The following is a 137754-nucleotide window of genomic DNA, read 5'->3' as shown; positions in this document are numbered from 1 at the left end:
AATTATTTTTTATATATTTCGGGTGGGACCCATGGGAGGGGCCTGTGGGCGAGGGCTTCTGTGCGGGTTGCTGTCTCAGCATCATGTAGAACTGTTTCTCTTATCTTATCTTTTTGGGGGTCTCTGTTCTTCTCTTTCTGCGGCTCTCTTTTCTTTCTCGGGCTCTCGTTTCTATCTCATATTTTTCTTTTTAAATTATGTTTTCAATTGTGTTATTAATATATTATTTACTTATAATTATGTTTTTAATTATTTGTTTAATTGTGTTTTTGATTATGTTCTTAATTATGTTTTTAATATATTTCTATTAATTATGATTTATTTGCTTTAGGTAGGAACCATGGGATGATGCATGCTGCTTCTCTTTTCGTTTCTTTTTCTACGTCTCTTATCTATTTATATATATTTTCTATTTGTATTTTATATATATGTATATGTATTATTTTCTGTTTTATATATATTTTTGTTCTTTTATTTCCACTTTATCTCTTTCTTTTACAGGATAGGTCATCGAGGGATAGGTTCATCAGCGACCGGATGGTACATCGAATGGCAAGATTCATCTTCGATTTCTAAACGCGAATACGGGAAGGATAGGAAGAACACTGGCGCGCGTGTCGGCGGGCACAGGCGTTGGTGTTCTCGGGCGCGATTAAACTTCGTTTGATTGTTCGAATCGAAAACGCGAATTGTAGAGTAGAGTCATCGTTTTTCTAACACTCGCGTGGGTGTTCGGGCGCGATTAAAGGTCCTACCGTGGACTTCGTTTGATTTTTTCAAAATTTCGATGGGGGTACTTCGCGAATTTCGGCTTAACAGTAGAATCTACGTAATTATAACACACACGTGAGTGTCGCGACGCGATTAGTATTTCTAAGGAGTGCGCTTTGGTTGTTCGTCATTCGGAAAGCACGAATTCAGATGTGCTTAATAATCCGTTATGTCTGAAGCGGACGGTGCAAATGGTGGAGCTATCTGTAAGAGGTGTGTAGTAGCAAAGCTACGCATACCCTGTTAGTTAAGAAGCCAGTGCATTGAAGCGGAAAGGTATCGCGGATCGGTATCGCGGAACGCGGATTTTAGAGTAGAATCACCGTCAGTCCGTGGGTCTCCACATGCAGCAACTTCCACGTAGTGAGACCTGGGTCGGTATTACTTGCATACTCTAATTATAAATTCTTTAACGCAAGTACTACTGAGCGAATGGCTGCATATTGTATTATTTTTCCAATATCTTTCTAATCTAATTCCAACTAAACATTAACATATTTCCATCTTATATAGCTAATAATGCTTCGAAAGAAGAAATATAACAGAATTTATTGTACAATAATTTCATATAGAACGACAAGGAAATTTATCTACAACAATTTTATATTCGCTGTCATTTCTATTTATTCTTATTTACTCTCACTAATTACTCTTTATATATCTCGGGTGGGACCCATGGGAGGGGCTCATGGGTGAGGGCCTCTGTGCGGGTTGCTGTCTCAGCATCATGTAGAGCTGCTTCTATACTCTCATCTATCTGCGGCTCTCTTTTTTATGCCATATTTTTCTTGGTTTTAATTTCTATGTCATTAATACACTCTTATTAATTATGATTTATAGTCTCGGGTGGGACCCATGGGATGGGACATGGGGGTGTGCCTCTGTGCGGGTTTCTGTCTCAGCGTCGTATAAAACTGCATCTCTTTTTTTCTCTTTTCTATTTCTTATTTTTCTTTTTTAATTATGTTTTTAATTATATGTTAAATTATGTGTTTAATTATGTGTTTAATTATGTGTTTAATTATGTGTTTATTTGTGTTTATTTGTCTTTATTTATGTGTTCAATTATGTGCTTTATTATGTGTTTAATCATGTTCCTAATTATATTATTAATATATTCTTATTAATTATGATTTATAAATTTTAGGTAGGATCCATGCGAAGGTGCGGCTCGCTGTCTCGTCATCGTATAGAACTGCATCTCTTTATTTCTCCTTTCTATCTCATATTTTTTTTTTAATTATGTTTTCAGTTATGTTATTAATAAGTTATTTCTTTTCAGTTATGTTTTCTTAATATTTTTATTTTGTTTATTTTTAATTATGTTTTCTTTATATTTATTTATGTTGTTTCTTTCTAATTATGATTTTAATTATGTTCTCAGGTATGTTATTAATATATTCCTATTAATTATGATTTATAAGTTTTAGGTAGGATCCATGAGATGGTGTGAACAGCGGTTACAGCATCGTGCAGAGCTCCTTCATTCTCCAGCACTCATATCTATTTATACGTATTTATTTCCTATATATGTTATATATTTTTTCTCTTTCTCTAATTCATCTTCTTTTTTTCTTTTTCAGGGATAATCGGACAATCATGCAGCGATATTCAATATGTCTTTTCGATTCTTTTTCTTATTTTCCCCTTAACTTCTTTTTTTTCAGGATAGATCATCAAGGCATAGGTTCACCTATGGTCGAATGCGTCATCGCCTGGCAGGATTCATCATCGATTTTTACACGCGGTTACGGGCAGGATAGGAAGAACACTGGCGCATGTGTCGGCGTGCACAAGCGTGGGTGTTCTCGGGCGCGATTAAACTTCGTTTGATTGTTCGTATCGAAAACGCGAATTTAGAGTAGAGTCACCGTTTTTCTAACACTCACGTGTATGAACGCGTGCGCGATTAAAAGTCCTACCGGGGACTTCGTTTCATTTGCTCGAATATTCGATTAGATTACCTCGCGAACGCGTTTTTACAGAGTAGAGTCATCGTTTTCCGAACACTTGCGTGGGTGTCCGGGCGCGATTAAAAGTCTTATTATGGACTTCGTTTAGTGTTGAAATTCGGGGTGCGCGAACGGTTTACCTTGTAGTGCTGTACATAGCTGGCTGATGTTATGACAATCCTAATGTTTGGTAGCGGGGCGGAAATCCCGACAAATATCATGGAAAGTCTAAATACCGGTTAGCATATGTCACTTTGGATTTCAACTTAGAGTCATCGTTATTCTAACACCCGCGTGGGTGTTCGCGTGCGCGATTAAAAGTCCTACCGGGGACTTCGTTTTGTTTGTTCGAATATTCGATTAGTTTATTTAGAGTAGAGTCACCGATTTTCGAACTCTTGCGTGGGTGTCCGGGCGCGATTAAAAGTCCTATCATGGACTTCGTTTTAGTGTTGAAATTCGGGGTGCGCTTCGGATTTCAACTTAGAGTCACCGTTATTCTAACACTCACGTGAGAGTTCGCTTGCGCGATTGAAAGTCCTACCGGGGACTTCGTTTTATTTCTTCGACATATCGATTAGATTACTTCGCGAATTTGGATAGAATAGTAGAATCTACGTAATTATAACACACGTGAGTGTCGCGAACGCGATTAATACGCTTTGATTGTTCGAAATTCGGATGCACGAATTTAGATGTGCTTAATAATTCGTTATGCCTGAGGCGGAGGGTGTCGAACGGTTAAGCTTTCTGTAAGTGGAGTCCCTGTAGCTAAGGCTAGATACTTCCTGTTAGCTTTGTACCATGCCCAAGATATCCGAAGCGGAAGGCATAAGGGATCGGTATCGCGGAACGCGGATTTTAGAGTAAAGTAGAGTCACCGTTAGCTCGTGGGTCTCCACTTGCAGCAACCTCCACGTGGTGAGACCTGGATCGTTAATACTTGCAAAGTTTAATTGTAAATTTTTAAATGCAAATATTACCGAACGAATGGCTGCATATTGTATTACTTTTCCAATATCTTTTCAAACTAATTCCAACTAAACATTAACATATTTTCATTTTATATAGCTAATAATACTTCGAAAGAAGAAATATAGCAGAAATCTATTGTACCATAATTTCTCAAAGAAACGAAAAGGAAATTTTTCTATCTCTCTTTTATGTTCACTGTCATTTCTATTTATTCTTATTTACTCTCATTAATTATTTTTTATATATTTCGGGTGGGACCTATGGGAGGGGCCCATGGGTGAGGGCCTCTGTGCGGGTTGCTGTCTCAGCATCATAGAGAACTTTTTCTTTTGTCTTATCTTTTTGGGGCTCTCTATTTTTCTCTTTCTGGGGCTTTCTTTTCTTTCTCCGACTTTCGTTTCTATCCCAAATTTTTCTTTTTGAATTATTTTTTCAATTATGTTATTATTATGTTATTTCCTTTTTATTATGTATTCTTAATATTTATTTATGTTGTTTCCTTCTAATTATGTATTTAATTATGTGTTTAACTATGTGTTTATGTTTTTAATTATGTTTTTAATTATGTTTTTAATTATGTTTATTTTCTATTTATATTATATATATATTATATTTTATTTTATGTATTTTCTTTCCTTCTCTTATTTTCTGCTTACCTTCTTCTTTTCCAGGATAGATCATCGAGTGATAGGTTCATCAGCGACCGGATGGTACATCGAATGGCAAGATTCATCATCGATTTCTAAACGCGAATACGGGAAGGATAGGAAGAACACTGGCGCGCGTGTCGGCGGGCACAGGCGTTGGTGTTCTCGGGCGCGATTAAACTTCGTTTGATTGTTCGAATCGAAAACGCGAATTGTAGAGTAGAGTCATCGTTTTTCTAACACTCGCGTGGGTGTTCGGGCGCGATTAAAGGTCCTACCGTGGACTTCGTTTGATTTCTTCAAAATTTCGATGGGGGTACTTCGCGAATTTCGGCTTAACAGTAGAATCTACGTAATTATAACACACACGTGAGTGTCGCGACGCGATTAGTATTTCTAAGGAGTGCGCTTTGGTTGTTCGTCATTCGGAAAGCACGAATTCAGATGTGCTTAATAATCCGTTATGTCTGAAGCGGACGGTGCAAATGGTGGAGCTATCTGTAAGAGGTGTGTAGTAGCAAAGCTACGCATACCCTGTTAGTTAAGAAGCCAGTGCATTGAAGCGGAAAGGTATAGCGGATCGGTATCGCGGAACGCGAATTTTAGAGTAGAGTCACCGTTAGTCCGTGGGTCTCCACATGCAGCAACTTCCACGTAGTGAGACCTGGGTCGATATTACTTGCAAAGTCTAATCTTTTAACGCAAGTATTATCGAGCGAATGGCTGCATATTTCAATGTATTTTCAAAATCACTTCGAGCTAATTTTGATTAAACACTAAAATATTAGCACTTTACATTGCCAATAATACTTTTATAGGCATACAGATAAGATATAATTAAATTCAAAGATAATTTCTATATATTTGCAAATTTATATATTAATTATCTTATGTGTTAATTATATTTATTATTCTTTATGGTTTTATCTTGAAGCATATGCGTACCGATCAAAACATTACGTGACGCACGCTACCATCAAAGATAAAATACATATTAGAGATAAGAGTGAGTTCACATTCTACTAAGCTACTTGCTCTAATCCACAGGAAACCAATTATTATATACACGTGAGAGAAGAATAACCAATACAATCTTATACAAGCGGGTAACGTTGCAATAGACGCATGATAGGAACATGATAGAAACATGCATCTATTGCGTCGTTACGCGCTTGTATTCATAATTCATATTTTATTCATACCTATCACTGAAATCACATATGCTTCGAACAAAATGTAGTAAACAGCTTAGTTGGTCGTTATAATTATGATTGAACTATAATGAAACCAATAGTCTATGGCTGTTCGTTATTTCTAGTTTTATTATGTTTTACGTCAACAATGAATGTAGACGTAATTCTTGGCAGATTTTGATGAACAAAATTTCATTTTAAAGATGAAAATTTAAACGAGGAATTAACTTTACCGAATGTTTTAAAAATCATTATTTTCTTTTAAAAGAATCGTAACAAAAAATAGTGTTTCCTTACAAATAGTTTGTATAAAAATACGATACGGCTTTCTTTCCTCATTACCATCCAATTTTTTTCCTTCCTTCATACATATGACAACGAAAATGATCGATTAACGATACATACCAAATTCACCATTTTAGTTCCAGATTAACATGTATGTCGTACGTATGCATATAAATAAAATATAGTTACGTAAATTTTCACTTGAAATGTACATATATTTATCCACCTTCAAATATTTTGCTTCATATTACATAACTAAAATATAATATATGCTATATATGTTATATTCATTCAGGGAATACGATATTAAAAGATACAAGTAAAATTAAATAATATATTTGTAAATGTATCTATCGATGATAATATACAGGACATCATAGACAACATTTATGCAGTATATTTAAATAAAAAAAAATCTTTTTCGCATTCGAAATCTCCTCCAAATTTTCCCGGATATATGGCAACCCTACTTTATAAATAGCAAAATGATACTAATGGATTTAAAACTAAATCTTATAATACGTAAATATACATATATTACTTGTATTAATTTTATTTTTATTAGTTTTCTTTCATTAGATTTTCTTTCAATTCTTGACTATCCTCAAATAGTTCATCATTAATTACCATTGCAATTTTCATATGTTCTAACATTGTGACATGATTGCCATCAACAACATGTACTTTCACTTTGCTTTCAGTTATCTGAAAATAATAAGATTTCATAGTAAAATTAGTTATTATCTTTATAATACATATAAATTTGTACAACTTACATGTTGTAATCCATAATCGTATTGTGCGTATTGTACAGACGACAACATTGGTTTAAATAATGTTATTGGTGCTCTTATATATGGCATTGGTTCCGGATTATATTTTATGACTGCTTTCAATCTCGTATAAAATGAGAAAATAGCGCTTCTTTGATCCAATTCCAAATACATTTGCTTGTGCTCAGGAGATATGGCATTAAAGAATGCATTTATTTTCTCATCCCACGTCTTACATTTTCCTAATTCAAGTACAAGCTGGAAAATAATATTTATAAGTTAATATAAAATCTTGCAATCAAACATTGCGATTCAAATATACCTGTTCACTGTTAGTAGGTGTAAATGCGTCCATGATGCCAAGCAGAATGTTGCTTTCCAATTCTTCCTCGGATGACGAATACATATGTTGATTTATAAGTGTTTTCATTTGCTGAGGGGCACCATCTATCAAAATTAGCTGGCCATTAAATCCTATAACTTCTAATTTTCGTGTGAGTTCAATAGTTATAAGCGATCCGAATGAATATCCCACTAACGTGAAATCAGTTCGATCTTTAAGTTTTTCTAATAAATGCTACAATATGTAAAGTTATATACATTATGCTAATGTATAAAATGAAATAATATTTAATTCAATTAAATATTTCTTTAGCAAGAGGGTATACCGGTAAAAGTAAATCGGCCATTTCCTCTACAGTTTTCAATTCATAATTTGTAGCCAGTTGGAAACAACTTGCAGGCGATTTAATTTTCGATTCTAATGTTTTGAAAATACTACCATAGCCTTCGATTCCTGGGACGAAAAATATCTCTTTTCGACCTTCCTCTGGATTAGTTTTAAGCTGGATAATTATTTCGGAGGAAAGTTTTTCACCGAACAATTGCATCAATATCTTTGTACCAGCTAATATTTCTTTTGTAGCAGTTTCATTACGATTTTTATTTTCTGTTTCTTTATTATTCATTTCCATGAGTTTAGCGAAATTTAAGCTTCGAATATCTTGCGCGGTAAGATATATTTCGTATTCACGTTCTAATGTCTGTTTTATTTCTACAGCCATCATTGAATCCATTCCAAGTTCAGCCAAGGAAGTGTGATGACTGACAGTCTTCAAATCTTTAATGCCTGCAATCAAAAATTCGTACTTTTAAAGAAATAAAGATTGTTTGAAAGTATATTAAACAAAAAAAATATTACAAGTACAAACACATAGGTAGATATAAAATAATATGTGACTTGGTTGAAACCCATCACAAATTATCATAAAATTACGATGATAATAACAATAATAAAATAATAATATTATGGATTTATATGAAACATACCCATAATATTTAAGACAGTCCCTACAACATTATCTACACCATTGATACTTGTTTGCTTTTCAGCGACTACCATACTAGCAACTATAGGTTTATCCTGTAGCAAAAATCTATTGAGTTCTTGTAAACATGATGTTATTTTTTGCTGTAGAGTACCACCGATAATAAGTTCCTTATCGTTATTCTGCATGTCCGCAACAAGACCGACGTCTCCAATTGCTCCCCATTGGATAGCTAATCCAGGTAAACCTTCTTCTACTCTTTTTTCGCATATTCTTTCCATAACGGAATTAGCCATACCGTAATTCGTTTGACCAGCATTTCCTCTTCCGCACGAAACAGAAGAGAAGACTACGAAGTGTCGAAGATCTGGACAAAGTTTTCTAGTTACCTCATCCAAACATTTCGTGGTCCAAGCTTTTCCTTTGAAAGATTCTTCAAAAGTTTTTGGCGTTTGATTTCTACAAATACCGTCTTTCAAAGAAACCGCAAGATTGAATATACCATCGACGGGACCTTTATCTATCGCTGTTTTCACTACAAGCTCGCAATCTTTTCGTTTAGCCGTATTGAGACCGACAAGGATTTTAATATTTACTCCATATGATTCCCATATTTTAATTCTCATGCGTTGATAGCCATTCTTTATGCCGTTTCGCGAAGTAATAACAATATTTTGAGCATTTCGAAGAACCAACCAATCGATTAATTCTAAACCAAAACCTCCCAAGCCACCAAGAACTATATAACTTTTATTCGGAAAACATATGTAAGTGGGCTCAGCCAAGATTGGTGTATTTAATGATTCATTCTCTTCGCGAATCTTTATGAGTACCTATGACATTTAAAATGGATTTCAAGTTATAATTTAAAATAGTTCAAGCATAAAGCATATTCAAACGACTAACGTCTACTTACTTTTCCAATATGTTTTCCAGCGGCCATAAATCTAAATGCTGTCTCTATTTGATCTTTGCCAAAGACAGTTCTAACAATTGGTTTGACACCATTCTCTTTAATAAGTCTGTTTAATATCGAATTGACTTCAATTGAAACTTCGGTGTGTATATTTATAATTTTATCTAACATAATGGCATGAAAACTGATTCCCTTCTTAAAGAATTCTATATTTAATGTATTATTTGCAATTATGTCGAACTTTCCAATTTCTAAAAATCGTCCCTCGTAGGTCAAACAACGCAGAGATGCTAAAAGTTTTTCTTCCGACAAAGAATTTAAAACTATATCTACACCTATACCATTGGTTTCTTTCAAAATCATTTGTTCGAAGCTAGTATCACGAGAATTTCCGATATGATTATCATCGATACTGGGAAATGTCTCTTTAATAAATTTACGTTTTTCTGGTGTACCGACAGTAGTAAATACTTCACAACCTTCGTGAAGGGCCAAGTTAATCGCTGCTTGGCCAATACCACCAGTACCAGCATGAATAAGTACTTTGTCGCCCTTCTTCATTTTCCCATTTATATAAAGGGCAATGATACTTGTACAATATACACATGGTACCGTTGCTGCATCCTCTAAACTCCAACTTTCAGGTACGTTCCACGTAAAAAATTTGTTTATGTGAATAAAATTTGATAGACATCTAGAAAAAAAAAATGTTATTTATTTAATTTCCCTTTATTTTCTATTATATTATATGAGGGATTAAATATAAATCTTGTAATTTTTATTTAGAGCTCACTTGTTTACAGAAATTCCCATAATACGTTGGCCATCGATATTAATTCCGCTATATTCAAATCCAAGTGCATAATCTAATTCTTTTCTGTCATTTATTATTGCTTCTAGTACTATTTTATTTGTTGCCAGCATAATATCTTTAAAATTTAACGATGCATAATGAATATGAATAAGATCTGTATTTTCATTGTTCTTCATAACTGGCCCTTCAACCCAATGTAACGAACTTAAATCTCCACGTAACTGTTAAGAAATATTATTGTATTACTTCATGATATGTATTTATAAAATGTTTTTTCACATACCGATTGTGTAATTAAGGCATGATGGCAAGGCTTGAGATTGGAAGGTGGAAGTAATTGATGCCTATATGATCCCCAAATGTTCCCTGGTCGTAAAACATTAATAGTAAGATCCATTTCGAGTTGTTCGGAATAAAGGGGTAATTCTAAAGAAAATTTCGGGGCTTTGAGATCTTGAATTAAAACAGCACGGAAGATATCACCGCCAGGTTCTTTTTGTAAACAATTAATGAATCCTAAGAGACCAGACTCAATGTTTCCTTCCTCAACAAGTATTACTCTTGTCTTACTGATATTCAATTCTGTTTCATTGGCAAGTATTGTTTGGACTTGTTGCAACCAATTAAATTTATTGCTGTTGACATTAATAAACGAAGTATTTTTTGAAATTTTCTTTATCTTCCTTAATAATACCCAGGATTCCTCGGAGGTACGTTTCTCCAAAACTATATTTAATTTCAATCTTTCTAAAATTGATAAATCCAATGGCGTATTAGTTTTTTCACGCGATAAAATGAAAGCTCCATCTATTGTAGACTTTAAAAGTAGTTTTAAATTATCCTTATTTTCTTTACTTAACAAACCACATCCAACTGCTAATAACGCGGTATCATCTACATGTATCCTTTTCGATTCTGAAACTGTAATATCTTTAGGAATATTTTCCTCGTCGAATTTGTTTGTTGGTGCAAATACGTTAACGTTTGCTTGAATCAAAGGCAACTTGCTTAAAATATTTAATAAAATCGGAGAAACGAGCTTCTCTGCTGATATATCGTCATTATACTCAATGAGTTCTACTGTTTTCACCTTAATGATTGGTATATTCTCAAGAGTAATGTGCATAGATAACGTTAATATTTCACGTAATGACACTTCCTTTTTATCGCGATGAGCAATGAATTTGTGTTCTTCGATAATTGGATCACAGATAGGTCTTCTTCGAGTAATCGCACTAGCTTTAATACCATACATTACTACACCCCCGGCTACAACTATATCAAGATCCTCATATAATCGTACAGGTATATCTAAAATAAGAAAATAAGTGGCATTATATATGAATAATGATGAGATATAATGGGAGTCGATATATATTATCGATAATAATTGCATTGACAATAAATATTTACATTGTTCATTAGTGGGCAAACTTTGAAGATATTGTTGATGAGCTTTAATATCTATTACCACTTTTCTAATTCCAGTAGGTACAAATAAACCTCTAGTATCTAAATTGATAATTTTCATCTGTAATATGTTATCCAGGAACGCTACCCAATTCTTTTTCCATTCGATATGTCCTTTATTTCCCGAAACTGAGGAACTCCGCAAACTTCGGAAGTAACCACTATATTGATAACCACGTAGCTTCAACTCCTTATAGATATCTTTCGCGTCTAATACTTCTTCCTCGTTGTTAAAATTTTTGTTGATCATATCAAGCAATATTTTCTCTTTCGATAAGTTTGTTGCAACGTGAATTGCCCCGGTAACAATAGCTGCACCCCCTTCGATCACTTCGAAATTACCGGTTCCTATTCATTTGTAAATCAATTTTTATATATGAAATATACAAAAAAAAATATTTTCATATATAAAAAATAGTTTACACATAATAGAAAGTAATTACCTTTTTGAATCATGACAGTCATTTCAACTTTGCCTTCTTTGGGAATGGTGGTAGCTCGATTAAACTTTACATTTTTAATGACAACGGATACATCCATGTACAATTTTCCTATCATCATACCTAAAGTTTCCCAAACCAGATATAAATACCCTGTTGCGGGAAACAAATTTCTGTCATCGATTACGTGTCCGCTTATGTACTCGAAATCTTCATCGATGATTGATATTTCAACCATTCGTTCTCCGGAAATAATTCTCTCTTGCGTTTTGTAATATGCTACGAACCAATCATCCGAATGTTCCCATCTAAACACGTTATAATATTGAACTTCTACATTACATTTACAGACAAAAAGAACTTTCAAATTATTGGCTAAAAATTCGAATCCTACCTAATGAGCGGAGATATCATTGGAGTACCTCGACTAACCGGATATTCTACGGGTGGATATAATTTAGCAAGATCAAGTTGTAAACCAGCATTATAGAGCTTTCCTAATCCTTGCAAAAAAACTTCCACGTTCTCTTTATGATCTCGTTGAATTAATGTAATATTCGTTACTGTTGGTTGCAATGATTTTCTTAAAATCGCTTGTAATAAACCATGCGGTGCAATTTCAATGATAATAGCATTGTCATGGACAAGGGTTAAGATTTCCTCAAAAAGTACAGGTTTCAGCAAATTATTTGTATGATACTCGGCCGACGAGAATTGTGCGGCTGATGTCGACCATTCATTGTATGGTACCGATGTACTAAGCCATTTTTGACTTCGAGGCCTAGCCACTGGTATCACTTCTTTCAAATATGCCAAAAGTTTCGATCCAGCTGCTGCGATATAACGGCTATTACAAGGTATATTATAGCACGATATCTCTTTAGCAAAAATTTTGTTTGCCTGTCGAACATGAATATATTACACGAGCTAATAGAAAAAAAAATCATTCTAATCATTATTTTTATTGGATAGATCCTAATTGATTTCAAACGAACCTGAAGTTTTTCAACAAATGCTTTGATAGATTCTGCCGGTCCGCTAATAATTGAACTTTCAGGTCCCTTGTAACATTTGACGTTGATATCAGGAGGACACAAATCTTTGATATCTTCATAACCAAGTTCTATTGTGGCCATAGAATTATGAGATACTTTGGTTTGTATCAATCCTCGTGAATACGCTGCCAATATCATTTCCTCCGTAGTAAAACATCCATCTGCGTATGCACAACCAAGTTCACCAAAGGAATGTCCGATTATGTAGTCCGGTATTACGCCCACAGAAGTTAAAAGATTTACCAAACCAATCTGTTTCACAATTATGTTTCACTTTATCAGATCTTATCGAATGAATGCGAAACTCGAAAATGGCAAAATATTTGTCAAATTTACCTGAATCGCAGCAATTCCGACGAACGAGTGCAAGATATTGTCGAACATACTATTGTCTTTTTTAGTTAAAATCTCATAAATATTGAGCTTACGCGGTTTTAAAACAACGTCGCATTTCTCTATTGCTTTGGCAAATATAGGAAATCTCATTAGAGCTTGTCCTAATAAATTTTTTATTCCATTTAATCATTGCAATAATCATTATTTTTATAGATTTTAATGTTTACAAAGAAACATTGAACGAACGACAAAAATGTCCATACCCATTCCAGGCCACTGCGATCCCAATCCAGAAAAGACAAACCATATTGGCTTTTTGATATTAGAATAATTTTCAATCTCCCTTATTTTCTTATCAGATTTTCTAACGCCTGTTATCGTATATCCTCGATATAAATGACCTGATATTTCTTTAAGATGAATATCATGAAAAAGACGTATAAATTCAACGTCTACCGGTCGATTATCGATCTATGGAAAAAGATGTTGAAATTTTATTTATATGATCCTAACAAACAGTATCTTTGTTTCCTCTATTAAGAAGTTATGCGTACATCATTTAATATGGTTACTACTGCTTCTTCGGTACGTCCAGAAACAGCCACGAGCCTGGGCAAATCATCATTTGGTAAACCTTTATTGATCTTTGTTTTCGGGTTTGATTGGAGTAAAACGTGAGCATTAGCACCGCCAAAGCCGAAAGAATTAATGCCTATGTATTGGCCATCTAACGGAGTTACCTCGGTAACGACCTTAATTCGCCCTTCTGTAAAACATTTTACGTCTTTGCGTGGCTGATTAAAATTAATATTTGGCGGTATTAGACCAGACTCCATTGATATTATTGCCTATAAAATATCGAAGAAAGATATAAGAAATTCTCTCGTGTTACGCTTCAAACAATCTTTACCTTAGCAATAGAACAAACTCCACTGGCTGGTTCGGTATGACCTAAATTTCCTTTAATGGAACCAATTTTAAGAGGATTAGTTCTACCTTTAGTGAAGACCCGATCTATGGCATTCAATTCTTCAGGATCACCGACTTTCGTTCCGGTACCATGAGCTTCGATGTAATTAATAGAATTCGTTGGTATATCGCATTCTTCATAAAATTCTTTAAGAAGAGCACTCTGCATTTCGCTAGAAGGAAACGTTATTCCCTCTTTTTTATAACCATCGCAATTTGTTTTCGCATGAAATACCGTGCCATAGATTCTCTTGGCATTTTTTGCTTTTTGCAAAAATGCTATAGCGACGGATTCACTACGCGTGTAACCAGATGCATCAGCATCAAAACATTTGCAACGACCATCCTGAGACAGGACCCCTATTAAAAAGATCCATATATTGAATATTATTGTAAAATACTTTTATATGATGATTTCCGAGAAAAAAGGAAACATTTCTCAAACGAATTGACATAATCAATACCTAAACGGCTAAATTGCAGAGTTATGTATGGATGAAGGCAAAGATTTGATCCACCGACTATCGCGTAATCGCATTGTCCGATACGTATAGCCTTATAAGCGTGTTCCATCGCGTAAAGACTTGAACTGCACGCTGTGTCGACGGTATACGATGGTCCGGTTACACCCAACCAATATGAAATTTTGTTAGCCAATATACCTCTGTTGCAGCCCGTGATACCATAACCATGTATCTAAAGTTAAAGAGACGTATATTTCGTCTTATCCATTCACATAAATAATCCTATCTATCTGATCTATAATTGTTGATCATTATATTTTGCCTACATCGAGTTTGTCGTAGGACCAAATTTTCTCGGTTTCGGAGAAACATGAACCTATGAATACACCTGTCCTTGTTCCATGCATATCTTCTGGATTAATTCCAGCATCTACGATAGCTTCGTAAGCATGTTCGAGGAACATTCTGCACATAGGATCCATTGTATGGGCTTGCTTATAATTAATTCCAAAAAATGATGCATCGAATTTCTGAATGTTGTCAATTTTGCCACTCCGTCGTGGAATTTCCGGATGTTCTTATGAAATATAACAATAGAAAAGTATTAATTTTAAATTAGCTTATTCTGTTAAATAAAACAAAATCATCTACGTAAAATCGATACCTAGTTTCCAACGACGATCGTCTTCCGTGATACAATCTTTGAATTTGAAAATATTTTCTTTTAATATCTCTACATTATTGGATTCTGGAAATCTACCAGCGAATCCAGAAATAACAACTTCTTCGCCGGGTTCTGGTTTAGCATATTTGAAGAATCTGTAAGATTCTTTTGGTACTTTATACTCGCTCATGATGTTTCTCGTTTCTCTATATCAAAATAGAATATAGAAATTTGAAATGAAACTGATACTGTGACTGAAACGAATTGTATCTTCGCATTTACTGAAATTATCAGCGATGCATTTCTTTTTATAACATTGTATTTCCTTTTATCCCCACCAAGAAATACATCACATCATGTTATATGCCACGAATTTCTACTAAACTTATTCAAATGAAAATCAATTTAAAAGTGACCTTTAAATCCGCCTCTCTTTCCTCTATTTCAATTAATTGATGCGATCATATTTAATATATGTACTTGCTTCGATCGATGACCTTTTTTTATTTCTTTCTCTTTTAATATTCAAAATATTAAATTTATAGCTAAACAAGAAAAGATCAAATTAAAATAAATTTTATTATAATTAAATTGAAGAGAAAATAAATTTGTTCACGCTTTCGTTTGATTTATTATAAAATTCTATTATTTATCATCATTTATTCATAATTATAAATTCAAAGGATATAAATTGAATGATTTAAATTGTCGGCAAAGTAACAGCATTTTTCGATGATAAAAGAATGTCAAATTTCATCTGTAATATCTTAAATATTTGATAACAGAAAATTTTTAATTTAGATTTTACACCATTTATCCGGCATCATTCGCATTATAAATATCGTTATAACATGTTTATTATAATAATTATAATATTTATTATATATATATAATAAATAGTAAATAGTAATATTATAAATTTAAAAATATTATATTGAACATAAAATATCTACATTTTTTTTCTGTTATAAAACAATTCTTAATGAATAATCGTATATACATCTATATTCAGGAGTCAAAGGTTGCCGGATATCTCATCACTTTACATAATGCATATAGATTAATTTTATTATCTATCAAACTATTTACATTTATTACATATTTTTAGATTCATTTATAAATAATACTGTATTTATTATATTATTTGAATATTAATACATTTCAAACAACTGCATTATATAAAAAATGATTGTTTATAAAATTGAATTAAAATATTACAAGAAAATTGGTAATATAAAAATTAAGGACCGAAGATTATTCAACATAATAAATGATCTTATAATAATAATAATGAACAAATATTATATTTAAATAATACATTATTAAGAAAAAAGAAATTGCATATATACAGTATTTACAAAACATAATGAATATCTTTATTATATCAATAGTGACTTACATTAAATTACATTAAATTACATTAAATTATAAAATTATAAAGTTAAGTACTTTTTATTAATGTGTAGTGTCAAAAAAATATATTATAGTTATTATATTTTATATATATATATATAATGTATATATATACACACACACAACACGCACAAATACACACATATATATATTCATAAAATTATCGCAAAATATCTTTAGTTTTCGTATATAATATTTAATTAAATAGTACAAACAATAATTATACTTTTTTTACTTTGTACTCTTTTAATACGTGTTTTGTTAACACATGCGCCTTTTGTTAACATATGCGCCTTAAATAATACCATACTCTATAGCATTTATAATATTAAATTTTTATGAAATGAAATCTATAAACAATTGACAGTAAAGAGTATTATTTAATTGGTCTTCTTTAATAAAAAGAATTTTATCTTTTCGGTATTATTTCTTCGTTACGTCAAAACTATTATATATCTTATAACGATCAGGAGAAAAAAAAATAATAATAATAATAATAAATGAACGCAAATAGTGTCTTATTTTGATAACCAAATAGTAATTAATTAATGATGAATATACAATGTAAGTAAATATGTTGTATGCTATCCAGACTTAAGATATATATGTACGAAGAATGTATGTAAAAATAATAAGTAATTATTCAATAAAAGTTCAAAAAAGAAATTTTAATGCTTAGGCACATCAGCAAAGTGCACTTTCTTCCCTTGACCATCCAAAGCTTCCATAAGACTTGAAGTAAAACTGAATTCTGAAGTACTTTCATCGTCTTGTATTCTAAAAAAAAAATAAAATAAGCAAATCATGTTATAAAATAAAAAGCAAACTACTTATAAAAATATTATAATTACATACAATGTATCTAAACTTGTAATACTGCCATTTAGATCAGGTATATTGAAAGAACCTTCTATTTTCAATAACTGAAGGAAAGAATTAACAGATGCAACATAAATTCCTTTCGAATTAGTTACACCTAAATATCGTATACTTGAAAGTTCGACTAGAGTCCTTTCAGGACTTTTAGACGATAATGTATAGGCCTCTGCATCTAATTTTACTATTTCAATTGATGAAAAATGTATGATAAATAGATATGGTTTTCGATAGGCTGAAAAAATGAAATACATTATAATTTCTATGAGTATATCACAATAAATAACGATATCAAAAATATATATATTTTATTACCAAAAGCAAATGGTAAATGATTCCACGTTGGATCAATATTTCGTGTTCTGTGACCATTTTCATCAACAAACACGCCAAATTCATTGTAACAAAGCAAAAGTTCTATCGTCGAAGGCTTATACGATACATTTAATACACAAACTGGAAAAATTCCAAGTTTTGCAACACCAGATAATGCTTCTTTAACTGAACTGTCATCTTGTTCTGGAAAATCTGCATAATCGTTTTTAATTATATGATAAATATAAAATGTATTTCCGTCAATATTTTTCTATGCCTTACCTTCGACATAATAATTATTGAGATCGATTTGAAAGAATTTATTACATCCAACAATAAGACGATGTTTGGTAAATATAGCACAGCTGCAAGGTTTAGGTGTTTCGAATTCACGAATTCTAATGAAACCTTCACGATCTTCTTCGACAATCCATTTAAATAATCTATGTATTAATAAAATCGAATAGTAATAACAATAATAATAATAATGATAATAATAATAATAATAAAATTTATCATATACGATTCACAGAACGAAGCTTAAAAATTAAATATAATATTTGTAAAACATACATTATGTATGATGCAAATGCAGCACAAAGGAATAAGTCTTGTAACTGATAGAAATGACAACTTTCAGAACCCGTCAAAACAGCTTTCGTATTTATCGCTGGTCTAGAACACTCGGCTGCAAGCGAATTACTCCTTAATTGTCTCAAAGAACAATAAACCAATTGTCTATTTTCACCAGCTATCATTATAGCTATATCTAAATGAGGATGTAAGGATAGTTGATGCACTTTTTTTACACCACGAATTGTTGTAAGTATTCTCGATTTTGTACCACAATATGAAAATAATCCTTCTTCTGCGCCTAACAAAAGAACATTTTCTCCCACCAAATCTACTACACAATTTATGTCCAACTGAAAATATATATGAAACTTGTGTGAAACATGGATTCAGGATAAATTTAATAAGTATAAAAAGAATAATACCTGATGTTTTTCTAGTTTAAGTATTGTTTGATACTTTTCATTTTTTATTGTTTTAACAGATGAACATTGACTAGTAATAATTTTTAAAGCTTTCACCCAATTCTTTTTATCAGTCTGACTTAAAGCCATAATATCAAGTCTAGATGTAGGCCAACAAGTTGTTAAAGAATTGGATTCTATTCTAAAGATAAATGGTAGATCAGACTTTGCAGTTCCAATTACTTCAGCTTGCTGTATATTCTCCAGAATATTAAAACCATCTTTTTCATTTAGATTTAAACTATGCATCGGTACCATTCCAGACGAAGGTTGATGATCATATATACATAAACGAGATTCTTCTAATCTCAAGTAATTTCTTTCCCAGCAGGATTTTGATCGTGCCGGCATTTTTATCCAGCCTTCCATTGAAATATCATTATTATTATTCTGAACATTGTGAGAACTCTATAAAACATATAATATAATATTAGATAAATCTATATCTATTTTTTTATATTAAATTATTTAATAAATTTTAATACTTAGTGAAGTATCTACCATATCAGGTTTATCTGGTTGATCTATAGATAATGTTTGAATGCTACCGCCCAAAGATGATAGACTGTCTTCACTATTCTTTAAAGTTTTACTAAATTGTTTAGTGAAATCTCCAGGAAGACCGCATGTTGCAGGAACGGATAATGAACATTTCAAATGTGTCATTATTTGACATTCGCTACAAATAGCTGCACGTTTTCCAAATTGAATAGAATCAGAGCACGCAGTGCATTTTCCAGCACGCATCGGTAATGCAACGTTAAATCTATGTGGAATATTATGGCCCATTCTCTGTGGTGACAAACGTTTGGTTAAAATGTCGTTCGTTGTTTCCATAACATGTACCATAGGCCTTTTTATATCTGGAGAAGATGGTGAAGAAGGTGCTGATGCAGATATATGCATAGCCTTATACGCTAATAACTGATCCGTTAATGACTTCACCTTCGCTCGTTCTTTGGTAAGTTGATTTTCTAATTCGCGATATCCAATAGGCATACTTGTACTGGTAGGAGGAATATTCTCCTTTTGTTTGGTACCAAGAATTTTGTCGCACATAGTTTTCTTTTTCTTACCACATTCTTCTAATTTTAATTGCAAATAATCGATTAATTTCGCTTGTTGTTGCCGAGTACTCTCTGCTTTAACTTCTCTCTCTTGATAGAATTGCCTCATTTCAGCTAAGACATTTTCCAATTCTGTGATTCTGTATCTAAGATCTTGTCCTTGATCTATGCTATTTTGTAAATCGGCCATCAGCGAATAATTCACTTCTTTTAATTCATGTAAACTTGTTAAATGTTGACTACTTTCTTCCTTAACAATTATTGCTTCTGCTTTTGCAGTTTCTAATGCACGTTGCATTTCTGAAAAGTCACATTCTAAATCACCACATTTCATACTTAAAGATTCAACCTGTTCAGTTAATTCTTGTACCAATTTTTTATATTGATCTCTTTGAGCAATTAAACTATTCCTTTCGCTCTCTATATCATTTATTTCTGTTTCTAATGTTTGAACATTGCGTTCAGCAGTCAGCTTTAAATTTTTTTCTTCATTATGTGCTGTCTGTATTTCACGTAATTTTACTTCCGCAGTTTCTAAATCCTTTTGTAATTTCATTTTATCTTGAATTAACATATTTTCTCGAGTTTCATGATCACTCGTTAATCTTTCATAATCCGTTAGTTGTTCCTCAAGCACAGTACAAGTTTCCTTCAGAAGTTCGATATTAAGTTCATAACCATTAATTTCCTGTTCTAATTTTTCTATTTTCACTTCTAACTCTATTTTATCTTCATTATGTTTCATACTAGATTGTGATAAGCGTTTATTTTCTGCATTCAGGCTATCTATACGATCTTGATATGCTCGCATTTGTTTACGTGTTGCGTCTACTTCTCTCCGTAATGCTGCACTCGTAGACTGAAGTTCTTCTATCTCACGATTAGTTTGCGTCAATGCCTGCAATTGCAAATAATAATATGATCAAAATTTGAATAAATGAATGAATGAATGAATGAATGAATGAATAAATAAATAAATAAATAAATAAATAAATGCACCCACACACACGTATATGTGTGTGTATACGATCGCGAGTGCGCGTATGCTTGTATACATGTGATTTAAAAAATTTATAGTTTTACCCTTTGCGCTGAATCTGCTTGCTGTTTATTTCTAGATGCTTCTTTTGTAATCTCTGTTAAAGATGTTTTTGCGCTATCCAATTCTTTCAATAATTTTTTTGACTTCTCTTCATCTTCTTTTGTCTTATTATTTATTCTATCTAATAACTTCTGCTTTTCTTCCTGCAATGTTTTTATTTTTCCTTCAGCCGTTTTTACTTCTCTTAATGCAATTCGTTTATCCAAATTACAATCTGACAATTCTTTTTCTTTTTTCCATAAATTCATTTGAGCCTGCCTTGCTGTTTGTCGTTCAGCAGAAACATTTTCTCTTAAGGCGTCCAGTTGCTGTTCAAACTTTTGTACTTGTTCTTGTAAATGTGTATTCTTTTCAAGCAAGTTTTCTGAAGAAATTACATTGGTGCCTGATTCCATAAATCCAGATTTTTTAAGGCTAGCATTTTCGGCTTCCAATTTAGTAACACTCTGCTCCAAGCGTTTCAATAGTTCTTCCAAATTGCCAACTTTACGTAAATGTTCCTCTAAAGTAAAACAAAAAATAAAATGAATAATGTAGATTCTTTTGTTTTAAAAATAATTAAATCATACCTTCTTTATCCAAAGAATCTTGTAGTCTTTTCTGCAAAGCAACTTTATCTTGCGTAGCTTGCTCTAAGTTTAAAGCAAGAGTTTCATTTTGTTCCAAATTCATTATAGTATCATTTAAATCAGATTTAGTTGCCTAAAAAAATAACAGGTGTAAACAATTCATGTAATATTGTAAATAAATAAAATTCATATAATAACTGTAATTCACACATATGAAATAAAAGAAGATATAATTATTTAATTAATATATTATAATTTAAGTAAATTCTCACTTCCAGTTGTTTTTTAAGTTGTTCATTTTCTCCCTTCAATCTTTCAAGTTGTTCTCGCATATTAGCAAATGTTTGTTCTGATATCTGTGCATTTTCCAATTGTTTGGTTCTCTCTTGCAACTGTTTCCGTAAAGTTTCTATTTCTGTGTCTCTTACAGGTATTGTAACTTGTACCGCACGTAATTGCTCTTGACAATCTTTAAGTTCATTTTGGGCTAGTTCCAAAGCAACATGGAGCCTTGACTGACGACAATGATTAGAATCTTGTTCATTTCTTAATTTTACTTCTAATTCCGTATTTTTAGCTATTTCAAAATCTAATTTTGCACGTAATTCAGATATTTGATTATGCGAACGATTTGCTATTTCTTCTAATTTTGTTTCAACACCTTGAACGCTCTGTCGATTAAGCTCTCGGGTTTTAGCTAAAGATTCCTTGTATTGTGTCTGTTAGAAAAATTATATTATATTATACTTTCTTTCAGTCATATGTGCATAAAACACAATAAACATTTTAAAAAATATTTTTAAATTAATTTAGCTTATAACTAATTCTACAATATATATAACTAACCTGAAATAATCTAAGTTTATGTAATTCAGCATTTGCAGTTTCAAGTTCACATTCTGCTCTCTGTAATCTTGAACTCATTTCATTATTACTTGTACATAATTCTGTAATGCGTGTAGTTTGGGTTTCAATGTGTTTGTTAAGTTGCACAATTTTTTCTTTTTCTGCATTTTCCCATTTACGCTTAGCATCTTTTATAAGAGCAAGAGCTTTATTCTCTAAATCTCTCCTTTCTTGACGTTCCAATTCTAAAGAATTCATTATGATAAATTATGCACAACACAATAAAAGATCATATATCTACTGTATCACTATATTTTCAAAAATGTTTTATGATTATTTATATCATAAATAACAATAATAATAATAAATAACAATAATAATAAATAATATTTATAATTATATTTTACAAATATAATTATATAAATATGATGCAAAGATAAGTATATAATCTTCTCTTGTATTCAAAGTATTATGGCAACTTTGTAAAAGTCACAATGTTGCCATTATTCTATCTATGACTAATTCATAAATTATGTACCTAATGTCCTCTTTACTGCTGCTAATTCTGATCTTGTTGTAATTAACTCTCGTTCTAGTTTATCCCTTTCTTTATTAGAAGCTTCCAATCGTTTTACTTTTTCCTCCAATTGATGTTCTAACTGGACAATTTCTCGAACTTTATCTTGCAGTTCAAGAATCTTCTTTTGTTTTTCTTGTATTTCCTTTTTTTTATAATCTAATTGCATTTCTAATTCCATTTTTTCCTTTGAACATTTATCTGACTGCAATAATGGATGCTTAGAATATTTAAATTCAAAAAAAGGTCCTTCCGAACTGTGTTTAGATAAATGCTTAGTTTCCAATTTAGAAGATTTTTCAAAATCCATTTGATCACCTATTATATAAATATGCATAGATATACATATATATATATATATATATACATATATTTAAAGTACATAAAGCAAAAAAATCAAAATGCTGTCAGATAGATTTGAACCACACATACTATCAAAAATTACCTAAATTTCTTTTTGTTTCTACCAAATCTTCATTTTTTAAATTTACTAATTCCTGTTTCAATTTACTAGTCTCTTTATCAAATGTTTGTAACTTGCTTCTATGTATCCTCTTTTCATTTCCATTTTGTGAATTAGAAGGTGACTTAAATTTTTCATCTGTCTTATCATTGGACGCTAACATCTTTGTATTCTATGGATAGTACTTATAAACAATATCATTATCATCTACTCTAGCTATTTATAATATCTAACAAAATGTTTCTAATTCAATTGATCAAAAATATATATCCTATATATATACATATATATAATTTCTTTACTTACTATATTTTAAATACTTGTTTTAAATAATTGTTATGACAAAACCAAATGTCTTCCCCATTTGAATATTTTTTTCTTTTTCTCACAGATATCCATATGCACTGTTCATACTGTAATATGATCACTTAACAAAAAGTTAATTTTTATCATAAATAACAATGCGATATATATCACTACATTCAAATAAATAAATAGTAATCTTTTGCCGGATTGATATAATTACATAATGAACGTATCATTTATATAAGAAAACAACGATTTAATTGCATTAAATTATGATTAAAATGAAACGACCAAACGATTGCAATTCGTCATTTATAATTTCACTGCAACTTTCAACAATACACTATTCATAACGGTCGCGCTACAAACTCCATAATGTTAATATTCAAAATTATCTCTCATAGGCATTACAGTGATTCGTTTTGGTCGACACATTTCTTAATCTAAATAACCAATAGAAATGCAGATATAGGTATAACAAGACATCTTTCCATTAAACATCTTTAACAATTTTCAAATAATTCGCTCATAAAATGGCGGACAGAAGAAGTTCACTGATTGGTGAATATTTTTCTGATTAAGCTTAAGTTTGATGATTTTCGAAGTAAGATTAAATGGAAAGGTTATTATCCAATAAAAAATTCTATTATTTGAATATATTTACAAATTATAAAAGCCTTATAAATAAAGAAAACTGAAGATCATCGTAATCGAAACTAAATTAGAAAGTGTAGATATACACGTGGAGAATCATGTAAGTAGTATGTCTAAGTTGTATACAGTATGTTTCGTGCATGGAGGATCTTACAAAATATAAATATTCTCTTTTTAACATTATAGTGAAGAAGTCTATGAAATGAAGAAAGTGTATCAAAATTAAGAGGACAGTAATTTTATAAAATATGGAATTGATTACAATAGAATTAAGACCTCGTCTTCGATCTTGTACAGTTTTTCTATTTATGCAAAAATCCATAACCTTAGATAAAGTACAAATTAAACTCTTGGAAGCAAGTATTATGTTGTCAATAGGAGAAAATGTAACATATATCACATTACCAAATATAAAAATTGTACCAACATCGTTATCTTCCTTGAGTGTAATAGATAGATGGGTGTGTTTTCGTTTACATACACAGCCATCAGATTCAGAATTTGGATCATTTCAAAGAGAATTTATTATAGATACAAAAACACAATTTAATATGTTAAAAAGTAAGAAAAAAATAATAAAAAATTCCAAATGTACGATATTATGTACATGTTGTAAGAATGTATTTTGTAACAAGCTTTATTTTCAAAGAGTTTTACCACTTCCTAGTGTCGACTTTGATCCATCTGAATGGTTCTGTAGTAAAAAAGACATAGATTTCATGTCATTATTACATCCAAATGAATTAGATCTTTTTTATGGTCCATTCTTTTCAATAATAAATAGTAATGTCTTTTATAATTACAGAAAAAATAAAAAAGATATTTTATGTAACAGATGTTTGTCAAATGTAGGAATTCAAAATAAAGATAGTTCATTTAAGATTTGGGATTGTTGCATTAATTATAAATTGGAGACTGATGAAATAATTATCGAAGAAGTATCTAATCCTCTTCATGATTTTATAACAATCATTAAAAATTTCATTAATAATAATACATTTGGTGAAATTATTCTAGAATGTTTATTAGATAAACAATCGCATTACATAGTAATTAAACCAATGGATATAAGGTTAGGTATACTTACAGAAGGAAATATAAAATGTAACGATGACAAGATTAATCTAAAAGAAACTTTTGTTACTAAAGTATTGTACAAATATGGAACAGACAAAATGATTTTACCTAAAGATTCTATTAATGCAAAGAATTATGAAGTTAGTTTATCTATGATTGAAGCTGCATTTAATTATTTATTATTATCAACAAAACGATTTCCAAAACATTATAAAACCATTGAGGATTATTATATTGGTTATATAAATATAGAATAAAGTAATTACCTGTTTTGTTTGTAAAAAAAAATGTATATGATAATGATAAAAAAAATATATCATTTATCAAACGACTTATTTTTTTAAATTTCATGTATCATGTTATGCATGATATAGTACATACAACACATATATACATATATATATATATATTTTTTTTTTGAACAAATTAATAACATTTTATTGAATCATCGATTTACAGTTTTCTTAACTTATTTCCACTACTATGCTACTAGGCTGTATTGTACAGTATTAATTTCCTATATTCTGGCACTATATTCCAATTTTATTTAAAAGTATTACCACTGCTTTAGATATAGCAGCTCTAAAAAATTAAACATAAATTATATACTTTTATAATTTTTATTACTTTTTAAAGTGCCTATTATTTGTCAAATTAAATTTGATGCAAGAAAATATAGAAAGATAGAAAAAAGAATTTGTATAATATTAATGTATACATATAATTAAAGTGCATGTACGTAATTGTCATTTTCTCTCATAACTTTTATCGATTTACATATGTATATGTATAATTTTACAAACATCAAGAAAATTAATGTTGAAAATGCTAATAAAACTATCTCCATATCATAAAAGAGAAACATACATTTTGAATTGCTACTTTTTCTTATTGTTAACATTTTTTATGTATTTGATGCAACCAACATATATATATATATATATAAGTTATAGAAAAGCTTGTGAATTATATAGTTTATACTTAAAAACTTTCATGAAAACAATGTTTTATATAAATTTTTACGAAAATAATTAATCACATGATCTTTCATAAGTATTCATTGTATTAATATTACTCTACAACTGCTGTTGTACTATTAATAGACAATGATATAAAATATAATAAATATGCAGATTTTAAGAATCATATGCATTAAAGATTATCATTTATAATACTTTTGGAAATTTAATAATCTTTGATTAATTGTTTTAATATGAATTATTTCAATTTTAATGAATTTTCAAAACAGCAAGATATATTATTTTATCAATTATTTCAGAATGTTTAAAATTATACATATGTAACTTGAGTTATAAATGAAATCTTAATCATAAATAAGTTATAGCCTATATATTATAATTACTCTTACATTCTTCTTTAATTACGTACATTATACAGTATAAGCATTGAGTTGTATTGTATGCATCTATCACTGATAGTTCTATAAAAATAAATCTTTAAGACTAATTACAATTAATATAAATAATTTCAATTTCTTGCATCCTCTATTTTGTTTGTATAATAAAAAATATACCAAAATTATATGATCAATTAAAATAAGTCTTAATTATTTGTTCTAATTATATAAATTCTGGATAACATAAGTATATAATATTTTGGACATTAATGTCACTAAATAAGAATTTATTAATTGTAGTTTTCTTTAAAGAATTAGGCCACAAACATCATACTATACTGCAATACTTACATTTTCATTTTGTAATTAAGCATCATGTGCATCTACGTTGCACTTGTTTCATTGTGAAAAACATGCAATCTTTCAGATAGTGGTGCAGTATAAGCCCAACCATTGTCTTTGATCTCTTTAAACAGCTATAAAATAAAAAAGTGTACATTTTATAAATGGTATCACAAAGTAAATAACAGTTCTTCACAATATAGAAGTATTATATTTACTTTTGTCTGCCATGTTTCATTATTCTCTTTGCGTAGACGGGCTTCATCTCGTTGTTTTTGTTCAATTGCGTATTTTGCAGCTGTGGCCTTATCCATATCATTAATACGTAAACCCATTGTTACTTCTCGCCACACTTTTCGTGATTCATATTCTTCTTGCTCGCATATTGGTTTAACTAACTTTTTTTCTATTGGAAGTTCTCTTACATCAAATGTTTCAACTCGCTAAAACAATAAAAACAACATAATTATAATAAATATATATATGATTATACAAAAAAGCACATAAAATATTTTATATTTACTCCATCGACCCATTTTGCTTCCATAGCACCATTCCATTCTCCATTTATAACAAGAAATGGTTTTTTATCTGCTGGTTGAGTAACATGACAAGTAACTCTATTACGTTTCCCACCATAAAAAGGTTTTGTTAAAAATTCTACTGTTGCATGATATCCAGTTTGTGCACAACTTATAGTGGCTGTTCCTCCTAATTCTATCCAGGGAACAGTAAGAATTGATCTGCCATAACCATTTGGAAAAGTTAAAACATATTCTTCACCATGTTCTAGTACATTTACCCAACCCTTTCCAATATTATGCACTCCTATACTGAGTCCCAAAAATTTGCTTTTTGTCCAAACATGAGCAGAAAAACTTATTTTTTTTGCATAATGTTCTGCATAAAAAGCACTCACTACAACATATACATGTAAATATTTTTAAATAAAAAAAAAAAAAAAAAAGATAAACAAGAAAAAAGAAAAAAAATAGGTAACTATAAATTATTATAAATCATACAATGTATATACCTGGAGGATGATGGGAGACTTGTTCAGCGATGAATGATAGTTGATTTTCTTTACACCATGGAACCGGTCCCTCTATTACATTCTTTGTATCAATATTTACATCATCTGTACAATTTTCATTAACAAGATTCCAATGACATCGGAAAATTTCACCTAATATAGGATTGTATGGTTTCTTAGCTACACCAGATCTACGACCAGCATGAAAACTGCATAAATACCAGCGTACTACTTGTACCATTCTTTCTCTAGGTGTAGGCATATCTGCAATGCTATAATTTATATGTGTATACATTAATATTACTTTATTTTATAAATATTTTTATAATATTATTTTTCAGACAAATCATATTTACCTTACAAATTGATCAGGATGAGTAAAATAATCTGCATACATTTCAAGAAGCGATCTACGTTCCAAAATAAAGGTAGGCAATGCAACTTTTGTTAAATCCATACCAATTTTTACTTGTGACAGAAGATGTGTCACAACTGATCCATGGCTTTCCATGGAATCCACTAAAATGAAAGATAATAATTTAAATTTAAAAAAGTGTTAACTGTTAAATATACGTTTTAAAATTTGAAGATACTAACTTTCTGTGTCGCTCTCTTCCTCGTACAAGGCTGTAGATACACACATTTTATCATAAAAAAAAAAAATAATAACACGATTGTAATATTTATACATTAATAGATATTTTCTTATTATTTTGAAAATAAGTCAACGATCAGATTTGTATTTTTTAATATTTATTATCAACTTAACCTTGCATTTTGAAAGATAAATGCATAACTTACTATTTATATCTATGTTCAACATATTGTTTTTGTAGAATATACCAACTAGTATCCATTCCTAAAAACTCTCACTTCTGTCAAAATCAGCTATGGTTGATGCAAAATACTTTGTTGTACAATAATTTGATCATATATTGAACAAACATCAACAAAACTTTCATATAACTCTGTATGATAGTTCGTTATCATGTTTTGTAATATTCCAATATAGATTCAATTGTTCTTTCTAAAATTAATTATTAAATTTCTCAAAGAAAATTGACTATCCACACAACACAGTGCTTCACATATTATGTGACATACTATCTAATCAATAATCACAACGATCGGTAAAGTCAATTTCGATAAATCTGTGTTATCGACATTTAAAACACATTCTAGAGGACAGCATATTCATTACAAATTTGATAAGAGTTTTGGAAAAAAGAAATCTTTACTATCCTACTTCTTTAATTTTTACAATATATAAGAAAAATTAATAATAAAATATTTTAATAAAAATATAAATAAAAAAATATAAATAAAAAAATATAAATTGTATATATATATAAAATATATACATACAACAAATGAAAAAAAAAATTTATAACTTATCATTTTGTTATACGATTAAAGTGCTTTACAGCTATTCTAAATACCATTTTATTTCTTTTTATTATATTGTAGGGAGATAAATAATAATTAATAAGTACTTACCATCATAGTCTACAGAACCATCTCCCTTTACAGGTGGTAATGGAGATTGTTTACGCATATCTCCAGCAATTTCTCCAATTGATTGAAAACGATCACTTTCACGTCGTCTACTACACAGTGTGTTAATGCAGTATAATATTAAATAATGTATATACATATCCTCATATTAATTTATTAATATAATGTTAATGTTTGTAAATATTCGTTAATATTTCATCCAATTAAATTTATCACCAATCTTGGATAAAAATATGAAATAAATATACTTACAGTGTGATATGATTTTGTGCTGTCAGGGGAGGTGACAATTCATCAGCAGCATCATAATAATCTTCATCTTCATCCGACGAGGAATATGAAAACTGAGGTACTGGGAGATCTCTATTATCTACAACTAAAACATAATAAAGTACATTTAATAATTTCCATAAATCTAATAATTTAATATTTTTTATCGTAAATAAATTAGAATATCAACCATTAGATAAATTAGGTATTCTTGATTCTGTACATTCTGAACCCAACTCAATACCAGTTTGCACTGTTGATTCTGGTTCTGTAACTGCAACTATAAATATTTCATAAATCAATATTCGAAAAACCACAATAGATTTATATAAAAATAATCACATAAATACCATGATTTATAGGTGGTGTAGCATTCATTGTATCAGTAGAAGGTCCTCTATATATACCATTAACAGGTATAGCTGTGTTCTAGAATCATTCACAAGAGAATAATAAGTTTGATTAAAAAGAATGAAGTATATAATATCTATAATACCTTTGCAATTTGTAATTGAACAATGGTATGCTTAACAGAATTCAGCATTGCATTTGCTTGTGTCAAAACTGCTGCATAACTTTCTTGCTTTTCTTCACTTTCTGTCTCTATACTTTCCTGTTTTGTTTCAATTAATTTTATTTGATCAATTAACAGTTGGAGATAAGCATCTGCTTCTGCCACTTTACGATTGAAATCTTGTTTGGGTGGTGATTTTTTTGGATCCCATCGCTAAATTCCATAAATTCCATAATTTTTCTACATATCTGTATGAAATAATATATTATAAAAAAAAAAATAAAATGATGTGTTTGTAGTCATACCGCATGCGAGTGACGCAGTATTGTATCTTCTAGAGCACGGACCCAACGTTCACGTTCCTCACCATTGCGCGTTTGGAAATGAAAAGTTTTTGGATCATCTTTGTATGATGATGTAGTTATTGTAAATGTACTATCATCTTCATCATCAATACCTATAATTGCACCTCTTAATCGTACACATCCTCTACGAGCACCACGCATCATTTTCTCTTTACTCTAAAAAATAAAATATGTTTATATTTCAGTCTTGTCAATGCTTCTTATTTAGACATAACTAAGAATTATTGAATGACATTTATATTTACTAAAAACTAAGAATCATATTAATTATTTATTAAAAATACATTTCTAATATAAAAATAAATTATTATTCTTAATTATACAAATTTTGATTTTCTTAAATTTTTCGATTTATGTGATATGCAAAATAAAGCAATTTAATAAAATCTTAATTAAATTAATTATAAAAGCCGCGAATTTGTGACGAAAAGTGTAACCTGTAAAGAATGTTAGTATATTTCATAGATTTTATGTAAATTTTCAACGATACTCACAGTATAATATGATAATAAGCCAGCATTGTCATCTAAAACAAACCACCGATATTGCCATCCATTAACAACATTTGTCCATTTACTAAGCGAACCTTCCATCGTCGACATTATTTGTTGCGCTCTTGCTGATTATGACTGTGTTAGAATTTATATAAAAATCAGAGTGGAAACTTACAAATATAAACCTTGGAATCAAGTTCTAATCTATAACGAACAATTTCATTCGCAACACATATCAGGCTCGATCGAATATATACACACACATGTATTTACATGTGTACAATCCAATGAGAACAATCCAACCTAACAAATATAAAATAATTTCAAATATCAAATTGCATTTTTTAAATATTTATTGTGGCCCCTCTTTCTTTTTGCACTTATACAAATCGTAGATATGAAAATAATTTTACTAAAATGTATTTAAATTATTAAAATCATTGAAAAAAATATATACAAATCCACCTATTATTTCATTGAATAATATTCAACTATATTCTTTTGTAAAGATCGTAATTTTCTTTTCACGTTGATAATAATGCATTTAAAGTCCATATTATTTTGAACAGATTTATAGATAATTTTTTGTAGTATGTAATGAGTCGCCATCTATAGAATACATACACAAAGAAAAAACTTGGTGAACTGGCATTTGCCTATTCAGTCAATGATGCGTGTTATTTCAAATAAAGAAAAAATAATGTAGTATAGAATTATTTACTTTATTTCGAAGCATTAGCCAGTTCATGCAGAAAATATTGTTTTATTCATTTAAATTATTTAAAGATTAATTCAATCATTTAAATAAATCATTATGAGTTCAGAATTAATACTAGACATACGATCGAATTCATAAAATTTGACAACTATCAAATTACGCGACATTAATTTAAAAAATAGAATAGAAAATTTAAGATACAAGACTGCGGCAAAAGTTAATTTATCCAAGGAGTCATTTGGTAAGAAAATTAATTCATTTTTATTTTAGAGAATTTATTTTTCTAACCTATCTTTATCATTGAATTTCATACCTTTCAAAAGTTTATTATTTAATAACGTGTTATTAAACAGAGCTTATATATTGTGGATGTATCCTAGAAGATGAACTTTAGAAGCTTGTGGACTTAAAAGTAGTGCAATGGTGTATTTTTTAATGAAAAAGGAAGTAGAACCTCCAGTACCAATAAAGTATATATCATAAGTATCCTACAGTTGGCTTCTACGTTCAAATCTTTTATTGAAAATCTTGCATTTAGAAATGCTTTACATGTAATTATCAATGATACAATATACTTTTAATTAAATATATAAGAAAGTAAAGTAAAGACTCTTGTATAATGTATTTCAGCGTTTAAGTAAAAGACCAGAAGTTATAGATAATATCATTTCATCATCTCCTGGATTATATGAAGACTCTGTTGCAATTGCTATGTTACAAGATCGTGATCTAATGGGTCATTTTATAGATATAGATACTATTAAAAAATAAAATTTTTATCAACATATCTATACATTTATCAATAAATCTTTATTAATATATTAGATTGCATAATGTTAGTATTTTTATTATTAAATTATTTAACTGTATTACAGAATTGCAGAGTTACATCCAGTATTTGTAAAAGATGCACAAAATTTAGTTGCTGCTGTACATGAAGAAGCTCATAACAATGATACTGCTGGTACTAATTCCTCCACGTTGAATACACCATCTACTACATACTCTTACAGTTTAGATAATTCGAGCGATTTTATTTGCATTGAAATATATTGCAATATATTGAATCTAAATCTAAATTATATAACGCAAGTACTATCGGATGAATGGCTCCATATTTCAATGCATTTCCAAAAACTTTTGGATCTAATTCTTAATAAATATTGATGTACTTATGTTTTACATTAATCATACTTCACACATTTATCATACTTCAATAAATAAATAAATTAAATATAGTAGAATTGTAAAATAATTTCTTAGAGAAACGCATTGAAAAATTCTATTTGTCATAATAAATAGAATATATAGCAGTATAAATAGCTATCTATATGAGTAATCAATTAGAAACAAAACATAAAGTTTGTGCAATTAACAAACACTGCAATTAATTTATTTTCAGAGAAGTATAATCTGGTATATGATTTTTTCTTGCTTTTGTCAGATTCATTGCTATTTTTGCTACATGCAAGAATTTTTGTGATACACTAACTCGATTGTTAGATCACGCGTGAAAAGTCTATTATTTATATAAGCTTATATACCGATAGAACAAGCGCATAGTGGGAAAACAATGTTGCCCTATTGTGCTTGTAGTTTGTTTTATCCATTTGTGCGAAATCATAAATTGGAATGTAAAATATTAGATCATTATTTTCATGTATTAGTATGAAATTTCTTAATAGTTTTCTATCATACCTTATCATTCTGTAGGAAACCAGAACCATATGTGCGGTCCCAATCAACATAGACTGCCAGATCTAATTGAGAAACACTAGGACGTACATTTTGTAGAGCTTCTTTAAAATCATCAAATGTTACCGATCTAATTTCTTCAGTTTGTATATTTTCTAGTTGACTAAATGGAATACTTCTAATAGGTCCCATACTAGCTTCCTTACATAAATTAGTCATATCAGCACCTGAATAACCTTCTGCTTGTCGAGCAATATCAATAATATTTTGCTCTGTAATATTATTTGGTACCGATGTTAACAAATTATTTACAATTTGTTTTCGTGCTTCCAACTCTGGTAAAGGAATGTAGAGTCTTTTAACAAGACGACGACGTGCTGCTTCATCTAATTCTTGCGGTCTATTTGTTGCACCTATTATTAAAATGCGATCATCTTCAGAAGTTGCTGCACCGTCTAGTTGTACTAAAAATTCGGTTTTAAGTCTTCTTGAACTTTCATGCTCTGTCTCTGATCTTTGACTAAGTAATGAGTCTATTTCATCTATGAAAATAACTGAAGGTTGATGTACTCTAGCTACAGCAAATAATGCTCTAACCATTTTTTCTCCTTCACCTATCCACTTTGAAGTTAAAGAGCTTGCTGATATAGAAAAAAATGTTGATTTACTTTGTACTGCAATGCATCTTCCAATCAATGTTTTACCCGTACCAGGTGGTCCAAATAATAAAATTCCTTTTGGTGGTCTACGTAAGCCAGTAAAAATATCAGGTCTTAACATAGGAAATACAATTACTTCTTTAATAATTTTTTTAGCATATTCAAGTCCTGCGATATCATCCCAAGAAACTGATGTTCGTAAATCCATAATTTCATTTTTAACTAGCTCTATCATTTTTGGATCAATATTTTTCAACCTCTCATCTTCTACTTCTGTCGAATTACTTTCATTTTCTGTTGTGTTACCTTGGCAATGCATTACTTTTTCTTTCTCACGTTTAAACGGACACACAAATCGAGAATTAATAGAAGATTTACCACCTAATGTCTTCTTCTGTGCTGGCCTATTCCTTAAACTTTGTTGAGCACTTAATTCATCTCTAGCAGTTTTAAATGAATAACCTGGAGTTCCTAAGTTCTGAAATTCTTCTTTATTAATCTAAAGAAAAAATTTAATAATTTTACTAAATTTTTATTAATTGTAAACACATTATATTTTAGCACACAACAAATTTATAACTTACTTCTACACGACTGTTTTTGTCATCATAATATCGTGCAGATGATGAAGCAACATTTATTTCATTTTTCTGGAAATTCTTATTTATAAGAGAAAATTTATCATCATTTGCCTGAATTGTTTCATACATTGGCCGTGTTTGTACATTACATTTCCTTCTTCTTGTATCCTGTGTCTTCCACATATCAACAATATCTTGAATATAACCATCATTAATAATTCTTTCTTTGCATGATGAAGTATTCTCATCTTGACATGGCAAACATTTTACGAAATCAACTGCTGTTTTTACATCGTTTAATCCTGATTTCCATTGTAATGGATCATTATCACTTTCAGCAATTTTCATTTCAACTAAATTCCAATAATTCCCGCTCTTTTCTATCTGTTGTTGATATTCTTCTAGGCCTTTTTCGAGCAAACATGTTGCTACATCCTCAAAGCCTCTGTAATTCAATAATATTTCAACTAATGTGACAAATTAAAGAATAAAAAAATAAAGACTCGAAGAAAATAAACTCACGATCTTTTTGCTGTTAAATATTTCACAGCAAGACAACGTCGTTCAATGTCCAGTATTTTATGTTGATTTTGATTAAGTTTTGAAAATTTTAATTCTTGATAAGCTGCCAAAAAATTATTATATTCTTTGGTAATGTCCTTTGTATTACAAAAAGACATGATTTTGTAACGTTGTTTTTAAATTGCTTCTTATTTCTTAGTTTTTATTTGTAAATTAAATTTAAGAATTGGACGAACGACGATATCACGTGACCTTGAATTCTATTCGACTACTGTTGAGACTTCTAGCGGCGAAACATACAAACTAATTTTATTTTTGTCATAAAATGTGATTTTCAAGCATTTTCGAAAACAAAATTTAAAAATTGTGTGTACAATTTGATTTTAAAAGAATAACAATAATAATAATATACATAATAATAATATACGACAATTTAGAAATGCAGAAACAGTAAAACGATAACAAAATTGAGTTAATACGCTATACGTAAAAGAAGCTTGTAGAATTGTTTTATTTATGCACTATCGAAACATTTATTTATTAGTTTAAAGGGTTATAAACTTGTACAACTTTTTTTTAATAAATAACGTACTTATACGATAAAAAGTTGTTTTTGACATTAATATTTTATTACAAAATATTACCGAGATATAAAAAATATAATATATATAATAAAAAAATGCATCGATTACGTTTATTTCAAGTGTCCGTATTCATTAAAAAAGTTTTGTTACTTAGATTTATTATAAATTCATCATCTGATTCATCTATAATTAGATTTTCTGTATTAGGTGTTTCTTCATAAGACACATCATTTTCAATAAAATTATTGGATCGTTTGGAATACTTTGAATGCTTGCATGTAAATATTGCACCTAAATTTATAACTGAATATGCATTACACTTTAAGAATTTTTCAGTAGTCTCTCTTAAGGTTTCATATGCTGATATTACTTCTCGTGAATAGTTGCTTAATAGAGCTAATAATTGAAAAATATTATGTAAATAGATACTCTTTAGATTATAAAAATTAAATAAATTGTTAATAGTACTTACATTTGTATTGAGGTTGGTTTATGTCAAAAATATGATGATAAAAACAAATTTGATTATACAGTTGCATATCTGAATACTAAATCAAATGAATGCTTTTTAGTATTTACATTGTCCTTTTAAAATCGGTAACGAAAAAAAATAAACCGTGTACTTACTACTCTATGCATAAAAGCATCCATGCATTTAGGACATTTAGGATACTTTGCATTAAAAGTTAGTGGTAATTTTTTAGTTCTGTATGAACAAAGAGGATTTTCACATTCCAGCCAACTTTCATAATAAGTATCTATTAGAGATCTCAAAGCGAGTTGCAATTCGTTTTGTATAGCCTTAAGATATTTCCATGGAGGCATTGTACATTCTGGATTAGGACACATACCTAATGATAGACGATTACCTTCGGCCTGTGAATATATAATTTCATATTTATATTAGAATTTAATTCTTTAGTAAATCAACTTTTTTCTTTACTCACAATTAGGGATGTAACACCATTTAGCGTAACTTCAGCTTTACATTTTTCATTTTTACAATTGAATTTTAAAGGAAAACAATACTTAAATCTGTCTTCATTTATCAAAATTGGTGCATTGAAATTATTTTGTTCATTAACTGTTGCTTTCGATTTATAAACATTTTCTAAACCTATTTATAATAAAAAAAAAATATATATATATATATATTATTCTAAAAAATATTATCTCTTTTCATTACAAGTACCTAAATTTCTCGCCAATAATACATCGTCTATTCCTTCTATTGGTTCACAAATCCTTAATACAACTGGGAGTATTTGATTCATCAAATAATAGTTAATGTCGATTTTTAAATTATCCTTTTTCTTAAATTCATCAATATGATAAGCTCTTTCTGTAGCAGACTTATCTGTTCCATCCTAAAATGATATATTATAACATTAAACATAGATCTTTAATTATTTGCAAAATAAATAAATGTGAATAAAAACCTCGCATATAATATAGGATATAGTATCGCCAACTTTCCACATCCTACCACCTTCTTTATTTAATCTTAATGCAACTGAAACATGCGCTTGTTTTCTATCAGGATATTCATGAGGATTTTTAGAAAGTTGCTTAGTAACAATTAATGAAGACAAAGGTACTTGATTTTCTCTGACACTTTTTGAAACAGTTTGTAAAATACTAAATATTTCTTCCACTCGAGTGTCATTCGATTGCTCGGAAAATAGCTGATTCAAAATTCTCCTACAAAATTATACTTACTTTATTAATTCTATAATTACTAAAACAACAAATAGAGAATATGCATTTAATATACAAACTTTCCAGTTTCACAAGCTAATTGACACCAATCTCTTCTTACAATATCCAAACCTTTGTGTTCTTGATTTAATTGTATCTTTCCGTTTGGTAATTTAGTCATAGTAACAGCAGCATATTTCTTCTTTTGTAAAAGTAATAAATATCGAAATACACCATCAATATCCAATTCTACTTTTTTATACAACTTGTTCACCTCTTGTTTGATCTGTTTCATAAATATTCATAATTAAATAAAAGATATAAAATATATGTTACAAAAATATAATCTAAGCTAAGATGAAAACGTCAATTGTACCTTTTTTCCAATAGAAAAAACCTCATCATAATCAAGAATATTAGTTTTTATCATTATAGAGTCAGTATCTCCATAAATAACATCGTAATTTAATTTTTCCACCATACGTTTTGTATCTTGCAATATTTCTCTACCCTTTGCTGCAAAGAAGTAATTATCTTGTAATTTTAATATAATAATAGCAAACTTGGTTTTTTTATGAAACCTACATGTTATTAAAGCAGCTAATCCTTTAGCATAAAATCTGCAATGGGTTGCACCTAAACATCCATACATTGAATTCGCTGTAAGTTTCAAAGCCATTTGTCGTATATTGTATTGTACTTTTAACTCTGATGAAATATTTGGTGCTTTCATTAATTTTTTAATCTCAACTCTACTTTCCACGAGTTTACGTATTTCTGTAGGTATGACGCCTGGTTCTAAACTCGAATCTGGTATTTCCAAATCCTACATATATAATTTATATTAAATGAAATTATACATATATAAATTTAAAAACTTATAATTTTCACCTCATAATCAGCATATGCTGCACCTGGTACTGTGGTAAAACATAAATTGTACTCTTGTATTATACTAGGATATAAGGAATTAAAGTCCATTAATAAAATCAATGTATCATAAAAGCCTTTTTGTGCAGTTAATACTAAACCACCTGCATAAGCTGCCTTTTTTCTCCGAGGATTATCTATATATATATATATATATAGAAATATATTAAAACATATCCATAAATATATGTATGCGATATTTATTTATTAACTCATTATCATCATATAACTTACCACCCTCAATATCTTTTTTTAATTTTCCTTGCTGTTTATCTGGCGTTATGTAATTTTTTAAATGAAAAGCATGTAATAAAAGATATTCATTTCTTTCTGCTCGGCCAGCTGATAATGTTCTGGATAAAATATTACCTGGAAACATCGCGTAAATAAATACTACATCTTATAATTAATATTTAAAATCAAAGTTCATATATACCAGCTATAGAAGTAATTTGCAATGCAAGTGGTAATATTTCAAGTTCAAATGTTATAGACAAAATATATGATGCTTCCATCAAAGTACGTTTTATAAGATTTTCCATTTTTTCTACTGTATTATAAAATAAAGGGCATTCTCCAGGTTTTAATTCTTTGTACTCATTTTCATTTTGTTTTAAAACCTAAACAGTACAATATATGATTTGTACACACTTTATTCTTCACTTAATTTAATTTTAAATAATTCAATAAATAATCTAAGAATAATATAAATCACTTACTGCTATGCAAAGTGATTGCAAATCATAACTCCTAACTTTTAAATTTAATTCTTTTGCTGAAATTTGTATATCACAAAGAGGACGACCAGCCATTGCTTGACCTATATTAATTTTTCCCTAGAAAAGATTTATTTTATCAACTAAAGTTTTATAATTGTTTTTTTTTTTTTTATAAATATAAATAATATTATACCTACCTTAATAATAGGATGTACACTACGTTTTAATTTCCCAATTCTACTCCAATTGGATACTCTAAGATTAAAAATCCTATGTAACAAAACATCGAATTGGAATCCACAATCATAACCAATAAATAAATCTGGATCTACATTTTCTATTATCTTAAGCAATTCTTCAAGTAAATCATGTTCATTTTCACATCTTATTATTGTAGTATATTTGATTTTTGACAATACTCCTTGTACTTGTCTTGGCCATGGAATATCTCGTGGCTTAGTTATAACTATTTAAACAAATTAAGAAGACTATATTAGCTATGTTATTTAAGTATACTTAAATAATATATCAAGCACACAACATACGACAAAAACTTTGCTTAAATAAATGTGGTGGTTTAGGCCGTTCTTTGTCAATATTATATTTATGATGAAGAAGAATTCCAACCATTACAACTTCATTTTGTTGTGATTTTGCATGTGCAGATACACGTACGTTTAACGTTGCTATTACCATTGGAGGTATTGCTAAATTTTGAGATTCTGAACTAACAGAAATATTTTCCATTTTCATGCATGTTATCTGTTAATTAAATATTTACAAGATTAAATTAATAAAAAAAATCGTTGCTAAAGAAATAATTCGTACTAAAACATACATTTAATTTACACCAACTTGTTTGGATTCCTGTAGGAATTGCACATTTGACATCTAACCAGCAAGGGCCCTTGATATTTCTTTCTATAAGTAAAAGTTCTAAACTTTTTACTGTAGTTCCAAAAATTTTTTCTATAGCAGGTCCTGAATACCCTGAATCTATAAGTGGATAATTTGTAGAATATCTAACTTCTAAGTAGTCAGAAAATTTAGGTGTATCTTCTTGTTCGAAAGCATAATATTTAGAAACTTGACTAGATCTGAATTCTTTGATCCCTGATTTATTAGCAAATTCATTAAATTCTTTATATACATCATGTATGCTAGTTTGTCTTGGTTCTGAATCAGAAGAATTTTTTATCTAAAATTTATAAAAATTTATCTAAAATTATCTAAAATTTATTTTTTTATTCTATAATAATTGTGATTCATAATTAAAATACTTCCTATTTCTAATATTTCTCAAAGAAAGTAAGAAAATATTTACTTACAAATTCTCTAGGTAAAAGATAAATTCTTCTTGGAATATTTTTTACTGTAAGACAGCAAGAACAGTATGTTTTAGTAGATGGAACATAAACTTTTCCAAATAAGTATACAATGCCTGGTTGCTTAAAAGAATCTTCATATGCATCCCACCAGTAAAAACGAAAAATTTGTTCACCAGCTGAATTTTTTATAAATGGTATAGATACATCTGCATTTTCTGCAGAAACTTCAACATTTGTTGCTTGCATTCCAAAATCATCATTCCATATTTGATTAAAAATTTCAGAATTTTCGTCTAGTATATCAGAATCTTTGCAGAGTGTTAGAGATTTAGTCTTAGTATGATTCTCAGGTTTCGAAATTGTGGATACTGATCCTTTCAAATGTTCATTTTCATTTAAACTTGAATTTTCAAAATCTACTTCAAACAACTAGATCAGAATTAATAATCTAAATTAAGATAAATACTTGTATGCATTTGTTTATACAGAATATTAAACAAAATTAAAACTCACATCACCAACATATTCACTGATGTCTAAACTTTCATCTTCAATTATTTGACTAGCTGATACTTCTTTCACACTGCTGCATTTATCTATGGATAATGATTGGGACTCATCACTGACATCATTAGTAATTTCTTGACTTGTACTTTGGGGACGTGCATCATTATTTGATGTCTTATTGATATTTATTGATTTTTTCTTAGAATCTATTTTTTCTAATGTACCAAACATTGGTTCATCATTATCACTATCATTAGATATGTCCATACTTAAACATATATCATTGTCACTTGTTGTTACTTTTTTCTTACTTTCTACATCTTGGTTGCTCCTAATATCAAAGACATATATAATACCTTATATTTATTTACAATATAAAATTATATAAAATAATATATTAAATTATTTTTAGTATTGATTATATCATATCTTATATAAAATAAAATAAATTACTTACATATTATTTATACAATATGTTTTACAAAATTTAGCTCTACCATCGTTTGAATCAGATACTTTTTTGGTATCTTCCTTTTTAAGTTCACTCATTAAGTCTCCTAAAATATCATCTTCGACAGTATTATTAACTTTTTTATTAGAAGGCATTAGCATAATCATATCTTGAATACTCTTTTTGCTTTTAGTAATATTCTTTTTCTTCTTTCTAGGTCCTGAATTACCATGCTTCATCGCATGTTGAATACTACTTTCATCTAAGTCATCATCAAAGATTTCTCTACCATCTTCTATATATCCGCTTTCACCTATTTTTAGAATATAACAATGTAATTTTATCTATATACTCATATCATATATTATAAGATTAATTACCATCATCAACAATCCAATCATCATTTTGACGTTTTATAACAGTTTTACTATATTCCTGTTCATCAACCTCCTCATAAACATTTTCTAATTCGTCAATCTCATACTTGTGCTTACTACCTTTTAATTGTTTCAATTTTTGTAATGCTAAAAGACATGCACTTTTTCCAGATTTTTGCCTTCTCGTTCTACCTGAAGGGGATTCTAATTATAAAATACAAAGTAATAAAAACATTAGTATACATTATTGCCATTGTTTTAAATTCATTGTAGCCTTAACAAAGATTTTACATTTGATCGATAAATATATCCATAATATGATTTACCTTGTGCTTCGCTCATTATTCCTTTGTTAATATATTACTTGAATAAACAATTATTACAAGAAACAATATCAGATACTATAAAATATAAATGAAACAAAAGAAGCAGACGATAAATAGGCATCCAACAAACCTATAACATTTTGGCGGGAAATTTATCGTATACTATTTCCAATTATTTCGATTCTCTTGAATCGAAACTAATATCTTCTAATAGATAAGACGTATAACGTAGAAATAAAGAGAAGAATAAAGCACTAGTGTCCTCTTACAATGTTCAGATGAAGTTCTGTTTTATCGATAAATCGTTCGGATTACTAAACTAATGATAATTCAAATTAAATATGTATTATTAATTGTAGCTTAAAGATTCCAACGTCTATATAAAGATATCAGATGAATATCAAAAAATACTATCAAACTTTATTATGCCACATGTCAAATGATCTATTTACTTTTTATTTTAGTATAATTGATACTTGAATAATTAAATCCAGCTAATTCGACAATATTTGCGTTGTATAATAATATTCTAATAACATGTTATGTCATAGACAATATCAAAAGCCTATGTATTATCATAAGAAAATTACTATATATGAAGATCCATGAAGGAAAAACTTATTTATTAATAAGTAACAAGTATTGCCATCTAGTCCTCATGAATAAAACTAATTTGAACTAGTTTATATCATATATTCATTTTTAACTAAGTAAAGACCTTACATAGATTTTGTACATCCATATTTTTTTTTTATCTTCTCAGTGACATTACTATGAATGTTCGAATATATATTAATGTTAAAATATTATCAATAGATATTTTAAAGTATCATACAAAATAAGATAGTAACATAAGTGCATTTTGCACAAAAGATAGCGATTTTAGCGCACCTATGGATAATAAGAGAATAATTGATATCCTTTACTTTTCTACATACGTTACTTTCCCCTATAACGTACATGTATAATATTGTGTTTTTATACATTCCATATAGCCTTTATCCGCATACAAAAACCTAATCTAACTTTTAACATATCGTGGTAATACGTATAAATAATAGTGAATACCGATGTCTTGTCAAATAAAAACAATTGGCAATTTAAAAGACGTGAACAAAGTCAAAGAAATACTTTCTGGAGATGCTGTTACCAGACGTGAGTTCCTTTATTATTCGTTTCTTATGGAAATAAAAACAATGGAGAATGTTTTTCTTTAAAATTCAATAAATATCTTGCCTTCTTTAGCTGAATTTGTTGCAAGTCATGAATTACCTTTACAAGATTATTTTGTCTCACTTTCATCTGCCGGTGATGTTCTTGCACTGGCACAAAATACTAAAATGATCATATTAATATGTAAGTATAATAACAAAGGAGGAAGAAAAGATAATTAAGAAAGTATCTGTTAAGTAAACAAATTATATACTTTTAGCAAAGTGGGATTCGCAGGAACCAAGTGAATTAAAAAATAAATTTCACATTGTGTGGAATGGAATAGTTGCAGAAAATCAAAAGCAAGTATTTAATATAACAAAAAAATCATATTTCTGATTTAAAAAAAAAATAATTAAATCATTTATTAAATCATTTGTTTAGCGAATGGGTTACTTCGATAATATGTTTACCTCTGATATCACTGGGTAAAGTAAGTGCAGGTAACAATCCTGATTGGACATGTATAGCAGTAGGATTCAATAATGGCTTTTTGAGATTTTATACAGAAGTAAGTTAATAATGTTATTATTGTTAATACAATTTAATTCAAATTTATTTTTTATATCTCAAGACAGGTGCATTACTATTAGAGCAACAGCTACATAATGAACCAATTATTGGAATAAAATGTCAGTCATCTTCCGTTCATAGGCATTCAATCAGTAAGCAACCATTGGAAGAATTGTATATAATTTATAGAAGTATCATATGTATACTGCAGGGTTTTCCATTATTTTCAACTTTACGAGCATGCAGGAATCATTTAGCTAGAGGTATATATTATTGAGTCATGTACATTATATTTGTAAAATCTCTTTTATTAATATTACTTCAATTGCAGTGCAAGCTAAATGTAATGATATATCTCCAGCTACTACCTTATCATACAAGAAATGGGAATTCAGAAATCAAGATATCACAAATGATGTTGAAATTATTGGTACAACATCTGTGAGCAGTTTTAATCATTTAATGACTGCTTCCTTATGTGGTGGATATAATGCATTATATAGATCTAGTGCTCCACAACATAATTTGGTTATGGCTACTGGTAAAAGACCGTTCATTGGTTTTCATTATGCATTAGAAGGTGGCAATGCTCCTGTTTTATCTGACGTTGCTGCTGCAATGGCCAGTAAATTAGTAAATGCTATTGGAACTGCTGTTCCGTAAGTATTTAATGATTCTACAATATTGTATATACAAAGTATAAAACAATAACTTATTCTATGAATAGTTGGTTTCGAAGCAATTCAAAAACTTCTACATCACTTGAAATCTCTAAAAACAATAGTCAAGAATCTACTGAGACATTGAGCTGTAGGTACAGCATAAGTGATCTAATGAGAGAAGGTGATTCCATTGTTTGTAGTCCAAATAAAATGTTATCAGCTGTAACAGATGCAATCGGTAGAGTAACATTAATAGATAATAAAAGAGGTGTTGCAATAAGAATGTGGAAAGGATATCGTGATGCACAATGTGGATGGATTGAAGTTGGAGAAGACAAATATTCTGGAATACATAAGAATTCTAATAAAAGTGTACGCACATCACACGTTCGGAACACATTATTTTTAGTTATTTATGCTCCAAAGAAGGGTGTAATAGATATATGGGGAATTCAGCAAGGTCCCAAAATTACAACCTTTACTGCCAGTAAAAATGGACGGTAAGTAATTTAAATTTATTTCCTGCATTAATTATTGCTCTTAAAAATATTCATACCAATACTGTATTTATAATATATGATTATAGATTGCTGTACATTAATTATGGCCTGCTAGGTATAAATGAAACTACAAACTTAAACAAGAATGAAGCACAACATACTTGTGTATTTATGGATCCCCTTGGAGGATTAAAAGAAATAATTGTTCCATTTCATTTTGCACTTAGTAGTAAAAATGCTAAAAAGGCGTGTGATATATATCTTCTTCGTAAATTGAAAAATTTTCTAAGAGAGGAAGATTTTGATAAAGAAAAATTAATTACAGAAGTTTGCAATGTGTGCTTAGCTATAAAAACAAATGAGGTCAGATTGCAAACACTAGAATTATTAATGAATACTAAGGATATTTTACCTGATGCATTACTAGCTGCTACAAATTGTTTCGCCAAAACATTTGATGGATCAGGTATGGACATTTTTTAATTTAACAAAGAGAATTAAAATTTGTTCTAGTACTTTATATATAATGTATATGGTAAAAGCATTTTATGAAGAATGTATTAGCATTAATATATTACATATATAGAAAATATAGAAAACAATTGAATTGTAAACACAAAAATTTATCTTTTTTATTCTAGATCTGAATGTCATGGAGTCAGCAGCAAAAGTTGTATATAAATTAACTGTGCAATTACAGAAAATAATAACATTTTATATGTTCATTATTAATTCTGATTTAGAAAATACAGTAAAGTCAATTGAATCGTCTGATCATGAAAATTCAAATATTGAAATGCTAGTTTTAACATTATTAATTTCTGAACATGAAGTTGATAGAATATTAACATTACATAAAACTATATATAATATAGAACATGACAATGTTAAATCTGGGTGTAAAGTGAAATTTAATGATAATGAAAGAAAATTTTTTAACTTCTTGATGTGTTTTGATTTTGGTGTATCAAATTTGGCAGTTTTACAGAAAGACATTAAATTAGAAAAGAAATATCAAATTTGTGAGTATTGAATTAAAATACTAATTAGTTTTCTATTCCTATTCATGCAAATTATCTTGTTTCATATTTTATCATATATAACTGTGTATGTTTTAGCTGTATTGATTTTTGAAAAGTGTATGTCTTTTCATGAAACTATTGAAACATGGAAAACTGCTGCTGCAAATAGTAATATTCAGCCACATGTTTTTATGCAGCTTGTATTAATTTATTGGATGTACAAAGAGGGTGATAGAAGATTAGAATCAACACTAATACAATTTACACGATTATTGCATGTTATTTGTTCATTAAATAGTAAGTTCCAACGCAATCAATGAAAAACGAAAACTATAAGTAAAGATTTTTTTAATAAACATTTTTTGACTTCAATAGGTATAGAAGAAATATGTGTCGACTGTAATGAGAATTCTTTATGGTGGAAAGATGTACGTACTATTTTAACTGAATCTTTAAATCCTCTACATGCATATACTGCAGCATTAGCATGTAGAGCAGTTGCTGTAACATTAGAAAAGTATAAAGATAAGACATATAATACTACAGAAGAAACTTATGATAGCAACAAAAATGATGCTGATGATAGTAATAATGATTCACAAGCAAAAGAGAAAATAAGTAGTGAAGAAACTAAACATGAAGAAGTACATAATTCTATAAGTGAATGGGAAAATGTTAGTAAGGATACATGTCAATTTACTTTACTTATAGGAAACCTTGAAGATGTTATGGTTTTAAATGCAGTTGTAAGGTAAAAATTACAAAAAGATATATGTATAAAGTATAAGCATAAAATAACAATATTATATAAAAGTATCTATTATTATAATCAAATATTTTAGGCAACAACCTTTGAGAGATCAAACAACTGACTTTTTTAAATTACCTTTTGAAATACAAAATATTTCCTTGGGAATGATTTTATCTAATGGAAAAGGTTCTAATTTAATTACTTTTCTGATATAATGAATATTATTGTAGAGAATATATATTTTCATCTATGATTTTAGGTTCCGTTTCTGAAATTGTTGCAAAATGGTTAAGTTCAACAGGTGTTCATCCTGCACAATTGGTAGATATGGCTGACATTGAATTTGAACAATTGCATTTTGTAGAAAATGTAGTACCTGAGAAAGAAGTATCTGGTATTAATTTACAAGAAGATGCAATAGATGATACACCTTCTTCATCTGTAGAAAATCAAACAGAGCCAACTACAAACACAACAGCACAAGCGTGGGTGCTAGGCAAGATATACTTTGCAAGCAGTAAGATTTGATGTTATAATTTAATCTTCAAGTGACATTTTTATTATTTCTAGAAAAATTGACTTTGTTGAAACATCACTTTCCATATAGTTTAACAAGCAGCGTACTTCTTGCGAATTTATGTTGGGAATTTGCTATGGCTTGGAATAAAAATGTCTCAGAGTTAGAAGGTCTTGAAGCAGCTCTAACTGTTTTGCGTCATATACCTATGAAACAAATGCAACATGGTAAAAACCATTTTCACATTATATTATAAAGATTTTAACTTTACATGTATATATATTTGAATACTGAAATGATAGAAATTATACTGATAGGTGTTTGCTGTCTTTTGTGGACATTACATATAAAAAAGAGGATGGAAGCAGCTGGAAAAATCATGAATAAGCTAGGTAAACTACCAAAGGAGAGATTATCTATACAAGAAACCGGACTTTCTGACAAGCAATTAGTTACATTCTTGCAACATTGTGTTACATTCTTTGATATATTTAGTGAAGTAAGATATAACAATCTATTTCATATTATAAGATTAAAATTTATTAGTAATTTCGATTACAAACTTTATTTTTATTTATTAAATGGTGTAAATATTATAGGCTGAAATACTGCAAACAAGTAATAATATATTACTTAAATCAGAAGAATTATGGGAAGGTCAATCATCTGGACTACAACCATTTGCACTTTCAGCTCTATCACAAACACCAGCATGGTACGAATTAATTATACTACATTTGCAGATAACTAATATTTTATACATGATGGCATATTTCAACCTAAAGATATCAAAGCCTCTGAATAATTTATTTGAAGGAGTGGTAAGAATAATATACATGAGAATTTTGTTTTTAATATCATTAATAGTTAATAAAAAATAAATAATTATGTTTTTATTATTTTTCAGACTCAACCATACTTTTTTCAAGATATATCAGATAAAATAATGTTTACTTGGAATCATGATGATAGGAAAGATAATTTACGTTTAGAATTTTTACGTCATGTAATTACAGCTTCTATGGATTTCATTCATCAAGAAACTGTAGATGGGAAAACATTAAGTTCTACGCAAGCTGTACTCTGGATGAGCAGATGTCAAACATTGGGTTCTATGTGGAAATTAAATAGTGATGAATTAAGGATTCATCAAGTTTGTCAACTTTATATTAATGGATTTGATAGATTAGCAGAAGAGGTAATTAAATAGTTTAAACATGTTTATTTTCTTGTTCTTTCTCTGTAATAACATTTTATTATAACACAGTAAATTACTACCTTCAATATTTAAAGCAGTAGGTAATTAAAAAGACATTTACATTGTGTAATCATATTCAATTAGGTTGCTGCAGCTGTGAACAACACTGAAAAATTAGCAACAGATTTATTGCCTATAGCTGGAAGAAGAATGATGGCATATCTTTCAAAATCACCAGATTTATTAGAAGAAGTTTCACGAATAAGTACAACACTAATTAAATATCTTGAAAGTTTAGTAAGTTCACACATTAATATCATATATTAAATAGTTAAATAGTATTGCTAATATAATTTGTATATATTTTTTTATAGGATATGTCAGAATTAATTCTTACGAACTGTTCCAACAATGATACCATAGAATTAATCCACAAAATATCAAGATATTTACCTGAAACTCACTGTGAATTTCATGTAGTACAACGGATGTTAGATGCTACTTTTATATATCAAGATAAAACGTAATGTTAGATAAAATATATAGATTATGTATAATTAAGTTATATTTATTGGTTGTTCGTATTGCAAATTTTATGTCACTTTGTGTTATATACAGCATAAAGCAAACCTAATGAAGCTTATATATTATATTTTATTTTGTATTATATATTACAGAAATAAAATATTAAAAGCAGTAATTTTCAAAATAATAACATTATGTAAAAATTTATATTATATGGATTATTGTGTATAATTTACTGATTAAAATTTTTCAATAGAAATAAATTTTCAAACCTAATAAAAATTTTCAGTATCTAAAAAATATCTCTAAAATTCGATTATTAGTAAAGATTCAGATAGAAAAATTTTATATAGAAGATTTTGAAATATGAAGAAACATTATTTGTATAGAATAAAATAATATAAAATATAAATTACTTATTCATTGTATTTGAAACTCAAAATAAAATAAAAATAAAGTCAGAATATCTTCACTTGTGATATTTACAAATTTTATTTTACATTATTATACAAAATTGATGCCAATATATACATTTTATCAAAATTTAATTATCTGAGAAAAAATAACATATTTAATTGATTTATATTATAACTCACAAGATTTTAATTTTGCATAATCTATAAATGTAAAAAACTGTTAAATTCAACATTACAATAATATTTCTTTAAAATGTTGAAATATATTAAGCATAATATGCTATATTCACGTATGTTTTAATACAAAATAAAATAAGTCTTGGCGATAAGTATTGCAGAACATAGTATTAAAGAATCTTTTATACAAGGATACTTTAATGTGAACTGTTCAATCAAAATTTAAAAAAATTTTACTTGAAAGCTTTAAGTAGATTATAAATGTTAACATTATATAATTTATAAGCTAGAGAAATTTAAAATTTGTTATTTTTATTATTGCTTTTTATTTTACATATGTAATAGCGTCACATTAACTTTTTTTTGTTTTCTTTGAAGTATCAAAAATATACTTTAAAAAAAACAAAAATCGACAATATGTTTGCAGAATAGTAAAGATAGAACATTAAAAAATTTTTCACAACTGATATTTCAAGACTAATATAGACCTTATTAACAACTGTTCTATATCATATAAATAAAACAGAGTTTTTTGTGTAATACATTTGCAATCTATAAATTTATAAATAACAGAAGTAACTTTAAATTGTTTGTTTCAAAACAATAAAGTTATTAAATATTTTTTTGTATCCATCGTAAAGCATTTCTAACATTTGAGAGAGTAACTCTACCGAGAAAACTGGCAATTAATTGATATTCTGGCATTGTGCGTCTTCCAGATGAACGTGTTGATAACAATTGTCGATAGGAACTTTGTTCATTTTCATCATTTAGTGTTTTTCTTAATAACAGTGAACTATTACGGCCTTCACAAAGAACTTTGGTTGTCAAACACAATAGCCACTCCATGATCTATAGTAAAAATAAAATTTTTTAAATATTAATGAGATATAAAATTCGTAATATAGATAAAAAATATAGAAATACATACTTCATTACTAGAAGGTACTTTGCCTTCAGTTCTAAACCATGAACTAGGTGCCCATAAATACAATTGCATTATTGTTGCTGCCATTTCTGTAGTGTGTCTCTGTAATCAAAGAGTATAAAATATATATTATACCATTATATTTTTTTGTACATACAATTTTTTAAACTTTAGTATTTCACAAACCTTAGAAAAATTTCTCGAAAGCATATTATTTATCAAAGCAACAATAATATTTGGAACATCATTTGAAAGTGAAGGAAGATGCTGCTCTTTATAACAATGATTTTTAAGTACAGCCTTTTCATTAGAACTTTCAAGGAATGGATTCTTTTCACCAAAAATTTCATAAGCTATAGTGCCAGCCGTCCAAAGATCTGCTTTAGTATAATTTATACTTGTGAAAGGCCCTGGTTTTGCTGATATAACCTCTGGTGCCATTAGTGCTATATTGCCACCTTTGTCAATGTTGTCAGTATTATAAGGCATATATAAACTATAAGTTTTATCGGCTAAACAACAGCCAAAATCAGTGATTATCAAAGAAGGGCAATTATCACTCTCCTCTGATAAATCAAGTAGTATATTATCACTCTTGAGGTCTCTGTTGTATCATAGAAAAAAAAATGATAGATAAAGATGATTAAATGCATAATAAAATAATAATAAAAATACATAGTGTATTGACATTAATATTAACAAAAAAAATTATGACAAATGATATCATGATTCATTCTTAATATGCTTCATATATCTTATGAAATATCAAATTACTTGAACAAAGATATAATTTTAATAACTTGCAAAATGAATTTAATTTCAATTACAATTGGATACCTGGTAATGAAGTATAGAATCATTTATAACAAGATATAGCAGTGTACCTGTGTGCTATGCCATGAGCATTTAAGTGTGCAATTCCTTCCAATAGCTGAGCTAATAATAGTATTGATTCACGTATATTCACAGTGTGTGTAAATAAATATTCTTTCAAAGTAGTGTCATATCTAAAAGGAACAATTGTCTATGTTCAATAAATTTTACAATATATAAAATTCTATTTAGTTTATTTTTTGGAATAAATACAAACCTTTTCATCAATAAAAAAAGGCTCATATTTCTGCCAGATCCATGAGGATTAATTCGTGCTGGTAAAGCATCAGGATATATTACCCATGACTCTGGTAAAGCTGGGACTGTATCAGTAAATACAGAATACATTACTACAATATTAGGATGAGGAGGTAACACAGACATATTTTCAGCCATCCTTTGTTCCCATTCTGCTAATTCTTCGTTGTTATACCGATTCCTGGCAGGAATAGTTTCACGATACATAGCTCTAAGTATTATTGTTGCATTTGATTCTGCATCATAATTGAACATCATTTTTAATGCCAAAGGAAATAAATGTACATCTTTATTCTTGCCATTAGTATCTGATTGAATGACGTTTTCAATATGCGTAGTTTCTTTATATCTTGCTGAATATACAGCAGCAGAGCAACCTTTAGCAATGATAGGACCAATTTCAAAATCTTTCAAACTTATACCATCTTCATCGGTTTTAGTTATATTATAATTTTTATCATTTTGAGGCATGTTCCATTGCAATTTTGACATTGCTTCCTAAACACATAGAAATATCCATAGTAACATATAAACATATATTTTATTTAATCTATAAAATTTATCATACACGAATTTCCCAGCAAACTCCTTCCAATTCATCATCTTTCGTTAATATTCCACTTCCTGATGCTAACGATGTACCAACAAGTGCAAAAAATGGAGCAGAATCACCGAACACAAGACGTCTAGCTGCACGTTTTCGTAAATCAGCAGCAAGCCTACTTGTGACTCTTTTTAAAATATTATCAACAAATAAACGTCTTGCATGGGATCCCAAGAACCCAAAATGTCTACCTGTTGTGGAGACATTAGTGCTATTCCCTTGGGGCTGATGGCCCTGGGATTTGCCTAAATTTATTTAAAAAAAAGAAAAAAGATTAAGATGTTACTAAATACTATTAATAAAATGTTTGTAAGTATTAGTCATTCATTTTAAATTCTACAAAAAAATAATACCCATAAGAATTACTTTTCTACATACTATTTTCTGTTTTTGATGCTATACATCTTGTTGGATATGCACATAACATATACACAATATATGGTATACTTATAATAAAGTATTAATAGAGCTATATAATTATGACCATAACAGTTCAAAATTTTAATATTTTCTTGTCAAAATCTTAATGACCTTGATAGAGCAGGTTTAAAATAAACAAAAAAAATGTTTTCGTGACTCACCTACTTGCACAACGTGTATCTTGTTGAGGTAATTCTTCGGATAATCGTTAGAACATAAATTTTCTTTATTTCTAAGGGTACGTAGTAAGACCCGACCATTTTGTATGAGACGATAAGTTGCGGCCCGAATCGACATCTCTCCTGTCTCTTGGGCCGAAAGAGCCCAACGGGCTAATCCGTAAGAATACACCTTCACGTTAATAAATCAAATTTTTATAATAATCAAAATTATTTTCTAAAGGATTTTTATCGTATAACGATAAAGTGTGCCAAAATGTCACGTTACATTTCACGGTTCGTTCGTTACGTCTTTATTACGTCGTTGAAATTGAAGAAAGTTCGATATACCTATCACTATATTTTAACATATATAGGTGTATGTAATTAACTTAGGAACGTATTTATAAAACAAAGTGCCACAAGAACGAAGAAACACACTTTATTTATCTGAAAAAATTTTATTTATCTACTTTTGATTATAATGTATAATTTGATTATAATGTATATTAGAAATTTAAAATATTGTTATTTTCATACAAGGAAAAAAAAGAAAGACAAATTAACATAATGAAAATAATTAATATCACTTACATTATTGTTGAAAACAATTTATATTATTGTTAAAAGAGCAATATTGTGACAGTACCGCCATCTGTACAAAACTAGTAACTGCATTTATAGACGAGGTATTAATCATTATATTTTATATTTTATTTTTCATACTAATATTTATTCGATTATTATTGAATATCAATTATTAAATTTATTATTATATATTATATCTTTTTATAATTATTTGTAGTACAAGGTGAATACAATTTTTAATAAAAATACTTTGTTCGGCACTTTATATTTCTGAAATAATTATAACATTACGGTGCGCGGGATTGTGGCACGATATTTGAATTCAAGTTAATACATATACATTTTTTATTACGATATAGAAAAAAGTAAATGTAAAATTATATCTGATATTATTATATTACGTTTTTATATGTGAAAATGCATAAAAGAAGCATCGAAATTATGAATGAAAATATACTTTTAGTTTTACATCATTATTCTGCATTTTTTTCTATTCTTTTTTTTTTGCACATTAATATTCACATAAAAATCCCGTTCGATTCAATAGGAGCTATACCGATTAGACTTTGCATAATATGCAGATCTACTATCAATGGGATTGCAATTAAAAAGTGCATCACCCCGTGTTCCATCAGGACAAGTACAAACAGCAATATGACGCCTTGGCGTGCAAATGGCATTTGGTCCACACTCATAACCAGTACATGGATTTTGACAAGTGAAATCTATGCAGGCTCGATTATCGGGACATTCATTATCGCTAAGGCATTCTCCTCTTTGACATACTTTTAGAGCATTACCAATGTAACCAGTAGGACATGTACAAACTGGCCTTTCTTTACCTGTATTATCATGACCAGGAGTACAAACAGCATCTACACCACAAGGATTTGGTTCGCAAAGATCTCCTGAAAATATAACATGTTAAACGCTTATATTAAAAAAAATATTTTAATGATAAAGCTTTTGAAACTTATTATATACTTGGTTCAAAATTTCTGCAATACACAAAAGGATTCCCTGTCATGTGTTTTGGACAACTGCATACAGGGGTAATATCACGTAAATTACAATCAGCATTTACTCCACATACTCCGTCACAAGGATTTACACACTTTTGATAGAGACAAGCAGGTTTGCTACTTGGACAGTCAGAATGAGTAGTACATTCTGGATGACATGAAAGATATGGATTTCCTAACCAATTCTATAAAACCATAAAATACATAGATAATGACAAAATTAATTATTATTTCTATTATAAGCAAACTTACATGCGGACATGTGCATTTGGCAAGATGATTGGTAACATCGCAATTAGCATTTTTACCGCATTTACATGGACTTTCACATTTAAATAAGGATGAACATGCTAGATGATTAGGACATTCATCGTCATTTTCACATTCATGACGACATCTAGATAAAGGTGATCCTTTATAACCAGGAAGGCAAGTACAAACTGGTATTTCATTAATTACCTCACACTTTGTATTTTCTCCGCATGGACTAGGTTTACATGCTGCTTCTATATATTAAAATGAAAAACATTTTATCAATTAATAATAAAAATATTAATAAGTATACAATTATTTGTTGCTCTTGATTATATTCATATACATACGGGGATCAGCAATATGACAATTGCTAGAAGGATTGCCTGTATATCCTGGTGGGCAATAACATCGAGGTATATGATTTTTAGTCTCACATGATGCATTTATACCACATAAACCAGGGCATGGATCAACACATTTATTATTTATGCAAGTTTTAATCCCATCACAGTCTTCATTAACTAAAATTGAATTTATATTTTAAATACTTCAGAGTATTAAAGAATTAATTAAATATAATAAAAACAAAAAAATATCATATTTTTCAATTCTGGTGATTTTTTGTATAAAAATAAAATTAATAATAAATATAATATAATAAAAATTAAACTTATTATATTAATGTAATTCTTGAATCATATACTCACTTAAACATTCAACACGTATACATTGTGAAAGAGGATCGCCCATATGAAGATTAAGACAGGAACATACGGGACGCCCACGACTTATTGTACATTTCGCGTTGATTCCACAAGTGTAATTATCACAACCAGCTTCGAAAGAAGAAAAGAATTATTTTAAAACATGTTTTAAATATTATTTAATAAAAAGAAAGAAGAAAAATATAAGAGCTTTACCAGATGAGATTATCCTTGATTGCAAGTATTGTCTGCCGTTGACCATTATAGCGAACACTATTAGTATTAGAATTCGAAAATATTCCATTTTTTTAATTTATTCTTAATAAATTCTTTAATAATTTATACAAAATATACAGTAATTCTAATTGTTCTAGAATTAAATATAATATAACATAATGAAAATATTAAATTAAAATTCGATGATCGATATATAGATCCTTTATAAGATCCGTGCACGATGAGCAAATACAGAGAATTGACGAAATGACACAGCGATCGACTCAGGTGATGAAGGTTTAAAATGAAAAGCCCACTTTCCAGAAACTTTAACACAACTTCGCCCGCGCATAACCCTGACGTACGTTCGTGAAATGAGTATTGAATTAGCATAATTTGTTCCTGTTATACGCCTACAATTTTTTTCTTAAATATCAGTATTATATTAATCATACAACCCACTGATGTATCCTGCTTAACATATGACAAAACAGTCTAAGAATTACAACTATTTGAAGTTGTTCGTTTATTAGGAAGATAACTGTTTAATGTTTAATTAAAAATATAGTTTTAAATCTATATTGTCTATATTCCTGCGTTATATATATATATATATGTATATACTGTAGTAATAATAAAATTAAATTTGGGGAACTAACGTGCATATAAAAAACATATATTTCTAATAATATTAAATATAATTTCTAATGGTATAATGCAACATTATAAATTTTAATTGGTATTTTATCAAAAATATTTTCAGAGTTTGTATTTTTATATTGTAATTGTCAATAAAATTATTCTCTTTTTCTTAATAATTCATATAATATTTTTTTAATACGAAAATAATTACTTATTCCTCTCAAAGTAGATATTTATTATTATATTATGGCTCGATTCCTTAAAAAGCAACTTGCATCAAGGCCGCGTTGAATCATTTCAATGACGCATTTTAATGTGGCACAGGAAAATATCAGAGGAATAAAATTTCTTTTAGATCAAATTTTTGCTTTATTGTAACTATTTTATTTATACCTTTTATCAAGTGGTAAATGGTAAATTATTTTTCTTGCTTGTTTTCTAAAAAAAAAATATATATGACCAAACTGTAATTAATAAATATTTAACATATGTTCTATAATATATAAGTAATATATAATATCAAAAAAATCAGATTTATAAAGTTAATTATTAAATTTAACTAAATTAATTAAAATGAGTTGATATACTCTATTTTATAGAGTAAAAGATTATTATATCATACATACATTAAGTATTATCAAAATTGTTGTACAAATAGAATAGAAAAAAAAATAGATAACAGTTACCTCTTCAACATTTTGAATAATTTTAATAGTTATATGTATTAAATCTATACAATATTAAACGTTTCAAAGCTAGTCAACGTTTTTGGTAAATCATATGACTACTGCATTTAAGCCCATTTTATAAATATTCAGAGACAGTAAGTTGTTATCTTTCAGAATTATTATATAAATATAACATAAATTATTTCAAATACGTTAGGTATAAGCTTATACCAAAGGATTAAAAATATTTGTATACTAATATTTATAGAACGATCATTATTAGTGTTCTTGCATACTATAAATGTTCTTTTTTCTTATACTAACATTCACTGATGTACTTTATTTTCAATTTTATTGGGTAAAAGTTTCAAAAATTCTTCATAAGCAGTAGCGAACGACTCGTCGTCTTCATCTTCCAATAATTCTTCATACTCCTGATCTATTTCTCTAAAATTTCAATTTAATACAAAGTAATTATTAATAAAATGACTATATTGCGAAAACAGCAATAAATTAAAATTTTTATATCAGATCAATTAATACATACGCTTGTTTTTCAGAATCACTAGCATCTGTTGCTGCATCCTGTAAGAATTGACTTTCTTCAGCAGATAGTACTTTACCATCAGGACCATACAAGACAAGTTCATTATATTCATGTTGTATTTTAGTTGAATGTATAGGTTCTGGTAATGAATTTTGACTGGATGAATTATGACTATCTCGTCCCCAATTCCCATTACGCAATTGATGTACACTATCGATCATGCGACCCACACTTGAATCTGCTCTTCCTTCTGTGACTAATTCTGTTAAAGCACGCATCATATTTTCCATTTCTTTTCGGCTACCTCTTTTATCTCTTTCTAAAGTATGTCCTGCCAGCTAAAAAAATAATCGAAATTAACATATTAGAAATTAAATAAATATTAGGACAGCAATTATTATTAATTATTTATAAATTAATATACTTTAAGTGCTTGGCATATATGTTTAGCAGAATTTGATCCTGGATTTTTCAATACAATAGAAATAAGTTGTATTAACTGTTCTCCTAATTCAAAAGCAAGCACATCCCCCATTTGGACAACTAATTCTGCTAGGAATAATATCAATCCATGGCATTTCATCTGTTCTTCTTCTGTGTGTTTGTCATTTTTTTGCCAAGTAGAAGCTTGTTTCTGTGTTTTATCCTTACATCTATTTAAATTATAAAAATAATAAAAATATATAATAAAGAAATTAAAAGTGAAAATGAGTTAATATTAACAAATCTGTTGTTTTATATTTAGAGCTATTTTAACTTAAGGTACGGGAAAATATAAACTTGCAGTGAATGTAGAATTTCTCTGAAAGGTTTTTGTTCTTCTCTTGTCATGGCTGTATCAAGACACATAAAAATACGAGCACCGCTATATCGGAAGTTTCCTTCATTTATACTCTAAAAGAATTAAGTCAATTGTAAATAGTATACATTTATGTGTATGAGCATTAGCAAAAAAAAAAAAAAACAAATAAAAGTATTATATACCTGTACTATTACAACTTCTACAATTTCTTGAAGTTCAGTAGGAGATTCACAATGAAGCTTGATATTATTGAGAAGTGGTGGTACTAAAGATGCAAAACTTCCAGGATTCATAGTTAAATAATGCATCACACTACTTAGCTGATGCATTGTATTTGCTAAATTTTGTTCCTGATTATCTAGCCGTAACTCCTGATTAAAATAATAAAAGATAATAATAATAAAATAATACAATAACTTTTTTCAATTCTAACTACAAAGCAACCTTAAAATACATCTATACTATCATAAATATATGTATTATAATTTTTAGAATTTTGTGTATTGGCATATTAATCAATATGTTGTTCAGATGTCTGTGATATTCGAAATTTACTTACTTCTTGTTCTTCTAAGTGACGTTGTCGAGATGAATGTATGGAATCAGAAAAATGCTCATAGTGTTGCCTCTCTATTATCTGTCTATGTTGTAATTGTGTTTGACCTGGTAATTGATGAGGTAATTCTCTTGCTAATTGAATTCTATTTTGGACAGAATGTTTGGGCCAAATCATTGATGATGGTTGCTGCTTCAAATATAATAAATATTGAAATATAAAAATACTATCAAGTAGAAAATCTATTACAAATGAAATTAGTAATTTATTATTTATATATATATATATATATACATATATACCATAGGTACAACATAACTCTGGCATTTAGGAACAAATTCAGCAGCATCTACCGATAAGGTTGAATTTTCAACAATACTGTTAATAGATTCTTGTGATTTGTTTTGTTCAGAGCAGTTAGTCACAGTAGAACCTGTATAAATTTTCTCATTGATAAAAGAAAACAACATTTAAAAATGATATTATGTATAAGATAAAAAGTATTTATATTATAATACGAAACGAACCGACAGCTGGATGTGCACTACCGGCATAATGTGGTCTTCTTAATATCTGCTGTTCTTGCGTATTTTTTGGCATTGGCACCCAAGAACCACGACCTCGTCCTCGGCCGCTTACACGTCTTTCCACATAAGAATTGCCAGTTTCATCTTCACCGAGACGATCCATTTCGTTCAACAATGGTTCTTTGCTTATACTTTAAGGTTAACAAATCTAACCTTATTGGGACTTAAATGTCTCAGACGTATTTAATCTTCGGCATCAGGCTTTAAGTTGTACGACTCATATCTTCGTACCGATTGCCTGACGCAAAAAATTATTGTACTTGATATGTTAATGCCGTTATATTTGATAAACGTGCATAGACTGACAATCAGAAGACTTCCAAATCATAGCTACCAAATACTATAAGACCGCGTTCGTTGTTAAACATTAAGGCGGAGATTCGTGAGACAGTAATATAAACTTTCTAATATAAAATGATGCGATAAATTTGGACCTATGAATTTTCACAAATATTTTCAAATCGTTGAAAGTTCATTAAAAAAGATAAACTTTAAAATTAAATATTCTATTAAATATTACCAAAATGTATGCAGATGTTGTATCTTAGTTAACCACGAAAATACATATGCTAATAATTAGAGCAAAACGAAAAATTTAATGAGCACAAAAAATAATTATTACACAATAGTTTTTAAATATACTTTACCTTAAGAAAACAAATAGAGTTTATGTATATGTTCCCACAGAACAAGTGAAAAGTATGTTCTTTTCTTATTCTGCCACAACGCGAAGTACTTGAATCTTGCAACCTATAATTTTCAGATGACTGAAAAAATGCAAGATCGTATATACAATATTATAATAAAAATAGAATTTATTGAATATCACTTTTATTCAATATGATATGAAAAGATAAAAATTCAATATGATTATTTAAAAGAATGAAAAAGTATGAATAAGATGATGTGAAAAAGAAGAGAATTTTACAAGCGGTCCCATGGTGTAATGGTTAGCACTCTGGACTTTGAATCCAGCGATCCGAGTTCAAATCTCGGTGGGACCTTGGTCTAAAATTTTTTTTGTTACTTTTACATTAATATTATTTTATTCAAAATAAAATTCATAATTGCACGCGCATATTAAATCTCTACGTTAGCCGTAAAATAATATATTAAACTAATCATAATAATTTTCAAAACTTGCAAATAATATCTATGGAAATACAACTGCAATAAATTTATACCCTTACCTATCTCATCTGTACGAAACATTATAAACATATCAAATAAAATATATCTAAGATATTTTTTGCTATTATATTATTCGTCAAGATTAATTAGAAATACGATTATTTAAGGTGAAGGAAATTTTAATAATGTGAATTGCTTGAAATCAAATGAAATATATCTATAGAAATTTAGTAATGGTACTAAAAATAAAGTAACTGTAAAGAGGAAGAAAAAGAGAAATGCAGCGCCAAAGAGGAAGAGAAAGAGAAATGCAGCGCCAAAGAGGAAGACCTAAAACTAAAAATTTCAAGAACAGAATATGATAGCGGTTATGTTTATGTTATTTCAATGCTTACTTTACCAGATGGCGCGATGAAATTAGTGAAGACATACAATATAGTATTAATATAATAAAAATTATTAAAATTATTATGCTCGTTCAGCAGACTGATATTAATTCCAATCCACAAAGTGTATGTTATACACCGTTAAAACATCAAATTTTGGTTGAAACAAAACTGCGTTCTCGATTTTGGTGTCGTCCCAGTGTACCCGAAACGTTTGTACGAGAATTTCTATCGTTTTAAATTCCCTTTTATCCGGCTGACAATTATCATACTTTCTTCTTTCTTCTCATGAATGGTGAAAAAACTTATTTATTATCAAATGTACTTTTCCGATTTACTAATTCCAACGATTTCAAGAAATAATTTTTGTCTTCCTTCAACGAATGAAAGAAGTCATCGATGATAGGTCCGATTGTGCATACATATATTGAAGATGGAAATCTCATTATCAATGGCGATTGCAGAAAGAACATAAGATCACATCCGCTGGTTATGCGAGCTAAAATATTTATAAATTCTGATGTAAAATACAAGATGGAAACGGGGTCGCTAACTGATCGCGCCTGGCTGGAGAGAGTCCAGAAATCAGGCAGAAAGCGCGGTGGGTAGTCGGCGTTATTGAGGTTGTCGATGGAAATGCAAATGGCTGTCATCATGATGTAGTCGGGTCTTATTTTTCCTTGCCTTGAGACACAAACAATCGCGAAAATGTTGAATACCCTTAGAATACGATATTCGTAATGGCGCTACGGATGAAGGTTAAGCTTGCGGTTTTGTGTGCGTGAATTAAAGGCGGGGTAAGTGTACAAAGTACGCGGGAAAATCTTCCTCATGGCTGGATACACGCGCCTTCCAGTTAAACTCATCCGGTAACTGATCCGAAGTACGTAAGCGCAAACAAATAGCAATTAATCGATAATACGTATTTCTTTCCATACGTAATCAGTTAACATAAGTAAATCTAAGGTATTTCCTGTACGATTATTAATTAAAGTGATTTATGCTTATCGTAGTACACTAATAATCACGAGCGGAAGATAAACAATAGTGTCTACCGTGCCGCGTGCTTTCGGGCTTAATTACACCATGATGCGTTCTTATTCAGTTTTCTTGAATATATATATTTTTGTGTATTTCTATCACCTTTATTGGTAGATTAAATTTTTTTTTACTATCGCGTCGGTTACAAGTGCGTAGATTATTCGAAGAAACCGTGCACGTGTTTCTTTAACCGATCTGATACATGTTATTTCACGTTGCGATTATATGTATGTATATTCGAAATGTTAAGGAAATAATTGAAATCAGAATATAAATTCATATTTTGATAATGTTCAATGATCATAATGTAATCTGTGTAGTACGAGTTACTGGATTATTCGAAAGCTGAATTAACCTTTCTAATTGAATATAAGTTAGTCATGTATAACAATGTATTTATGAAACACATAACAAATGTTTTATAAAAAGTTATTATATTCATTAAAATAATCTTAAATCGTAAAGCTGAACAAATTTAAACCGTTGATCTTGATAAGATAACATTGATAATAATGCTTATTTGACCTTTCAGATTTAGTAAAATATCATTTGAATTTTATGAAAATTGTTTTTAAAAAATATTACACAATATATTTTTATATAGATTTCTTTACACTGTATAATTACATCTTGTATATATATATATATATATATATATATATATATATATATATATTTTTCTTTTTTCACAGGAGTTTATCAAACAATAGAGAATAAGTGGTAACAGCGATAGTTATGCCAGCTGTAAGTGTTTACGATCCTGTTGCGGCAACACTCCGCCGTACTTTAGAAGGTAACCAAAGGAAAGGAACAGAGGAGCTATCTACAAGTTTACTTGTTAGCGCATCAAGAATTCTTCAAGGAGAAGTTCAATATAAAGAAGTCGATGATTATCAGGCAAAAATTTTGGATCAACTCAAAGCTAAATATATTGTCTTGAGTTTACCAAATTCAGATAATCTAGAAGATACAAAATCTAAAGATGGTACAACGTATGTAAAAAAAAACGAAGGTATGAGTAAAGGTCCTACATTGCCAGAACCAGCTGTTACTTTGTATTGTTCCAAGAAAGTAAATCTAGGATGGAGAGGAACATTTCCAGTAGGTGCTGGCATGTATAATGTTGGTAATACTTGCTATTTAAATAGTACACTTCAGGCATTATTTCATGTGCCAGCACTTGTAAATTGGTTATTATCGGATTCACATCATACTTCAAAATGTGAACAAAATGGTAAGTTCTTTATGTATTAGTTTTAAATAATACATTTACAATTAAAACTAAACTGGAATGTTATAAATTTTTAAAACCTTAATACCACTGTTTTGAATGGTGTTTTGATAATAGGATAGTTTTAGATGGAGGTGGAGAGTGCCTTACTTGCGCAGTGGCTAAGACTCTACAATTCAGTCACCAGAAGTCAGGATGCGCCATCAAACCATTCTATATATATAATAAATTAAAACGTAAGCAATATAAAATGTTTACTTACATAATATAATGTTTATAAAACAAAAATATTAATTAACATTGATTGACATGATATACGACAATGTTTATAATTACAGTTATCTGTCGAACTATGGTACCAGGACAACAAGAAGATGCTCATGAGTTTTTACGTTATTTATTAGAAGGAATGGAAAGAGCTTATTTAACAAGACGCAAAGCAGGAAAGTTAGACAGTTATTCTAAAGAAACAACACCTATCAATCAAATATTTGGTGGTTATATACGCACTGAAGTTAAGTGTTTACAATGTGGTCATGTTTCTACTACGTTTCAACATTTTCAGGTAAGCAGATAACTACTCATTCAGAAAATAAACGCATATTAATGAAAAAGATATAATAAAAAACTTTCTTTATATTACATAGGATTTATTGGTTGATATACGTAAAGCAAGCACATTGGACGAAGCGTTAAATAGTTATTTCAGTCGAGAACAGTTGGACAATAACGACTATAAGTGTGAAGCTTGTAAAAGAAGAGTACCCGCGACTAAACAATTTAGTTTAGAACGAGCTCCTAAGGTTTTGTGTGTTCAGTTAAAAAGATTTAGTGTTTTGGGAGGGAAAATATCTCGTCATATAGATTTTAGACAAACAATAGATATGGGTCCTTACCTATGGAGAGAACCAAACGAACCTTTGCTGCAGCTTACTTATAAACTTATGTCAATTGTTACACATATGGGCCCGTCAGTAAATTGTGGGCATTATACAGCAGTTGCACAAATTTCAACTGGTCAATATTACTCCTTTGATGATTCATGCGTAAGTATAAGTATAAATATTGCAGTCATAAATCAATAAGTAAGTATATAACTTTTCAATAGTATTATGTTTCTTTCTTAATTCGTAGGTTCGTCCAATTAGTCTTAGCAACGTATTAAATACAAATGCATATATAATGATATTTGAAATGGAACCTAATCAAGGTCAAATAAATAATCAACAGGCAGTTAAGATGAATGGCATGTCATCTGAAAAAAGTGTATTATCCTCAAGTCCTTCTAGTAAATCTGTAAATCCAAAAGCATCAACATCTGACATATATAATGGATCTGTTAACGGTTCGCCTATCAATAAAAGTGGTATAGAAGGTTCAAAGATAGGTGCTCAATTATCCATACAAAAGAATATAGGACTTCAGCTTCCTCTACAGAAGTGTACAAGTATCAGTGGAACACAATTATCACAAAAGTCACAAGACAAATCTCAACCATGGCTTGCAGTGCAGTTTAAAAAAGTATTAAGTGGAAATAGTTTAGTACCATATGATGGATCAAGTGATGAAGAAGAGATAAATTCTTCTGTATCAAACAAAAGTCGTGTAGTAACGAATGTGTCTACATTGAAAACAAATCTTTCCCTTACTGTAGCTAATGGTGCACAGAAGGCATCAACAGTAAAAGACTCAATACCTAAAACAGTTCCTACCTCAAAAGAAACACAAATATTAACAATGAAACAGTCTAATAATTCAACGTCTTCAAGTCAAAGTAGTTCCGTTCAGTGTACGAAAGTACAGAATGTTTCTAATGGCAATAGTTCATTAACTGCCTTGAAACATCAAAATGGTAAATCAGAAGTAAATGGTAAGATGGAAAATAGTAGCAAGGAAAAGTCTTATCATCCAATTAGAGTAAAACCAGGCCAGGAAGAGAAAGTACTTACCAAAGCTGCAAGTAGCAGTATAAAGGGTTGGCAAGTATCAAAGGATGCATTTTCTCCCATATCAAATGCAACCCCAAATGGATGGTCTGTGACTGACAACAAGTAATATATTTTTATTTGATTAATTTTTAATTGTATATTAATTTTGTATCTATTTTAATGGTGTCTTTTAAAAAGATTAACGTGTCTTTTCAATAAAATATAAGAATAAAATTATGAATTAATTTACATAATTTATTATATTTGAATGTATTTTTCAGAGAAGATTCAACTAAATGCAGTCAAAGCAATATAACGCCAAGTGCTGCAGCATTGAGAGATTTTAATGGAACAAATCGTTCGGACACTGTCTCAAATTTATTAAAAATGTCCCATCGTGGATATGGCAGTACCTTAGGTTTGTATAATCTAATAATAATATTAAGCTGAAGAGATGAATCGTAGATAAAATGAAAAAGTTCCAATGATTGGAGTGTATAAATAAATCGAATTTTCTTATTATTTTTTTTCATAGTAACAAATTGGCGTGGCAATAGATGTCATTTAGAACGTGAAGTTGATAATGACAGACGAGAAGAGCGTAAACGTCACATTAATGCGGACGATGAGGAAGCAGATCGAGGTCGAGTAAAAAAAGTTAAAGAACATAGAATGTTTGGCGATAGAATAAGTACCGGATATAATTTATTCCAAGAGTATCAAAATGGGAAAACTTGGAATCGATCAATTAGCGGTTACCATCGAGAATCTTATTATAATGCTTCCAATAATACGCGGCTACGACGTAATAGTAATTATAGGCATCCTCGTTATAGATACCACAATAATTCTCGCGTACATTGGCAACGTGGATAAAAGAAAACAAAAAATTCTATAAAATAGCCTCTACGACATTCTGATGTTATGGGAGATATGGTATTAGTTCGAAGTTGCTGATCGATACACAGTTTCACTGTCTATTGAAAGTAAACTGTCAAAGCCTATGTCTCAGCGCTGATTTAGATTATTAATTCATAAAGTATCTCAGTGTCAGATATATAATGTGGTTCTTTTATTGCATTTTAACTCTTGCATGTTCCTAAAGAGTTCATAATGTGGTTTGATTTTTTCTTCTTTTATTTTAAAGATGATATATGACTAATGATAAGGAGGTTGAGTATCGATAATACATATATACCAATTTTGTGTTCAAAACAAATGTAAAGAATTCTTATCATCATTATTATTATTATTATTATACATTTTACTATATGAATGCTTGAGTTTTACTTTTATGTGATATTTAAGTATAAATGCATTTCATAAAATTTGTATCATTTAAAAAATGTATTATTTTTGTTTTCTTTTTGGCTAAATTGAAGTAGCTTCATATATAAAAATAAATTTTAATTCGTATAATTTATAACTACAAGAACGTAATTGTTTTTTCTCAAGAATTCAATATGCTTATTGTTGATTAATAATGGTTAAAATATAAAATGATCTTGAACTTATTTTTATAATATATATTCATTTTTTGAGAAATATGAATTTTAAAAGAATTATTACAAAAAGATAGCAGTTGGCTGAAATAACACTTCTTTAATATTACAGATATTACATTTAAATACTAATGCAAATAAATAATGCTATCCGTCCTTCAATCTTTACCAATGATACTCATCTCCTCTTCTGTAATTTATATTTATGTGCAAAGAGATTATTTAATGTTTTAGTAAGAGACACACCAATCTGAACAATTGCTATTTCTTGCACGATTCCTTAATAAAAATTAAAAATTCCTTAATAAATTCTTTTTTAAAATAATTGTGGTATCTATTTCGTTTAAAAGTAATTTTGAATCAATATCTGTTAATATTTGTGTGTAAATTGTTTCTCAAATAATAAACTAGACTCAATATTGAAATAATGTCCATAATGGATTGAACATATTAAATATTAGCTTTAAAAGTAATCGTAATAAAATATTAGTTCAAGAAAATTGTAAATTACTTAGATTCGTAAGTATAGGACTTTTTAATGATAAGAAACAAGGATTAAGATTGCAAAACTATAGAGAATTTGTTAAGTCAAATGTGAAGTAGATCCTGTCTGCTTTCACTTACAATACCTCGTTACATCATTTTACGAATTAAATACTAGCCAAAAGATGTCATTAGTATCTCATATTGTAAATCGCCGTAGAAATAACGATCATAAAAAAAAATGTCAACTTTATGTACAAGATATAAATCTAAAAAAAAAATTCATTTGTATTTGCCATTAGAATAATTTACTGAAATAAAACAAAAGTATCTAGAAAAAATTGATAATCGTATATCTTCAACTATTATCCATAGAAACACAATTTTTTTTTCTCTCTTTTCTTCTGTTTTAAATGATCTAATGTACATTGGATGAAAGATACTAATCTGATGGAATCTCAAACAAATATCATTAAAAATTCAACCAATATACTTTTAAAAATTCTTAAAAAAAATGTAAGTACTTATAAATTACTTATACATTAAGATATGATAATAAACAATAAACGATACAGTAAAACATTACTAATATTGTAGTATCAGTTTAGTACAATTTCGTTAAGATTGTTTACATTAAGTTTATTTTTTAAATAAATTACAATAAATAGACATGTTTACTGCAGGTGACAATTCTTAGAAATGAAATTGATTATGGAATACAATTAGATTATGAATTAGAGACAAAACTCGAATGGTTTAACAAAATAAGAAGCAATTTTGCTGATAAGCTCAAATCATTGTGGAGCTTAGCAGAAATACATTGTCCAGTAAATGATGAAATTAAAAAATTTGCAAATCATATTTCTAATTTATGGACGATCATGAATCAACAGGTAATTTAATTTATATCATATTACTTTCTTATTTAATAGTATAAATATTATTAGATGCCTTTTTATGATACAGATTTGCAAACAATATTCTAAAATTCAAATCATAAGTCACACACTACCAAATATTTCATTGTCTTCTCTTCTTGATAAAATTAGAAAAGAAGCCATTATGGTAAAGACAAAATTACAGACTAATGAACTGATGTGTAATTTAAATGATGTAATAATGGGATATAACTTGTTTAATGAAATTGTAGAATTATTAAATAATCTTGAAAGATATGATAGTAAGGTTGAGTATGCAAAAAATTTGATGTTATAATTGTTGAATTGTGTATATGATTATAATGAATATATATGTAATCAATTTTAGGTGCAACAATATTTAATAATGTCAAAAATGGTCCCGTATATTCTTAAATTAGAATCAACAATTGACAAATTTGTATCAAGTACTGCATTATTACCAAAAAATCAATTAGTTTCCTCAGAACTTAATGTTTTTTTATTTGTATCCAAACTATTGACTGGTGAACTTATGGGTAATGAAATTATAAACCCATATTATATATTAGCAGAAAATATAATAAAAAAGCCAGTTTTTATAATAAAAAGTAATAAACGAAAGATCGATGTACCAGTTTTATCCACGGTTAAATTGTTAAAAAGTACTATATAATCTGTAATTTTTAATATTATTCGAAAGTTGAGTTAAAAATTTAATAATGAGTTTTTTTTATAAAATAAAAAATATTAATTTCGTTATATTAAAATGAAGAATAACAATTTTTGAACTCTTCTTTAAGATTATATATTTGGCAACATATTAAATATACAGCTGGATAAGCCAATAGCCTTTTTTGAAATAAAAATATCTATGTCCTATAGATATTACGAAGAATATATGCAATTTAATAGTTTACACTTTATAAACATATGAAAACTAGTATAATATCAGTAATAATGCATGATAATAATTGTAAATACACTTTAAAATGTGATGAAACTGTATTGTTACAGTTTTTATCTCAAAAATAGTCATTAACAATAATTTAAATTTAATATTGTATTTCGAGAAATATAATAGTTCAAAGTATAATGAATACTTCAGAAAATGAGAATGAAAATAGAAAGATGAGGCATAATATATCAAATCAATTATATACTAACGTTTGTTTAACAACAAATAAAACGGTCCTTATATACATGAAGTTTTCACGCATTTATATCAGTATTTATATTAAAAAATGCCTTCAAGATCAGGAACAGAAGTCGGTGGTGCAAGACTTAAAGAGAAGTTTTTAGTACGCATAAATTCTGGTGGCAAAATCTGTTTTCTTTCCTACAATATAAAAAAAAAAAAAAAACAAAACAAAAAATAACAGACGTATGTAATAAAAGATAAATATATAGAAAAAATATTTATATAAATAGTTAACAAATAATAAAAAGATGCGAATGTTTTAAACATAATTTCTAACGAAAATTTAATAAATGATTTTAACATACCAGATGTGAATTACTGGTCCGTATAATATTAGTAACAACAGGTGCCCATCCTTTGGCATTCAAACATTTATAACAAGATCTGGGTTCTCCCAAACAGTCTAAATGATATCCATGTCCACATTCAAAAATTGCTACGTAATTCGTACTTTGGCATAGAATTTGTCTACATATAGGACAAATAAGGGAAATGCTTGCACAAGCTTTTCCTGCATCTCTGCACAAACAATAAATTTCGATATTAAATAATGTTATATTTATTGACATTAATGTAACTAATGATTAGTTGATTGTATTAATACCTCAAAGATGTTTTCAATGCCTTATGGAGTTCTAAGCTAACCAATCGTGCAGTAGTTTCAACCAGAGTCTGTTCATACTGAGAGTGAGTTAGTACTCCCTCGAGTAACTGACGTATATCACCTATCGTTCCACTTTTTGATAGTGGATGTTTTAAAATTTGTTCTAGTACAGTTGATAGTGCTGTTGTACCACTAAGTGATTCTAATATAATTTTTAACAAATTTCCACTCAATTTCTCAACTGTAATTTGTTACTTATTATTTTTATATTGTCAGATAATCCAGATTACTCATAAAATGGAGAATAAAAAATAAAATGGAGAAAATTATTTCAAATACCATTTTCATTGATACTGTCTGAATGAGTTTTCAATACAACTTCTACAAGTGGCATCCAACTCAAGCTTCCAGCAGATCTCCTGCACATCCCTGCTAATTGCATTGCAGTAATAATAGCTTCTTTCTCAAAAACTTTGTCCTTACAATACTAAGAAAAAGAAATTTTTTATCCATATAAAAAATAATAATATAATATATATTATAATAATAGTATATAATAATGTTATTGTTATGATTATTTATAATAAACATAATATTTACTATTATTATAATACTGATATTATAATAAATACCATATTTAAGTGATTTTTAAATTGATTTAACAAAAGATCAAAAGCTTCTTGATAATTTCCTAATTTTTCAAGCATTACTGCTTCAGCATCTATATGATTTGATTGTTTTACTATTTTTAATGCTTCATCTAATCTACAACCATGTGGTCCATTTATATGATTGACTACCTGTGTGTGAAACAAATAATTGAAAATAATCCTCTGACATGGTTATTATTTATATCACACTTACATTTTCTGGTTCTATCTTACACATCAGTGTTAAATATTTTTCCAGAAGTTCAGTTGACAATTCTGGACTAGTTTCTTCTTCCTTATATTGACTGAGTTGATATAGAGCTCCTAGGAGAGCATATTCTAAACTTATAGTACCATCAAATTTTTTGAGAATTTCAGGAATTTTATTTTGCACTCGATTCGCAATAATAAGAGCAAATTGTGTAACATTTATTGCCACCAGAGCTGAAGCACTAGTTACTAAGACCGGATATAATGAAGCTGCAGGAAGTCGCTCCAACCAAGGCCAGATATCACAATGTCTAGTAGGATCAAGTATCATGCACTTGCAAACTGCTACCCAATCCTCTCTGGCAGTATACAGCAACTCTGCGACTCGCATACTGCAACATTACATGCTGCGGTACAAATTAATACATATAATGCTAGTAGTATCATTAGATAGCTATTGTAAATAAACGTAATATTTTCCAAATATTTACAAGAAAAAAAAAAATGAAAAGAATTTCTTGAATGCTATATCTCAATTTGACCACATTTTTTTGTTAATAAAAATATTAAATACATTTTAATATATTTATACAATTATTAATAACTAAACTATACATTTTTACTTACAAGTTAGCTTTCTGTGCAAGATTCAATAAAGTAGTGTCTGATATGTTGCGCAATTTCTTTGAGTTTAATAGTCCTAACACTGCATTCTCTTTTTCAGATTTAAGATCCCTAGATGTGACAACAGATGAGCAATCGCATAATACTTCTACTATTCTAATTAACATATTTGGTTCCAAATTAATTGTATCTCCTGCTGCTTCATTTACTATAAATATTAGAACTAAAGTCCTTTGTTCATCCGTAATATAATCTGAATTCATTGGAGTAAGAGGTGTACTGGGTAGAACAATGCTCAATAAAATATCTATGAGTCTTTGTCGTTGTCTAAGACCCATTTCAGAGGTAAATTCTGGTTCTTGAAAGGCAATGGCGATTACATCTAAAAAACCTTTTGCGTCAAAACGAAGCAGCGTCCTCAAATAAGGATATTGTCTTTCTGCATCACTTGCTAGACTGGAATGTTGAGAGAGAAGTGCTCTCAATATATCTGTTTTTGCCCTCTGTGACATAACCTCAGGAAGTGTATCTCTAGGGAAACCGCGTCCCGCAAGACAACAACTAGCATAAACCAAAAGTGCATTACCAAGTTGTAGAATATCTCGAGATAATGATTCTTTGGTATTTGTCAATGCATTTTGAAGAATAGGCACAAGCTGGTGTATAGGTGCTGTAAAATCACCTAAAGCTGCTGTCTGAAGATGTATAAGAGCTTCCCATAAACTTCTTCGGCGACAAATAGTTGTTATCTGTAATAATATAGTTAAAGAATACAGAATTTAGTTGATTAGAAAATGTATTCATTTACCTGATGAATATCTAAGCAATCTATATCTAATAAAACGGCAATTGTTTGAAGCGAATCCACTTTCCCTTCTTGATCATACAAGATAAATAATTGTTGAACTATTAAAGGCGGTAATCTTGGATTGAGACTTCCATTCAGCAATGGACTTTCAAGAGCGCACAAATAACTTGATTTGAGCCCTTCGGTTTCAGATACCAAATCCCATAATCGTCCAAATAATAATTCTGTATTTTCCAATTGTATACAGTAATCCACACAAATACTGACTATATCAAATTCTGTATTATCAGTCATAGAGGAATGATTCAATTGTTCCATATATTGAATCAAGACCTGACAAACTGTGTCTCGAACTATTTGTTTTCGCCGTTGTTTCGAGCCTCTAAGACCAACGACAGCTTTACCTTTATCTTGATAGAAGGAAAGTCCTAAGGCCAAAGCTTCTGGAAAACGACCCTAGAAAAAATTGTATTTTATACAAAACAAAATTTTAAATATTTTTTGATAAATATACCTGCATTGTTAGGTGCTGCAATCGTTCTGTCCATGTTCTTATGCATACTGCATGTAAGCTTTTTGTACCTAATAACAAAAGTTGATTTCCAAATGTTATAACAGTATTGTAACAAGCTCTTTCACCAGCTAATGCCATTGCCTGCCAAAAATAATTATATTGTACAGCAGAAAAGAAAAATTATTCTAGCAATTTTTAGATAATTATAAACAAAACAAATTTTTACCTTAGAAACGTTACCACCTGTACATAATCCTTTGAAATGACTGGAAGCATATGAAATACAAACACGGCTCATATCCAATGTTTCTAAACTATCTTGCGTTCTTACATCTAATAAATGTAATCTTTCTTGAGTATCTAATACAACTAAAGATCTTGGATTCAACCACCGTAAATTGCTTATAGTATATGGAAATGACATTCTGCGAAGAGGAGATAACTTCACTCTGGTACCAGCTTCAGTAGATACCTTGGTAATAGTTATATTTTAAACGTGAAATATTGGATTAAATAAATAAATATAAAATTGTTGACCATATAAAATAATAGTACTTGGTAAAAATGTACTACATCATCCCGTGCAAGAGCCAACACTGGATCAACTACTCGAGATGCATCAGCTGCTTGTATTACAACTAACTGCCAAGAAAGTTGTGGAGGTGCAATTGCAGCACCTGATAGTGAATGTGTTAGAAGAACTCTCATTCTGGGTCGTATGCAAACAACAATCACCTATAAAGCTTCATCTTATATAATGAATTCAATTTATAAATAACAAGTAATAAAAAGAGAATACTAAAATGAACAAACCTTAGATAATGTGGCCATTGCTACTAATGTGTAATTTTTTAATGGATGAGAAGGTAAATTATTTAGTAATAAAGGTTCTAAAGTGCACACTTCACCTCTAGAACCACTAAATAAGCATCTACTATCACAGCCTCGAACTCCCATAACTCTTGTAAAATTTAATTCAAATACAGATCCACCGCTATCGCTACAAAGTGCAACTTTTGAAGAATCTGTAAACTAAAATAAAAATATAAATTAATTATAATAAAAAAGTATCCGATCGCAGAATTAATTAGATAAATAAGCAATGTTTACTTTAACATGTAATACAGCCGTGTCAAGTGGATGAACTTCGGTAAGTGTTCTTAAAACTTTTCCATCACTACTATCGATCATTAAAATAAGACCTCTAGCAAAACCAGCCAATATTCTACTTCCATCGTGATTAAAACACAATGCAGAAACAGATCCTTGATATCTGGCTTCTTGATCACACCATCGTAATGTTTGTGATGAATCAAAGCTTAATATTAAACCATGACTAGTACCAATTACTAACATATTTCCACCAGCAGTAACTGCACTTGCTAATCCAGCATTGACTCTTTCCTGAATCATTTTTTTCTTCACATTAGATTTTTATATTTAATATATATTAAAAATACTACAGATTTGTTTTAATACTTACACTTGCTGATACAATTTGTGCAGAAATACCCTTTAAAATTACGTGTCTTAAAATAGCTCCTGACGGTGGATGCTGTGAAGCTTTGGAAGATTTATTGAGTGAATTCAAAGATAAATGACTGCCAACACTGGTTGTCTCACTACTACCTAATTTCTCAATCGATGCAGCTCCAAGATCATCGTCTGTTCCTGACAATGACGTACAATCAGGCTCTGTTAATATACTTTCTAAGGAGGGTAATTCTTCCACAGTTGGTATGGCATATTCTGCATGATCTAACTGAAATATAATTTTGATACTGTATCAATCTGTACATCAATGGAGGCAAATCATTAATACTGTACAGTATTAGTAACTTTAAATACCTACAAATTTGCTTATATATAGTACAGTAGTAAAAAATCGCTCTAATACAATAGACGAATATACATAAGAATAATTCAAAATATAAACTAAGTAATAAATAATCAAACATTGTAAATACAATTAACCTTCAATCGCGCTTCATACAATATAACGTATTTTTTATGCAATATAAAAATCCTTTCAGTATATTACATATTTAATAACATTTTTTTATAAATATAAATAAATTCTATTGTTTACCTCGATAAAATCTAAATTAATAGCTTCTGTTGCAAGATACTCTTGAGATCCAATTTCAGATCCCAACCCATTTTCAGCCATTTTTATTTTATCTGTCACTTTACAACAGATATGTAATCTTAAAATGATTTAGCGCCATCTATTCTATAAAAGCACAGAACTATTAATGCAGTGAACGGATATAAATACAATGTACAAAATTATGAATTTAACATATATAAAAAAAGAAAAAATAGATACAAAAAAATTTTCTTTTGAAATACTTAATGAATTATAAAAAATAATTGAGGTCAATATATCTCATGGATAACTAATTTTTTATTAACTAACTACTTATGAAGTACTTTACTATTATATACAATGAAATTAATGGGTATATTAAGATCAACGTTTTATAATTTTATAGACAATATCATCTAATTACAATTATTTTATGAATATATGCACGATATATTTTGTAAATATATATGCTACAATAAATTATAAAAAGATATTTATGATTATATAAGATCCTTTAAACCAATAATCCTTCTTTGCTGAGTTTTCTTGAATACGTCTTTTTGTTGATCTAAATTAGAACGCTTGTAAATGAATTCAATTGGCCTGGTTAAATGAGATTCCAAAGTCTGTAAAAAATAGTACATTAAGATATTTTAGTTATTAATAAATATAAAATAACCACTACAACTGTTACAATATTTTTTTTATAATTACCTCGTTTTCTATATGTTCTTGTACCTTCAGAAGTGAAATTAATTTTATTATTGTTGGTTTAAGATCATCGTCGATATTTTCCAAATCTTCTTCAAGTTTCTGAATCTAAAATTTAAAATTATTTTAATTAATATTCTTATTTTGTATTTTAAAGTCAATTAAAAGATTATGAATAATTTAATTATAGTATATACATACGACGTCTGAAAAATATCTTTCTTGGATTTTATAACTTCCTTCAAGTGAATTTTTCAATATATAGGCAACATCGTTGTATCTGTTAAGCTTACTGTATGCAAGAATTCTCAAACATCTACTATGAATATGACGTGCTCTTATTAATGACATTAATTCTAAAGTAATCTCTGGAGAATTTTGTTTTAATGCTAGAGCTGCTAAAAATGTTATAAGTTTACGCAAAGGTGGAAAATTATATTCAGACAATTCTTTCCAACTTTGTAATAGATAATTGTATGATTCTAGGGTATTCTAAAAAAAAGATAAAATTTTAAATAATTAAATTTTTGTATCTTGTTATAGATAAACCATTAAAAAAATGTACAGACCTCTTGATAACAAGCAGCAGCAGTAACAATAGTTGGCAATCTTGGAAATTGTTCACTATTAAGAGAATTTTGTTTATATATATCAAATACTTTCCGTACATCACTGTACATTTTATGGTTATACAATGATGTCATCAATACTGTGTAACTCATGCTTTGATTAAAAAATGATGTTAGATTTGGATCAAGAAATGTAGACAATGCTAAATCTGGTCTGTTCACATAATTAAAAGCTCTCATTATTACAGGACCGAATACGTAATTACCAAACCTTAGCTCTTTGTTTTGAGAATTAAATTTATATATCATTTTAACAAATAAGTCTAAATCATCAGCATTATCGGTTACTAAATGCGACATAGCTTTTAGATCTTCTGTAAAAACAACACTGACTTCATTATTAACAATTTCTTGCATTTTTGTACGAAATGAAGCTTCTACATTTGTAAATTGCTGACGCATCTGTGATCTTATATATTCATAATTGTTCATGCCTATTGTTTTATCCGTGAAAATAGAACGATTTATTCTGAAATAGACAGCTCCTAAAATAAAATCACAATTTAATTAAAATAAATTTTAAAACCACATGATATAAAATTTGAGGTTATTGTAGCATTATATACCGCTTAAATTATTTCTTAATGTAGATTTGAAAATAAGTGGCAGATTAAACTGAAGAAGTCTTAAATTTAAAGCCATGATTTACAAATATTTTCTATATAATTACAGCAATTCTTTTCTTTATTTTTAACTTTTAATTATTAGTATCGGATAAAGTAAGATTATAACAAACCACACACGCGAAAAATACGAAGGAAAGACTAGAAAACATTTCCCGGAAAGACTCCGTGAATATATTGTAGTTTATTAAATACTATATTTACTACAATCAATTTTATTATATTCATGTAAAATGATAAAATCTATTACAATAAATTACAACTTGTATTTTAATATTTGTAAATTATATATATATTATGTAACTTTGTACGAATAAATTGTTTATTTGATCAACGAGATATCTCTCTGTTAACATAGTCATGGAATGCTTAAATCTTATTGGACGATATCTGACTATGTTGAGAATAGAGTGTATATAATAAATTATATCTCATTAGTTCTTTTTTTTTAATAAAAATTATTGGTAAAAGAAAATAATTATTATTCGCTTGCGATCACGATTTCTTTAAATAATATAAAAACATTGGCACACATATCAAATAAACGAAAAAAAAAAAAAGTATTATTCACTTTTATTGATCTTTTCAGATAACAAATTTTAAAATTGATAGAATATAAATAATATTTTTCCATGTGTAATAATAAAGTTACTTTTATTCATGGAGAATAATACAACCTGTGTTTTTGTTCGAGATAATATACCGCTCAAAGATTTTAAGAGGTTTTTAATTCCTTCGGAAAACATTCATCACCAATATTCAAGTATATATTTTACAAGATTAAACGCATTAAGGGATATCGTAATACAAAAGGCAAAAACAAAATGGGGTAAAGTACTTAAAATTGATTCATAATTGAAGATAAATATCTTTTAATGAGCTCAGAAATGATATAGATTAATTTTAATAAAATCAAAGATAGGAAATATGTATGTGTATAATAAAGGAAAGATAAAACATGTTCTTTAAAAAAATACGCATCTTTAAAAGAAATAAAAAAAAAATTTTTCGTTTATAGCTTTTGTACTAACATAATTTGCTCTTTGCTCATATTTGTATTTATCAATAAAGATATTGTCAGAAAATGATTAATTAAAATATATAAAGCAGACACAAATAAATATTTATAAAAAGAATTTCTGTAGATCTTTGTTATTTTATTTTAGCTCCGTATAAAATAATAAATGTTTCAAATCTTATTGAATTTCAAGAAAATGAACCCTGTATCATCACAGGAACTCTTTATAAGCATCAAGAACTTAAAAAGTCTGCTTTGCAAATGCTTTCAAAAGAACTGCAATTTTGTCCACAACCATTACAATTTAATTATGAATCATTTAAGAATATCTTATTTTTGGAAGATGAAACATTAAGAGTAAAATTAACTGGTAATCATATGAATATACAAAGTATCGTAACTGGAATTGTTTGCGCTATGCTTGGTCGTCGACAAGAGAATGGAACATTTTGGGTATTATGAGTACATATTAAAACTATCATAAATTATTTGATTTGACCAATTAGATTAATCCTATTTTAGGTAGAGGATTGGTGTTTTCCTGGTTGTTGTTCAGCCCCTTCTACATCTTGTATATCAATAAGAAAAAATAAAATGATATTATTAGTTTCTGGATTATCTTTGGTAAATGATATAAATTCATTTGGATTGACTCTCTTATCCGAATGGATTATAGGAATGGCTGGAAATTCGTGCGTACAAAAAGAAGCTGCACATATTGCACATGTTATTATAGCTGGTATTTATGATTACTTTAATTTATATCAATTAGTATTTATTTGTATGATTAAAATTAATAAATATATCTCTATGATCGCTTAGGAAATAGTGTAAAAGGTTTTATTGAAACATTTAATCATCAAAATTATTCGAAAAAACAAAAATATAATGAAATAACGAAGGAAACTAAGGTGGCCACTTATAGACTTGATGAATTTCTTAAATCCATCGTAAAATGCTGTTGCGTAACATTAATGCCTGGTGAATTCGATCCTGCATGTCATACATTGCCTCAACAGCCATTACATCCTTGTTTATTACCACAAACAATAAGGTATAATATTAAACCTATTAAACACAATTATGGAAAAAATAAGGAACTTACTTTACGAAAGAATTTACAGATATAAGAGTTTTAATAGTGTTACTAATCCTTGGATTGGTTCTATTGGATCTCGTATTATAGCTGGATCTAGTGGACAGCCTATACAAGATATTATGAAAATTGCTAATCTTATAGAAAATAGTCCTTTAACGTGGTTAGAGAATACGTTATATTGGCGACATTACGTACCAACGGCTCCTGATAAATTGTCATGTTATCCATATTTTAAAAATGATCCCTTTATCATAAAAGAATGTCCAGACATATACTTTGTTGGTAACATGGAAGAATATGATACAAAAGTGATATCTGGTAAGATCATGATTAATTTATAATAGATAAAAAAAATAAATAAATTATTTCAATTTTACTAAATATTTGTCACAGATGAAGGACACATAGTAAGATTAATTTGTATTCCAAACTTTTCAAAAACTCAAACAGTTATTTTGCTTGATTTGGAAAGTCTAGAAACGTTTCCTGTTTCATTTGAAGCTAATTTATGACATTGAGCATACTTCTTTATATTTTATACTTATTTTTATACAATTTTAATTGTATCATATCTATAATTGTATTATTAATTGTATTGTATTATAATGTTGTATTATATATATGTATATATGTATTGAATTGTAATATATAGTTTTTAATAATTGTAATTATTGTATATACAATTATTTTTACTAAATAAAAAATAAAACATAAAAAGAATATGAAGAACAATGAATTATTATTAACAAAAAAATATAATTTTTAATCGACATTCGCAAGGGTATTTTGCATGTTTCATATTTGTATGGGTTATTATATGTACGTAAAGTTTTAACCGCTAGAGAGCGCAAAGAATCTGACGATATGTGAACTATATAATTATAAAACTTATCTTGCGTAAGTTGTGTCGTTTATACAATCTATGATAAAACCATTCGTAACGTTTGACGTGTAAATAGGTGTTACTGTAAGCAACAGATGATGAATGGAACGCTTTACTCACTACTTCTTAGCTGCCTAATTACTTTGGACTTCGTGAATGCATATATTGAACAAAATGAAGGTTGTCTTATATCAGTTTTTTGAGTCACTGTTATTGTTGTCATCGAGTTTGTATTTTTTCTAACCTATTCAAAAATTTGCATCGCAAATAGAATAATTTATAAGTAATGTGTGTATATACATATAAGCGCGCAAACATGTGTATATACACACAACGTATACATATATATATAAGACGCATAAAATCAAAAGATATACCCGAAGATTGGATTATACAATATTTTAGATTCACGTGAACAATCAGAAATAAATTTCCTACAACTGTTTCGGTCTTATGGAGAACGTGAAAGGGAAAATCGCAGGAATATTGATAATGATTTGGAAACATGGACAGGGAGATGGATGCCAGAAAGACTAGGCGATCCTACTCCACCTCCTAAAATATTACCTAAGAATGAATATTCGCATGATGATTATTCACAGAATTTTATACATTCAATGCCTATGGGTATAGTATCTACACAATGTGATGATGCTAAGGTATATTGATTTATAATAAAGTTTTTCTTTTTAATTATTTGTTGCTTTTTAAATTTATAACTTGGATCTGTATTATAGACAAATTTAACTGTTGATTGGGATGGATCGCCAGTGAATTATACCTGTTACAATAAACAACGTATTATGCCTAACATTGAAATAAATCCTATATTGTACTGTGAAGATGTTCCAACAGCATACGTGGTAAGATTCTATTATTATTATTATTATTTTTTTTTTTTTTTTTTTTTTTTATATACTTTTTGACAATAAAAATTGGATTTACTAAGGTTTTTGTTTAAATATCAATTAAAATATACTTTATTTCTATAAACAGGCTGCTCATAAATGTATGAATGAGAAGATAGAATATGATGATGATATACCGATCTAGTAAGTATCTAACATATAAAAGAAACATGTTTTATTGTCAATATGCAAATTCCCTTTTCCAGTGGAACGCATAGAGCTTTATGGCCTACTTATGGAGAATATAAATTTTTACCAAAACAAAGATGGCTTCATAGTATGGAGGTAATTATATTTTTATTAATTACAATTCGCAAAGTATTTAAAGATTGATATTTCTTTAGCATGGAGCAGTTGTTATGTTATATCATCCATGTGCTAATCCATTAGAAGTAAAGCGTTTGAAATCTTTAATTAAGGGCTGTCTTCGGCGACATATTATAACACCGTACAATCTTTTGGACGAAGATAGAGTAAGTTCAGAGTTAAAATTAATTTCAACATGTAATCTTATTAAATAATCTTATTAAATATAATAAGAAGAAATGAATAGATTATAAAATAGATTCGTATAATACGTGATAATAATTTTACATATTGTTTAATCGATAATGTATCTGCATATTGCAGCCTCTAGCATTATTAACATGGGGTTGTAGATTGACAATGTCGTATGTCAATCCTACTATAGTAAAACACTTTGTTCGTGTAAAAGCTCTACGTGGTCCAGAAAGATTATCGAATGATGGATATTTTCAAGATCAACTTCTTTCTAAAGCAGAGCTTGTTTTTGATAAAGATGATTCCATACTTTGTCCCTATTAAAAATCGACATGAGATTTTTTATGCGATTACAATATATCATTCATTTTTGACAGTATAATATGTGCGACTTTCTAAATGTTTTATATTTAATATTTGCCCTTACATTTAGGATTCATTTTCATGTACTTTCAGCATTTTAATAATTAGGCTTTTAGGATAATAAAATTAATTTTAAAGCGCTGGTTGTGTAATAAAATTTATATTATTTTCTTAATAAATTGTTATACATGTCTAACGAGGCATTCCTACTTTTCCTTTCTTAAGATAGGAGCGGAAGAAAGAAAAGGCAAAAAAATGACACCTCCTATTCCCGATATATCATATATTCTTCACCGTTTGAGAAGATCATTAAATACATTGAACATCGTGTCGGTTTTTGAAATTTTTTTTTTTTACGGGCCGTTATCTATAATTGTATAGTAATTTCACTGCAGTGCTGACTATAATTTTTGCGGATACTTATCTTTAATTATATATAAAATTAGGGTAAGATAAGTAACGCTACTATATATCAGTAATGTAAAATATACTACCCGACTACTCAATGGTAAGTCGTTAACGTAAAAGAATATAATTGTACAGTAAACGCTTGGCTTATTTTTTCTTTTTTTTTTTTTCTCTTTCGTAGATGAGTGGCCTGAAAATTATTCTTACATCGTCGGTATTCTTCGGATGAGATTATACGAGAAGACGAATCCAACGAAATCCTTTGGAAAGCAAATCAAAATATCGTTTCGCACAAGATTATATTTACGTTTGAATAAGGATCTTTATTATTCATTCATCTCAGATAAATGCTATATGAGAAAAGATTTCGATCCAAAGGGGGTATGTTGGATTCGTATTTCGTTGGTCGACTGATCGTTATCGCGCGATCCGTATCTCTATAGAATCGGAGATAAACGGACTAGAGGCCTACCGTTATACTCATAGAGGAAACTTTCCTTTGTGCTTGATTACACGATGAAAGGGCACATTCACTTGATCACATATTAGCTCTACAGCAGTAATAATCGTTACCTGCTAATTGAAACCACCCTTCGTGATCGTTCGAACGCCCCAAAGCCGCGAAGAGTTTCTCGTTTGTTACGGCAAGTAACGATTATATAGAAGAGGGTATTCTTAACATTATTGCCAACTTTGTACAGTGTTAATAATAACATTATAATAGAGAAAACGAAAACGAAATATATTCGTATCATTTTTGTTCTTACACGAGAGAAGTCTATAGTGCTCGTCTGACATAAAAGTACGAGACGTAAATACGTATAGGCAGAAAAACACCGTTGATTCATTTAATATAAGTGATCATTAATACAATACCTTTATTAATTTTTTTTTTTTAATTTTTTTTTTTATGAATCTCACCTATGAAATACCTACAATAAAAAGTATTGATATCTCTGTTACTCTTGCACGTGCTATGTGTTGTTGTTTTTTTTATTTTTTTTTCTTTTTTTTCTTTTTTACTTTATATATACTTCGCTCGCTCTTTCTCTCTCGCTCGTTCGTTCTCTCTCTCTCTCTCCCTCTCTCTCGCTCTATCTCTTTCTTTCCTTTTTTTTTTTTGTTTTACTTCAATAATTTAAATTTATCAATATAATCTCACTTTTATCGCTGAACGATCGAGGAATCGCCGGCGTGCGACTCTCGCTTTGTCGTCTATGACTTTCTTTTTTTTTCTTTTTTTTCTTTTTTTTTTTTATTTTGTTTTCTTCTTATCGTCGTTTGTCGCTTCATTTGTTCTCTCTTTTTTTTTTTTCCTTTTTTTTCTCTACGTGTGTTAATATTTTCGCATTAATTACGATTTACATTTGAAAGTGGAATTGACACTTATAAGGTTATTGAAATAGCCTCTCAATATAATAATTGCACCAACGTGACACGATCTTGCTTAGACTCTCTCTCTCTCTTTCTTTCTCTCTCTTTCTTTCTCATACATACTTATACAAAGCACACCCTTTCGATCTCTATTTTACTGTCATTCATTCGACATTCGCACGCAATTCACGAACATTCATTTACATACATTGAACTCTTTTCCATACTAATCTAACTTTTCTTTCATTTTCTCTCTTTCTCTCTCTCTCTCTCTCTCTCTCTCTCTCATCTTCCACACGCGCGACTATTTATTTAATTATTTATCTATTTATTCTTTTATTCACCCCTATTTATTTTATTTATATATTCGGAAATGGCTGATGTAAGTACATGAAGATCTCACTTCTAGATCAATTAATCCCGCGTCACTTCTCTCTTTTTTTTTTAAATTTCTCGTCGCCGTACGTGACGAACGACGAACAGACGAACGGCGTTTTAGAAATAGACATTTCCAATATATACGCATGTATATTTTTATCGACGAAATAAAATGACTAATAAAGAACTCGTCAAATGACTAATATAATTTTTCAAATGCGTCGAAAGTACGCTTCATCTTATTGCCGCGGAAATATAAACTTTCTCATAAATTCAATGCAAACGTGAAAGATTCTATTTAGGATAGAATTAAAAAACCCTTAAAACGCTTCGTCATCTTTTGATCGTCAATATCGTCGGTCTTCTTCTGATCATATTTTCGTTGCATTTATTCCCGAAACGAACTCGTTCTCCTATTTTCCCTTTTTCTTATATTTCAAATTGGAAAGATTTACGTGCGCTTTATGAATGAGAGAACGCGCGGAGTTTACCTTTTGAATTCTAAATTCGCTAAATATAACGACGACTTTTACGGACTTTGGATTTTGAATATCGATCGTCCTCTTGGCTTTTCGACCTTTTTCTCCTTCTCTTTTGTGGCTTATACGGATGATATCGATCGCAAGGACGAGCTCTCGTTTTCTCTTATTGTTAGGCCAAACCCGTGCTTTGCGCGATCGATCGTCAGCGTATCGATAATAATAATGATCGATGCTACGTTTACGTCGCAGAACTTATATAATACATATATTTATATATATATATATATAATAATAATAATAATAATGTGTAACGATAAGAAATAAATATATATATATATATATGTATATGAATGTATATATGTATATATTTATACACATACACATGCATATCTTATATCATTTCAATTCCTATTATACGAAGATGACCGCTACACGCTGCGCGCTGAGCTATAATCTCGAGTTTTCTTTTATTTTCTTTTAATTTTTTTTTCTTTCTTTCTTTCTTCTTTAAGGCTTATGAGAAGATGTTCTCGAACTTGCCGACATGTCGAAAGTTTGAATGAGTCTCTTAAAACTTTTCATCGACTAATCCCTTCCTCTGTTCTCTTTATCTATCTAATCTATCTATCTATCTCTCCTTTACTTTCTCTCTCTCTCTCTCTCTTTCTATTACGCATTTCAAATCATTCATACGGATCCTCCATTCGTCGACTCGTTCGAGCAGCAATAACGAGTTAACTCGGCGTAATTGTGTATATACGTACGATGATGATTGAAAAGAGGACGGTCGGATGTCGGTGACGTCCTTGGCGATATACACATGTTTATATATATATATATATAATATATAAAAAATATATATATATATATATACACGTATACATGTGTACATTGCCAACGAGAAAAGTATGTTTCTATTTTCTCAATTTGAAAGAGATCGATGAAAAGAGCTTATTCAAAGTAGACCATCGCCAATGAGACGCTTCGAAAAGAGACTTCGATCGTACAAAAAATTGACCATTTCTTTTCCTCTTTATTTTTTTTCCCTCCTCTCTCTCTCTCTCTCTCTCTTTTTTTTTTTTATTCTTTTTATTATTTCCTTGATAGCGCGTATCGCATAAGCGGTAAGATAGAAAAAAATCAAATTCTTTTCGTTGTTCGTCTTATTGGCAAGATCTATAAGAATTCGGACGAAGCATCGCGCTTGCGTGACGATAAGAAAAATTATAAATTTTTGTTGTAATACTAAAGAAATATTTTCAGTATTTCATCGGAAGTCAGCATGATTTCATTTTATTTCAGACCTGAATTCCGAGGAATTACTTAATTATTAATAAAAGGATAGAACCGAACGAGGTTCCAAATCCTTTCTTTGCATTGTGTTATTAATGTCTTCATTATAACGGAGAGTATCGTTTGGACAACGAGTTTTGCATCGGGTCTGTCGGATTTTTCTGATCTTTTCTCTTACTCTTTCTTTTATCTTTTTTTCTGTGTGTGACAAAGGGATTGCCTGGTATCTCTCCTTTCTCTCTCTCTCTCTCTCTCTCTCTCTCTCTCTCTTTTTTCTATCTAATATCTTTCTAATCTCTCTCTCCATCTTTCTGCCGTTTCGTTTACTCGCATTTGGATTAACTGGGTAAATAGATTATAATGCGGCTACCTAATAACTAACAATTATTATGTTTTCTGTACAATGCAAGGTGTGATCTTAATAAGAGCAATTATTCACTATTCAATAATCAATATTATTATCGTTTATAGTTAATATTATCATTATTACAGAAACGCGCACGATATCGTTTCTGCATTTTATGTATATATGTATGTCATAATTCGCTTGTCATTATACCATTTGAAACATTAACCCATAATCTTCTGAATGTATGTACTTCAACGTTCATATAATATATTCAACAAAACATTAACATTAACGCCGCTCGCTCCCCGTACTTCTTTCTTTTTGCCGCTATAAGATATATGCTACTCTTTTCTTCTCTTTTTCTCTTTCACTCTCTCCCCTTTTCGTTTTAATTTCTTCGACGTAATTTACTCAGTTCGCCGGTGAGAATAGCAGGCGTTTTAGCGAGAGATGATCGTTATTTAATATAATATAATATAATATAATATAATATAATATAATATAATATAATATAATATAATATAATATAATATAATATAATATAATGTAATATAATATATTATCTTCATCGCGATCGTGTCACCTAACTATACTTATATGCATGTATGTATACACTTTGCTTGCATGTACGATTTATATGTCGCGTATTATGCATTTTTGCGGTAGTACGACGCACGAAAAGTTAAAATACAGCTCGTCAATGGGATTACCTTGAGTTAAATTTTTTCTTTTTCTTTTTTTCCTGTCTTTCTCTCTCTCTCTCTCCCCCCTCTCTTTTTCTTTTTTTATTTTACTGAACTTCTTTTGTAATACTTATATTTGTATTATTATTGCTGCAGCTTAATGCCATCTTTTCTTTCTTACAATAAGAGAGTCCACTTCGGGATTGACAGAAAGAAGAACCGATGGACCTTTCGCATTTTCTCTCTTTTTTTATATTTTTTACATTATTTATTTATTTATTTATTTATTTATTTATTTATTTATTTATTTATTCCACATTTATTTTCACTCTTTTATTCTTTCGATTGTGTTATACTGTAATTATCGCCGTCGCATCTAAGAGTCTCGCGATTGAAATGACGTATGAGTGACTGCCAATAAGAGTTTATTTCTTATTCTTTTTTTCTTTCGGAGCTCGATGATTTAAGGCTCGACGCGTATAGGTCTAATTTTTCTCTAGAGTTTTCACGTGAAACTCGTTATTTCTCATCTCTTCCGACTTTCTATCGTCGTCTTTTTTATTTAGCCATGTACGCGATGGTAACGCACGCAACATCCATGCACTTAACAGTAAAACGGAATGATAATTAAAAGATAGAGTTTATGGTGAACGACATGGCTCGGGTGCCCTTCATTAAAATTTACTCCTAGTTATACTTTCAACAACGTAAACTATTTTTAATATATATATATAATATAATATAATATAATATATATATATATATATATGTATTGTATAATATATATATACGTATATTTACTTTTTGTTTCCCGTAGAAAAAAGAATGAGAGGAAAATTAAAAGAAGCTTGCTTTCTTTCTTTCTTTCTTTCATTCTTTTTAATTTTTCACTAAAGCTAAAGAGATTCAGCAATGGCAATCTAAACTTCTACGCAGGAAACGAAAAACACGAACAATAGCAGTCTTAGCCGTATTACACAAGCGCCCTTTTCCAAATGCGAATTAGAGAGCGTTTGTTTGAGAAATGCAGTACGTACAGGTGTGTATGTATGTATGTATGATGTATAATAATAATTAGATGATTCGAAGAGAGAAGCCAGCAAAACGATGATATCTAAAACGGCGTTGCAAAAAGAAAGTTGCAATTGGTTTTTTTCTTTGTTTGTTATTATTATCGTTTTTTTTCTTCTTGGTTTTTTTTTGTTTTTTTTTCTTTTTTGTTTTTTTTTTTCGAAGAACAGATCAGTAACTTTTGGAAATGCGAAAAATCATCGTTCTCGAAGGACGATCGCGTTCATTCGATCCCTTAGCAGACAGTCCCAATACCCTAATGGCGTTTTGTGCAACACGAAATGAGATCAAACATAAAACATTTGTTTTTGTTATTTTTGCGATAGTGCACAAAGAGTAAATCTACTAACGAATATCTCTTACGACTTTGATAAAGAAAAGAAAAAGGAAAAAAAAAAAAGAGAGAGAGAGAGAGAGTGAAACAATGCACATACGTTTCTTTTCCTCTTTTTTTTTTTTCTTTTCTTTTAAGTACATAATTAATAATTTAATATTTATAATTAATCTAGATAATAGCTCTTCTCGTTCGAAAACTATCTCGCACACTTGGAAATTCGTTCGCAAGGATATCGGCCACATTCTAGAATCGTTGTGCTTTTAAGGGCACGACTATATCCTCTTTCTCTCTCTTTCTCTTTCTTCTAAAACTCATTATTATTGCCCTTATTTTTATTCTCCTTTATTTATTTATTTATTTGTTTATTTATTTATTTATTTATTTATTTTTTTAGCTTTTTTTAAGTTAACCGACTACGCATGCTAATCGATTAAATATATCGGAAGTATTGATTGTATCCTTTTTTGTCTGAACACCTATTGGTCTTGACGTCTCTTAATCATCGAATTATCGTCGCTTTGAAACACGGAGAAGAAACGACAAGGAACGTTAAAACAAAGATCAAAAAATTTACGAGCGCCGTCTAAATTGGCTCTTATGTATTTTATACGATAATGTATCAAGATCCGCAAGGTAACGACTTCCTATTTCTTTCTTTTCTGTTATCGACAGCACGGAAATTCGTTTACAATTAACCACACGCGATAGGGTCGACGTGTCGAAGTAAAAGAAAAAGAAAGAAAGAAAGAAAGAAAAAAACAGAAAATAAAAGAAAAGAAAAAAATTACAAACAAACAAAAAGAAAAACAAGAAGACAAACGTATTTAAGCGCTGGTAAGTTCAATTAGAATTCGGTTTTTTTTTCTCAATTTTCTTTGATATGTGAAGTGCATGTCAAAAAGTGAGAGATGGATACGTGATAATCAGGTCGAAGTTTAAAGTGGGAGAAGTTAAAAATCTAGAAAATACGAATAGAAAATCTTGCCGTATGTGACTCAGAATGTGACTTCTACGGAGAACTAATTCCCAAGTCCTGTCTTTTTCGTATTGTTTTATTTGTTTTTTCTCTTTTTTCATTATTTTTTTTCTTTTTTTTTCTTTTTTTTTTTTTTTTTTTTTTAGATTTAATTTCACTATTTTCGTTATTTAAATCACAGATAATGAAACATATTCGCGTCGGAATTTATAGACCGACCGAGCGACCGCCCCTTTGAAAACATTTTTTTTTCTTTTTCTTTTCTTTATTATTTTTTCCCTTTTTACCTTATCTTTTTTTTCGGATATTGAAAAAGAAAATGTTCTGCAATAGCAATTAGTAGCGAAAATAGCAGAACGTATTTCGCGTTACAGAAAAACTCCATTGGGTGTCGGGGCTCGGTAGATTTCTTTATTCTTTTTTTTTTTTTCGATAAAATCCTATGATTGACTAGCCTTACAATCCGTCGCTCCTATGATGATCTACAAACGATATTTCGATCTAGAAACTCGTAGGAGCGCCGAGAAACGAATGTTAAAACTTTTCCCCATTTTTTAACTCTCATCAATATACCGCCCCTCCTCGTTTCCCTTACCCATCCTTTCTTTTCCTCTCTCTCTCTTAAATAAATTTCGCCGCAATCTTTTTAAATTTTGTCCATCTCTTTTTAGCTTCTCTTCCTCGAGATGAGACAAGACAGATCGCAATACAACATTATGTTTTCGCCGTTCGTCGCAGGATAAGTATGTTGAATTTTCTCTCTCTCTCTCTCTCTCTCTCTCTCTCTCTCTCTCTCTCTCTCTCGTCATTCTTTCTCTAATAACTCTATAATAGAAAACAGGCGATTTTTTTTATTCTCTTAGATAGAATGCAACTAGTTCGAAGCTTGACGTAAAAAGGTATGCTTGTGTTGATGGTGATGTGTGGTAGCAGCGATGATAGTGACGATGGCGACGACCCTCTTCAAAATAACTGCGCATCTTTCCCCTTTTTCCTACCTTTCTTCCTCCTCTCTTCTTTTTCTTCCGATTCATTCACCCTCTATTTACCGAACGTCGACTCGAACGAAGAACTCGTGTTTTTGGATAAGATGAGAGAGCTTTTTTAGCGATGACCAGAACTTGAAATTGCTTTCTTGATGGTCTGCCTTGTGTATGTTCGTTTGTTGTCGGGGCGATATGCATGAAGTATGACTGCTGCCGGCGCGTTTTGTCAACTTAGATATACAGTGCCGGACGTTCGCCTTTGTCTCCTTCGTACCTTCCTGAAAGGACAAACGTGATGGATCCACCTCGGTGTAGAGATGTACAATAAATAAATAAATAAATAAATAAATAAATAAATAAATAAATAAATATATATATATATAATTATTATATTTTACGTTTGACGTATTTTTTTCGTGTTTGAGTTTACGTAGAGCTGCATAAAATAATGACTACTTTGGAAAATGATTTCTCTTTCTTTCTCTTTCTCTTCCCCTCTCACTCTCTCTCTCTATTTGCCTCTCTCTCTCTCTCTCTCTCTCTCTCTCTCTGTCTATCTCTCTTTCTTTTTTCTCCTCCCCTTTCTTTTCCTTCTACCCTCCTTCCTTTTTTATTTCTTTTCTTTTCTTCTTTCGTTACTTTACACAGCTCTCCTTCCCTCTCAACGATTTTAAATATAACGTAGATTTCTGTCGAGTACATTACAAGTGAGAGTAACAACGATTGGGAAATGTCGAGATGACATCGATATTGATATTCTATTTACGATACCTGCTTCTGGTGTTCACAGGCCGAAGTATCCACCGATGGTAGTTGCCAGGACGACGCAGAGTATGGCGAGGCAGATCATAATCATGATCTTCTTCTGCACTCGGCGGATGTTAGCAGGTCAGCAAAAATCGGATTATCGATTACAATGTACACTCCAATTTTCCTATATCTCTTAATTATCTCTCTCTCTCTCTCTTTTTCTTTCTTTTTCTCCTACGTTAATATATCACATGCGTAATTTCTTTCCCCAATGTTTTATATATATATATATATATACACACACACACACACACATACATACACTCACACACACATACACACACAGAAACATACACCCCCACACGTATATATATATATATTATATATATCCTTGGCCCTGACGATTACCAATGTTTTTCTTTTTTTATTTGCTTCTTATCTTTGCTCTTTTGTTTCGTTTTATTTTGCAAGTTTCTCACAGGTGTGCTTAGAATTGTAAACGCCTCTGTCCATTATTACTATATACGTTTTATTTTTATTTTTATTTCCTGTTTAACACTACGCTGAAACGTTTCCCCTTCTTTCTTTGTCTTTCTCTGTTGCCGTAAAAACGAACAAAAATAGCACTGCCCGGGGCACCTGAAAGAATAGATCGCGTCTGGATACGTCGGCAGGCGAGCTTCCTGAGGATGTGTTTCGTCGTGTTCGGTGGCCTGCGTAAAAGTGTCGATATAAGTACATGATTTTTTATTTTTTTCTTTTTTTCTTTTTTTTTTTTTTTTTTTTTATTATTTTATTTTATTTTTATCTTACGAGATGTACCAAGCGTACTCGAGAGTCGTGTCTTTATACGAGATTCATAAAACAAAATTTGCATAAGAGTCAACGTACGAGATTAAGTAAAATTGATCGTTTCGATAAATTGAATGAAAATTCGACACGAATTCAGGTACACCAGGTTTTACATTCACACATAAAACATCCATGTTTATCTTTTCTTTTACTCTCTTTTTTTTTACTCTCACACACTCTCTCTCTCTCTCTTTCTCTCTCCCCCTCTCTCTCTCTCTCTCTCTCTCTCTCTCTCTCTCTCTCTCTCTCTCTCTCTCTTTAAGAAAGGTATTTACACAGATATAAAGAGAACAATATGTATTAACAAAAATATGTATTTGCTTTACAAAATAATCAAACGCCGTTCGAACGGAACGGCTAAATATTTTATAACAATAATTAGCATTTAACGTGCATTTAACAAGTTTCACTAAATTCAAGTTATGCAACAATCAGGAGCAACGTGATAATAATTCCTAGCGATACTTTTAATAATAATAATAATATTAGTAATAGTAAATAGTAATAATATAGTAATCGTAGTAGTAATAGTAATAGTAATAGTAGTAGTAGTAGTAGTAATAATAGTAATAGTAGTGATAACAATAGATGTCCAACTACTTGTAAAGCTTTTTCTAAACGATCATAAGAAAGGAAAATAATTTATACGATATGCGTTAATAAAATGTGTTCGCGCGTATTTTAGTGTTGCAAATATGGAGGAAGGATGACGAAAGAAACTTCATTCAAAGTTTCCTTCTTTCCTTCATTCCTTTTATTTATCATTTTTTCTTCTAATGCATCGGCAATAATAGAGATTGGACGGTATCGATAATGTGCGTCTAAATCATGCATGATGCCGTTTATTTGTATGTTCATAGAGACTAGTGTGCATTGAACACAAATTTTCTCTCTCTCTCACTCTCTCTCTCTCTCTCTCTCTCTCTCTCTCTCTCTCTCTCACTCTCTTTCTCTCTTTCTCTCATTCTCTCACTCTCTCACTCTCTCTCTCTCTCTCCCTTTCTCTTTCTAACATATATGTACGTACGTGTAATATATCTATATATATATCTATATATATAATATATATGAATATATACAAGCGAATACTGAAAAAGATTACTCTTCGAAGGCAAAACAAATTAAGACTCTGGCGAGCATGCTCTTATTTATTATTAAAAAGGAATAAGAAAAAAAAAAAAAATTAGAAAAAAACACGGACAACAATGTATAAACTAACCTTGGATTACACCGGAGTGGATGCTCGTCATCAAAATACCGTCTCGTGCCATTTTATATCATCTTCTCACATTCTCTCTCTCTCTCTCGCTCTCTCTCTCTCTCTCGCTCTCGCTCTCTCTCTCTCGCGCGCGCGCTCTCTCTCTCTCTCTCTCTCTCTCTCTCTTTCTCTTTTTCTCAGTTTACTTTCGGAAATTATTTGTTCATTAATCGGTAAACGTCCTCGTTCTTGATATTATTCCTTGTTGATAACTCCAATATATTTCCTTTATTTTTCTTTCTTTCTCTCTCTCTCTCTCTCTCTCTCTCTCTCTCTCTCTCTCTCTCTCTTTCCTTCTTCCCTACACTGTCTTCCTATCGTTTATCAGCCTATTAACACAAAGCAATATTTTTCCTCCTTTTTTGATCTTCTTGTACATTAACACGCTTTCGTTTGTTTGTCTGTAACTTGCTGTACATTATTTGTCTTTTTTAATTACCTAATTAACGTGAACGTTAATTGACGATGAACGTTTAAACGTGAAAGAGAAAATAAGAAACATATTGTTCTTTCTATCTCTCAATATTTCTCTCCTTCTTTCTTTTTCTCTTTCTCTCTCTCTCTCTCTCTCTCTCTCTCTCTCTCTCTATCTCTTTCTGCTTTTTTTTTTTAATACAAATTGCAATTATTTACAGAATGCAATGATTCGAACAAAAATTTTCCGTCTACTTTGACGAAAATGACTTATCGCTATTTATAAGGAGTGTATGTGTATATACAATATATATATATATATATTAATTAATTAATTAAATAATTAAGTGGTCATTAAATTAAATCAAACAACGAACTCACTAATCATATTCAATTTCTCGCTCGAGGGAGAAAACAAAGTTTCAAAGAGATTAAACGTGAAAAAAAGAATGAAAAAAGAAAAGTGACATCGGCAAGATGAATCTTGTGAATTCGCGTTAATTAATTAATATTATTAATAAGCTTCGACCAGTGAGACGTGACTAAATTGTCCAGTACTTCGTATAGTACGAAATTGTATTAGATCGAAAGTCCACTTTCGTATATTTGTGTTATTTTTTGTTCTTTTTATTATCTTTTTTCTTCATTTTCATCTTCATCTATACAATGAATAATACTTATTAATCAGTTATTTTTTTTTTTTCCTTAGAAAGTCTTTTATGTTCTATCTTACTCGTCTATCGAGGAACGGTGATATGCGTGGAAAACGATAATAAAAATGAACAGAAAAGGGCAGTGAAAATACGTTCGAACACGAAGGAACGCGTCGAAATAAGTGACAATTATTCCGACGTACTTTATTGTGCATTTGGATAGTTGTAGCTATTTGTTTGTTTGTTTATTTTTTTTTGTTTTTTTTTTCCAATCTTTTTTAAATCTTTTCTTCTTCCTCCTTCTCTTCTTCATCTCATGATTTTCCAAAATTGAATCCTAGGAGATATAGGAGGATTGTTTATATTGTATATATACGTATATATTACATATATATATATATATCGAAATTCATCGAATCAGTGTGTGTTATAGTTTTTATTTATGTTGAGTAAGAAAAAATCCTGAGCTTCGTTTAAATGCTGTCTTTGGAGTGGCAACTTCGACTGGCATAATGGACTAATTTACTCTAAGCTATCTCTCCGTTCCTTCCTTCCCCCTTTTTCTTTTCTCATATGACACTGTTTGTTTCATTTAACTGTTCTTTTCTTTTGACAAAAATAACTATTGAATATACATCGCAGCAAACCTTACAAAAAGAATATAGAAAATCGAAATAAATTATTGACGAGGTGCGCGTGCGCGGACAACATTTTTATTATTCTATAATTTTCCTTCTTTCCTTTCTTCCTTTTTTTCTTTTTTCCATTTTTACTATCAAATTTCGAAGGGGGAAGGCGTTAAATGAAAGAGATTGTTTCCTTCTCCTTTCTTCTCTATCTCATCAGATGAAATATACTCGAATTCAAAAAATTGTCTTTGAGAATAGAAAGAAAGAAAAAAAAAACAAAAGAAAAACGAAAGGAAGAAAAAAAAAATAACGTGAATCATGAATCGTGATCGATTGTTACGGTGATCTTTTCTCATGAAATAGAACATTGAGAAGAAAGCGAGAGAACTTAAGGACATGTACGCGTTCTATCCAACAGTATTTAATTACTGCACGCGTTTCTATTCATCGTTGTTATACATATGTATGTGTATGTATGTATATGTGCCTAATTAGAGCCAAAGTCCTCGTATCACGGGTCGCGTTTCAACTTATAGTAAGTACCAAAATAATAATCAAAATGATGACTGCTATCGTCAAGCAGATTACGATCAGGATCAATTTCTGTGAACAGAATGACGTCTACATTATTTAATGGATTCTTATTTTTTTTTCTTTTTTTTTTCTTTTTTTTTGTTTTTGTTTTTTTTTTTTTTTTTTTTTGGAATGTTCGAAAAGCGTCTGAACAAGGACAACAAGCGATAGAAACGGAAACGAACACGCAGAGAGAAAAAGACAGGTGTCTTGTTAGATTAGGAGTATATTGACCCTCTTCTCGAGTAGAAACAATATTAATAATCAAACAAAAATAAATAAATAAATAAATAAGGAATTTGAATGAGTATTTTTCAAAAAATTATCTACGATTATTTATCTACGACGACAATAACGATGATGTTATTAAAAAAGACAATAAATTAATGAATAAATCTCGAGAAGAGCGTGCTACGAAACGCGCAATTTTTTTTTTTCAGCATTTTTAACAACGTACTTACTACGTATTATTAGCGAGGCGAGCAGTTGCAATTAATGGATTATTGCGTTAATTAGCCATCGGTTAGGGATTAATAAGAGCGTTTGTTAATTCATTTGCTTATTATTTCGAGGACACGGAGACACATTATTTGCTGTGTTACTAAAATCGACGCGATGCTTTAGTCTCCGTCTCATGATGATTTTCGTCCATACGTTTAGAGCATGTATGTATACGTGTGTGTCGCATGTATTATTATTATTATTATTATTATTATTATTATTATTATTATTATTATTATTATTATTATTATTATAATTATTATTATTATTATAATTATTAATATTATTGTTATTATTATTATCATTATTATTATTATTATTATTATTATTATAATTATTATTATTATTATAATTATTATTATTTATTATTGTTATTAATTATTTTTATTTTTTTTCTATGAGCTTCTATTTATTAGCAGTTATTTGTTTTTTTCCATTTTTTTGTTCTTCTTTGAATTTTGATAACTTGGATCGCACAGCACAAAAGATATTCATGATTTTTCTTTCTTTCTTTCTTTCTTTCTTTCTTTCTCTCTCTCTCTCTCTCCCTCTTTCTTTCCCTCTCTCTCTCTCTCTCTCTCTCTCTTTCCTTCTTTCTCTCTTTTTCGTTTCATACGCTATGTTTCCTCATGAAATGAACGAGATTTTGGACGTCATCACGATAAACGCGCCGATGTTCGATAATTTATGGAAGTATATATATGTATATACTTTTTTATTCTTCTTGGTTCTCTCTCTTCCCCGCCCCTCTCTCTCTTCTCTCTCTCTCTTTTTCTCTCTTTCTCATTCCTTCTTTCTTTCTCTTTTCTGTCGAACGATCCATCCCTCCCTACCCCCGTTTTTTTCTTCACCCCCGGGCCCTTTAGGTCCTCGGAAGGGATCCTATTATTATGCATATTAATATGACGGCCAATATTAAGACGCAGATTATGATGAAGATCATTTTCTGTGGACAGAAAGAAAAAACGAATGAAAGTCGTGGTAAGTGTAATGCAAAAACCATGAATCGTGATAGTATGCCGACAGCCAAAAAAAAACTAACTGAAAAAGAATAAAGGAGAAAAGAGATGCAAAGAATTTGCTATTTTCGGAGGAAGAATCATATCCGTTCGTTGTTTCGCAGTTTTTTTTTTCTTTTTATTTACAAATAAAACAAAGAAATGGAAATTTTTCTAAGATATTATATATCCGAATAAAGCATTATTCCTCCGAGAAAGAAATTACGAGGATAGTATATTTTATGAAATGTTCAAATACAATGACGACGACGACGACGACGACGACGACGACGACGACGACGACGACGACGACGGCGACGACGACGGCGACGACGACGACGGCGACGACGATGAAAACGATGACGAAAATAACGGCGACGGCGAAGGCGACGACGATAAAAAGAAAAATAAGTACATGCAAAGAGAGAAAAGTAGATAAATAGTGAAGGAAAGAAAAATGTGCGAAAAGAGAAGAGAGAACGAGACGCTTAACTAATCTACTTTAAACAGAAATAACAAAACAGCTCATAAGTTGTGTCCCGTATATATTTTCGTGCATGCCACTTTATAAAAAGGAAATATTTCGCATTCCCATCGCGAACTTTCGTGTCGGTTGAAAAGTGAAACAATTTTGTCGCTTTGTGCTTTGCTAGTGTAAGATACTCGGACACATAAGTTTTTCTAATTAAGGAGAGAGAACATCGACTTCAGGAGGAAAAAACACACACACACACACACATACTCACTCGCACGTTCAAGTGCGCACACTCACACTCAAGACACAGGTATATCTTAAAAATGTAAACTAGAGAAATCAAGGTTACTTGCAAAAACGTGCAAAAGTTGCGCTTCTATGCGATCTACCGTGTTGTGTGCTGTGCGATTTTATATGTTAGATTTTAAGTAAACAAGCGAAAAGAGACGACGCGATGAATCGATTCACTAATGCACAATGCCAGCTAATGAAAAAAGAAAAAAAGAAAAAAAAAAAAACTTTACCAACGATATTTACGATAGTGATTACGTCTGGTAATGCGAGCGATAAGATACGTCGTTCATCTATATATTGCCGTGTACCATCGTTTGAAAAAAGCTGATACGAACGATCTCTCTCGATCTCGTGATTATATGTCGAAATATACCTTAGAAATTCTACGAAGAAAATGGTAATATGTAGGTACGCGTGCAGGAGGATAAAATACGGCAACAATGTGATATACTAGATCATTAAACAAAATGATCGCTCGTCATGGCGAGAAGTCACGATGAAGCAGTGTTAATGCAAGGAGCGCCGTTAATATATATAAAAAAGAAAAAGAAGAAAAAAAAACCTAGCGCAGCAAAAAGGATGATAAAGCTAATAAGGTCGATCGAGAAAAATAAATGCAAACTATCATTAGACTGACCAGATTGCATGTTCACCAAATTCAAATATTTCTTTATAATTTTACAATAGAGGCAAATAATATTATAACTAAAACAAATAGAGTATATTGTGTTCATTAACAATTGTGTATATCTGGTAAGCCTAAAAAACAATACTAATAATTTTCCAAATAAATTTTCTTTTCTATCTCATGTGAGATTCTTATTTGTAACTAGAAAATTTTCATCAACATTATGCCAGGACAGGGGTGGGCGGCAACTGGCGGCTCGCGAGCCGCATGTAATTCTTTCTCCTACTTGTCTGTTTTTTTTTAGTAAGACAGAAGGAAACGATTCTAACTATTTGATACTTCCGTGCCTTGTGAGTTGCACGGCTTTTATTTTTAACAAGGTACACGGATCGGTGGCTAATGGATTTAAGTAATAGATGAAACGGGTTGATTGATGGTGAGGACCGTGCGGCTTGCAGCAGAGAAGAAGTTGCCCACCCCTGATGTAGGGGTTATAATTTCGCGATATACGAACCATAGAGGGATTCCTTTTTGCTCTCGTTTTTCGTTCGTCTGTTGCTGCACATCCTTGATGTATGAACGTCGTCGGAGAAGAAGAACTATCTCGTATTAATGTAACTTCTTCCAGTTCGTAAAAAAGCGGACAGATGTGTTCTGACGACGTTCAAAAGTAATCTTTTCGTTAGAACGTTTTTACCTTACGAGCTTGCTTTGACGTTTTCTTCGTCTTCGACGGCTCGATTCAGACTAACTGAAGGTGAAATCTTCGTTTCGATCACCTTTACTCACGAAGAACGCATCCAAAATATTAGGATCCAACGCGAGATGAATAGCGCTTCGATGACGTAATCAATTGTAAACAAAACTTTGCCACCTTGACGTGACTGGGATGAAATAATATCGTTTGCATGTATAATACACGCATACGCACACATACTAATATTATGAAAATATATATAACATCCGAATGATACACCAACAATATCCGTGTGTGTAAGTATATGCACAAAATACGTAACCGAATATCGCGACGATACACGTAACTATATATCGCCTAACTAACGTATACTATATGTTGTTTTTTTTTACATATATGTATGTATATATGTATATGAATATGGTAAAAACACATAATCATAGTGGACACATAGAGAGATTTATCTCAGATTATAAAGGGATATTATATAGACGTTGTGTTAATTGATTAATACAAAACAAAATTTTCGTACAAGTGGATGAAAACAACGAGTAAGTATAAACGCGTGTTTAGGTGTATATATAAATATAAATATATTTATATATATTTATATATGTACGCACGCACTAAACAATCACGTATAGAACGCAATTAGTTTGACAGCGCAGTTTAGTATGTATATATAGTATATAGTATGAGAGTATAGACAGAGCGTTTCATGGACAGAGGCACAATTAGCACACCTATGTTCGACAGGATAGAGCGATACAGTTAGAGATACACACAGACAGTATATAGTATATATGTATATATATATATAATATAATATATTATATAATGCGCGTGTATATATGTACACATATGTACATACATTGACTGTACTGTTATGTAGTAGTAGTAGTAGTAGTAGTAGAGTAGTAGTAGTAGTAGTAATAGTAGTAGTAGTAGTAGTAGTAGTAGTAGTAGTAGTAGTAGTAGTAGTAGTAGTAGTAGTAGTAGTAATAGTAGTAGTAGTAGTAGTAGTAGTAGTAGTAAGAATATTTGTCATGTCATCAGCGATACATATAGAGAAAAACACAAGAAAGCGTCATAGTCCTTGGATAATTTGCGTCGTGGGTAGGAGGTATCTTGTATAAGAGAGTGAGCGATATATATATATATTATTAACAAAAAAGCGAAGGTGCATGAAGAACGAGGGAAGGGAGAGCGAGGTACGTATAAAAATTATCAAACGCAGGTCAAATCAAAAAAGAGATGGAAGAGTGGGAAGAGGAGAGAGGCATCAGAAGAAAAACGGTATTGAGAGATAGAAACAAAAAAACTATGGGAAGAGAATAATGAACACATAATAATAGTAATAATAATAATAATAATAATAATAATAATAATAATAATAATAATAATAATAATAATAATAATAATAATAATAATAATAGTATCGTCGTTGGTCCAGTATAACATTTTAACATGACTTACCCGTCGAGCTTTGCTTTGATACTTGAGTGCTTTTTTGGTGTCCTGCGTGGCCGTTTGGACATAATCGACCGCATGTTCCACGTGATATTCTATACGATCTATCATCTCACCCTGTATAACATAACGACGAATTCGATTTGGATTAATTACGAATAAAATATGTAGGTTTAAAAAAAAAAACAAAAGAAAAAGAATGGTCAGAGAAATGATGTTTGAGAACATACCTGACTTTCTACCAGCATAGCCATGTCCATAAACATGTCATGCAATTCCCTGATCGAATTTTCGAGTTTTATAATATCAGCATGACGTGCCTCGATATCCGCAAGGGTTTGTTTCGCTTGTTGCGTTTCCATGATGATCTGAAGATATTTTTGAAAAGAAGAAAGAGAAACTGAAGAAGCTGATTTATCGCCGACGATACTGCTTCAACGATACTTCCTCCAATAATTATTATAATTATATTCGTGCTAAACGAAATTTCTTGGAATTTTACTTTTGGACTAATATAAGAGTACATATATTATAGAGAAGGGGAATGAGATCATCGATAAATTTTTAGGAACATACCCCTTGCGTGAAGACTGCTGGATTTCCTTGTTCCAGCATTTCTTCGAGTTCATCGTTAGTGGTCGTCCTCCCCGCTAAAAATGGAAGCCTTTATTGGTCGATGAAAAGAGGGTTGAAAGGAGGGCCAAGTAGAGCTTGCTCTTTCAACGAAAAAAAAAAAAAAAAAAAAAAAAAGAAAAGAAGAAGAAGAAAAAAAAAGAAAAAAAAAAAAATGTGTGCCTGTAATAAACGGCACTCGTAGCAAGATACATATGTGTATAAATAGATTTTTTTATTTTTTATTATTATTATTTGTTTATTCCATTCTTTTATTATTATGTTCGACTGAAAAAAGTTAAAGAGTAACGATCTCAAAAGAAAAAGCCCAAATGATCCAACACGAGACGATCTACACAGAGACACATATGTCACGTGTAATCGATATTATCGATCACGTTGCGTTCATGCGATTACTCATCGCGATTTTCTTACTTACTGATTTCAAGCTGTCGTTGTATTCTTCCCTTACACCGTTCTCTATAATCGGTTTGTGTTCGATTGTATTCCGACATCACCTCTACGAACTTCCTAGACAATGTTGAATGTTGAGTCTTGCGTATCCTCAGATCCGCCGACGATTTGTTCGTGTGCTCTTCCTGCTCTATATTCTGTTCTATCACTAAATGCAAAAACATAGAAAAAAAAAAAAAAAAAAAAAGAAAAAAAAAGAAAAAAAAAGGAAGGAAAAGCACAAGAGATAAAAGGAATAATCTTTCGATAAGTTGAACAAACTTTGATCGATTTTCAAACGACTTACCTTTTAACTTAGCCCTGACTTTGTTAGCAGTTTTCTTGATGTCGGACATCAAGTCTTCCAACTCCATTTTGACCTCTACAAAAAAGAAAAAAAGAAAAAAAAAAAAGAAGAAAAAAGAAGAAAAAGAAGAAGGTTAACTCGTCGGTATTAAAAATTGTTGTCCTAAATTCCCATTAGACGCCCTTTTCATTTTATATTCTGTGTATATATATAGAAACGCATAGACGTATATTGTATTACTAAATATTAAACGGGAAGGAAAAGTTGTCAAAAGTATTTTCATATTGCCAGTGTTATTTAAAAGGTATTCGACGAGCACTCGGAAGATCAAGTTTTAATATATCCTTTCGTGACCTCCTATATGCGTGGTATTCAACAACATAAAAATGCCTCACACCTACGTACGCGATACATTTAGCTGACATTTCACTCCATTTACGTTTCATCAAACAAATATTCCAAATAGCATGATTATTACCCATGATGATTATCCCGATAGTTAACCCGAGTTCAAACAGTATTTTATCGAGTAACATATGTACATCGATTCTGACAAAAGATCTTTTTGTTAACGTATTTAGAAATTACAATACAATCTACTTATGTCTCGTATATAGATGCCATTAAGAATACAATTTGGTAACTTGCCAAATAGGAAAGATAAGAGAGCTCATTGTCAAAAATAAAAGAGCTTGGACAGTGGAAAGGATAGGATAAGATAAGAAGAGAAAATTGCTGGAGTCCACAGATTTATCGTAAAATTGTTATCCTACATGTTGTAGTCATCTTGTCGATCTTTCTTTAAAATCAAATAATATTCAAATATCTTTAAGTAAAGATCTAACACATCATTATATTATTACATTCTTAAAAAAGTAGTATTTTGCTTTCAAATAGTTTCTTTGATGCGTGTCATCGTATAAACGAGCGAGTATCAACGAATAGAAAAATGTAGAAGCCTTAGCACGATGAAGCCTAGTCTAATCAGATTATCCTACCAGCAGACAGATACTTATGGATTATCTTCGAATACTTTAAAAATCTTTTGAAAAATATTGAAATATTTTATTGTCATTCAATTGTTTGTTATTTTAGGGAATTTAAAAGAGGAATGAATGAAAACTTATAAAATTATTATGTAAATCTGCATCGAGCAGTAATATGATTACTGAAAATGATAATAGAATCATTGTTAATTCTTTCTCGGGCATATAAGCGCGTTGACGTGTATTAGAATAGAGAGAACTACGACAAATCGGGGGTCGTTTACATGAAACTAACCGAAAACTCCCACCTGCTAAGAGGGCAGCGAGCTCTTTCTCCTCCCATTTCCCTCTCTTTCTCCCACTTCTCTCTTTCTCTCTCTCTAAGCAAGTCAAGAGGGTTAGGGTGGGTTTTAACCGCAACTGAATCCAGTGAACTGGAACCCGTGATGTCGACCTTGTCGTACTCTAGGCTACGTAAAGACGACGACTTATGAATAAAACTGACGAGGAATTGCCAATGGAAAGATGTCTAATCAATCGTAATTCCTCGATTAAACAATAGTTCCAAAGTTCGTTTGTTACGTTATTTTGAAAAACAATCTATACTTGAAACGATCTGCTATTGTTATTTCTTACATTGATTTATTATATTTTCTTATTTCATCGCGATTATTCAAGACAGATTATAAATATATTGATAAAAGTTTTAACGAAAGCATTCGAATTTTTCTTCATGATGGATCGTAAAAGGGAGAAAGAAAAAAAAGGGGAGAAAAAAAAAAAGAACAAAAAGATAAAAAAGAAGAAAAAGAAGGGATACTCATCGAAGTTGGGAAGATATTAGGAAACTTGGATTGATGCCAAACAATTAAGGGAGACAGAGATACCATTGTCATAGATACTATTCCTAGAATTATGGCGTAACAAACGAATGTTATATGACGAAGGACGAAGACGACGTAAAAGAAAGAGAACGAGGGTAGGAAGTAGATCGTTCAAGCGTAAATAAACGTTGACTCCAGAAACTTTTAGTTATATTTATACGAATCCGTATATCGTAAATCATCTCTCCTTTCTCGTCTTATCGATTCGCCTTTTGTTTTCTTTAGAAAAACAATCGAAAAATTCGACTCGATTATTTACGTTTCTTATTATACGTACCAAACATAATATTACGATATGGCCATTCGTCGTTCTAACCTACGATAGGACGGAGACGTTCATTCGGATCATTAATCCTTATGGAGTTTCCCCCACATGTAAGTAGTATTTTCTTTTTAAATTGAAACAAAAATAATCAATTTGGATTATTTTCGAGAACGATTAGAAAATGTCACTAAGTCCTTTAACCTTGAATCAAGTCTAAGCGTAATAATGGAAATTCTTATAGATGCGTTTCGTACGTGTTTATCAGTTGGATTAGAAAAATTAGGTTAATGCCAAATGGAAACGTGCCAAGCTTACTTCTAGACATAAGTTATCTCGATAGTCGAAGACGAAATGTTCTGGACATACTTGTGATTTGACGAAAACGAAGAAAAGTAGAAATGAACGCTAAGAGGTTAACTCGTAAATATGTATGTAGTTAGAATCGAACGATATATTTATATCATTTATAAAATGACGGAAAGGAGAAACGAAGAAAGAAAGAAAGAGAAATAGTGAAAGAGATATATATTTTATATATTGATGTATATATATATATTTTAATATATATCGTGATATTATTTTTAGAAGAGCAGATTTTATTGAATCATTCCTTTACTTCAAATCGTAAAGGAAAACCAGCTTTAACGATTCAAATGCATTCTCGATTTGATCGTTCTCCTTCGCTTGCCAATTGGTTTCTTGAAAGAAATGACTTGTATACGAATAGATCGAGTGGAAATATTCTTGATGGTCCTCTAAAAGGAGATAAAAGAGGGAAGGGAGCCAAATAGAGATAAAGAATAAATCAGATTATCGTCAACACAGAGAGAAGGAGAATATTTTTAAAGATTTCCTTCTTTTATTACCCTTTCTCTTTCTTTCTCTTTCTATTTTTGATTTTGATTTGATGTGAATGAAGATAAAAATAATGGCATAAAGTTTTCTCATTTTGTGAAAAAGAAAAAGAAAAAGAAAAAGAAAAAATCCATCGATTTTCTTTAACGTTCGTCTTTTGGTTATGCCATTTCAATAAAGTATCTCAATGAAATCCTATCTTAGGGAGTGTAGTCGATACGAATTTATAGTTTAACCCTCGTTCCGGTAACGCGACCCATTTAATCTGCCCTAGATAAGCTACCATCCTCAAATCCCCATCGCATACCCATCGACTATTCTATATTATGTACTTTACTGTTTCAACCTGTCTTATTAGTCCCAAGGGAAGAAAGGATCTCTCTTTCTCTCTCACACTTTGAAGATTAAAAGTTTCGGATCTTTTTTTAATGAAATATTCAATTACTTCTCGTACAGAAATATTTTAGTTCGTAGAATCGATCAAGTTAAGATTAGATCGATGGATCTACATGGAAAAGCATAAGATCTTTCTAACGGAATTTTATGAAAACGCTACCATAGAGATACGTCGCGTCATTGCCATTTATAGTTGTTAGCGGAAACGATGTTCGATAAGGAAGCCACATTGTTCGTGATCATGCACGCGTTATACCAAAGCTAACTGCCTGTTGCATCGAATACTGCTTTGCGCTCCTTCATTGTCAGACACAAAGAGATATGTGCATGTCTATGAAGTCTCTCTCTCTCTCTCTCTCCCCCCCCTCCTTCTCTCTTGTCCTTTCATGGAACATACGCAAGCATAGAAACGTCAATTACGATTGACGAGAACATTTGCTAGCTCTCTTTCGATTCGTCGAATTTAATAGCATCTGCATCAGCATCGGCATCAGCATCGGCATCAACGACAGCAGTTATTTCTACGACTCGTACTGAATAAATTTCCGTATTTCGCTAGGGAAGACAGATGTCAGAAGGCAGAGGCGTTTCCGTGGGAACGACAGATCGATCTTTGGTTCAATGCACGGTACGCATTCGTAACCCAGCTGTAGGAATAGGTACTAACGTAAAACATGTCTAATAAATTAGTTTCTATAATTGAACTTCGATTTTCTCGAGAACGTGTACGTTCTGTGTAAGTGCATATTAGTTTCCACTTCTTCCTACGCTTTTATTTTCTCTATCTATCTTACTTTCTCTAACTCTTCCAATGTCTTCCATTCCTACCACGATGGGAATCCTTCCTCCTCTCGTCCATCCATTCTTTTTTTTTTTCCAATTCTCTTTCCATTTCCCTTCCTTCCTCTTTCCACGATATCCAGAAGCAATTTCTGATTCCGTGATACAAATCTTTTTTCCACCCACGACTACCTTCTTCCGGTTCTTCGTTTTTTCCCTAGAGTCCTTTCTTTTACTTTCTTCGTCTTATCTTCTTTCTAAGCACCTCAAAGGTCAATTTCAATACTCTCAGAGTACGAGAAAGAGAGAGAGAAAAAGAGAGAGATCACGAAAGTACTCAGAAAGAACTAGGCCGATGAGCTTTTTCGATGATCTCGAGAGAGAAAAAAAAAAAAAAAAAAAAAAGATAGAAAAGATAGATTGAACCGTGAAACGTATTTGATTTTTAATTAACGCACAAATGCACACAATTTATCTTGTGCATATCGAGATTTTTTTTTTCTTTTTTAATTATAACTTTAATCAATTCAAGAAAATTGTACAAATATAGGTGGAAAGAAATAAGTCATCAAAATGAAGGCGATAAAAAGTAGACTCCATTTCTGTAGATTCCATTGAAAGTTTTATATTTTATGCTTACGCAGCGAAATCACGGAATGCTGCCCAGGCTACTCGTATAAACTGCAAAATTTTTTCATTTACACCCTTCGAACGAATCAATCGAGTATCCACCTGACATAATTATTTTTCGGGGCCGATTAAAATACTCAATAACGTTTTAACAACGACAACGAAAGAAGAACGTGGTTGGTATTTGAATTGAATACATACGGTAGAACCTACCAGAGTTGCGGAGTGAAATCAATACCATCGGTTTACCACTGCTAAAAGCAGCAAGTCAATCAGATACGTTATACTATTATGCCTCGAATCCGGAGATAGTCAAGGTCCAATAAGTAACCTAACCTTCCAAAAAATCTGATAAATACTATTAATGAGTTAATGGCAACATCTTTAGTAACATCGATGATTTATGTCTCTTCGAACAATTCGGAATAATACCAAATTATTCCATTGTATCGAATTATTTCATTTTTATGTCGAAAAAAAAAAACATTTAACTGTAATAATAATAATAATAATAATCGTAATATAAAAGATTGTAATAAAAAAGTAAAGATCACAAAGACCGTGGGATTTATTAGTATTGCACATCTTTGCCGGAGGTGATCCGTGGACTTTTGATGAAACGCCCACTGCATTAATTAGTCCTTTTAGTAAACATCTCCTCCTACACTCATGCGTGATTTTGTTACCTACGCGCATGATTAAATTTTCCTTGTTGATTTTTGCATTATTAATAAACGCTTTCATTGTTTCCTTTCTTTCTTTCTCTTTTTCTCTCTTTTTTTTTTTTTTAAATTCATATTATCAAAGACATCGAGCAAAAATGAAATACATGAAATACAAAAATGAATACATATTGGAGAGAAAGTATATATAAGAAAAGAGAGACAAAAGGAAGTGATAACGAACGGATAGAAAAAGAGAAACGATAGAACGCGATAGAAAGAATGAGTTGACTGGACTTTGCTTAGACTTCTACATCCATCAACGTCAACCTGTTGCAAATAACATCCACGCTTTTCTCTGTAATATAACTTTTTTCTTCTTCTATTTATTTATTTATTTATTTATTTTTTTTTTTTAAATCTAACAGGTTATGTATTGCAAAATCTTGGAAAAAAATCTCCGAATAAAGTAGTCCATTACGTGTCTTACAATTAGACTAAACGTATTCGATCGAGAATGTTTACGTCATATAAGCAGCCTAAATCGATCATCGTGTGTACACACGTGCGAACGTTTGGTACACACGACGCACGTAATCCAGAACTATATACCTAAGTATGCGATCGTACGTACGATCTATTTGTATATACAATAAGAATAAACATCATCCGATCTATGATTAATACTGAATACTAATAATACAGTACGTGTAATTATCTTATGCGTGTAATCGAACAATGGATAAATAGTAAAGCATATTTCGTTGCTTTATCACATACATACATTGAATGTATAACACTTCTATAGTTTTATGGAAAACGCAAGTGGCGTGAGAGTAATCGATTATCGAGCTACCGAGAGACAAATGCGACACGGTTTCCAGTTCACGTCATTAATATTACGTTCTTCGACGAGGAAAAAGAAAGAGAAAGAGAAAAAGAGAGAGAGAGCGAGAAAGAGATATATACCAGTCGGATGTTTTAAAAGGTACATTTTTAATATCCATACATTGGTACGAGGCTAAATTAATGTCATCTCGTACGCATGTGCAAGCAGGAAATAATCGAGAGAATACGAGAAAGAGAGCGAGAGAGAGAGAGAGAGAGAGAGAAAGTTCATGATATCATTTACTGTGTATATATAGTACACTTATACGATTATTTATCATAATGCGATAGCAAATAAGAGATAATATCCGTCTTTTTCTTTTATCTTTCTCTTCTCTTTTCTTTCCTTTTCTCAAAATAAAATCGATTATTTTAACTCGATATTACATTCGATTCTTTCGCTTGACGTATACCACCGTGACGTCCCTTTGATTGGAAGTAACGCTTCATTTTTGTCTCTCTTTCAATTCTTTTCTCTTCTGCTCCTCTCTCATCGTCGGCTCATAGAACGAGCTATGCGGTATAATAAACGCAAGTGCCAGGCGTATATCTACACACAAAAGCTATGTACGTTGCTTCTGACGCTTCCTTTGACATAACTGGAGCTTAGCTGTGCCAGCATTAAAACTTGCCGAGTGGAAGAAGAAGGAGAGTGAAAGACAGAGCGAACGTGAGAAAGAGAGAGAGAGAGAGAGACAAAGTAAGAAGAAGGTCGTACACGGCATAGTTTTATTATATCCAGATAATAGATCACGTGTCTCCCGATGTATCCGCACTTGAATAATTACTTCCCCGATGAAAATTTGTTATCGTAATGTATACGAATCGTATTTAAAAGAATGGAGAATGAAGGGATAAGAAAAGTGAGAGATAAGGAAAATAAATAATGGCACTTTTCTAGCCAACGTGAGAAACGGAACAGACGTGTTGGCTTTCTGAACAAAACAAAAACAAAAAAAAAAAAAAAGAAAAAAAAAGAAAGAAAAAAGAAAGAAAGAAAAAAAGATGAAATCATCGCTTCGAAAGAAGGAACGTGAGAGAATATGAGAAAAAGAGAGAAAGAAAGGGAAAGAGAGAAAGAGGAAGGAAGAAAAAGAATTGTCGTGCGTGTGCGCGAGCGATGGTGTAGGTGTAGAGGATGATAAACCAACCCTAGCTGGCAGCTACAACGGCAACCAGGGCAAGGACGATTACCAACCCCCAGCCCCTGTTTCCGTCTCCCTCGTGGGACTGGCAAGCAACCGCCGACACCCTTCGCTCTATCTCTATCTTTCTCTCTCTCTTTCTCTCTGCTTTCAAACTTAACGGTTACCTCGCTCCGCTTCGCTATTGAATTCGGCTGCCGAGCTGAAGAATATCAAGGCTCATTTATCGCCTTTCACCACGAAAGCCATCGAGTCAAACGAGCATTACCGCCTTTCTAGATTTCGTTTAACAAATCCTACCGTTGATTTTTTTTCTTGCTTTTTTCCTCCCTTTTTCCCTCCTCCTCCCCTCTCTTTCCACCCCCTCTTTTCCTTATTTTCCTTCTTTCTTTCACCGTAAAACGCGAGCATTACGAATCAAAGAAAGTTTCGAGGACGTATGAGTATGCGCTATACCCGTTGTTAGTATTCAATACATAACGTTTGTTTTTTACTCTTTCAAACGTTTCTAACCATTAGACTTAGGTTCGAGTAGAGATATAAGAAGGATTTAGACTCACTCTCGTCCGTTTGTGGCGCCGATAAAATGGCGCTGTGTTTCTTCTTGACATCCTCGACATTCGTCTGGATTCTATCTATCATTTCACGTATCTCCTCCACCTAAAAGAAAATAAAAATAAAAATAAAAGGGAGAAAAAAGAGAAAAAAGGAGCATGAAAGCAAAGAGACAATATAAGTTAGTACGATTAATGATAAAGTGAATGTTTTTTTCTTCTTCTTTTTTCTTTCTTTCTTTCTTTCTTTCTTTCATTCGAGAAAAAAAAGAAAGAAAAAGTAAACAGCGAGCACGCTACAAGTGAACCCGATTTAATCGAGCTTTCTCGTGCACGTACACATGTATATACGTATATATTATGCATATACATATGTAACGTGCTTTCCGGATTGAAGCATGCATCACGTCACACTCGAGGAATAATAGTTGGCACTGTGGAAAAAAGAGAGAAAGAGAGGGAGAGGGAGAGAGAGAGAGAGAAAGAGAGAGAGAGACAGAGAGAGAGTAGCGTCGCCAAGTCACGCTCGTAAAGGACTACAAGAGTCCGGGCAAGTAGTAAAAGCTACGTCTAATCGAACATACACGTGAGTATAGAAACCCGATATGTGTGAGAGGTCGGCTAGGAGAAATAAGAACACTCTGAAGCGGTTTAGCCTGTTGTAAGACGATTCAATGAAGCGTATTACAACAATAACAATAACAATAATAATAACAACGATAATAATTCGTTAGATTGAAATTTTACGTAATTAAAAATCAGATAAATATTAAATACGACTAATTATTTGAACAATTGTTCGTTTGGTATATGAAATATCTTTACTATTCATTTCAATAATCGTTTCTTCGAAAAATTTATAAGGAATTTATATTTATAGCTCGAAATGAATTCATTTAGAAAACGGATATATAGGGACAATCATTGTCGTCTCTCTCTCTCTCTCTCTCTCTCTCTTTCTCTTTCTCTTTCTCTTTCTCTCAGACACACACAGACACACACATTGGCGTAGATAATATGCTATTTCAAGTTCTAGGGTAAGCCTCGTTAGTGTCAAAGTATATCACTAACTCAAAACTACTTCTGCGAGTGATCTCCTCAAGGCTGCCTACTCAAAGATGTCTGATGAAAGGACAGGGTTTGTTTAGATTCCATATATATATCATATTCTCGCGTAAATGGTTCATTCCTTGGAATTATTATCCTGTGTCCTTTACACTCTCATATAGATTAATTTATTAATATTATTTTACAAAATTTTTTTTCTTTTTATAAATGTGACATTCGTTGTAAACGTTATTCTCGTACTTTTAATGATTTTCTATGTATTTCCTTGTTTCTTGTTAAAAAAAAAAAAAAAGAAAGAAAAAAAAAGAAAAAAGAGGAATAAAAAAGAAAGAAAAAAAAGAAATACACGCTTGCAAGCATAAAAAAAAAAAGGAAAAAAAAAGAAAAGAAAAGAAAAGAAAGGCAAAAACGAAAGAAAGAAAAATCAGGACGAAAGAATGAAATTAAAGTGAAAATCCGTGAGGTATAAGAGCGTACACGCTGTGGGAAAATGTGCAATCGTGGAGTGAACGTTAAAAGGAACGTTCGAAACATGCGTCACGATCGGTGGTACGGATTAAGGACAATCCAGGGAGATTTTTCCCGTTATTCTTGAATAGGAAGGACTTTTGAAAGAAAGATACGGATGCGATAAAATACGTGTGTTCTTCCTCCTTTCTCTCTCTCTCTCTCTCTCTCTCTCGCAAGAGTAAAGTAAATCCGACGACGTAGAGCCGGCTTAAAATGAGAGGAAAGATCCGTTTGAAGAAGAGGATGCATATTAAGAGATAAACATCGAAGTACGATAATGATCTTACGAAAAGAGCGTTCCATTTGGAGAGATCAAGAAAGGAAAAAAAAAATGAATAGACGAAGGGATGATGATAAGACCGAGTTTCGAGAGTATATAAAAGGTATGGATAAACTTTATAACGTTTGGAATCACGTACCATGATATCAAAATTTAAGGAACAGTTATGAAATATGTTCTGAACACTCGTAACTAATGATATACAGCGTTGTACCTTAAAAATGTGGAACTCATTACCCTTTCTCGAGACTTTCTTTTTTCTCTCTCTCTCATTTTTTCTTTTCTTTTTTTTTTTTTTTTTTTTTTTTTTATCAGTTTGTAAAACTACAAGCCTACAGCAAAATTATCCTCCTAATTATAAGTCTAAAAAGTCTCGAGAAAAAATAATTGACTTTTAAAAATTATCGTTCCGTGCTGTATGTATCACTGATGGTGTACAAGTTAAACTTTCCATTCAGGCCACTTGTACCAGGGGTAGTACACGCTGGCACATTTATTTAATGCCCTAAAAATATATAAAACTGATTGCAGCATTACGTGTACCAAGGATGGTACACGATATAATAATTACTATATACAAGCTAATTACTTATGGATTGATGATATGATGAAATATTGTATGATAATATATCAATCTTTACTTAAAACATTAAATGGCCTGAATGAAAGGTCGAACAAAAAGCGCCTCGGCACGGAACGTGTTAAAAAGGGTAGACAGAAAAGTACTACAGAGAGGAAGGAGAAAAAAAAAAGAAAGTTCATTAGAGCATTTATGTTCTATATATAATATCTCGCTATAGTTACTCTCATCATTTTTTTTTTATATTTTTACAAATGTGTCCAGTTTTTAAATAAATCCTTTAATGACGATTGTCTATTCTAAATAATTCATATTTAATAAATGCTTAATTGTTTTTCTTTAAAAAAAAAAAAAAAAAAAAAAAAAAAAAAAAAAAAAAAAAAAAGAAATAGTTCGCGTACATTTAACTTATTCTGTTTTATGCTTAATCATTTTTCAACAAATACTGTAACACCATTTTCATCGATGTTTCAGTTTATATATATATATATTTTTTTTTCTTTTTTCTATCCAACACGAACTATTTACCAATAGGGAGCTTTTTGTGTGGGAGTTCACCTCGCATATCGAGGACGTCGATATACGAGGTATCGAATATGACTCATGACAGGGCCACCCTCCGAGTATATAATAAACGTGTTCGGTTCGTTGTCATAAGCTAACGGGACAGGAAAGGAGAAAAGTAAGATGATCGACAATGAAGAAGGGAGGTTGAATCGAGAAGAATGACGGTATTTTATCAGGGACAATACACATATATGGAGAAGAAAGAAGAAAAGGGAGAAGAAGAAGGAAAAAAAGAGGAAAAAGAAAAAGAAGTAGAAGAAGAAGAAAAAGAAGAAGAAGAAGAAGAAGAAGAAGGTGAACATTGTCCTCGTTAAAAGTCCAAGACCGATAGCTAGCTCGTTCGAGCTGTGCACGGTCTCGTGAATTCTCTCTTCTCTTCGATACTGGTTTAACCTACTTTCGAACGCCGAATCGCGCCATCGAATCGCACCGTCGTTGTCGTCGTCGTCGTCGTCATCGGAAATAAAACGACAAGCGGCACAAAACGGGAAACGGGGAAAACCGGAAGATACGAAGGTATATATATATATATATAATGGACCAAAAGTTGCTAGGTAATTTTTAAAAATCAATTACTTCTTTTCGAGACTTTTTAGGCTTATAATTAGGAGTGTAATTTTAGAAGTTGGGCTTACAGTTTTCCAAACTGATAAAAAAAAAGAAAAGAAAAAAAAAAAATGAACTTGCAAAGTCTCGAAAAAAAAGTAAATCATCTGAAAACTTTTGGCTCGCTCTTTATATTATAACGTTAAATTAAAAGAATAAAAGAGAAGAATAAAAGAAAAGTATAAAAAGGAAGAAATGAGAATCATTAACTTTACGACGATTAAATGGGATAGAAAAATTATTAAGAAGACGATAAAAATGTTAAGAATTAAAGAAATAGGAAGAAGGGAAATAAAAAATTGTTTGGAACATTTTAAAATAGCGTGTAAATGGAATAGAATAAGCGTTAGAGTTTTCAAAAGTTTAACAAGTCAGCATGGAGAAAAGAAGAATTGGGAACAGTAACGTGTAAAACTTTTTGACAACCTAACAAAATTTTCAGTTCGAATCGTTAAAAGGATAGCACCGGTATATAACGTTCGTTCCAATCACGACTTCTTTTCTAAATTAGTCTAGCAATTCATTGCGGATTATCTAATTCAACTTAGTTTTCCCTCGTTCGATCAGTTTTTCGTCACATCACGAGGACGACTAATCTGATTGATTTTAATCCGAACTTATATACTATATATAAGTTCGAATCTTAATTTAGATTCCTTAAACTTTGTAGATAGTCGAATTCAATTTCTTTTTAATTTAAATTCATCGGAAGATTGGTTACTCGAATTTTCAAAGTGAAAAATAATTATTTCATTTCTTTTAAACGGGCAATTGCATTATCATTGAACGATTACTAATATTTTTAATTTCTCAATGAGAAATCGCATTATCGAAAAATATTTATATTGAATTTTACGAATCGAAACGAATTCAAAGGAAATCATTGTGAACGATTGGTGTATACTGAAACGTGTATAGGAAAAAAAAAAAAAGAAAGAAAAAAAAATAAAAGAAAAAATAGATAGAAAATATGAAGAAAAAGGAGAATAATTCCATTAGATGAATGAGGGCTTATAGAAAGAAAGCTCTCAATGTCGTCGATCTCTATGATCGATCTATGAACCTTATCTCACGAGAATACTTATTAATAAGAAATGAAAGCGAAAGCTTAAACTCACCTCCGCAAAAAACTCCGTCATGAAGTCATCCGGCCCGCCGACATTGACGGACACCTCGTCCGCCACGTCATCGTCGTCCGACTGGGCCTGTAATAAATAAAAATAACACTTATCGAATAATTGTCGAGATAAAAGGGAAAAAAAGGAAGGGAAAAAAAACAAAAAAAAAAAAAAAAGAAAATGAAGAAGGAAGCAAAGGAGATAAAAAAAAGAAGATGAATATAGAATGATCGATAGAACAATATATCGGGAAGTTACGACGATAACTTTTAGTGTCAACGATTCTCACGCATGCTGGCCCCTATCGATTTTTCTTTTCTCTTTCGTTTTAACGTTAGAAGCTTACGAAAGCTTTTCCCGAGGTCAAGAGGTTTTTTTATTCTTCTTTACGGTTATGTGATTGGCGATTTTGAAGGGTCTCGTTGTCCTCGTCATTATCCTCCGTCCTCGTTCCTCTCTAATCGTATGGTTCAAGCTCCCACGTATTCGAACGCATAGTGCGTGCCATTCTCTCATCCCCGATAAGACTTCCTTCCTCTCTGGTGTAACACGACGTAATCGTATTATCGTTCGACGAGCCGCGATCTTGACCCGTCGCTAAACTAACGGCCTTCGCCGTTAGCGAGAATTGAGGAGTAATCATGGAAAATCGTGAGAATGATAATCACAAAACGGTTAGGCACAGAGTTATTTCATCGTCCCAATTAACGAACGACACGTTGCTTTTTCTTTTTTCCTATTTCATTTTCTTTCTCATCCAATCAACGTTCTAATGGTCAATATAATAGACAAAAATTCATTTGGAAATATATCATATAGGGAAGTAACTTTCAAAGATGAATCTATTAGGAACTTAATGAAATTTATATTTCATTTTCATCGACTAATTTCTTGAGCTTTGATCGATACTATATTTGCATACAATCAAAAGTCATTTTTAGACATCAGACGTGTTAATACAGTCTAATAAAGGGGGTCGGTAAGGCGGCCGCCGACCACTACGGCGATCGATACTTCTCGCCTGTAGACACCAGGCGAAATCTGCGCGCGAAAATTCATTCGGGCCATTAAAAAATGCTCGCTTATATCAATAAGTTAGAATTGGACGTTGGATAACAATCGATAGCGATTAATATACCACGATCGTATTGTGCGGTATGAAAAGGAAGACTGAAAGAGGATAAAAAGTATGGGAAATATATAGATAGATAGATGGAGAGAGAGAGAGAGAGAGAGAGAGAGAGAGAGAGAGAGAGAGAAAGAGAGAGAGAGAGAGAGAGGATAACGTTTAAATTCATCTAGCGAAGGATTATCGGACCGACCGAGATGGAAGAACTTTTAAATTAGTCAAGCAAAAAAGTATACGATGCAAAGACAGATTGAGAGAGAGGAAGAGAGAGAGACAGAGAGAAAAGTGATAAAGGAGAGAAGAGAGTAAGAGGAACTTGTTGCGTGTGATACCGTATTAACTAACTTATACAGACACATACGCACACAAGGACACACATAAATACACACATCATTTATCGCATAAATTATATCAGAGCTATTGAATCGTGCAAACTTTCTCAAAATGAAATTTATTCTGAATGAAATTTATTCAAAATTAAATTTTGTTCTATAACGTTTCCCCTTAACTTTTTCTATACGAAGATACTTTTTGAACTTATATCGATAGTTATACATACTTCTTTTATATTCCGAGTAGTGAAATTCTCTAATGAAAAGACGACGTATGCGCATTTGAAACGATGTTAGTTATACTTATCGTTAGTTTGAAGATTCACGACTATTATCGAAATGATTAACAATCGTTCATACATATGTACATATGTACATATGTATTTGCATGTCATAGACACACACATATATATATATATATATATGTATATATGCATTAATATCATAATGAAACAATAGCAAGTAGGGATTAACATTCGTTAGAAATAATAAAAATTCATTTCTTGAAAAAGATAACGTCTTATCGAATTTTGTCGAATTAAAATAAGAAAAGTGCAATAATGTCTGGTAATAATTTTTGATTATGTTCATTGAGAGTTAATTCATCGCTACTTTATCGATATGAAATTTTAAATATCGTGCCTGAAGGAGTGAAGGAAAACATAAATGTGAATTCCATGTGATCCTTTTAGAGTTTTTCTCTTTCTCTCTCTCTCTCTTTTACTTATTGTTTTTAGAGGAAAAGAAGAGAGAGAGAGAGAGAGTGAGAGAGAGTTACGTACGTACTATAGTACCGTGCTTCGATTCCGTCACTCTGACGCAAACGCATCCTTTACGCAGCTACCAATGAATGACGGAATCGAAGATATATAATCATTGTGTCGATTTTCTCTCTCTCTCTCTCCCTCTCTCTCTCTCTCTCTCTCTTTCTTTCTCTCTCTCTCTTTCTTTCTCTCTCTCCCTTCTCTTTGAAATTCTCATATGTAATCATAAATTATGAATCATTCTGAACAAAGAACAAATGACTCGAATTGAAATTGATTCTTTTGATATCATGAAAAGCACGAGTTCCTTTAACGAACGATAAGATAAAGATCTTTCTATTTCTTTTTTTCTTCTTTTTTTTTTTTTTTTTTTTTTCTCCCTAAAGATCAAATATATCGGAGAAAACTAAACCGATGGATATTTTTAGAGGAAAAAAGGAAGGAACGAAAAGTCGAAAAATCGATTAACTTGAATACAATTAAATCCAAAGAGTTTAAAGAAAAGTTTCATTGAAGTGTAACGAGTGAAAATCCCTTTGAAAGAGGTTAAGAAAAATGATCATTGTGACAGTTCGATAGAGTATCAATGTTACTGATGTTTAATAATACTTGATGATATCGGGCGTATTCGAAGAAGGGAAAGAATTGCAAGGATAGAACGAACTGTCAGAATCACGTCGTTATCGTCATCGTCATTATAATCCCAATCGTCATCGTCGTCGGCGTCTATGACTCGCCGTAAGCGGAAACGCCTGTTTCGGTTAGTGCCAAAGGCGTACGCCGGCCTAGAATGAGAGAGAGAGAGAGAGAGAGAGAGAGATGCGTGTTCGATGACAGATCCACCGTGCCAAGAAAAAGGCAAGAAAAGAGGACAGAATAAGAGAAGGGGGATAGATTTTATAGGACATTTAAAAAAGATTAAAGAAAAAAGAAAAATTATGACACGAAAAAAAAAGAAAAAAAATTTAATTGACTTTCTCTCTCTCTCTCTCTCTCTCTCTCTCTCTCTTTTGCCTTTTTTCTTATTCGTTAGGTTTCACTCTTTCTTTTGCTTTCTCTCTCTCTCTCTTTCTTCCTCTTTCTCTCTATTTCTTTCTCTCTCTCTCTTTCTCTCTCTCTCTCTCTCTCTCTCTCTCTCTTTTTTACTCTTTTTCTTTTTCTCTCTTTTAAGAATACTTTTCATCGTATATATCTAGATACGAACGAACACACTCACCGCGACTAAAGCTGCTAATCTATCCTTGGTCATGCTGATGGGTGACGAGGCGTTGCGAGTCAACGGATGTACGGTGCAATTAACCTAGCGGGTAATCCCATTCACGATTTCATCCATGTACGACGAGCACGGCCACTAAAAACTAAAGGAAACGGACGCACTAGTCGCGAGAGACACGATCGCAAAATCGATACACTCGCGAACTCGCCTGCTTCTGCAGTGCCGTCCAGTGACGTGCGCTTGCGTCGATTACGTCAGCACTCGACAGGAGCGTACTCAGGATAATAGGTGCCCCTTTAACATTCGACGGCATTCAATCTTCTTCATATTTCTTTTTCTTTTTTTTTTTTTTTCCTTTCTTTTTCTCCTGAAACTTTTATCCTTTTAAGAAATTTTTTTCTTCTTACTCAGAAATGATGTATTACGTTTTGTAATCATTCTTCATGTTTTTTACGATCACGATTTTTGTATCATATATATGAATCGTTCATTTGAAAAACGATCATTACATTTATTATGTTCCAACGAATTAAATAAATAATTTAGAATAATTTTCAATTATTTCCAATTTGAAAAGGTATTCATAAATGATTGAAATATTGTCATGTATTATATAGTTGAATGTACCTGAGGAATGCTATACTCTGATTGGTTCGTTCGATGTGTTAGCAAGATGATGAAGTTGGACACTTGTATAAATACGAATTATACATTACTGATGCTTCCTATTAAAATTGACCAATAACATTACAGAACATAGAGTATAAACTCTATGATTAGAATCTATAATGGAAAACATGTAATATATAAAGAATTTTTTATTTAACATTTTCCAATTACAAATAATAGATGTTCTCGCGAAGACAAATTAAATTTATCTTACCATTTATTTTAATGTATTTCATCTTAATATTAATAGAATATCTATTAGAATTATATTCTAATCGTTAACTTATGAGAAGTTCAATGAAGACGCATTGTATGCGATTTAGGAAATTTTCTTTCTTGTTTTTTTTTCTTTTTTTTTTCCTTTCTTTTTATATGATTCCAAAATGAACACTATCATTGTTGCAGCCACTCATCTTGATGGCGTATATGTTACGTTTTTGAAGATGTCGCCTCTTTAAAACGCATTTCTATTGTCATGTTTTTTCGAATATCGTTATATCGTGTTTTATTTTATCAATTTAATGGGATAAAAATAAAAATTAAATTTTTTTACATCGATTAGAAGAAGAATTTTTCACAAATTCGATCTAACATTGTTCAACGAATGACAAGGAAGACAGGAGGCACCGCTCGTCGGCTTAAAGGAACGCCATTGTGAGCCATAACGACTGTGCCGCACGGTAAGTTCTATCGGTCATTTTCACGTACATCGTTGCTTCCCGGGAAATTTTGTACGAACGTCGGCGAATTTTGTCAGGTTCGAGGAAAAATAAAGCTTCACTCATATATCACGTATATTTTCTCATGAAATATCGGTGAGAAATATTAAGTACGTTAGTGAAAAAAAGTCTTGTATGCATAACGGAGGGAGCCATTCTTCGTGAAACGCAAATTCTAGTCTCCGCGTGTTAAGGGTAAAAGAGAGAAAGAGAGAGAGATAGAATAGGAGGAACAGAGCGCGGGACGTTGATACAGCCGGCTTTTTTTTTCGAGTTAATCGACCGACTAATTTCCGAATGTGTTTCTTTTTTTTTCTCATTTATATGTCTTAAAATATCATAGAAATTAACGCGCTTTCAAATTCATCGATCACTTCTTCGACACGTGATTTGAAGGTGATTACGGGTTTTCCAGTAACAGCGAAAGAGAATAGCTACACGCTGGCCGAAAAAGCGTTCATCTTTTAACCGATTTTATTAAAGGTTTTGTGATATCTTTGTACTTTTTAATTGCATTGTTTTCTATTATTCCCTTGTATTAAAATGAAAATATTTTTAATACAAGCGAAAATCATCTAATATCTTTTTTTTTTCTTTTTTTTTCCTTTTTTTTTTTCGTATAAGATTACCGCATTGTAGATAACGTGTGCTCTAGTTTGTACCATAGTGAATTAATATTTGATATATATGTATATGTATATATGTGTATATATATATATATATATGTGTATGTAAAATATTCAATTGAATTTACGTTTAATAATATGAATAATAAAATGCAGTTAATTATCGACGAATGAATTTTGTAGGGATAGTAAGTTAGATTAAAACTTTTTTTTATGTTTATCTTTCAGATCTTCTCTTATAAATAAATTCCTTGGATATAGCTTAAAATATCATCAAAATGGCGCAAGAACCAGATATGCCCACCTTCAAGTGCGTACTTGTTGGTGATGGTGGTACTGGAAAGACAACTTTTGTCAAACGCCATTTGACGGGTGAATTTGAAAAGAAATATGTTGCGACATTAGGAGTAGAAGTACATCCACTGATCTTTCACACAAATAGAGGTCCAATAAGATTCAATGTGTGGGATACAGCTGGTCAAGAAAAGTTTGGTGGTTTACGAGATGGTTATTATATACAAGGACAATGTGCTGTAATCATGTTCGATGTTACGTCTAGAGTGACGTATAAAAATGTACCTAATTGGCACAGAGATTTGGTGCGAGTTTGCGAAAATATACCTATTGTATTGTGCGGTAACAAGGTTGATATTAAGGATAGGAAAGTAAAGGCCAAAAGTATCGTCTTCCATAGGAAGAAGAATCTTCAGGTATTAAATTGTCTTTAATCTTTTTCTAAGATTATGCTCGTATCAAATATAATTTTAAATTTTAACTTTAAGTAAGATAAGCAACGATGAATCTCAGAATTCTTAATCTAATGTGAAGACATTATTCTGTCCCTCTAATCTGAGCTTAAATTTGCAAAAAATAATTGTAATTTCCTTAACTTATAATAATGTACATTCATGGATATATATATATATGTGTGTGTGTTTGTGTGTATATTTATGTTGTCCTATTTCATGTGTATGTTACAGTACTATGATATTAGTGCAAAAAGCAATTACAATTTTGAAAAACCATTTTTGTGGTTGGCACGCAAATTGATTGGAGATCCAAATCTTGAGTTTGTTGCTATGCCTGCATTACTTCCACCAGAAGTTACAATGGATCCACAATGGCAGCAACAAATTGAAAAGGATCTTAAAGAAGCGCAAGAAACGGCATTGCCGGAGGATGATGAAGATCTTTAGGTTATTTCACTTTGTGTATGGTCCTTATGGGAGAAAGATTTGCAAGTGTACCTTGAGTACTATGCAGCTTGGGCGTCTAACATATATGAAGATTAAAAAAAAAAGAAAAATAAAAAAAAAAGACAAAAAAAAAAAAAAAAGAAAAAAAAAAAAAAAGAAAAAAATGCATGCAGAGCTTAATTTGATACTTAATGCAAATCACCAGAAATACTTCTGTGACTTCATATACCAGGAATATTGCCTTAAAGAGGGAGATTCTAACAAATTATTATTTGTTATGCATCCATACACATCTACACATGTGTATACAAAATATCAAAGAACGTGATTTTACATAATATAACATTAGTTACAAATTTCTACAGGTGTATCTTCTCATTCCCTTATAATAACTTCCATTATAAAGAACCGCTGTAAGCCTTATTACGAAAAGAAAATTTCAAATTGTCAGAAATGTTTTGAAAAGATATATACGTCGAACGCACATAAATGAGACATATAAATGTTTAAAAATTAGGCGTTAAATGATAAAGATTAATTTTATACCCTATAATTTTTTTTTATTACCCTATAATTGTCATCATCCAATAGGTATAAATATAATCAAAAAGAAGAGAATTCGAAACTTCAAATTTGAACCCACTTTAAGGCATACTTAAGAAATTAACTCAATCTGCTATTTATATTGTTGCAACATTCTTGTTATAAAATATGAAAAATGAATTGCCAGTTTTTCTTAACGGATGTATGTTGTAGCGAATGCTCGGCTGCAAAGATGTGTACTTGTAATTTTTCTGAAGTGTGCTAACTTCTTACGTGAGATGTTCAAATGCTCGAGAGAGATCGCAGGTAATAGAATTGAATTAGAACAATTTTTGATCAATGTAGCGAATCTAACTCTTCAATATTTTTCTTTTTTTTTTTTTTTCTAAAATGTTGGATAATATCAAGCAAAAATGATAGAAGAAAAAATTTTATTCATTCTTGTTAATAATCTTGTAATTACGTTATTGGTAATGTGTTTTTTATCTTATTAAAATAAAAATGATATCTAAAATTATTACTTGCAATGATCCAAGAAGATTTAACTAAAACTAATTTATAATAAAAAAAAAATAATTTCTCTAATATATTTTATTTGTTTATTTAAAAGTTTGATATTATCAAGCATTTTAAGAAATGATATTTGAAGACTGTTTCAAGTATGAAGTCTCATCACAATAGGAAAAATACTTTAACAGGAATAGAAACAATTCGTGTCTGCTCGCGTTATTAACGAGGATCGTTTACTATTTTTGTAAGAGAAAGTGAATGTATGATTTGTTCAACTTAAATTATATAAACAGTGTTTTCCTTTTCTACGTATGAATATTTGTTTGTTTGTGTCCCTTGTTCCCATTAATGAAACCTGTCTGGAAAGAAATGTGTCTGAAAGTATGAACAAAAACAATTAGCTATGAAGAGAATGAATGTATACACAGTCTTATTTATTAGTAAGAAAGTGTTATACCCATTAAAAGCAGATTGTACTGCTAATTATATGAATTTAATAAATCTACCTTTATGGAAGTTTTAGAAGTTGCCTGCCTATATTGCAATAGTGCAAAATTGTCAATAAATTGATAATATTTTTACATTATTAAGGTCTGTATGCACAGTGTTAACAGAAGAATTTCTGGAAATACCGCGAATAATTACAATTAAATAATTTATAATTTATATAACTGATTTATTGAAGGATAGAGTAAATGAATATATGAGAATTTAAAGGACATTAATGAAAATATTATTTAACATTGCATCTTTATGACATAATCTAATCAAATTCACATGATACTGCGTGTTCCCACATTCAGCTTATAAAACACTTTAATGATGTAAGAAAATGGAAATCCTTGTAAATGAAAAAGTAAACAAAAGGATTTAAGTAAATATATATATATATATGAGATATAGGCTAATAATAAAAATGTTTAAATGTTCGTTTGTATCATAAATGGAATTGTCCTTTGAATACAATAAGTATTTTATAATATTAACGGATAAATAGAATACGGATATTTACATTAATCTAAAATTTTTTAATTATTCTTGCATTTTCTGCTTTTTCTTTTTTCCTTCTAAAAGGCTTGAACGCTGATCAACTGTTAAAGATGGTAGAATATTCGTGATTACGCCAGTTCCTAAAGTTGTAATTCCATCGCGAAACGTGAATCTTTGGCCTTTTTCGCATACCATAGGGCGAATTAATTTAATTTCAAATCTACAAATGAAATAAATCAATGTTATCTATGCACGCTTGATAATCTCATAAAAACAAAAACAAAAAAAAAGAAAGTGCTCTATTTTAAAATAATTCAAACTTACTTGCAATCTTCTCCTGGCATAACCATTGTCTTATCATGTAAATTAATCTGTGCCGCAACATCCCAAGTTTTACAAAACATTTGCAATTGTGCGAGATTTCCAAGAGGTTTCTTTCTACCTCCTTCTTCTACGCTTAATATATATACTTGCGCTTCAAAATGATCATATGCTTTCATAGAGCCTGGCTTGCACATAATCATACCTCTTTTGACGTCTGTTCTTTTCAAACCTCTAACTAGAGCACCTAATTGATCACCAGCGTGTGCTTCCTCCAATATTTGATGGAACATTTCAATACCAGTGATCACGCTCTTTATAGTTTTATTATATCCAATGAATTCACAGTCCATTCCTTTTTTTATCTTTCCTCGTTCTAATCTACCAGTGACTACAGTACCTCTACCAGGGATTGAATAAATAGTTTCCACTGGTAATAAAAATGGTCTATCCAAATCCCTTACTGGAGTTGGTACATTATTATCTATTGCATCTAAAAGTTTCAATATGGCCTGTGAACCAATTTCAGGATTTTTTCCTTCAAGTGCACAAAGAGCACTGCCTTTAACAACAGGTATTTTCTCTCCGTCAAAGCCCATTTCAGTTAATAATTCTCTTATTTCCATTTCTACCAATTCTACCATTTCGGTATCAGCAGCATCAATCTTTTAGAATGTAACATACAATTTTTTAAGTATTATGTAAAACGATTGTAAAAAAGAAAGTGAAAAAATTATTTTTACCTTGTTGATAAAAATAATTATATGTTCAATTCCAATTTGTTTTGCAAGAATTAAATGCTCTTTAGTTTGAGGCATGGTACCATCAGTGGCTGCTACAACCAAAATAGCACCGTCCATCTGTGCAGTACCAGTAATCATATTTTTAATATAATCAGCATGACCTGGACAGTCTGTATGGCCATAATGACGTTTCTCCGTTTGATATTCAATATGTGCTACATTAATAGTTATACCACGAGCTTTTTCTTCAGGAGCATTGTCAATTTCACTGTAACCTTTAGCCGTAGCCAATTGCTTTTCAGAAAGAACTGAAAGATTTATGATTAATTCAAATCATTTAGTCAAATTAAAATATAAAATATTCTATTAAAGTATAAACCTTTCGTTATAGCAGCTGTTAAGGTGGTCTTTCCATGATCGACATGACCTATCGTTCCAACATTACAATGAGGTTTATCTCTGCTAAAGACTTTCTTTTCTGCATAAAATCTTTGACCAGTTATAATTGGAGATAGTAATCGGCTACATAATATCTTATGTTGTTGCTGTTGATGCAAAATTATAAAGAAAAAACAATTACTTGTGTCATTATATCAAATAAATTAATACATGTTACATTATTAAATAATATATTTACTTACACAGTTAACAATGTGCCGATTAAGATGTATTTGTCTGATGGTTTGTTGAAAAACTAAAGATAAAAAGATCAAAAATTATCGTACATTAAAAATTTTTAATTTATAACAAAATGAACGAAGAAGTGGCTAAAGTATCTATCAATTGTTGTCACTTACCTGGATTAACAATTTCTCGAACAGAGATAAACGCCATGATTTTCGGTAATTTTTAACAATCGCCCGTAATACTATTTGGAAGCATTAATACCAATATAAAAACACGTGGTTTAAGAAATTTCTACGCTTACGTAATAAATATATAGTTCCATTTCATTTTTTAAGTTTTCAGAATGTAAGTCATTCGACCAATAAGTTTATTCGATAGTACACCATTCGCTCAGCTTGTATCTGATTGGTGTTTTCATAACTCATTGAAAATCTGCTTAAAGTCAATTTTATCTCTGTGTATTATTTATTCTTCAATTTATTTATTTCTTTTTTCATCATACAAATTAAGAATTATATAAATAAAGAAAATATTTATTCTGTTACGTTAAAAGAAAAAATAATTTCGCAAATGTACGCATGCGCATAAATCGAATTGTTATCTTTTTTGAAAGTTCGCGCTAAATCTATCATACTATGAAGTTATTAGCAGATAAAAAAGTCGTCATAATTTTAATCGGTGCATGTCAATGTCCTAATCAGTTTGAATCATTTTCATATTATTTCTTTATTTTTATATCTATTAATACTATCGTCGTGACAGTTTAACTTAAATAATTCCACAGGACAGAAAATAAGAAAGGTTACACTTAAGTATAATCAAAAATAGATGATATTAATTGCGGCCATCTTTCTCTTGTAACGTTCAACGAATTTCAATTATAAAAATTAGATAACAAATCTAGGACATAGTCATTAATATCTTTCAGTGTCCATTCTATTATTTAAATTTAATCGATTTTTATAAAAGTGACGACGTAAATACATTAAAGAACGTACTCAATTTGAAAGGTAATTAAAAGTAGAGTTTGTCGTTAACAAGTTACGACGATGTAAAAAAGAACTAAGTAAAATAATGACTTTAATTGAATGGGATTGGCAAAGGGAATATTATCGTCATTGTGAAAGAGAGAAATTTTGTTTGAACTTAATAGACTTTTTCGAAGTACGTCGATACTTACATTCGTTGGACATTAGCCGTTAGTCGTTACGCATGTTCGAATAGAGAAGAGCTAATGTCAATGCATTAAATGAAAGAACGCGCGGAAAGTCACGGCTCGTAAAGTCATCTAACCGCAAAGTATTAGTGAATCTTTTTTCTCTTTTCTTTTTTCTTCTTTGTCGTCGTTTTCGTTGTTGTTGTTGTTCCTTGTGCAATGACATGCGAGAACAACGTTTTATTCGATGAAATGTAACGGCGTGTATCCGATTTCGTGCACATAAATCGAACGGTATAGATCAACCGCAAAGATGAAGAGACTACATTTATTTTTTCGAATGTTCATTGAATTATTCTACCGTAACCGCTATCCTAACTTTCTCGATACGTTTCTAACTATCCCGAGAAAGATTATTCGAGCTTAACGTTTTCTTATCTTGTTTCTTTCTTTCTTTTTCTTCATTTTTTTTTTCTCTTTATAGATAGATAAGATCGATCAATGAAAAGATTCTATTATGTCGTAAAAATTTAATTTGAATCGAATGAAAAATGAAGCAATTGTACCGAAAGAAACGAAAAAGAGATTAAATATTATCACAGGTAATTTTGAATTGTAACACATGTATATCTTGAGGGTAACTTCACGTTTCTTTTATTATTTCTTTTACTACATAAAGCGCCACGAAAAGAAAGAAAGAAAAAAAGAGAGAAAAGAGATAAGAATCATATACACGTCTGCAATTCTTTAAATAGATATGTCAACTAAAAGAAAATAAAAGGACCGGTTTTCCGTGCTATATTTCTCTGACCCTACGTATCTTTTTTTCTATATGTTCATTGAATTAATGAAATCTCGAGAAAAAATAAAAAACAAAAAAAAAAAAAAAGAAAAAAAAATGAAACTCGTTGTTCTAGTTTTTGATTACAGGTATATAAACCTATTGTGAAACTACGTTCTATACCGTTAGAAACGTTTGTCCGCGATAATTCTGGAAATATTGAACGTTTAAATGAGCCCAAGGAAAATATTTATTTATGTTATTCATTCATCGAATGTGTATAATATTCCTTTGCAGTTGTGGAACGCTGATAGCTTGTAATAAAATATCGGTGATCGACGATCGACGATATCTTACTTGAGAATGTTTGAAGAACGGCATCAAAGTTGAAGAAAGAAAGGGAAGAAGGAAAGAAAGGAAGGGAAGTAAAGAGTGAGAAGAAGAAGAAGAAGAAGAAGAAGAAGAAGAAGAAGAAGCAAAAGAAGGAAAAGAAGAAAAAGAAGTGGGAGTCGAACGGGGCCCGATGCCCGTTGCATGCTTTTCTATTCGAGATACTTCAGCTGAGGACGAAAGCGCATTCAGGGAGGGCCGTTCCGTGTTCAGTCCGTCTTGAGTCATCTTAGCGCGCGTGCGTAAACAGCGCGCATTTCTCGAACCCCTTGTGTTTTAATGAAAATTAATCTCCAACTTATATTTGCCACGTGAAATCTTTTTATTTGCATATTTCTTTTCTTAATTTCTTTTCTTTTCTTTTTTTTTTTTTTTTCTTTAACCCTTTTATTATTACTTTTTTCTTTCCTTTTTCCCCCCCCCACCCCTTTTTCTTCTTTTCTTTTCATTTAATCAACTTCGAAATAGACAGTGACAATGCTTGAATATCGTGCAACTGTACTACTCGCGTGCATCACTATTATTAATTTGGTGAGTTAATGAAATGTATTTTTTCGTTTTTCTAATTGATATTGTTAATGTTGTATCAATTGTAAATGATTTTTAGAAGTATTTTAAAAATGTCAATAATTTATTTCAATATTTGACATATGTTTTATGAACGTTCAACTATTATATTAACTATATATCAATGAATTGATATTTTTTAAACAAATGTGTCTACATATATGTGTATCTGTGTGTATGTGCGTGTGCGTGTGTGTATGTGTCTATTTTTCTATAGAATTGATAAATAGTTAAATATTCAGTTTTATTGACAAATTTAAAAAGATATATACACATTGTTATTGTTTATAGACTGGCATCGCGTGTTGAATTTTCTAGCAAGATGGTCGTAAATTCTCTAACGTTTCATCGACGCCTCATTGAGTATGTACACGCAACGTCTCCAGAGACTGTCGGAGTCCTTACTCGCACATAGAATTACAATAATTCTCACTTGACGTCGTCGTTGGTTCTACCATGGTAAAAGGCATCATTCTCGTTGAATATGCAAACAACATTAAAAAGGAATGCTCTGTCGGCCCATAGAGAATTATTTTCCGATTCTTCTTTTACAGCTGCATGTATATTTCCTTTGCATTCTTTTTTTCTTTTTCTTTTTTTACTTTTAGTATTTTTTTCTTTCCTTTTTTTTTTCTTTTTTTTTTTTCTTTTTACCATCTAATCGTGCCTAACTATCGTGGCTTTACGACGACGTATCCAAACATTTCGAGTACGAAGAGAAGGGTGCCTTGTCATCGAATATTTCTACGTTCATGACAGGAAATGAATTCGAGTTACGTTCGTTTGATCGCACATTGAATTCTAATTACTCGATTCTGATGGTATAACAGTGATTATGACAGGAAGGAATCGATATTAACGGCTATACCTTACATTGACGTTCGCATCTATGTATACATATATATATATATATATATACATATATCAAGCATAAGGCTCGAGGAAAAGCGTAACGAATTGAATTAAACATTAAGACCATACGACCAATAAATTCGAAGAATGAACTATAAGTTCTCGATTGTATTGGAGAAGTGACTCTACGTCGTATTGCATTGTCCTACTTTCGTTTTGATATTAAGCAAAAATGCATAGACTTTGTACGGTTAACGGTGTTCGGTTATTTTCCATTGGTAGTGCGGCAGCAAATGGTTGGTAATGCATTTAGATTGTGATAAAAATTTTATATTGTATCGTACACTTTATTGCACTTTATAATAATAATGATAATATTAATAATAATAATAATTATTATTATTATTATTATTTTAAGAGATATTTCGATATTATTTTGTTATGTTACTTTAACGCGTTGAACATACGTTAATATCGAGGAACGGACGATCGTCAGATTAAACTCCACGAAGCGTAGGTACTAATTTCTTATAAATTTGCACGCTACACTGTACTTCGCTAATGCGAGATGGAAATTATAATTTCATAAGTCTGAGAATATCTAATCTCGCACGAGAGCCATGTTCTCATTGGATAACATAGTCCGGAAATATAGTGCGGTACTGACTCTGTCTGTTCTATGAGTACCGGTAACTCTTTGAATGATCGGAAAAATGTCTAAGGAGCAAAGTGAAGACTTATTTTCATAAAATTTTTACCTTATACTCTAAAGAAAATATATATATATATATATATATATATATATATATATTTTCTTTTCTTTTTTCTTATAATATGAAGGCTTTGATAGGGTATTCGAGAAATCGAGAAATCGAGAAATCGATTTTACAGGTTCGTCTAAGATATTGTAAGAAATGGCGAAACTTCATTTTCAAATGTAATCGGAGAAATGTTCTCGCGTGAAACGGAATTTCGCGATATATCTATACGGGAAAAAGTCGCGAAGAAGCATCTTCAGTGCATTCCTCGAAAGCCATTGGAACGTCCGTGATTACGGCTGACCGAAGCATAATTTAACGATCGCCATAAAGCGTCGAGAGAGTGAAGTAGAGCCAAGAATGGGAAACCATTCGTGGTTTCCCTATGCCTTCCTACGCGCTCTCCTTTAAACTCTTCTCTTCTATTTCTTCTTATTATTATTCTTCTTCATTCTTGCCGCAGTACATTCCGTGAGTACGCGATATCGGAAGCAAAAGTTGAGTTTCCGCGTGAGAAGGGTCGTTAAAGTAGTAGGATTGTATGATGGTACGTGATGATCATCATGATCATGACTGATGATGATGATAATGATGACGACGATGATGATGATGATGATGATGATGATGATGATGATGATGATGATGATGATGATGTGTTGAAGGTAGCAGCTGGTGGTAATTCTTCCGCAACGTTTTTTTAAATTGGCTCGCTTCGTTAGATGTAATTAAGCGATGTGTGAGGTTTCTATGTACGTGTTTATGTTTATACGTTTGTAAATGTAACTAACTAGATGAATATAGCTTAAGCTGAAATACATACCAGTGATGAAGGGGAATCCGAGCGAGAAAATGTCAAAACTATGACTTTTCTTCCTTTTCTATTCTTCCTAATCGCATTCCGAGCTATTCCCACGATCAGCAAACAATGCGCGCACGCGAGTAACCCTTTGTAAACGGAAACGGATGCAAGGAGGAAAATCGCAAGGACGGGAGGTGACGAGTGAGAAAGAGAAACGAAGAAAGAGACAGGGATAGACCGTTAACTGGTAACTTCGACGTCAGTGATTCTTTTCTAAGCCTTCTATGTATCCTATGTATCCTTTATATACGTATATGTATATATATATATCTCTCTTTTTTTCTCATTTTATTCTGTAAGCTCCTTTCGATTCGTACCATCTTTAGGGCAATCAGCCAAAAGGAGTTTTTACCTTAACGATCAGCAATCCTCCATATTGAATTCGATACGTTCGATTTAAGTCCTATGGTTCCGATAAGAATTTATAATGTCGGTTCAACGACATTGCGATCGCTCGATAAGGAGCAATCCTTATCTTTCTATCAATCGAACTCGACTAACGATCTCGACTTTCAATGGATACTTCTATTCGATCTGTCTCTATTCCTTTGAGAGTTTCCCGTGAACTTACTCTTTATAGAATATCTCTCGTTAGGAAGGAGACACGATTTATTAGCTGGTTAAATAAATCAAAATAGGATACAAGTTAGCTCGTCGATTCGTTCAAACATATCTCGTAATAATATTTGGGAAAGAAAAGTTCCTCTCCCTCTCTCTCTCTCTCTCTCTCTCTCTCTATATATATATATATATATATATATCTTTGTCTGTAATTTTTCATTCTTTTCTTCTACTTTTTTTTTCTTTTTTTTTAGCGCTCGACAACGTCTTCGCCGATATTGACGGAACTCAAGCTCGGCAATGAATGCAACAGGAACAGAGATTGCGAAAGTTTCATCGCCAACAGTCATTGCTACTATGGTTACTGTCGGTGTCAACCCTTTTTCGCCGAACACAATGGAACACGTTGCCTCGAGTGTGAGTTTCTTAAAGTCTCCTCTGAATTCTTCGTCTTTTCTTTTATCTCGGTCGTTGTTAAATACTCCTCTCGGCAGTCTTTAAAGAACATTTTTCTTTTCATCGAAAAGAAGAGGAATCAAAAAGAATATAGCGATAGGAGACAGTGCCACTGATAATATCTCATTCAACGTAATACATAGAACGTTCAACAAGATTTCAGAGAATCTAATTAACTTAAGAGATACGATGACCCAAGCGCGGATCAAGATTAACAAAGAAGAGTACCATCATTACCGTAGAAACTATCTAAAGCCGAAGTCTCTGCAATTTTTTCTTCTTCTTACTCTCCTTTCACTCATTGACCCTATTGTATTCGATTTTCTTAGTTAAGTTTAAAACGAAGGCTACTTTGTTTCTCTTTTCTGTTTCGACAGCTACTCTATTAGGTAACGATTGTATCGTAAAGGAACAGTGCTCGTTGAAGGTAGCATACAGTAGCTGTCTAGAAGGAGCATGCAGATGCGTCGAAGGTTATTTGCAATTTCGAAGACACACCTGTTTAGGACGTAAGCAATTGATTCTATTCGATCATTTTTATCTTCCTCAGAGCGTTCCATCTTTTTAATTCTTTTGATATATGTATTCTTTTTTTCTTTTTTTTTTTTTTTTTTATGACTTTCTCTCTCTTCTTCTTTTTCCTATATCTTCCTTTAATAAAACACTCGAAGGCAACAGATGCACACGATTAAAATAAATCTTGCCCGATGTTAAGCGGCACACTTCGTTGTCTATACCGTTGGGTAACGGCACACATAATTCGAGCGTGTATAATTTGAAAGATCGACGGACGAAGGAACGCTCCGAGATCGGAAGATTTTAATCGAGTTCGTTTCCTTTGAATTTCCATGAATTATTACAAGTTTCAAATCTATTGCAGCTGCAAAATTGGGAGAGGTGTGTTACGAACACGCTCATTGCCGATTATGGGATCCAAATACTCACTGTGACTTTCTTATTCCTGATCTATTTGGACGCTGTCAATGTACAGCTCCTATGCGTCGTGATGGTGACGTCTGCAGTCCCGACAGTCTCGTAAGGCCTTCTTTACCCTTGGATCAAGAAATTAATTCACAGACGATAACCGAACAGATCATGGAAACCAACGAAGAGAATACAGATATTTTAATGGCAACTTTCAAACCAGAGAACATTGAAGATCAGGATAGTACCGGTAGGATGATTAAAAAGAATCTATTTAACGTACGAAGTTCTATATGAAGTTCAAAAGCAAAGGAAACGTTCCTGTTTTATAATGTGTCAATTACAACGTTACATTCATTCGGAGAGGGTTTCGAGGTCGATTAACTCGATGCGTGTATTTTGAAGTACTTAACTGGATTTAACGAGGCAAACGTCCATTCCTGGGCATAATTAACGAGATCATTAACGAATCTGAAACGATTCTTTCCTGTTTATTTTTTTTATTTTTGCTTTTTTTTTTGTTGTCTTTTTCCCCTTTTTCTCGCAAGAAGAGTAAGCGAACGCATTTCACTTCGATCGTGAAGTTTCGAAGGCATGACCTTAATGAGTCCCTTTGAGGAGAGCAAGCATTTCCGGTAACATGATTTCGCAATGTTACTAATTGTTCTTTCTTTTTTTTTTTATTTTATTTTATTTTTTTTTTTTTTTTTACTGTTTCATCATCAGGAGTTCAGATATCTTGGTTGAAGAATGCAACGATGCTTTTATCGACGACAACGAACAGTCAACTAATACCTGTTAATTTAGTGACCAGACCTAGTTTTGTAATTGGTAGACCACATCGACCAAGCTCTACCGAGATTGCCGATGACGATGATGCAATTGTCATCGAAGCTGAGCCTACGGAACTAGCTCAGACCACGATAGTTTCAATGACTCCAGGTAATTATTTATATATTTCATTATTTCTTTCCTTCACTTGTACATTCGTTCGCGTGTCTCTGTTTTCAGCTCCGATCAAAACGGATCGCCACGAACCGACGACGATGACAGCCGTCAGTTTAGGTCTCCCATGTATCTCTAATTTAGAATGTCGAATGGCGGATCCATTCTCGAGATGTATCGACGGAATATGTGATTGTAATTTCCCTTCAAATTCAACTTGCAATGCAAAGAAAGGTGGTTGCACTCCAGGTACCTTCCAATGTAGAAGTTCAGGTAACTGCATCAGTTGGTTCTTCGTTTGCGATGGTCGTGCAGATTGCATTGACGGCTCTGACGAGGAGTGTTCCAAGGGTAGTTGTCCTGCTCAAGCTTTTAAATGCGTAAAAAGTGGCATTTGCGTGTCCCGAGCAGGTCTTTGTGATGGAAACAGAGATTGTCCGGACAACGAGGATGAAAAGGATTGCAACAATCGACGAAGTTAGTTACATCAGCATTTCTATTCATGTTCTTCCCTTTCTCGATAGATTTCAAAATGAATCGTTTTACACGTCTCTCACAGAATGTCCCGAGGGAGCATTCAGATGTAACAATGGCCAATGTTTACCGGCGTATGAGTTCTGCAATGCAGTAGTATCTTGTCGGGATGGTAGCGACGAACCTAGAGGAGCCTGTCGAACACGATATCGTGGTAGAATAGCGCCTAGGACGTGTCCTTTCAAATGCGATAATGGCAGATGTCGTTCAGATGCGATTGCCTGTAGTGGACGTGACGGATGTGGTGATGGTTCCGATGAACAACATTGCTCCGTCTGTAGTGAGTATTAACTTTTCTAATTTCTTCTAGAAAAGAAGATTTTATTTCTTTTTCTCTTATATTTTTCCTTTTAATAGACAAACTTAATAACATCATCATTTTCAATCGACTGTACACGATCGTAATTTCGAATTGTCGATATTTTTAATCGCTTTAACGTAGGTGTTATATGTACTTGTTAAAAAAGATAAGTTATCATACGTAGATGCTTATGACAGGACGTTCGTTATCATTTTACTTGTTTTCAGAATGTACCGATACAGTCTGATTTAATGCAGTTTCCATGCATGTCATCATCGTCGTTGTCATTGCCGGAAATCCGTGGACAAAAAGAAGAACTGAGAAGTTAAATGGAAATAATGTAAATCATCAAACGTATGTACCTATCTTCGAGTACGAGGAAGATCCAGGAACTCTGTTGAATACATGTTAAGGGAGGAAGTATAACCAAAGATCCTTTAAGCCAGCTTGAGTTTCACGAATCCATTGTGAATCTTTAACTGTTGGAAATTGAATTCGTCGCTTGTTGAATCTCAACAGGATTTGTGTATTTATTATTTTAGTCGAAGTATGAAATAATATCAGAATATGTATTTTATATAAGGAAATTTTATATATACATATATTATGACGAATCAGAAGACGTTTTGGAAAAAAATCCACATGATTGAGACGCGATCGTGTCAAGAGCTTTTTTACAATTCTCAAATATTGTAATAATTTTTGGACAGGAAATTGACGCAAGCCCTAACAATGATCTATATAAATTCATTTCTCAATTTAACAATTAACTATAATTCGCCAGCAAGTAGCTGGAGTCTTATGTACAGTATCTATCACGCTTTTATTATGCTTCTTGATTCGTCTCGTTGAACGGATTATAAATATAACATTTTTATATTTCATCGATTTAACGATGTTACATCGTTAAATAGAAATTAACCGAAACGACGAAGAACGTAATGACTGCTTTGAAAATAATTTTACTACGGTTTCTCAAAAATGAGATCACTTATATGTATTTATGTAAAACTTCACGGCCGAGTGTGTTTACTTTACAAGGTTAATGTCTATATGAATGATGAATAGAAATAGAAGCACGAGCATTCATTAAGATATATATATATATATATATATATATATATATATATATATATATATATATCATAAGTTACAATAGAACGGAAATGACAAGGAAAAAAAAAAGAAAAAAAGCTAACATAACATAAAAACCAAAAATAGATAACGAGCTCACATCAAGCAGTCAATAATAAATATAATACAAATATTTTTCGTACTTCCGAGTATAGTTATCTGCCAATTTACTGGATTATTTAGTTTTAAATACATAACAACCTTCGAGAATCCATTATATATATAGAGAAATAACATCTAAGTTTAATTTTATTAATTAGCGCTCATTAGCGTTGTAGTGGTTAGTAGTGGTTAGTAGTTAGTTAGAAATAAAATTAGGAAATGGTTATTTCCTGAGGAAGAGATACAATGAATTAAAAAAAAGGAAGGAAAAATAAAAGAACAAAGTGCACTTCTGTACGCTATTGCGTCTGTTACTCGTCAATATTTGCATAATATCTTTGTCCTATTAGTCCACAATATCTTGTCCGTTGACAATTGATTTATTACGCATGAAAAAAATATCTTGAAATTAGCATTCAAATAAACTTAATTTAATCGATGCAATAAATTTGTTTAAAAATACGTGAAACGTTTGACATTGACAAAATGTCATTGACGATGTAAAAATAAAATTTCTCCATGAGATACGGCGAATCTTAGACAAATATTTGTACGAACGATGTTATCCAATCGAAAATATGATAAAAAGTTATGATATGCACAATTATTTTTTGTTCTTTTTGTAAGAGTATTGATTACAAGGAAAAAAGAACATTCGATTGTAAAGATAAAAATAGATTATTTTGTCATATGGAATGATTTAAACAAATATTGATCATCGAGATAATTGTATTAATGGGATATAATAGTGTGTTGAAAAAATTCCTCAACGATCGTATTTATTGCTTAGGAATGCAACGAAGAAGAAAAGAAAACAGGGTGGTTGGATCGGCATCCTCGCGCGAGTATCGACCGGCGCAGTATCGAAACAGCAATGTCGACGACGACGTCGGCTTCTAGCGAGTACGTCGACGTTCTCGCGCACATTTAGTCGTCAGTCGACAACTGAACTTCGTTGTCGTAACTTCTTGCCATTGTTGTTGCTAATTTTCGTTCATATCCTTTCGACTCGTGTCTCGTTAATTTTTTCTCAATTTCTTTTTCAATTTTCTTTTTATCAACGAGTTTCTATGTTCGTCAATAATCGTAATACTCGTAATACTCATAACTCTAAAAAAATATCTACCTGTCCATATATATCATCATTCTTTTATATATATGTATATGTATATGTATACCCATATATAAACATATATATACATATACACACAAGCACACACACAGACACACACACACACACACACATATATATATATATGTATATATAAGGAGAAGAGAATTTTGAGTTAATTTATTGGTATGGGAAGCGACAAAAAAATATTCATCATTTTCTTCGATCTCGTTATGTTATAATAGATGTTACAGGGTATGATTGATCAGTTCTTAAACGGTATCGTATAACGCGTAGTGAGAGTGTTATCAATTCACCTCTTTCAACGAGTAACTGTTTGTGGTGGTGGTGGTGATGATGATGGTGGCACCGGTGACAGTAGACTTTCGATAACTTGAGAGATTGATGAGATCATCTGGAGAAATCGATGTCACATGGGAATTTTATCTTTTTCCCTCTTCGACATTTATTCAGAATATTATTTCTTCATGTATAATAGAATATAGTGAATGTGGGGTAAGTTGGTAACTTTTGAGAGTACACGTTTGTACACTTTAGGCACATATGAAAGGGTAGATAATCGTATTATTTATTTATATTATCAAAAGGTTAAAAACAACGAGGCATATTCGTATAAACGAATAGTAATTATTTTTTTTACCGAGTATATAGATTTAATGTTTAATGGTTAGATAATTACCCATCAAGCTATGATATATCTTCGTACGAATGAATTAATTAAACGGATGTATACTTTGTGAATGACTTTTGTTGAACCAAAGAAGAGAGTAAAAAACAAAATCGTTTGTCCTTATCTCAATAGCGACAAGACGATTCCGTCCGTTCATTTATGCAATCAATGTAACGCATGGCCACTTTAAGAAGAGTAGATGACGTTTTAACCTTCATTGTTTGGGCCCTTACGAACACGATTTCAAACGTATTTTTTTTTTTTTCTTTATTACTTTCTCCTCGCTTATATACTAACGTTTACAAAGTTTCTCCATTTCGTCGCATTGTATAATATTTTATATTAGTACATGTATATCTGGTACATCACTGGCTTTCGAATTGACCTTACGAGGTATCAAAAAAAAAAAAAACAGAAAAAAAACTCGTAGATAACGGCTTGTTATCGTTTCATTCCTTTCCGGAATCTTATTATTCCCTTAATACAATTTCAAATATTGCCTTATTTTTATCGACTTTATTTTAGGATACTGCAAAGATTATGATAAAAAGATAATCATATCGAGAAAAAAGAATTAATTTTCAATAATGAAATATCGTACGATATCGTTGATTATAATTATAATTAAGTTTAATTATAAATAAAGTTGAATATATTTTTATTGTACAAGTAGATTATCCTAAGAGACGTTCGTTAAGTTCGAAGAAAAAAGTAGAAGATAAAGATTCTATACAGGAAGTAGTTATCATCGAAGAGGATCGCTCAATGATTGGTTTGCCTTGGGAAGAAAGAAGATATGGGAGATATGAGGGGATCCAAGATAATGAACGTTCGTGCGAAGATCAAAGATTTGAAAGAAAAGGGAACCTGGTGGAACAA

The 137754-nt window shown here is 30.6% G+C and overlaps 20 protein-coding genes, 1 non-coding gene and 1 pseudogene across 44 annotated transcripts; 10 read left to right on the top strand and 12 right to left on the bottom strand.

Annotated features, from left to right (window-relative positions):
* Window positions 1–6384: 6384 nt before the first annotated feature.
* Window positions 6385–15308, bottom strand: LOC118441713 (fatty acid synthase). Its single transcript, XM_035866459.2, has 19 exons — window positions 15053–15308; window positions 14715–14965; window positions 14389–14620; window positions 13866–14284; window positions 13510–13803; window positions 13219–13426; window positions 12956–13116; window positions 12560–12871; window positions 11959–12464; window positions 11568–11872; window positions 11068–11472; window positions 9938–10965; window positions 9634–9875; window positions 8841–9534; window positions 7926–8757; window positions 7265–7725; window positions 6919–7173; window positions 6600–6854; window positions 6385–6528 (listed from the first exon to the last, which is right to left on the bottom strand). Exons 1-19 carry the CDS (start codon window positions 15240–15242, stop codon window positions 6385–6387), a joined length of 7194 nt encoding a protein of 2397 aa, XP_035722352.2. The 5' UTR covers window positions 15243–15308.
* Window positions 15309–16588: 1280 nt separating this feature from the next.
* Window positions 16589–23987, bottom strand: LOC118441966 (citron Rho-interacting kinase). Of its 3 annotated transcripts, none has more exons than XM_085657217.1 (14): window positions 23624–23987; window positions 23300–23501; window positions 22816–23172; window positions 22278–22522; window positions 21704–22150; window positions 21432–21564; window positions 20844–21364; window positions 19195–20658; window positions 18655–19101; window positions 18230–18582; window positions 17939–18099; window positions 17657–17869; window positions 17321–17576; window positions 16589–17242 (listed from the first exon to the last, which is right to left on the bottom strand). In XM_085657217.1, exons 2-14 carry the CDS (start codon window positions 23478–23480, stop codon window positions 17134–17136), a joined length of 4887 nt encoding a protein of 1628 aa, XP_085513343.1. In that variant the 5' UTR covers window positions 23481–23501; window positions 23624–23987; the 3' UTR covers window positions 16589–17133. The 3 variants fall into 3 exon arrangements, with proteins under 3 accessions (XP_085513343.1, XP_035722967.2, XP_085513344.1); XM_035867074.2 differs by having other exon boundaries at window positions 23300–23489; XM_085657218.1 differs by lacking the exon at window positions 23300–23501.
* Window positions 23988–24211: 224 nt separating this feature from the next.
* Window positions 24212–25648, top strand: LOC118441971 (uncharacterized). The gene is made up of 2 exons (XM_035867084.2): window positions 24212–24377; window positions 24464–25648. The coding sequence occupies exon 2, from the start codon at window positions 24526–24528 to the stop codon at window positions 25609–25611; it is 1086 nt and encodes a 361-aa protein (XP_035722977.1). The 5' UTR covers window positions 24212–24377; window positions 24464–24525; the 3' UTR covers window positions 25612–25648.
* Window positions 25649–26700: 1052 nt separating this feature from the next.
* LOC118441968 (oxysterol-binding protein-related protein 9) lies at window positions 26701–31373 on the bottom strand. Its single transcript, XM_035867077.2, has 13 exons — window positions 31245–31373; window positions 30691–30906; window positions 30368–30598; window positions 30222–30300; window positions 30062–30151; window positions 29854–29977; window positions 29584–29693; window positions 28684–28713; window positions 28443–28605; window positions 28087–28358; window positions 27577–27971; window positions 27272–27496; window positions 26701–27187 (listed from the first exon to the last, which is right to left on the bottom strand). Exons 1-13 carry the CDS (start codon window positions 31350–31352, stop codon window positions 27095–27097), a joined length of 2136 nt encoding a protein of 711 aa, XP_035722970.1. The 5' UTR covers window positions 31353–31373; the 3' UTR covers window positions 26701–27094.
* Window positions 31250–35750, bottom strand: LOC118441969 (fidgetin-like protein 1). Of its 3 annotated transcripts, none has more exons than XM_035867083.2 (4): window positions 35420–35749; window positions 34901–35342; window positions 33661–34815; window positions 31250–31379 (listed from the first exon to the last, which is right to left on the bottom strand). In XM_035867083.2, the coding sequence occupies exons 1-4, from the start codon at window positions 35575–35577 to the stop codon at window positions 31374–31376; spliced, it is 1761 nt and encodes a 586-aa protein (XP_035722976.2). In that variant the 5' UTR covers window positions 35578–35749; the 3' UTR covers window positions 31250–31373. The 3 variants fall into 3 exon arrangements, with proteins under 3 accessions (XP_035722976.2, XP_035722974.2, XP_085512964.1); XM_035867081.2 differs by lacking the exon at window positions 31250–31379 and adding an exon at window positions 31410–31547 and having other exon boundaries at window positions 35420–35750; XM_085656838.1 differs by lacking the exon at window positions 31250–31379 and having other exon boundaries at window positions 33324–34815; window positions 35420–35748.
* LOC118441972 (ubiquitin-like protein 7) lies at window positions 32059–33196 on the top strand (annotated as a pseudogene). Its single transcript, XR_014982139.1, has 3 exons — window positions 32059–32203; window positions 32316–32513; window positions 32593–33196. The product of XR_014982139.1 is annotated as a ubiquitin-like protein 7 (transcript).
* Window positions 35751–35944: 194 nt separating the features above from the next.
* LOC118441967 (DNA polymerase alpha catalytic subunit-like) lies at window positions 35945–42748 on the bottom strand. Its single transcript, XM_035867076.2, has 21 exons — window positions 42340–42748; window positions 42017–42217; window positions 41643–41949; window positions 41192–41516; window positions 40679–41107; window positions 40189–40548; window positions 39896–40112; window positions 39548–39816; window positions 39351–39467; window positions 39068–39251; window positions 38866–39000; window positions 38593–38768; window positions 38287–38527; window positions 38078–38217; window positions 37782–37987; window positions 37443–37704; window positions 37196–37370; window positions 36951–37120; window positions 36631–36879; window positions 36476–36551; window positions 35945–36399 (listed from the first exon to the last, which is right to left on the bottom strand). Exons 1-21 carry the CDS (start codon window positions 42353–42355, stop codon window positions 36119–36121), a joined length of 4536 nt encoding a protein of 1511 aa, XP_035722969.2. The 5' UTR covers window positions 42356–42748; the 3' UTR covers window positions 35945–36118.
* Window positions 42749–43096: 348 nt separating this feature from the next.
* On the top strand, window positions 43097–49456 carry Rab3-GAP (Rab3 GTPase activating protein). The gene is made up of 19 exons (XM_035866445.2): window positions 43097–43494; window positions 43585–43695; window positions 43772–43853; window positions 43936–44062; window positions 44126–44327; window positions 44396–44723; window positions 44792–45226; window positions 45313–45692; window positions 45868–46248; window positions 46345–46545; window positions 46624–46999; window positions 47091–47185; window positions 47259–47495; window positions 47570–47743; window positions 47834–48015; window positions 48116–48337; window positions 48424–48714; window positions 48859–49011; window positions 49089–49456. Exons 1-19 carry the CDS (start codon window positions 43410–43412, stop codon window positions 49239–49241), a joined length of 4215 nt encoding a protein of 1404 aa, XP_035722338.2. The 5' UTR covers window positions 43097–43409; the 3' UTR covers window positions 49242–49456.
* Window positions 49457–50096: 640 nt separating this feature from the next.
* Pink1 (PTEN-induced putative kinase 1) lies at window positions 50097–53402 on the bottom strand. Its single transcript, XM_035866421.2, has 7 exons — window positions 53077–53402; window positions 52460–52740; window positions 51851–52389; window positions 51645–51767; window positions 50947–51364; window positions 50764–50862; window positions 50097–50684 (listed from the first exon to the last, which is right to left on the bottom strand). Exons 1-7 carry the CDS (start codon window positions 53210–53212, stop codon window positions 50445–50447), a joined length of 1836 nt encoding a protein of 611 aa, XP_035722314.1. The 5' UTR covers window positions 53213–53402; the 3' UTR covers window positions 50097–50444.
* A 432-nt stretch (window positions 53403–53834) lies between these two features.
* LOC118441695 (uncharacterized) lies at window positions 53835–56314 on the bottom strand. The gene is made up of 6 exons (XM_035866422.2): window positions 55859–56314; window positions 55646–55774; window positions 55286–55459; window positions 54936–55189; window positions 54646–54868; window positions 53835–54569 (listed from the first exon to the last, which is right to left on the bottom strand). Exons 1-6 carry the CDS (start codon window positions 55944–55946, stop codon window positions 54202–54204), a joined length of 1236 nt encoding a protein of 411 aa, XP_035722315.1. The 5' UTR covers window positions 55947–56314; the 3' UTR covers window positions 53835–54201.
* Window positions 56315–57148: 834 nt separating this feature from the next.
* On the bottom strand, window positions 57149–60607 carry LOC118441567 (uncharacterized). Of its 3 annotated transcripts, XM_035866136.2 has the most exons (10): window positions 60589–60607; window positions 60308–60427; window positions 59601–59898; window positions 59376–59506; window positions 59077–59265; window positions 58700–58888; window positions 58500–58609; window positions 58140–58368; window positions 57716–58053; window positions 57149–57615 (listed from the first exon to the last, which is right to left on the bottom strand). In XM_035866136.2, the coding sequence occupies exons 3-10, from the start codon at window positions 59761–59763 to the stop codon at window positions 57495–57497; spliced, it is 1470 nt and encodes a 489-aa protein (XP_035722029.1). In that variant the 5' UTR covers window positions 59764–59898; window positions 60308–60427; window positions 60589–60607; the 3' UTR covers window positions 57149–57494. The 3 variants fall into 3 exon arrangements, with proteins under 3 accessions (XP_035722029.1, XP_035722028.1, XP_035722030.1); XM_035866135.2 differs by having other exon boundaries at window positions 60308–60598; XM_035866137.2 differs by lacking the exons at window positions 60308–60427; window positions 60589–60607 and having other exon boundaries at window positions 59077–59262; window positions 59601–60144.
* Window positions 60593–60664, top strand: TRNAQ-UUG (transfer RNA glutamine (anticodon UUG)). The gene has a single exon. It is a non-coding gene; the product is annotated as a tRNA-Gln (tRNA).
* Window positions 60665–61198: 534 nt separating this feature from the next.
* Window positions 61199–66569, top strand: scny (ubiquitin specific peptidase 36). 8 transcript variants are annotated; one of them, XM_035866125.2, is made up of 9 exons: window positions 61199–61472; window positions 61568–62060; window positions 62911–63452; window positions 63572–63685; window positions 63788–64014; window positions 64097–64495; window positions 64584–65500; window positions 65659–65795; window positions 65913–66569. In XM_035866125.2, the coding sequence occupies exons 3-9, from the start codon at window positions 62954–62956 to the stop codon at window positions 66251–66253; spliced, it is 2634 nt and encodes an 877-aa protein (XP_035722018.1). In that variant the 5' UTR covers window positions 61199–61472; window positions 61568–62060; window positions 62911–62953; the 3' UTR covers window positions 66254–66569. The 8 variants fall into 8 exon arrangements, with proteins under 8 accessions (XP_035722018.1, XP_035722023.1, XP_035722024.1 ...); XM_035866130.2 differs by lacking the exon at window positions 61568–62060 and having other exon boundaries at window positions 61199–61393; XM_035866131.2 differs by lacking the exon at window positions 61568–62060.
* Window positions 66570–67749: 1180 nt separating this feature from the next.
* Window positions 67750–68939, top strand: LOC118441836 (uncharacterized). Its single transcript, XM_085656854.1, has 4 exons — window positions 67750–67878; window positions 68046–68255; window positions 68329–68547; window positions 68629–68939. Exons 1-4 carry the CDS (start codon window positions 67795–67797, stop codon window positions 68932–68934), a joined length of 819 nt encoding a protein of 272 aa, XP_085512980.1. The 5' UTR covers window positions 67750–67794; the 3' UTR covers window positions 68935–68939.
* A 517-nt stretch (window positions 68940–69456) lies between these two features.
* Window positions 69457–75079, bottom strand: Vps8 (vacuolar protein sorting 8). Its single transcript, XM_035866124.2, has 15 exons — window positions 74959–75079; window positions 74353–74631; window positions 73980–74273; window positions 73683–73901; window positions 73425–73604; window positions 73096–73341; window positions 72870–73010; window positions 72356–72811; window positions 71551–72296; window positions 70928–71315; window positions 70696–70863; window positions 70403–70550; window positions 70064–70304; window positions 69765–69978; window positions 69457–69597 (listed from the first exon to the last, which is right to left on the bottom strand). Exons 1-15 carry the CDS (start codon window positions 75037–75039, stop codon window positions 69496–69498), a joined length of 3903 nt encoding a protein of 1300 aa, XP_035722017.1. The 5' UTR covers window positions 75040–75079; the 3' UTR covers window positions 69457–69495.
* A 229-nt stretch (window positions 75080–75308) lies between these two features.
* LOC118441768 (pentatricopeptide repeat-containing protein 2, mitochondrial) lies at window positions 75309–77078 on the bottom strand. The gene is made up of 5 exons (XM_035866646.2): window positions 76865–77078; window positions 76239–76783; window positions 75871–76161; window positions 75673–75777; window positions 75309–75584 (listed from the first exon to the last, which is right to left on the bottom strand). Exons 1-5 carry the CDS (start codon window positions 76938–76940, stop codon window positions 75459–75461), a joined length of 1143 nt encoding a protein of 380 aa, XP_035722539.1. The 5' UTR covers window positions 76941–77078; the 3' UTR covers window positions 75309–75458.
* Window positions 77079–77289: 211 nt separating this feature from the next.
* Window positions 77290–79590, top strand: LOC118441892 (DNA polymerase delta subunit 2). 2 transcript variants are annotated; one of them, XM_085657398.1, is made up of 7 exons: window positions 77290–77385; window positions 77511–77750; window positions 78133–78392; window positions 78462–78678; window positions 78762–78993; window positions 79064–79356; window positions 79432–79590. In XM_085657398.1, exons 2-7 carry the CDS (start codon window positions 77582–77584, stop codon window positions 79548–79550), a joined length of 1290 nt encoding a protein of 429 aa, XP_085513524.1. In that variant the 5' UTR covers window positions 77290–77385; window positions 77511–77581; the 3' UTR covers window positions 79551–79590. The 2 variants fall into 2 exon arrangements, with proteins under 2 accessions (XP_085513524.1, XP_035722780.1); XM_035866887.2 differs by having other exon boundaries at window positions 78088–78392.
* On the bottom strand, window positions 78487–118043 carry Syx1A (syntaxin 1A). 6 transcript variants are annotated; one of them, XR_014982246.1, is made up of 10 exons: window positions 117810–118042; window positions 114369–114455; window positions 109646–109745; window positions 101595–101669; window positions 101274–101456; window positions 100799–100872; window positions 100453–100590; window positions 100229–100339; window positions 90429–90895; window positions 83083–90308 (listed from the first exon to the last, which is right to left on the bottom strand). XR_014982246.1 is itself a non-coding variant. In XM_035866894.2 (10 exons), exons 1-9 carry the CDS (start codon window positions 117840–117842, stop codon window positions 90815–90817), a joined length of 882 nt encoding a protein of 293 aa, XP_035722787.1. In that variant the 5' UTR covers window positions 117843–118042; the 3' UTR covers window positions 83083–90308; window positions 90802–90814. The 6 variants fall into 6 exon arrangements, 4 of the variants coding, with proteins under 4 accessions (XP_035722790.1, XP_035722787.1, XP_035722784.1 ...); XM_035866894.2 differs by having other exon boundaries at window positions 90802–90895; XR_014982245.1 differs by lacking the exons at window positions 83083–90308; window positions 90429–90895 and adding exons at window positions 93138–95189; window positions 96372–96606.
* LOC118441894 (uncharacterized) lies at window positions 79921–81827 on the top strand. Its single transcript, XM_035866898.2, has 7 exons — window positions 79921–80101; window positions 80327–80580; window positions 80659–80784; window positions 80918–80973; window positions 81036–81114; window positions 81174–81302; window positions 81460–81827. Exons 1-7 carry the CDS (start codon window positions 80017–80019, stop codon window positions 81652–81654), a joined length of 924 nt encoding a protein of 307 aa, XP_035722791.1. The 5' UTR covers window positions 79921–80016; the 3' UTR covers window positions 81655–81827.
* A 926-nt stretch (window positions 118044–118969) lies between the features above and the next one.
* Window positions 118970–122384, top strand: Ran (RAN, member RAS oncogene family). 4 transcript variants are annotated; one of them, XM_035866899.2, is made up of 3 exons: window positions 118970–119158; window positions 120052–120533; window positions 120804–122384. In XM_035866899.2, the coding sequence occupies exons 2-3, from the start codon at window positions 120102–120104 to the stop codon at window positions 121017–121019; spliced, it is 648 nt and encodes a 215-aa protein (XP_035722792.1). In that variant the 5' UTR covers window positions 118970–119158; window positions 120052–120101; the 3' UTR covers window positions 121020–122384. The 4 variants fall into 4 exon arrangements, with proteins under 4 accessions (XP_035722792.1, XP_035722795.1, XP_035722794.1 ...); XM_035866902.2 differs by lacking the exon at window positions 118970–119158 and adding an exon at window positions 119165–119593; XM_035866901.2 differs by lacking the exon at window positions 118970–119158 and adding an exon at window positions 119165–119680.
* Window positions 122385–122823: 439 nt separating this feature from the next.
* Window positions 122824–125031, bottom strand: LOC118441890 (uncharacterized). Its single transcript, XM_035866882.2, has 6 exons — window positions 124924–125031; window positions 124768–124820; window positions 124506–124671; window positions 124127–124434; window positions 123387–124048; window positions 122824–123282 (listed from the first exon to the last, which is right to left on the bottom strand). Exons 1-6 carry the CDS (start codon window positions 124958–124960, stop codon window positions 123105–123107), a joined length of 1404 nt encoding a protein of 467 aa, XP_035722775.1. The 5' UTR covers window positions 124961–125031; the 3' UTR covers window positions 122824–123104.
* A 2225-nt stretch (window positions 125032–127256) lies between these two features.
* ImpE1 (Ecdysone-inducible gene E1) lies at window positions 127257–134917 on the top strand. The gene is made up of 8 exons (XM_035866606.2): window positions 127257–127611; window positions 130932–131094; window positions 131511–131642; window positions 132014–132307; window positions 132784–132999; window positions 133069–133479; window positions 133562–133816; window positions 134065–134917. The coding sequence occupies exons 1-8, from the start codon at window positions 127558–127560 to the stop codon at window positions 134082–134084; spliced, it is 1545 nt and encodes a 514-aa protein (XP_035722499.1). The 5' UTR covers window positions 127257–127557; the 3' UTR covers window positions 134085–134917.
* Window positions 134918–137754: the final 2837 nt, after the last annotated feature.

This window comes from Vespa mandarinia, chromosome 5 (assembly GCF_050613455.1).
Source record: "Vespa mandarinia isolate Hongniang chromosome 5, ASM5061345v1, whole genome shotgun sequence".
Classification (NCBI taxonomy): domain Eukaryota; kingdom Metazoa; phylum Arthropoda; class Insecta; order Hymenoptera; family Vespidae; genus Vespa; species Vespa mandarinia.
This window is presented reverse-complemented; position numbering and strand designations above follow the sequence as displayed.

What these genes read in the sequence shown, in the direction of transcription:
- Rab3-GAP (XM_035866445.2), top strand. Translation starts at nt 43,410, where the DNA reads ATGTCTTGTCAAATAAAAACAATTGGCAATTTAAAAGACGTGAACAAA. An exon ending in ACTGCCAGTAAAAATGGACG is followed by an intron (nt 45,227 to 45,312) that starts GTAAGTAATTTA and finishes ATATGATTATAG; the next exon opens with ATTGCTGTACATTAATTATG. An exon ending in AGAAAAGAAATATCAAATTT is followed by an intron (nt 46,249 to 46,344) that starts GTGAGTATTGAA and finishes TGTATGTTTTAG; the next exon opens with CTGTATTGATTTTTGAAAAG.
- LOC118441894 (XM_035866898.2), top strand. Translation starts at nt 80,017, where the DNA reads ATGATGAATGGAACGCTTTACTCACTACTTCTTAGCTGCCTAATTACT. An exon ending in CACAATGTGATGATGCTAAG is followed by an intron (nt 80,581 to 80,658) that starts GTATATTGATTT and finishes TCTGTATTATAG; the next exon opens with ACAAATTTAACTGTTGATTG. An exon ending in GATGATGATATACCGATCTA is followed by an intron (nt 80,974 to 81,035) that starts GTAAGTATCTAA and finishes TCCCTTTTCCAG; the next exon opens with TGGAACGCATAGAGCTTTAT.
- Pink1 (XM_035866421.2), bottom strand. Translation starts at nt 53,212, where the DNA reads ATGTCGATTCGGGCCGCAACTTATCGTCTCATACAAAATGGTCGGGTC. An exon ending in CTTTTTTTATTGATGAAAAG is followed by an intron (nt 51,768 to 51,850) that starts GTTTGTATTTAT and finishes TGTTCCTTTTAG; the next exon opens with ATATGACACTACTTTGAAAG. An exon ending in GCTCATGGCATAGCACACAG is followed by an intron (nt 51,365 to 51,644) that starts GTACACTGCTAT and finishes ATGATACAACAG; the next exon opens with AGACCTCAAGAGTGATAATA.
- LOC118441713 (XM_035866459.2), bottom strand. Translation starts at nt 15,242, where the DNA reads ATGAGCGAGTATAAAGTACCAAAAGAATCTTACAGATTCTTCAAATAT. An exon ending in CGATCGTCGTTGGAAACTAG is followed by an intron (nt 14,966 to 15,052) that starts GTATCGATTTTA and finishes ATATTTCATAAG; the next exon opens with AACATCCGGAAATTCCACGA. An exon ending in TCTGCAATTTAGCCGTTTAG is followed by an intron (nt 14,285 to 14,388) that starts GTATTGATTATG and finishes TCTTTTTAATAG; the next exon opens with GGGTCCTGTCTCAGGATGGT.
- LOC118441768 (XM_035866646.2), bottom strand. Translation starts at nt 76,940, where the DNA reads ATGGCTTTAAATTTAAGACTTCTTCAGTTTAATCTGCCACTTATTTTC. An exon ending in ATTAAGAAATAATTTAAGCG is followed by an intron (nt 76,784 to 76,864) that starts GTATATAATGCT and finishes ATTTTATTTTAG; the next exon opens with GAGCTGTCTATTTCAGAATA. An exon ending in AAGAACATATAGAAAACGAG is followed by an intron (nt 75,585 to 75,672) that starts GTAATTATAAAA and finishes TATTTTTTACAG; the next exon opens with ACTTTGGAATCTCATTTAAC.
- LOC118441890 (XM_035866882.2), bottom strand. Translation starts at nt 124,960, where the DNA reads ATGGCGTTTATCTCTGTTCGAGAAATTGTTAATCCAG. An exon ending in TCGAGAAATTGTTAATCCAG is followed by an intron (nt 124,821 to 124,923) that starts GTAAGTGACAAC and finishes TTTTATCTTTAG; the next exon opens with TTTTTCAACAAACCATCAGA. An exon ending in AACAGCTGCTATAACGAAAG is followed by an intron (nt 124,435 to 124,505) that starts GTTTATACTTTA and finishes TAAATCTTTCAG; the next exon opens with TTCTTTCTGAAAAGCAATTG.
- LOC118441967 (XM_035867076.2), bottom strand. An exon ending in TGCAATCACTTTGCATAGCA is followed by an intron (nt 39,252 to 39,350) that starts GTAAGTGATTTA and finishes TGTACTGTTTAG; the next exon opens with GTTTTAAAACAAAATGAAAA. An exon ending in TTAGCTTGTGAAACTGGAAA is followed by an intron (nt 37,705 to 37,781) that starts GTTTGTATATTA and finishes ATAATTTTGTAG; the next exon opens with GAGAATTTTGAATCAGCTAT.
- LOC118441695 (XM_035866422.2), bottom strand. Translation starts at nt 55,946, where the DNA reads ATGGAATATTTTCGAATTCTAATACTAATAGTGTTCGCTATAATGGTC. An exon ending in TTGTCATATTGCTGATCCCC is followed by an intron (nt 55,190 to 55,285) that starts GTATGTATATGA and finishes TTTAATATATAG; the next exon opens with AAGCAGCATGTAAACCTAGT. An exon ending in CCAAATGCACATGTCCGCAT is followed by an intron (nt 54,869 to 54,935) that starts GTAAGTTTGCTT and finishes ATGGTTTTATAG; the next exon opens with AATTGGTTAGGAAATCCATA.
- LOC118441969 (XM_035867081.2), bottom strand. Translation starts at nt 35,577, where the DNA reads ATGTCTTTTTGTAATACAAAGGACATTACCAAAGAATATAATAATTTT. An exon ending in TATTTAACAGCAAAAAGATC is followed by an intron (nt 35,343 to 35,419) that starts GTGAGTTTATTT and finishes ATTGAATTACAG; the next exon opens with AGGCTTTGAGGATGTAGCAA. An exon ending in GTTTCCTACAGAATGATAAG is followed by an intron (nt 31,548 to 33,660) that starts GTATGATAGAAA and finishes TATATTTGTTAG; the next exon opens with GTTGGATTGTTCTCATTGGA.
- Vps8 (XM_035866124.2), bottom strand. Translation starts at nt 75,039, where the DNA reads ATGGCTGAAAATGGGTTGGGATCTGAAATTGGATCTCAAGAGTATCTT. An exon ending in CAATGGCCACATTATCTAAG is followed by an intron (nt 73,605 to 73,682) that starts GTTTGTTCATTT and finishes GAAGCTTTATAG; the next exon opens with GTGATTGTTGTTTGCATACG. An exon ending in CAGGTGGTAACGTTTCTAAG is followed by an intron (nt 73,011 to 73,095) that starts GTAAAAATTTGT and finishes TATTTTTGGCAG; the next exon opens with GCAATGGCATTAGCTGGTGA.
- LOC118441892 (XM_035866887.2), top strand. Translation starts at nt 77,582, where the DNA reads ATGGAGAATAATACAACCTGTGTTTTTGTTCGAGATAATATACCGCTC. An exon ending in AAAGGCAAAAACAAAATGGG is followed by an intron (nt 77,751 to 78,087) that starts GTAAAGTACTTA and finishes ATTTTATTTTAG; the next exon opens with CTCCGTATAAAATAATAAAT. An exon ending in TGCACATGTTATTATAGCTG is followed by an intron (nt 78,679 to 78,761) that starts GTATTTATGATT and finishes ATGATCGCTTAG; the next exon opens with GAAATAGTGTAAAAGGTTTT.
- LOC118441567 (XM_035866136.2), bottom strand. Translation starts at nt 59,763, where the DNA reads ATGGATCGTCTCGGTGAAGATGAAACTGGCAATTCTTATGTGGAAAGA. An exon ending in ATATATGCCAAGCACTTAAA is followed by an intron (nt 58,054 to 58,139) that starts GTATATTAATTT and finishes TTATTTTTTTAG; the next exon opens with CTGGCAGGACATACTTTAGA. An exon ending in AGTGATTCTGAAAAACAAGC is followed by an intron (nt 57,616 to 57,715) that starts GTATGTATTAAT and finishes TTGAAATTTTAG; the next exon opens with AGAAATAGATCAGGAGTATG.
- LOC118441971 (XM_035867084.2), top strand. Translation starts at nt 24,526, where the DNA reads ATGGAATTGATTACAATAGAATTAAGACCTCGTCTTCGATCTTGTACA.
- Syx1A (XM_035866891.2), bottom strand. Translation starts at nt 117,842, where the DNA reads ATGACCAAGGATAGATTAGCAGCTTTAGTCGCG. An exon ending in AGTCAGGGCTAAGTTAAAAG is followed by an intron (nt 101,457 to 101,594) that starts GTAAGTCGTTTG and finishes TTTTGCATTTAG; the next exon opens with TGATAGAACAGAATATAGAG. An exon ending in ATCAAAGCAAAGCTCGACGG is followed by an intron (nt 91,494 to 100,228) that starts GTAAGTCATGTT and finishes ACTTTTACGCAG; the next exon opens with GCCACCGAACACGACGAAAC.
- LOC118441968 (XM_035867077.2), bottom strand. Translation starts at nt 31,352, where the DNA reads ATGTCGACGATGGAAGGTTCGCTTAGTAAATGGACAAATGTTGTTAAT. An exon ending in AATACCTAATTTATCTAATG is followed by an intron (nt 29,978 to 30,061) that starts GTTGATATTCTA and finishes ATTATGTTTTAG; the next exon opens with TTGTAGATAATAGAGATCTC. An exon ending in GGAAGAGAGCGACACAGAAA is followed by an intron (nt 28,606 to 28,683) that starts GTTAGTATCTTC and finishes CTTTCATTTTAG; the next exon opens with TGGATTCCATGGAAAGCCAT.
- LOC118441836 (XM_085656854.1), top strand. Translation starts at nt 67,795, where the DNA reads ATGAAAGATACTAATCTGATGGAATCTCAAACAAATATCATTAAAAAT. An exon ending in TAAAAATTCTTAAAAAAAAT is followed by an intron (nt 67,879 to 68,045) that starts GTAAGTACTTAT and finishes TGTTTACTGCAG; the next exon opens with GTGACAATTCTTAGAAATGA. An exon ending in GGACGATCATGAATCAACAG is followed by an intron (nt 68,256 to 68,328) that starts GTAATTTAATTT and finishes TTTATGATACAG; the next exon opens with ATTTGCAAACAATATTCTAA.
- ImpE1 (XM_035866606.2), top strand. Translation starts at nt 127,558, where the DNA reads ATGCTTGAATATCGTGCAACTGTACTACTCGCGTGCATCACTATTATT. An exon ending in GCATCACTATTATTAATTTG is followed by an intron (nt 127,612 to 130,931) that starts GTGAGTTAATGA and finishes CTTTTTTTTTAG; the next exon opens with CGCTCGACAACGTCTTCGCC. An exon ending in GGATTGCAACAATCGACGAA is followed by an intron (nt 133,480 to 133,561) that starts GTTAGTTACATC and finishes CGTCTCTCACAG; the next exon opens with AATGTCCCGAGGGAGCATTC.
- Ran (XM_035866899.2), top strand. Translation starts at nt 120,102, where the DNA reads ATGGCGCAAGAACCAGATATGCCCACCTTCAAGTGCGTACTTGTTGGT. An exon ending in ATAGGAAGAAGAATCTTCAG is followed by an intron (nt 120,534 to 120,803) that starts GTATTAAATTGT and finishes TGTATGTTACAG; the next exon opens with TACTATGATATTAGTGCAAA.
- LOC118441966 (XM_085657217.1), bottom strand. Translation starts at nt 23,480, where the DNA reads ATGTTAGCGTCCAATGATAAGACAGATGAAAAATTTAAGTCACCTTCT. An exon ending in AGAAACAAAAAGAAATTTAG is followed by an intron (nt 23,173 to 23,299) that starts GTAATTTTTGAT and finishes TTTATATAATAG; the next exon opens with GTGATCAAATGGATTTTGAA. An exon ending in AGCAGTAAAGAGGACATTAG is followed by an intron (nt 22,523 to 22,815) that starts GTACATAATTTA and finishes TGAATTCTTTAG; the next exon opens with AATTGGAACGTCAAGAAAGG.
- scny (XM_035866130.2), top strand. Translation starts at nt 62,954, where the DNA reads ATGCCAGCTGTAAGTGTTTACGATCCTGTTGCGGCAACACTCCGCCGT. An exon ending in TATATATAATAAATTAAAAC is followed by an intron (nt 63,686 to 63,787) that starts GTAAGCAATATA and finishes TTATAATTACAG; the next exon opens with TTATCTGTCGAACTATGGTA. An exon ending in CTACGTTTCAACATTTTCAG is followed by an intron (nt 64,015 to 64,096) that starts GTAAGCAGATAA and finishes TATATTACATAG; the next exon opens with GATTTATTGGTTGATATACG.